This window comes from Gavia stellata, chromosome 14, assembly GCF_030936135.1.
Source record: "Gavia stellata isolate bGavSte3 chromosome 14, bGavSte3.hap2, whole genome shotgun sequence".
In the NCBI taxonomy this organism is placed as follows: Eukaryota; Metazoa; Chordata; class Aves; order Gaviiformes; family Gaviidae; genus Gavia; species Gavia stellata.
In genome coordinates this window covers 12,398,872-12,543,050 of record NC_082607.1, presented here as the reverse complement: position 1 = coordinate 12,543,050, position 144,179 = coordinate 12,398,872, and the positions used below count along the sequence as shown (strand labels likewise).

The following is a 144,179-nucleotide window of genomic DNA, read 5'->3' as shown; positions in this document are numbered from 1 at the left end:
TTGTAGTGAGGTAAACCTAGGGTACCATGGTCCCAGCCACAGCAGGCTACCAGGAGGGGACACTTGCCTTTCCTCTTAAGGAAAGTCTCCACAGAGCAACCCCCTCAGTACAGCACACAAACCCAGGCAGGGGCTCCACCTACTGCAGCTTCCACAGAGATTACCATCTTCCTCTAGCAAGACTTGAGTAGTCTGGAAGGAAAATCTTAAGTAGACCATTTAAAACACTGAAATAAATGCTCGAAGCACTGCACTGCTCAGAAGGTGTCAGCAGCCAAATTATTCCAGAAGCACCGAACCATATGCTGTCAGGAGCAATCCTGTGTTGGCAGAGAGAAGATGGACAAAGCAGCCTGATAGATCCCTTCTTTCCATCCTAGCATCTATAATTTCCCGTTAATGACTTGTAATTGCATCCTACATGTCAGGACACATTTTGATTCCTTGCTTGATAAAGCACTGGGGCCAGTAAGATCATTCAATTAAATGCATAGTCCAATACCTCCCCCAGCACAAAAACCTCCCGCCCCAAATCAGCCGGGATCGTCTTTGTGTACCTCTGTAAGGGCCCAAGGGGGAAGGGAGCAGCGCAGAGAGAAACATTCATTCTCCTCGTTTAAAAATGTAAAACACATTCAGGACTGCATGTAATAGTGTTGTAAATATTATTTCCATAAAGTACCTCCAGGGCTAATTCATGACACATTAATCATATTCCAGCTTCTCCCAGATGTTAACTCATCTGCAGGGTTTTTAATAAAAGATTTTGTGTGCATTTTCAAGAAGCAAAATGATACCAACAAGGGCTGGTTTACTCGGCACAGAGATTTCTGTGGTCTGGAACGAAGGCCAACTTAGAGGCTCCCAAGCCCCTGCCCGGCAGCTTTCACTCCCCAACTGAGCCCTCCCTGGCTCCGGCCAGGGTCTACCTTACCCTCCATTCAATGATGCCCTTGGCTAAGGGACAATCAGTAATATACTTCCAGGTCACTTCCTTCAAGTGCAATCTGATTTATTCCCAGCCAGTTCATTGGCATTGCTCAGTGGCAGAACCCTTAATTATTCCTTTAAATCTCATTTCAAATTCCAAACACTGCCTCCCTCCTCCCTCTATCTTCCTGGAATTATAATCTGATTTGTGGATAAACACACTGTTTCCTTTTATCCCACCTGTCTGAAAGCTCTTCTTTCCAGGAAAGGCCTCGTTTCATCTCCGTGTCATGCTGGGGAGATGACAAGCTCTCAGGAGCATGGGGTCTGCTGTTTCGGGGACCAGGGAACACGACTGTCCCTGACTAGGGAACGCCACAGCACATCCAGAGAGATGGGATACACCTCTTTAAAATGCTGCATGTACAAATCTCCCTTGGCAAGACAGCAAGGGACTCCAAGTTGCAGCAGCAGGGTGACCAGACATTGGTGTGCTGCATTACAATGTCTGTTCAAAGTCCTCCTCCACTAACATCCCCCCCATCCCAATCCACAGCCCCACCTGCATCTGCTCAATCATCCCATGGGCCTCACCAAGTCTCTGTCTCTTTTTGCTCCTGGCAAAAGCGGCCTCACAGATTGCTAGGCTTGTGCCTTCCCATTCAACCTGCATGTTTTTCCTTCAGGTGAGTCCAGGATAGCAGGGGACAGATGGCCTCAAGTTACCAGCCAGGCAGCAGGTCTACCCTCAACTCCTTCTTCAAGCTCCTTTTCCATATGCAAAGCCAGATTTGGGAGGATTGCATTGTCTAACTCCATCCCCTAAATCAGCTTGCTGGCTAATCCTGTTTTAAGTGTACTCCACATTCAAGGGAACGTCACTGTGGCTGCAGAAGCCCTCTCTTGCTCTGCTTAATTACACAGAATAACGTTAAAACCAGCCTCAAACTAAAGGAGCTCAATTGTCAAAGGAAAGTGGCAGAGGCTTTCCGAAAGCAGTTTCCTCTCCACTGTGAAGGCTATAAAAATTGTAAGCCAGTAGCCACCTGCAATCATCAAAATGGGAGAAAGCTGGACATCTTCCCAATATCAGGACAGGCAGTTTGCAGTAGCGGCGGTCACTCAAGGTAGCATTCCCACCTGATAGCTCAATTTTTCTTTGAGTTACTTAACCCCTTTAAAAAAAAAAGTCAATATTAAAATGAAAAATTCCACTTCACACTGAAGCATCCAGGTGTTTAGATCTGTTGTCTTCCAAGGGAAGTGTTTCAACTTTTTCTTTCCTTTTCTCAGCTGAAGTTAATCAGCAAATTTGCCTCAATTCCTCAAGCTGTGTCTTTAGAAAAAGAAATCACTGGTGTTACTAAATCTAGGAAAATTTTTCTTTCTTTTAAAAAAAGGATGCGGGTAATAGAAAGCCAAATTAAGCATAAGTGGGACTGCATTAGATTTAGACAGAGCCACAGTGAGAGGAGAGACAGGTCTTAGTTTTTACTGGAGGAGAAAATGTGTAAAAGTTTAGGAGTAATTGTTGGTGGGCAAATAAAGGCTCCATATTTCAGCTTATGCAGCTTTCCCTGTAGTTTTTCCTTAAAGACCAGCTTCAACTTCCTACTTTTACCACTCTGTGGTGTCAGTGCCCTTATAATTCACCCCTCCAATGATCCCAGATGTGGAATGGGACTAGCAGCTATTCCCAGCTTCCCTCCCAGCTGCTTTGCCAACTTGAAGGACCCCAATGGCTGGTTTAAGGCTAACAAGGGGCCTCTAGCTGCTCACAAAATCCAAGCATCCCCCAGCCTTGAGTGAACTTTCAGCCAGCTGCATCACAAGCAATGCAAAAGCAATCAACACCTGGACAGGCCATTGAAACAAGAGACTGTACTTGCACATCTTGCAAAGCTGCACCCAGGCTGGCTGCTGCTGCTGTACAGCAGAGATGGGTGACCAACATTTGCTAGGAATGCGGACCTGGCTCTAAGCCCACACTGAGCACACAAACCAGGGGACATCTAACCTCACCAGTAAGTCATTCAAGTGTGTGTGAGGATAAAGCAAAAAAATACCTGAGCAAATCAGAGTCAAAATGCTGATTGCTGCTGCATTTTGGGTAAAAAAGTACAGTCTGTGCTCCAAACCTTTTGTCTGTTGACATCTACAAAACTCATCTCCCCAAGCTCAGCACTGTCACAAATGCGTGCCCTTGGGACTGTACCCTTGTTTCTTACCATGTCTGCAACTCTCTCCTCAGAAGAGCTTGCACTGCCTCTCTCGTCCCTTCTCTTTACATGTGCTTCTTCCTTTCTAGGGGTCTTCCTTCAGAAGTGACAGTCCAATACTGTGTCCATTCCAGATATGCCACTCTCCAAAGAAATGGGAACATTTTTCTATGATTAGAAGCCTCTCTCCTACTAATGCACTGCCCACCATGCTGCTGGCCTCAATCTTCCCTCCTGTTGCATCTCAGCTTAATCTTTAACACCATAAAACAGCGTTCCAGGAATACCTCATTAAAGGCGGAAAAATTCAAGAGTATGCTATCTAGCACCCTGACTGTATCACTGCTAAAATGTGGTCTTGCAAGTCACACAGCCAGCAAAAAAAAAAACCAACTAAAAAAAAATAATCAACAGCTCTGATTCCTTTTCTCACCTTTCTTTTGCTTTCATTCCTAAAAGATGATGGTTTTGTTCTAGTATTTCTGTAGGTTTCCCACTGACCCACACAGCCTTTTACTATGAGAAAACACTCTCTCCACATCATTACCAGACAACCTTATTCACACTCTGAACTTGTTTTCTGCATTTCACCTTGGAAAGTACCATTTATATCACTGCTATTACTTGTGTACTTTGTTTGAATAGTAAAAAAGCCAACACCAAGTGCTATTAAACCTATGTGATACCAGCAGTTATCTTCATGTTTTCCACTGCATGGAGTGTCTGTACTTCCCTTCTCCCAGCCCCCACTGGATAATTAACCCTCACCCCAAAAAGTCCCAACCCATCACACATTTGGCAGCTAGCAATAATTATTTTGGAGTCCCATGGCTGCAACTGAACAGAACCACCATGAGTTCTGTGAGCAGCTTAATTTGGTCATCTTGGATAATCTATTTGTTTTCTTAGTGTTATGTAGTTTAGATTGATTTTACTATTATTTTCAGCTCCACAGGCAAGAAAATTGGTAAATAACTTTTTCTTTTAAATTGTGACAATCATTAAATGTCAACAGACCATGAGACAATCAAACTGCCACCAGCAGAGATCACTCTGTAGGAGGGAAAAGACCACAAGCTCCATAGGCACTCTCAGGCCAGGCTCAGGCAGAGCTAGCACTCAGTGAACACAGCAAAAGTCAGACTGCCCTCCCATTTCTGGCCCCACACGAGCATGGAAATCCAATTTTCCTCTGTGAAAAGAGGTATCATGGGCCCATAAGGCTGCAGCATGACCTTGCACTTCTGGGAGGGTGCAGGCACATACAAGACATAGCTCTGAGCCTAACCTTCCCCTCAGAGCTCAAAACCTGCCTGTTCAAATCCTGTACCCAGGCATGCAGCAAGCTGTCTGCCAACTGCCCTGCTTGCAGATCACCTGTTGGTACTGCCCTGCCCTCAGTAACACATCCCTGAGCAGTGGTGTGGAAAATTAAAACCACCCCCAGCTCTGAGCTCCAGACCTAAGATAGAGCCAAAGCCAAATTTTCTGTTCCCCAAGCCACTTCTTACTTTGCCTTTTCTTCTCTGATTTTTCTTGCTCGTCTTCTTCCTCACCACCTACCCAACACCTCAGACAAATGCAGCAGCTCCACATCTTCAGACCCTCATTTTCACACTGAACCCTCCTGTTCCACCCAGCCCCTAGCCAATAATGCAACACAGCACACCCCAACACTTACCCAAAAGTTTACAGCATAAAACTACTCTCCAAACTCCACCACCAGCCCAACCCCCCTCCTAAAGCAGCCCTCTCCTGCTGGGCTTTGCCCCGTTTAGCTCTAACTCAGTACAGCTGTGGCAGGCAGGGCTGACTGAACAGGGCTGGTGAACAACAGGGTGATAGGCAGCCCTGTTGTATGTGTTGTATGTTCTTCTGAGATGAGGTACTCCGAAAGCGTGGAGGGTGGACAATCAAATACCACCCCTTTTCCTCTCCAAATTTAAGATTTCCGGAAGTCAGGGAGAAGTATATCTCCTGTTTAGAAAACATTGTTTATGTAGCGGCATGACAGGGCTTGATGCTCCTCTAAAAAATATCTGTAGGTATCACAAAACAAAGCTCCTACTGCTGCTTGCTCCCAGGATTAAAATCGTTTGGGGACTGGGACATAGTTCTCCTAGTGACAAAGATCCTTCCCTTACAGTTCCTAATTCATGCTACGTCAAAGCTATCCCTCTGCCATCTCCTATCCTCAAGAAGCAATCCACCCTCCATTTCACTCTAGCCAACCTGGCCATTTCACGGCCCGGAACAGCATGCATCTCTTTGCAACAAACTGTTGCAATCTACAGCACAGCTGCACCAAGGGCAACACTCTTCATTTCCTAGAAGATTATATGAAGTCTTCAAGCAGGCCAAATACTTTAAATAAACATTTGAAGACATGTTCCCATTCTGGGAATTCTTCAACACAAACAGATGGATTGATAGATGCAGTAGATCAGTTTGGGTACAATATGATCCAACATGACACTCAAGTGATTCAACCAAGGGAACCACATGCAATGCACTGCTTTGTTCTTTAACAATAACGTGTTTTCTTGTCAAGAGCATCAAGATGTTCTTATACTAACCCTCTCCCCACGTACATTTCCCATACAAATATGCCCTGCTATTATCCATGGCCAGATGGCCACAAGCCCCTCAGTGTTTCTCCAAGTGAGCATGATAGGCCAAATTTTGTTCCCACACATCCTGGATTACAATGACTCCAGGGGAGACTCCAGTGGACCATTTCCAGCAAGGCCAGTGCAGGACTGATGGTACAACCAGCTTTGTCCAAGGAGAGATTTGGACACCAGGCAGGGAGGAGAAGCAGCAAGCATCAAGGCTTAATTTTATGTTCAGTCAGGTCTTCACATCTCCTTCTCACTCAGCTCCATACAATAGGCTACCCTTTTCCTAAATATTTATTTGAAAACAGTTCCTGAGTTTATCCTGGGAGCTGGAAAGAGAAACTCTGAGGTTTCTGTATCCAGCAAAGCTGCCTGTGCTACCTCAGCCTGGCTCTGTCTGAAGGCAGCATCTATCTCCCCAGGCAGGCTTTTGAAGAGCTGTCATACTGTGATGTCTAATGCCCAGCTCATGTGCCTTCTTCTTGGATGCCAGCCTTTCACCCTTCATATTCAGTTTCATTTTGCTACTAGAGCAAGAAGAGCCACTGCAGAAACTGCAGCAGTTGCAGTTGCTACGGCTGGGGGAGGTGTAACCTCCGTGCAAAGGGGAACAATGGCATGGTGGCAGCCAGGTGACCACTGATGACTTTGGTCTGTTTCTTCCTGGCATAAGGGTCATGTTCTGGCTGAGGGCTGACACTGACACCTCAGTTTACCTCCTTTCCCAGCCATTTCACCAGGCCTTCCCCTTACTGAGTGGTTTCTGGAGTGTTTTATGAGGAGGGGTAGGACTTGCTTCACCCAAATGCCTGCGTGGCTTTCCCCACCTGGGGCACTGTCAGCATCCTTGTTCTTCCCTTAGTACTGCATCTTTTTTGTTGCATTTACCTCTCTTGGGAATATGACTAGTGTACATGATAATCAGACAGTCTGATATAGGAAAAATTACACATATTACACTCGAAAGGGAAATGAAAGATTTTTTTCAGGCCTCTGTGTGCACTAATAGGCTTTAGTTGCCTGGACTAGTCTCATCTGGGACCCGCACCCATCACCCATGGGTCTAAGCTCTGGCACAGTTTCTAGCTTTGTCTTCAACTACTCCTGACTCAGCCGCTGCATGGGCAATATCGTCCCTTGCCTGCTGGTGACCACCGGCTCACCAGAGCCTCTTACAGTCAACAGTCTGCCTTGTTCAACGTGGTGAGGTTGCACCCTGGCTGGCAAGGGTACTGCTGGCGCTGTTGTCACCCTCTGCCCCCAGCTTGGTTCTCCTTTCCTTGGCTTTCCTTTCCTGGGTAGACAAGATGGGAAAGGGAGGATGAAAGGAGAATGCCCCATACTCAGACTGTCCCTGGATAAACAGCAAAGGCTGAGCCAGAATGTGATGGTTGTTTGCAGCAAGCAAATCTAGAAATTAAAGAAATACGTGACCTGGTGGGTGGGGAATACAACGAACCACACTTTCTACTGTTCCATGCACAGCCTTTTTACTGACCTCGGAAAGACAGAGGGTGTAAGAGCACACAGCTCATGTGCTTGACTGTGAGCATACGATTAGCTTGTGGAAAGCTGCATTTCCAGGGTGCAGCTCAGCTCTGGTGAAAGCCTCTGGCAAACTCCTACTGCTTTCAATAGTATGTGTGGAGAAATCCAGGAACGCCAGGCGCTCTGTTGATTAACTTGATGGATTTGTCAAACACATTTTTGCAATTTCACTGTGTTTTTATGCGGTGCAGAATCATGAGCTTTTTCTGCATTTCATACAGCTTAAATGCCTTGAATTGCTTATCATGGAAAGCTGACCTTTTGCGTTCCGGTGCCAATCACACTGAGGCAGGGAGTTTGAAGGCAACATGTGCCAAGGTGAGGAAGAGAGCCGTTTGCTATGGTGGGGCTGTGCTATGTGTATGAATCTTGGGAAAGTGGCAGGAGAGCTGTACTGGCAGTATTGCTGGATTTGGCAATGGGAGTGTGTCCCTGGGATCAGCAGAGCTCCCTTGCATTGGGTTTGCAGGATGGCACAGGAAAAGCATTCCCACCCCAGGAAAAGCTGATGGCACAGGGCCTGTGCAAAGGGTAGCAGGGAGGAGAGAACTCCTGGGTGTCGGGCACAGACCATGGCAAGGAGATGGCTGCCTGCACACTGTAAGGGATAAACGTGTCTTGCTCTGCCAGGCAGTGTGGCCTCAGGATCTGAAGGAGGGTAAGTGTCACAGAAGATATGGGGAGGGAAGGTTCAGATCTTGCTAATTGACCCGTAGGCAAGGGAGGGGAGAGCAGCCATGCTCTGCAAGATACAAATGCTCCTGTGAAGTCAGATGCATGCTGGGTCAGGAGGAAATGTATTTGCAGTTCCATAGGTGAGATGCTGGTCCCCTGGGTCCATTAGTTAGGGCTCTTCACAGCCCACAGCTCTGTCCCTAGCCCTCTGCACCCCTGCTGGGGAGGGTGGCCCCACGCAGAGCAGGTCCTCAGCGTAACTCAGGGTCAGATCCCTCTTGCAGGGGATTTCTCGCACTTTCTGCCTCTCCTTTTGCAGCATGCAAGGGCTCCCTGGTTACTGCTGTATTTGATGACTTGGTTGAAGAAACTCACTTTCTTTCAGCCAACCTTCAGAAGAGTCCCTGTTGGAGCAATTTAAGCTTTTTTTCCCTTAAGCAAGGCTTTGGCTGACAGCAGCTGCTCCACTGTCGGTGATGACAAGTGGAGAGGAGTGTGGAGCCAAACATGAAGGAGGAGCAGAAGGAACAGTAATGGAGAGCAGCAGCATTGCAGTGGCTTGTTAGTTTTGGCATCAGCCAAACTGGAACAGGGACATGTGGGAAGCAGGGTCAGGGGAAAGTGAACAGCAGAGAAGCTGCTGAACATCTCAGCCAAGACTTTGTACAGTTGCTCAGCACTAGCACCGTTGGTGCTGTTGTGAGGATATTTCAAGTTGTTGTTAGTCCCTGATCCTTGCAAGCCTGGCTGCAGCAGTGGAAACAGGGTGGGAGCAGGGTTTCTCCAAGACATGAGTCAGAGCCTCTGACTGCTGCCTTCAGAAGTTGGTTGTGGGTGGTGCTGGGGTCCCCCATGCCTGTGACTGAGGTCAGAGCCTGACTGAGCTCCTTTATGGGCCATAACTAAGACCTTCTATGTTGCATTGCATCTCTTGTCCTCACAGATGTGACAAGGATGTATAGGTTGATGGGGCATGAAAGTGTGGTCCCAGCCATGCCTACAGTCCACTTGAACAAAACAGTGCTCTGCCTTCTTGCCAGGGAACAAATGAGGACTCTTCTGAACACATATGGGGTCCATATTTACCTCACAAGCAGACCCTGTGAACTACAGAGAGATATTTCCCATGTTCACATGGACAGGAACTGTTAACTGGGGACAGGCAGTGGCACTCAGGAAGACAGATCAGCTTTGTCCTGGAGACTCCTTCACCATCACATACACATCCTCCCGGTTGGTCCCAGCCAGAGACCATCTGTGGCCTTGCTAATGCTCAGTGGAAAGCAGAAGAGGTGGAGGAGGCGTGGGTGCTCCCTGGACAGCAGCGCAGGTGTTGGGGGCTGTAGGAACTCACTCGTGCTCATTTCCAAGCCTAACCCTGGCTCTTGGACTCAGTGCAAAGCGCCTCAGACATCAGGTACATTAACAAGTAGGCTTTAATCGTCCTCAGCAGGCAACCTTGGCCCTGCTAGGCTTCCCGCAGCACAGTTGGGAAGATCAAAGCTGTCATGCACGACTGCCAACCTGACTGATGGTGACATAGGGGAACAAATACAATTAAGCAGAAGGGATAAAGCTCTGCCTAGGTCTCCCCTGACAGCGGTGGGGGTTTGGAGAGCAGCTCGTGTTGATCTGATGTCCTGTCCTGGGTTGGGAAGGATGAGGAGCAGGTAGGGGAAGAACTGGTCCCCAGCCCAGTTTCACACAGTGCTATGTGGGAGTAACTCAGCCCCTGGCACTGCAGTCTTCAGCCCTTCCCTCTGCTCTGAGCGCATGGGGATGGACTCTCCTCCTCCCCCTAGACCCCTGCTCTGTAATTCAGAGAGGCACAGTGGTGCATACTGAGCTCAGGTCTTTTCAAACCCCTCATTGGGAGCCCGAGAGGTGGATGGAGAATTTCCCTGCAGTGATCCCACTTCTGATGCTGACTTTGTAACAGACACTTATTATGAATTAATTATGCATTATTAGCATCCATTATTCATTCCCATTATGTGTACATACATGTGTGGCACTGAATAATAAGGGAATTATGCCAAACAATTAAATGCCCTCCACCGAGAAACAGCCTTGTGAGGAGGGAGTGTATCACAAACAGAGGGGGGTTAGTGAGGACTGGCATCAAACTGGATGGGGGAAGGAGGCAAACAGACCGTGCAGGAGGAAAGCCAGGGCAGAAGGCAAGAAACTGGAAGAGATGTATGAAATACAGCTGGTTGAACAGACTATTTTTCATGCGAGTGGCTGAACCTAAAACAATCAGCGGAAATTTGGGTCAACCATTTCAGCAAAACAAAATAAGACCCTAAAGATCATTAAAGTCAAGCCTAAGTGGTTCCTTCAACAGGAAGGGAAAAATTTCCTTTATTGTCAAGTCTGGCTTTTAATGTTAGGCTAAACAAAATTTGCGTCAGTTCTGAAACTTTAAAAAAGGCCATTCCAAAGCATTTCAGTTTGATGTCAAAACAAAAATATTTCAACATGTCCTGCATGCTTTTGGCTGAAACCTTGTGGAATTTGACCCAAATTTGCACACAGGTTGGGTCTACCTCAAAAAGGAAATTTTTCAGCAATTTGACGTATTTGTTTTGATTATTCATGACATGGCGGGAAGGGGAAAGGAAGGAATCACCCACTGCTCAGAGGAGAAAAGCAGATCAACCAGCATGGCTCAGAGATGTAGTTTGTATGTGAAACACCAGAGCTGCAGCAAAGCCGGGGAGGGGTAGCTCGGGTTTTCAGAATCCATCTCAATTGATGGAGATAATTACAAGTGCCACATTCCCAATTTCTTCTTCCGGGAATTCTCTTCTTTAATAAACTCATTCTAACAAATTGATCACAGTCTCTCCGGTACTCAGCACATATCATCAAAGCCATTTTTAAGATTGAAGAGAACACTTTGGGTGAAAAATAGGAACCAGTGCCAGACTTTGTAGAGATCTAAATCTACCTCAGCTGTAATGCAATTGAATTAACTTGCAGTCTTCACATGCCCACTACTTAATATGTTCATGGATGTCTGCTTCTGAGCTTTGGTCAGTGCTGAAACCAGAGCCTGAAAAACTCAGGAGAGTCAAGGACCGGTGGGACTTGCCCATGGTGTTCCCTGTGGGCTGCACCCAAGCTGGGGAGCCCCTGGCAAGCTCAGTAACACACTGCAGTCACCTACCCACTGCAGCTTGGAGACTTCTTGTTTCTGTGCTGTTTTGGGCTGACTGCAATAGGCTGAGCCCAGCAGGACAAGTACATTCATGTAAACCTTCTGGAGGCGTTTGGGTAGATGACTGCTTGGTTGGGTCTAGATTACTTCTTTTGGTACTTTCCAGTTCTTTTTTCTATATTCTCAGTGAAGTGTTTGTACCAGCATAATTCTAGTGAAATAACTAGACAAAGAGTAACTTTTTCACAGAAGCATCCAACATGCTGAAGACCTTGTCTTCTAAACCAATATAATTAAACCAGCTCTAAAAAGAAAATCAACAACTGCCTAGGTGAGCTTTAAACCTAGGCTTTTAAGTGCGTTTCATTAGACCTATGCAAATGCTGTGAGGATGCCCTAATTTCCTATTGCAATTTAGTCTGAGCCCATGAGGAAAACATTACAATTAACTCCCCTGCTGCCAAAATAAACACTTATGAGCCCAAACTGAGAGCACCCAGACTGGCATTGTTCACTTGAATCAGCTACCAGTTCAGATAACTGGTACAGGCAGAACCTAAACTATGTGGAGATGGTTTGCTCTCCACACAGAGAGCAATGACCCATTCAGCTATTTCATCTGGCCCATATTCTTGCAATAGTTCAGGTTGCCAGCTGTTTACAGGAAGCAGAAATACAGGGATAAGGCATCTCCTGGGCTGTTTTCCTGGTGTCCAGTTTAAACAGCGTTAAATCTAATGTGGGCTTCCCCTTCTGCTCTGTAAGTGAAGCTGGGGGTGAGAAAACGGCTTGCTTTCCCAAAGGAGGCTGGGAAGGAGCAGCTGAGGTTTGCATTGAGTAACATATCTCAAGGGACAGAGAAGTCCAAGGCTCAGAACTGCACGTTTGTCTGCTGCAACTACAGCTGTGTTTTGTCATGACTTTTCTGAGGTGGGGACAACTGGCCTGTTTGACTGAGGTGAAGACACTCTCCAGACCAGCTTCCACATAAGGAACCCAGCCATCTCCTGGAGAATGGGGGAAAGACCAAACCATTTATCCCCAAGACATAAATAATCAGTGCAAGATCCTCAGCTGGCATAAAAACATGTTATTCCCTTGGCTTCCTATCACTGCTGCTGTTTTGTCAGTTTTTCACGAGACAAAGCCACACAAATCTGGTGTAGTGATAGTGGTAGCCTTATGTTGAGGTTGGCCTGCAAGGCCCCCACCACCAGTGCCTAAGGCATGGAAACCCTGGGGGTGCCGGAAGGGGACCTCTCACCAGACCCCGTCAAGACTGGCCAGGCATCCTCAGCATTGCTAACAGCAGAGAGGCAGAGGGTTCCCCAAAGCTGGGCAAACCCTGGAGCTGGTGGGCTCTTCTGCATCCCCAGCTTGGCTCGCAACCTCGTGGCAGAGGATATATTACATCTGAGGTACAGCAAGGTTGAATTGTGGTGTGGTAGGACCCCCAGATTAGCAGTGTGTTAGCATAAAAGCACCAGTACCATGCAAGATCAAGCAAGAAAGGTCAAATCTATTACATCAACTCCTACTTTGGCTGAAAATGTATTTGCTTTTAGCATGTGGAAAAAAAGTTTCTCCTGGGGTTAGTACTTTTGTGGCATTTATGGGAAAAGCAGACCACTGCTGTCTTTTCAGGAATATTTTTGGACTTGTTAAGGCTCCTGGGGTGTCCAAAGCTAAAAATACTATTTGGGCTTTGGTTGTTACTGTTGCCAAAAATAACTCAAACCCAAATCCCCAAAGATAATATCGTCAGAGGTTATTTAAAGGTTAATTTAAAGAGTCCCTACAAGATGAATTATTAAGTTTGTGTTAGGGCAACCTGGCCTGGAGCCTGGCATGGTTTTGGAGAGGTGCAAGTCCCCTTCCTCTCAGCAGGCATACTCACTTGCCCTGGTGCCCACCAGAGCCAAGAGCCATCCATCACTGGGCTAGAGCAGCAGTAATAACAAATAACAAAATAAGTCAAAAATCTTGGTGCCCCACAGGGCCTGATGCTGCTGCTCCTCCAGGCTGTGTGTCAGTATTGGCATTTGGGAATGAGATGAGCACATGGAGAGGGAGCTGGGGGTAGGGAGGGAAGAGATGCAATGGTGCAGATGAGCCACAGAAGCCATGGTGGGACATCACAAGTTCCCCCGAACAATCTGGTATGTGCAGAGAAGCTCATTAGGATGAATTCCAAGTCCTGAATTTACATCTTTGAAACTATCATTGTAAGGGAAAAGGTTAGACTATTTTTTGTTTGTTTGTTCATTTTCTTAAGTGGCAGCTCAGATTAGAGCTGACACCAGAAGGATAAACACTGAATCCTTGGCTAAATACTTCATTTCCACAGATGCAGACATCAAGTTGGTTACAAAGAAACTCTCTGCATTTTTTTGTTTGTTTTTGTGTTGTTTGCAGGCTTTCACTTTATTTTTTTTTCTACACAACCTTCTGCTAAATTTAGAGGTGGACAAGAGAAAAGATAATTGAGCTCAAAAAATTTGACTTGGAACTGGAATGAGGCAAGTTATAAAAAAAAAGGTTGAAGAAGTAAAACAACATTACCTCTGCCTTTCTTACAATTATCATGTGCTCAGCTGATCTGCCTCATGCAAAGATCAAGGAGGGCTTTGCCCGAATTCATGGTAAAGAAGAGATTTTTTTTCTCAAGTATCACTGGAGATGGGGTTCAAATTTAGGCAGAAGGGACTGCAGCCAGGGTCATGGTAGGCCTTTCAGTTTCTGTTCCCTGTGCTGTGACAGGCATCACTGATGTCAGGGGGCCCACCTGGGACATGCTTGGTTTTAACAATCTCAAAGACATGCTCTGTGGCACTGTGCCTCAGACACGCAGGTAACATATTGCTTCTGGTACAATCAGCAAAGGGCAGCTAAAGAAAGAAATGATGGTGAGAAGACACAGCTTCCTTTTGCTATATTTCAGAGAACCACTATAAAACTTCACAGGGGAAATTATGTTTATGCTTCAATGCGGTGAGCAAAAGCATCCCATTTCCCTCCTCTGCCATTCAGGCTAAATTCGGCTCTCCCTCACACTGGCATCTTTGGAATACATCCACTGAACTTATTCTGGATTTCCACAGTGGCACCTGGGAGCAGAACATGCAACCTTATTTATTAAGGCTATGCGGGTTTCAGAATTGTTGTTGCAGGAGAAAACTTCCTCACATTTTTTTATGCTTGGTTGCGGAGGAGTCAGTGCTACATCCAGAGAAACAGAGCCAATTAGCAGAGACAGGGCTGCAGCTGTCTGTGCACTTTAATCCTCCCATGCCGCTGCAGAGAGTGCCAGCTTCCAGGAGATCCGACCAGGGTCTTTCCTGGCTGAGGAGTCTTTGACGTCAGTGCTGATGCTGAGGCAAGGGAGACACGGATGGATTAAAATAGCACAGCTATTATCTGCTTCACTCAAAATTCTAGTTCAATTTAAATTCATTTGTCAGGAGAACCAGAAAACTCACTTTTTCCTCCCTCCTGGCTCCAGAAGCATATCGGTGCCAGGAACAGCCGTCCAAAGCCTCACGGCAGAGGTACCATCTGGCTCCTGGGGATGCTCCCAAATTCCTTCTGAACACAACCAAGTGTTGGTGGATCAAGTTGCATGTCCCACTGGATAGCAGCAAGATATGAGAGGCCAATCCCATCCTACAACCCCAATTACTTTTGAGGTAAGGGACCAGCCCATGCAAGGAGAAGTCCCATGGGCTTGCTATGATCAGAACATAGTCTCTGAGCCAGGAACTGGAATTCTGCTTTCACCTTCATTTTGGGGCAAGTCGCTCCCTGTCTCTTCTGCTCTGTTGCAATTAGGAAAACAGCCATGGCACTTTTCACTTTGCAAAATGTGTCATCTCTGAATGCAATTATCTCTGCATTTGTGCAGGCTGGGATGTTCTCAGATTGGTCTTTAGGAGCTGGCACAGTAAGTTTCCTTTACAAGAACATTTAGGTACTTGATGCTCCAGAGCTTGGGGACATGCAGTAGAACATCCCAGTTGTACATTGGTCTAGCCCATGAGAGTGACCCCAGTGTCTCTTCCTCATCCCAGCTCTGCCCTCCTGCATTTCCATGTTATATTACTGCAAGGAGACTATTTCCCTCCCTTCCCTTGCTGCTCAAAAAAAATAGGGACTAGCATCAGTATGGGGAACCTCAATACAAACAAGCCTCTGAGGAAGTAGTTGAATTTTTCTTGCCCTTTCTGAAGGGAAGACATCTCTACAGAGCCCAATGTGATCCTAGCACTGGGTTGGTTGCCTACTCTCCCTGTGGTTTCTGGAAAGTCCCTTTGCCACTCCAGGCTGCTCTCAGGTGACTTGGTAATGCTGCTGACATCCTTCTGTGCTTCCACTTAGGTGTTTGAAGGGGGTGGGGGTGGAAATCCAGGGATTCTAGACCAGAAGGGTTTACTTCTCTCTGCCTTTCAGTTTCTCTTCAGGAGGACAGGTTGAAAGCCCTCATGCCCTTTAGTTTAGAGCTTGCCTCAGCAACACTTGATTTTGCAGGAGTCTGACGTGAAATGTTAAAAAATTCCTTCTCTGCCAGTCCAGCACATTTGCATTAAATATCTCCCTCCTGCTTTGGAGGCCATAGGGAAGTGAGAGCTGTGTGTAAAGTCATCTCTCCCCCACACCACACTGCATGTGGTTCTTGCTCCAGTCCTCCCCACTTGCTCTGCCCGGCTCTTTGGCAGCATCACCCGAAACACACCTACACTCCGAAAGGGAATCAGTCCTGGGTGCAGCCAGCTGAGATACCCACACAAGTGGAAATATGGATGCTGCTTGCAGTTGCTGCATGCCTGTTTGACTGTGGGTCTGCCAGCAGGGGCCTAGCAGGTCCTGGGAAGAAAGCAGTGACAGAATTGCAGGGCAGCTGTTCCCAGAAGGATCTGGGGTCCACCAGCCAATCCTGCAGCTCGGGTCACACCTTTGGTGCAGGAGAAAGCACAGGAGGTGGCTTGTAGACTTCTCAATGACGGCAACCTGCTCCCAGGACTTGGATCTGAAACTTTGCCTCTTGTTTAAAGCCAAATTCCCAGCTCTTTGGGAAGCTTGCATAGGAATGGAAGAAAACCTCTCCCTGGCCTCACAGAGCCTGCCTCCAAGTCTGAAGTAGGATAGGATCTGCTGAGTAGCAGCAGCAAGGAAGAAGCTAGGACCCGATTCATTGTTGTAATGCTCCCTGAGTGCTCAGGTACCACGAGAGATGGAGAATGCTTCCAGATCTGAAACCAGCTACCAGTCCTCAGTGTGCATGTGCCAGAGCCAGTTTCTGCAGCTGGGTTTTGGCTATCCTCCCCACCGACGGGAAGAGACTCAATGTTGGTCCTGCCCTCCCTGCTGGAGTGGCATGGCCCCTTCCTTGGGTACCTCAGACCCCAGGGTGTCAGCTGATAAACAACAAAAAAATACAGAAAGGCTGATGCCAGTGCCTGCCATCTTACTTCCTGAACATGAAAATACTTGTTCCCTACCACCTCCAAGCAAGGAAAGTAACAGGAATCTGATTATGTGACTCAGAAGCAACTGCTCCTTCTTTCAGTGTGAGGTACATTGATGCCCTGTGTTCATCAGTGGCTGCCTCCAGCTCACAGCATGCGGGCAGGACAGGGATGTGCTGACAGGCAGAAACCCAGCCAAGAAGGAGTAATGGGTAGAGACACGGCTGGACCTGGTTCTGAACAGGGTCCATGTGTGGCTTGACCAGGCTGTGCACACACCCCACAGCCCACCCAGGGGAGCTTCATGCACACAGCCATCCCCTGCTGCAGCTGATGCTTAGGGTGGTATGCTCCTGCATCCCATGTGTGGGGAAACAGGGAGGAGTATGGGCGGTGGAGGAGGAAAAAACCATCATAGACAAATGCTAGTGGGTTCACAGTATCTCTGCTCTAACAGCTACAGGCTTCTTCAGTTGTCCCCCTTTCTTCTCTGCCTCCATAACTCTGCTTCCCCCCCGCCCCCATCCGGATCAGAAGATACTTCCCTTTCTCTTTCCTCCCTTCCTGCTGGTAATTCTTGCTGAATTCATGAAAAAAAGATGAACACGTTTCACACACAGCTGCCCATCTCCAGAGACTACTGGAGGGAGAGCAGGAGCTGCATTGCTGGGTACTCTGAGGCAGAGCCCCCGGGACCTTTTGTCCCCTTCCCCAGGGACAGGGCTGCTCTGCTGATGTGCTCGGCTGGGCATGAGAAGGGCTCGTTAGGGAAGGAGGACTCCTGTGGGCCCTAGCTGTGGTGCAGGCAGTGCAGCCCCAGTGCACCCCTTGCTCGCTCTCTTCTGCAGGTCTCTGAGGAGGATCTGGCTCCTCTCAACCCTTTCAGAGCTACCCCTGGTCTTCAGCTGGAGATGGACACTTCCCCATTACCCACCCCAGTCCCACAGCATGCAGGCAGCCTGTCCAGTAAGAAGGAATTTAAGATGGGGAGCCTGGGTTTTTATTTAAGTGCTGCAGCTACTTACCAGTAAGGAGATACAGAGCACGTGAAATGCCTGCCCTTCTCTAGAGCCTGTCATGAAGTTCGTAGAGGATCACTATAACCCTTCTCTGAGGAGGGGCTCTGCAGGACCGTTTGTCCTTCCGAGCGGCTGGTGGAGCAGTCTGTGACTCACTGCATCCCTGGCTTTCGCTCTGCCAGTCCTCACTGCGCTTTGCAAACACCTTGCCTCTGACATGATGGTTATCAAGGCTCTTGCTAGCCCTGCTCTCTGATGTGCTGGAGTCACCTTGTTGGGTTTCAGGTGTGCTCTGGGCCTCAGCTCTCTATCAAAAAGGAGGAGATAACATATCACCATGTCAGGGGGCTTTGATGGGCACAAGCAGAAGGCTACCAAGGAGCATTCAGCTGCCTAAAAAAGATTAATTGAGCAGATGGCAGTGATTTTGCTTAGCTCCCCATCACAGCTGACCACAGCTCTCTGCAAAGCAGATCTGACAATGCTAATTTTGGGTGGGAATAGTTGCATTTGCCCATAAAGGCACTTGACGCTATTCTTTTTGTGACGCCGGTGCCTCAGTGTCCCTGAATCTTGACCCCACCACAGAGTTGATCCCTGCTGGGTGCTTAAGTGTGGCCCAAAGTAGAGCTGGCATCAGGAGCAGAAGTGCATTGGCTAGACTTGTGCCCCACCGCTAACTGCACAGAATCACAGAATGATAGGGGTTGGAAGGGACCTCTGGAGATCATCTAGTCCAACCGCCCCCGCCAGAGCAGGTTCACCCAGAGCAGATTGCACAGGAATGCATCCAGGCGAGTTTTGAATATCTCCAGAGAAGGACACTCCACAACCTCTCTGGGCAGCTTGTTCCAGTGCTCTGCCACCCTCAAAGAAGTTCCTCCTCATGTTTAGATGGAACTTCCTATGACCAAGTTTGTGCCTGTTATCTCTCGTCCTGTCACTGGGCACCACTGAAAAAAGACTAGCCCCATCTTCCTGGCACCCACCCCTTAAGTATTTGTAAGCATTAATAAGATCCCCTTCAGTCTTCTCCAGACTAAAAAGACCCAAGTCCCTCAGCCTTTCCTCATAAGAAAGATGTTCCAGTCCCCTAACCATCTTTGTAGCCCTTTGTTGTACCCTCTCCAGCAGTTCCTGGTCCTTCTTGAACTCGGGAGCCCAGAACTGGACACAGTACCCCAGACGCAGCCTCACCAGGGCAGAGTAGAGTGGGAGGATAACCTCCCTCGACCAGCTTGCCACACTCTTCTTGATGCACCCCAGGATGCCATTGGCCTTCTTGGCTCCAAGGGCACATTGCTGGCTCATGGCCATCCTGTTGTCCACCAGGACTCCCAGGTCCCTTTCCACAGAGCTGCTCTCCAGCAGGTCAGCCCCTCACCTGTACTGCTGCATGGGGTTATTCCGCCCCAGGTGCAGTACCCTACACTTGCCTTTGTTGAATTTCGTAAGGTTCCTCTCTGCCCAACTCTCCAGCCTGTCCAGGTCACGCTGAATGGCAGTGCAGCCTTCCGCTGTGTCCGCCACTCTTCCCAGTTTTGTGTCATCAGCAAACTTGCACACTCTGTTCCTTCATCCAGGTCATTGATGAATGTACTGAACAGGACTGGACCCAGTACTGACCCCTGGGGAACCCCACTTGTTACAGACCTCCAGCTAGACTCTGTGCCACTCATCACAACCCTCTGAGCTCTATCTATCAGCCAGTTTCCAATCCACCCCACTGTCCGTTCATCTAACCCACACTTCCTAAGCTTGCCTATGAGGATGATGTGGGAGATGGTGTCGAAAGCCTTGCTGAAGTCAAGGTAGTCAACATCGACGTGCAAGATAACCAAGGGATCAGGCCAAGCCAGCACGGGTTCATGAAAGGCAGGTCCTGCTTGACCAACCTGATCTCCTTCTATGACCAGGTGACCCGCCTAGTGGATGAGGGGAAGGCTGTGGATGTTGTCTACCTGGACTTCAGCAAAGCCTTTGACACTGTTCCCCACAGTATTCTCCTGCAGAAGCTGGCGGCCCGTGGTTTAGACAGGTACACTCTTCACTGGGTAAAAAACTGGCTGGATGGCCGAGCCCAGAGAGTTGTAGTGAATGGGGTGAAATCCAGCTGGCAGCTGGTCAGAAGCGGAGTCCCCCAGGGCTCAGTTTTGGGACCGGTCTTGTTTAATGTCTTTATTGATGATCTGGATGAGGGGATAGAGTGCACCCTCAGCAAGTTTGCAGACGACACCAAGTTGGGAGGGAGTGTTGATCTGCTTGAGGGTAGGAAGGCTCTGCAGAGGGATCTAGACAGGCTGGATCGATGGGCTGAGGCCAACCGGATGAAGTTCAATAAGGCCAAGTGCCGGGTTCTACACTTTGGCCACAACAACCCCAGGCAACGCTACAGGCTTGGGGATGAGTGGCTGGAAAGCTGCCCCGCAGAAAAGGACCTGGGGGTGTTGATCGACAGCCGGCTGAATATAAGCCAGCAGTGTGCCCGGGTGGCCAAGAAGGCCAACGGCATCCTGGCTTGTATCAGAAATGGTGTGGCCAGCAGGAGCAGGGAGGTGATCATGCCTCTGTACTCGGCTCTGGTGAGGCCGCACCTCGAATACTGTGTTCAGTTTTGGGCCCCTCACTACAAGAAAGACATCGAGGTGCTGGAGCATGTCCAGAGAAGGGCGACGAAGCTGGTGAGGGGTCTGGAACACAAGTCTTATGAGGAGCGGCTGAGGGAGCTGGGGTTGCTTAGCCTGGAGAAGAGGAGGCTGAGGGGAGACCTTATCGCTCTCTACAACTACCTGAAAGGGGGTTGCAGAGAGGTGGGTGCTGGTCTCTTCTCCCAAGTGACTAGTGACAGGACTAGAGGAAATGGCCTCAAGTTGCGCCAGGGGAGGTTCAGGCTAGATATTAGGAAAAAGTTCTTTACTGAGAGAGTAGTGAAACATTGGAATAGGCTGCCCAGGGAGGTGGTAGAGTCACCCTCTCTGGAGGTATTCAAGGAGCGTGTGGATGTGGCATTGTGGGATGTGGCTTGATGGGCATGGTGCTGTGTGGAGTTGGGTGGGTTGGTTTTTGGTGTGTTGTGGTTTGTTGTTGTTGTGTGGTGTGGTGTGTTTTTGGTTTTTTTTTTTTTGGTTTTTTTTTTTGGTTGGACTTGATGATCTTACAGGTCTTTTCCAACCTTAGTGATTCTGTGATTCTGTGTGATTCTGCGACTGCCCTCCCCTCACTGTCCATCCAGTCATGCCATTGTAGAAGGCTATCAGATTGGTCAGACATGACCTCCCCTTGGTGAATCCATGTTGAGTACTTCTGATAACCTTTTCCTACAGATGCTTTGAGATGATGCCCAGAATGAGCTGTTCCATCATCTTTCCAGGGATGGAGGTGAGGCTGACTGGCCTGTAGTTTCCTGGGTCTTCCTTCTTGCCCTTTTTGAAGACTGGAGTGACATTGGCTTTCCTCAGGCACTTCGCCTGTTTTCCAGGACCTTTCAAAGATGATGGCCAGCCCAGCAATGACTTCTGCCAGCTCCCTCAGCACTCATGGGTGCATCCCATAAAGACCCATGGCCTTGCGGATGTCCAGTTTACTTAATTGGTCTCTAACTTGATCCTCCTCAACCAAGGGAAGGTCTTCCTTCTTCCAGAGTTTCTCTGTTACCTCTGAAGTTTGGGACTCCTGAGGGCTCGCTGGAGCAGTGAAGACTGAAGCAAAGAAGGCATTCAGTAACTCCACCTTCTCTGCATCATCTGTCACCATAGCACCTGTCTCATTCAGCAGCGGGCCCACGTTTTCTCTAGTTTTCCTTTTGCCTCCAATGTACTTGAAGAAACCCTTCCTGTTGACCTTGACATCCCTTGCCAGGTTTAATTCCAAGGAGGCCTTGGCCTTCCACATTTCATCCATGCATTATCACTGCAGTGATAGTACGTTGAAGACTCTTGAACGCACTATTTTGTACTAATTGCTGCCCACATCTATCTCATGGACGCAAGCCATGGGCTGCTAGTTGCTTGTATGAGAGTATATGAAAAGACCAGTGTGATAGCTCTTCAGTTGCCCTCTCCAAAAACCAGAGACCTCAGCCTTGAAAAGCACCCATTGGTGAAGAAAAGGCCCCTGGCTGCTCTGAGGAACAATGCTTTGCCCCAGCTCACACTGGGGCAAAAACATGCAAACTCTTTGACCAACGCATCTCGTTCAGTTAAATCCCACAGCTGTTGGGCCAGAGCTTAAAAAGTAGCCAGGGGAGAGGAAAGCAGGATTATTGCATTCCTTTGGAAAGATTTATTCCCTATGCAGGGAAGGGCCCGTGCTTCCCTCCCTCCTCAACTTTGGAGGAATTGCCTGCACAGTTTTATTTTGGTACTTCCCACCTCTCTCCATCATTTCAAATTCTTGGGCCTGCCACACCTTCCGCACTGGAAAGAAAGCTTTAAAATAAATTAGAGGAGAAGGGGGAAAGAAAGCACACTGATCCCCCAATTAGCACAGAGCAGTGAAGCAGTCAGATCTTTGCATTTTAATTGTAATCACTCCAAACACAAAAAGCTGAAGTGACAAACCCCACAGCTAATTCTGGCTGATTAAGTCAACTCCCCATCCCAATGCTTGTGTATGTTTTTGGTTTAATTCCTTAGCTTCTGGACACAACCCGCTGATAAAGGCAGTGCTTTATTTTTACTCTTTGCCACCCAAATCAGTTTGCTTCACTGAATCCTATTCCAGAATCATGTCTGCACACCCAAGCTCTTTCCCCTGGTCTGGACCATGCCCTTGGGTCTTGTGGTGCCAGGGACATCCCCAGCACTGAAGGCTGGTGGTGTGGGGTGAGGAGCAGGTGAAAGCAAGGCAAGAGCCAACACAGAGTTCACAACATCCCAGAATAACTCAGGTGGGAAGGGAGCTCTGCAGGTCTCTGGTCTAACCCCCAACCAAAGCAGGAATACCTTTGAAATTAACTTAGGTCTGTCTAGTCAAATAATGAGTATCTCCAAGTACAGAGATCCCACAGCCCACCTGTGTTTTGATGACTAACTGCCTTTCCCATGGCTTTTTTTTTTTACTCTCATCCTGTTACTGTGAAAATTAATTAGGACCAAATACAGTCAGAAAGGGAGTACACAGACCCAAGAAGAGCTCTTGATCCTCTGTGAAAAGCAGGGTGCACAGCACAGCCTCAGCATTGAGCACAGCAGACTCAAACAAAGCCACAGGTTCAGTAGGCATCTGCTACCGACCTCCGAACCAAGACTGTAAGGCCAACGAAGCAGTATTTGGGTCACTTAAGCAAGCTTCAGGTCAACAGAACCTGGTTCTTATGGGTGATTTCAACTACCCAGACATTTGTTGGAAGAACACTACAGCAGCTCACATGTCATCCATCAAGTTCCTGGAATGCATAGAGGACTGCTTCCTCATACAAATGTTAGATGTGCCAACCAGGAGTGACGTACTGCTGGACTTCCACTCACAAACCAAGAAAAACCTGCTTTGTAGTATCTCGGTTAGTCTTGGCTGTAGTGATCACAATATTGTGGAGTTTGTGTTCCTGCTGAGCATGCAGAAGGTTAGTAATAAGACAAAGGTTTTAGATTTTGGAAGAGCGAACTTCAGCTTGGTCAGAGCTCAGTTGGGAGGGATTCCGTAGGAAGCTTCCGTGGACGATAAAGGAGCCAGTGAGTGCTGGGATTTTTTCAAGAACACGCTCCTGGAAGCACAAAAACAGTTCATCCCCTTTAAAGGTAAGGGAAGTAGGTGGAGCAAGAGACCCCCTTGGCTTAACTGCGGGCTTCTGAGTGTGCTCAAAACCAAAAGAGAAGCATACCAGAGATGGAAAAACAGGTGAATACCCATTAAGAACTACTAGGGCATTGCCAGGGTGTGCAGAGATGCAGTTAGAAAAGCAAAAGCTGAGCACAAATTGAAATTGGCCACAGGTGTCAAAAACTACAAGAAAGGGTTCTTCAGGGATATAAACAAGAAGCAGAAACAGAAGGAAAATATTGGCCCTCTGTTAAACAGGAGAGGTGAATTAGTCACTAACAACACTGAAAAGGCAGAGGTTCTCAGCACTTTCTTCACTGCTGTCTTTACCAGCACTGTTGGTCCCCAGGTGTAGGGAACAAAAATCTAGGTTGATGCAAACACAGACCCACCATCAGTGAAGGAAGAGTTGGTGTGTGAATTACTACAGGAGCTTGACCCTTACAAATCGATGGGCCCTGACAATTTCCACGTGAGAGTGTTAAGAGAGCTGGCTGATGTTGTTGCAAGGCCACTCTCCATAATCTTTGAGAAGTCGTGGAGATTGGGAACACCCCAGAAGACTGGAAGAAGGCTAACATCACCTCCATCTACAAGAGGGCTTGAAGAAGGATCCAGGAAATTATAGGCCCATCAGTCTTACTTCCGTCCCTGGGAAAGTTATGGAACGAATCCTCCTGGGGGCTATCACAAGTCAAATGAAGCACATGATTGGGAAAAGCCAACACGGATTCAACAAGAGCAAATTGTGCTTGACAAATCTCATCACCACCTACGACAAAGTAACCTGCCCAGTTGATGTGGGGCAAGCGGTGGACGTTGTCTACCTGGATTTCTCCAAGGCTTTCGATGTGGTTGCCCACAGACGACTCCTAGAGAAACTGATGCATTACGGTCTAGACAAGGGGTCTGTGCAGTGGGCAGGGAACTGGCTGACTGGCCACACCCAGAGGGTGGCGGTAAATAGTTCCTTTTCAAACTGGCAACCTGTCACAAGTGAGGTCCCCCAGGGATGAATGTTGGGCCCAGTGCTGTTTAATATCTTCAAAAGTGATCTGGATGATGGTAGCAAGTGTACCCTGATGAAGTTTGCCAATGATACCCAACTGAGTGGGGGAGTGGACGCTTTGGAAGGGAGAGACACCCTGCAGGAAGATCTGCATAGGCTGGAAGAGTGGGCTAACAAGAACCTTACGAAGTTCAACAAAGACAAATGTAAGGTCTTGCACCTGGGAAAACATAATCCAGGAGTGCAGCACAGGCTGGGATCTATCCGTCTAGGGAGCAGCTCTGTGGAAAGGGACCTGGAGGTCCTGGTGGACAACAAGCTCAATGTGAGTGAACACTGTGCTGCTGCGGCAAAGAAAGCCAACAGGATGCTGGGTTGCATCAACAAGGGCATCACCAGCAGAGGTGAAGAAGTCATTATCCCACTCTACTCAGTGCTTGCCAGGCCACACCTAGAATACTCTGTTCAGTTTTGGTCCCTGCTGTACAAAAAAGATGTGGAAAGGCTGGAGAGGGTCCGGAGAAGGGCCCAGATCAAAGCACTGGGAAGCCTGCCGTATGAGGAAAGGCTGAGAGAACTGGGTTTGTTCAGCCTTGAGAAAAGGCGGCTTAGGGGAGACCCTATCATCATGTTCCAGTATTTAAAGGGTGGCTATAAAGAAGATGGAGACTCCCTTTTTACGAGGAGTCACATGGAAAAGACGAGGGGTAATGTGTACAAGTTACTCCTGGGGAGATTCTGACTGCAAACAAGAGGAAAATTTTTCACAACGAGAACAATCAGCCATTGGAATAATCTCCTCAGGGAAGCGGTGGATTCCCCAACATTGGACACTTTTAAGATTCAGCTGGACAGGGTGCTGGACCATCTTGTCTAGACCATGTTTTTGCCAAGAAAGGTTGGACCAGATGATCCTTGAGGTCCCTTCCAACCTGGTATTCTATGATTCAGATTTCCTGGGGATTTAGCTCCAGATGAAGATGTGTGTAGCTATGTACACCAATAGATACGACTGAAGAAGCAGCGTCTCCACAGTGTTCCCCAAAAGGGGCTCCTCTTTCCAGTATTCAGCGTAGATACAGTGTTGGATCTTCTGAGATGTTCAGTCCACTTTTCCCACCCCCTACACAACATAGTGCCACCAGTTACCCCCTTAACCACAGGGACTCTCTGTTTGAACCTGATGTGCTCTCCTTCCAGCCACAGACACCTAAGGTAAAATCAGGGTGGAGATCAAAAATGATGACATTTGTCACCAGTTGAATCAACATCACCAAAGCAACACTGTGTGTGGAAGGACATGCAGCAGGGGATTGCATATATACCAGAACAGTGCAGAAGAGCATATGTGAAGAGGAACCCAAGACTATAGCTGCACACACTGAGTCAGAATTTTTGCATTATTGTCCCTGCATCAGGTCCTAAAGATGCCAGGGGACGTCACGTACCAGAGCAGGATCAAGGTGTGGACTTTAACTTGTGAGACTGGCAATTCTTTTTGAAGGTCCTGACTGAGAAAGCTGGGGCAGACATCAGGAAGAAAAAGAACTAGGAAAACTCTGTGAGACTAGTACAGAGCACATTTATCAAAGAAGACAGTAGAGAAGCAGATAGGTGGTGTAAATCTAATGTGACATTACATAGGAAACTCCCTCTGAAGTGGAATCTGAAGGGCAGAATGACTGGGACCCCACTGCTTCATGACAAGGTGTTATTCTTGGGTAACCATGGCCCTGTTCAGGAGGAGCTGATTGTTGAAGGACCCAGAGGACCAAAAGTTGGCATGACCTCTCTGGTCGTCATTATTCCTGTTGCTTCAGCACAGGAGCCAGCATGAAATGTCAAGTTGGTCTTTTGAGCTTAGAAGCAATGAGGTGCTGCAGCTGTTGTACAGAGCTCACAGAAGGGTTTTCTTTGCTTATAGTTCCTTTGTAAATTAGTTCTTTTAATCAAAGTGTTCTTTATCTAAGAGCAATTCTTGGAAGCAACAGTGTAAGTAGTAAGAGGGCTCAGCTCTCCTCTAGCGCACATTGCTCTCAGTTACTGCAGCTGGGTGCAGAGGGGCTGGTGCAGCACGGCTCATGACAACGAGCAAGGGAGAAGCAGGCTCATGGTTGTCACCACTCCGTAAGACAAGGGATGCAGTGTCACCTTGGCTCTGCCACTTTCAATTCTGAAGGTGCTCAACTGCACTCAGCATTAGGTCTTGCATAGTCAAACATGCACTTTGAACATATCCCCTTTCTGTAGAAGGGATGGCTTGGACTCTTTAGTGCATTGTGTTCAAGAATATCAAAGCCCAAAACTGTAGACAATTCTGAACTTTCATTTCCTCTTGTAAGTAGGGCTGTGCTCATACAAACACACTTGTTTTTGTTAAAGTGAAGAAGCATTTCTCACAGAAGGATGGGAGATGAAGAGTGTATGGCTTTACACTGAATCAGACATTTCATACAAAAAGCTTAATTATTATTTTTTAGCCCCATAGGAAGAAAAAAAATGAAGAAACTAAGTAGTCTCACAGAACTGGAGCAGGAGGAAGAATCCTGATTCCACCATAGGCTCAGTAGTTACAGTCAAGATGTGAGCGGACTCAGCTCCCTCTTCTGCCCAAAGGGGTTCAAAGCAGCAGGTCCCACATCTCTGGGGTGGGGAGGGCATACCAGACTGCTCCACCCTTCCCGTTTTGATGGCTTTCCAGTTTACATGAGTAACAAAATGTTCACTGTCGCTGGAGGTAGAGGTCATGGACTGCATCCCCAAAGCATGTTCTCCAGCAGCAGTTAGAGGGTGGGTTTGACCTTGCACCTAGGAAAGGACCAGGAAATGGTAGGAAGCAGACAGGCTCAATACACCCTCTGCTATTCCATTGCCTGCCTTTAAGGCCTTTTTTGCTGTGTGTTCAGGGAAATTCCTCACCTGTGGGAATATAATGAAATCACCCCGTGCACCATATAGAAATGATCCTGACCAAAGGATCTTGCTGACCAAGGAGAAAAGAAAAGAACTTGCACAACCCATCCTCCTCCCCACTAACTAGCAGGGTAAATACCAAGATGCTCAGGAAAACGCCACATTTACTGCCCAGATTTCTCAGTCCACAGACCAGCTGGAGCCAGACCAGCAAGTCATGCAGACTTCTACTATACACAGAATCACACACACAGAATCACTACGGTTGGAAAAGACCTGTAAGATCATCAAGTCCAACCTGAAAAAAAAACAAAAAAACCCAAAAACCACCACACAACAACAACAAGCCACAACACACCAAAAAGCAACCCACCCAACACCACACAGCACCATGTCCATCAAGCTACATCCCACAATGCCACATCCACACGTTCCTTGAATACCTCCAGGGAGGGTGACTCTACCACCTCCCTGGGCAGCCTATTCCAATGTTTCACTACTCTCTCAGTAAAGAACTTTTTCCTAATATCTAGCCTGAACCTCCCCTGGCGCAACTTGAGGCCATTTCCTCTTGTCCTGTCACTAGTCACTTGGGAGAAGAGACCAACGCCCACCTCTCTGCAACCCCCTTTCAGGTAGTTGTAGAGAGCGATAAGGTCTCCCCTCAGCCTCCTCTTCTCCAGGCTAAACAACCCCAGCTCCCTCAGCCGCTCCTCATAAGACTTGTGTTCCAGACCCCTCACCAGCTTCGTCGCCCTTCTCTGGACACGCTCCAGCACCTCAATGTCTTTCTTGTAGTGAGGGGCCCAAAACTGAACACAGGATTCGAGGTGCGGCCTTACCAGAGCCGAGTACAGAGGCATGATCACCTCCCTGCTCCTGCTGGCCACACCATTTCTGATACAAGCCAGGATGCCGTTGGCCTTCTTGGCCACCCGGGCACACTGCTGGCTCATATTCAGCCGGCTGTCGATCAACACCCCCAGGTCCTTTTCTGCGGGGCAGCTTTCCAGCCACTCGTCCCCAAGCCTGTAGCGTTGTCTGGGGTTGTTGTGGCCGAAGTGTAGAACCCGGCACTTGGCCTTATTGAACTTCATCCGGTTGGCCTCAGCCCATGGATCCAGCCTGTCCAGATCCCTCTGCAGAGTCTTCCTACCCTCAAGCAGATCAACACTCCCTCCCAACTTGGTGTCATCTGCAATGCACACTATGAAGTGACCACATCCAGGAGACAACTCCTCAAGCCTTTCTGCCAAGGTCCCTGAAAAGAGCTATTTGGGCCATGAAGAACTGGGGAGCAACCCAGACACTTGGCAATATTGATCCCTCACCTCCTGATTACACAGGAGGACAGGGCTCTCCTGCAAGCACAGTTGGGGTGGGGAAATCGGGCATCCTTCAGCAATCTAAGGGAGCGTGCTCTGTTTTGCTCCAGTCTCTCGCAGCCACCTTCCTTCCCTCTTGCTACATACTTATAAAAATAAATCATTTAATTAATCAGCCTTAAAGGAGAAATACAAACCCCATGTAGGTAATGGATTTTAACACTAGCTGTGTTTCTAGGGACAGAAACCCAAATCAATTACTGGAGCTTGCCATTCATTCATCTACATTAGCAAGTGTGTTTGCCTGCTGTTCCAGGCCCTGACCACCCAGGTGCAATACCTGCAGGAGTTATGCATGGCATTTAACAATGTCCACTACCTTCACATTTTCCACCACTCCATGAGCAAGAAAACAACAGATCTCAACAGTTTCAGTATCAAGAAACACCCTGTGCAAACATGAACTCTGAAGTACTGGACACCATGGAGGACATTTAACACACCTCAGGAAGTCCCTTGCACACTTCAAGACTTCCTTAAAGAACTTCTGCCACCCCACCCCTTCTCCTAGAGCTCAGGGCCTCTTGCAACCCAGCCTTGGAGGGCAGGGCTTTCTTCAGATGTGTTTTGGCTGTCTCAGATTTTACTTTTTTAAAGTGCGGAGTTGTCCCAGCAGTCCTGCTACCAAATGCCACTAGGTCTTCTCCCATGATGGGAAGCTGCAAGAGCAAAGCTGCTCCATGGGTTGTGACAAGGGCAATCACAGTCCCACAGTACCCAAGCAGAGCAGGGCTGGCAATAAGATCAACTGACAGCCCAGTAACTGTGAGACAAATGTGAGGTGAAGAGACAAATCCAATGCTAATTCCACCAGCAAGCCAGGGCAGAGCTGAGCATCAGACCCACCAACAGCACAGCTCATACCAGGACTAGGCCCCAGGTGAGGCTGTTCAGGCTAATTAAAGCCTATTAGTGCAGGCAGGACCCTGAAACAGGATAGCAAACAGCATGACTCAGGTGTGCAGCCCGTGTAGGTACCCAGTTTGCTTTAACTGGTTTGCCTGCTGGCCCCCAGCACACTGCCTGCTGCAGGAGGGAGGCCCCACACCTTCTGCAGCTAACAGGGGTAGCACTGCAGGTTCAAATAGGAAAGAGAGAAAAGCCACCCTTCTTCCTTTCTTTCTTTGGCTTTAATGTCCCCTATGCCAAGGTCTGGTGGGAATGAAGATGTGTTGGTAAAAGGAGCGGAGAAAAGGCAGAGCACAACAATGAGCTGCATGGCTTAGTCCCTACAGTTGGCATGGGGACCTGTATGGCTGGGTTCACGAGAAGCTTCCACACCCCGAGGCGCAAAAGAGAGCAAAGACAAATCTCCATGGGCAAACTTGGTGTGTATGTGAGTCCACCATGGTACTGAAAAATTCACATCACATTAAATAAAACCAAGGTGTTCAACCTGCCAAGGGGCTCTGGCCCCTGTGACCTGGTTGGCTGTCACTGGTACCAAGTTCTTTCAGCCCCAGTCTTACTCCTTATTTCTTTCTTTTCTGAGTATAACTGATAAATATGCTCCTCCTTTTTTGTTTCATTCATACTCTTAGGAGCCTTTCACTCATTTCTGCTCTCTGTTTTGCCTTTGTATAATGCATCCTGTATTCTCCATTTGCCTTCGGGCTGAAACACTTAACCAGCTGAGATTTCCCCCTCCAAAGATTTTCTCCTCCTCCTGGAAAGCTTACAGAAGTGCTGAGGCTGCAATCTTTGTCCCTCCCAGGAAGATGCATGGAGCAGGTAGGGTTGCTGTCCTGGGACTGTGGGGTACTCTCAGGTTAATCTGTGAAATTAACTTCAAACTCAGCAGCTGCTGCAGCTGCTAGTACTTCAAGGGAGAAGGAAAATGCTGATGGTAACAGCTGCCTCTGTGATTTATGAGCCATATAGGAACATCTAGCAAGCTCCAGAGAGCTGCATATGGAAGGGGATTTTCCTGTGAATAACCTTCTTTAAGAAAAGGTGCTAGGCACATATTTGAAGGGAAATTGCAAAAGACTCCTTCAGTGGCGAGCAGTTCCATCTTCCTTTTGCCTGTCTACACATCAACCCCTTCCCTGCCATAAGGAATGATGACAAAGTGGTGATCTGAAGGCACTTTCAGGGAAAGGATCCTCTTCTGTAAAACACTGTCCACTCACCTCTAGGGTCTGTGAAGAAGATGCTTTTCACTATCCCAATACTTCAACATGACTTTGTCTAGGAACTTTGCATAGTGGCAAGTAGGTGAATATGTGTGCAAATATGGGTGGTGAGAAGATATGTGAAACATCCTCTTCCAGTTTATCCTTCTTGACACCCTTCTGTGGACAACATTTTCATACAATTAAGGTGACCCAGGGTGCACAACAGCTTCCACCAATGCAGTACTCCCATTGTTCTAATAGGCTGTAGGAGTTTCTCCCTAAGCTGTACGGCAGACACCTTATCCTTCCTCCAAGGACAGTGCAATGCTTCCCCTCACTCCAGCTGGACAGCTCTACCAGGAAATAATGTTGGCTGATTGGGACAAAAGTCCTATCTCCTCTTTCTGAACCATCAGTGGAGGGGGAGCAAGCTCTTCTCTGCAGGAGGAATCCTTGTAAATTCCCCATCAAGACCACAAATGGTTTCTGATTCTGACATGCTCCAACGCATAGGGTACTGCACCAGGTGATCTGGAGACTTGAACTCTATGTTTCTGTTTTTCTTGTTTATACCATTCTTGGGTGCTCCCTCTTGCTCTGCTAACTTACTTCCTGGGGCATTCATGTGCTCCTGTAGTGTGAGTCATCATTTCTGTTTCATAACATGAAGCCAGGTGGTAACTTTGTCCAACAAAAAAGTAAAAATGAGCAGTTATGTACTTTTATGCCATTCTTGCTTCCACTGTATAAATTATGGTTATTTCTTTATCCAGCAAAGCTGATCAGAAACACTGTTGTGAGAGTCCCAGATCAGAAAGTTAAATTCTTCTGTGGGGGTGTGGGGGCTGTACACATACATGTATGTTGCAGGAGAAGGGAGCTCAGGAGATTTTGGGCAGGGTACAGAAATACTGTTAGACACAAATTCAGCAATCATTAGTTACTTGCCTTTTCACTTCTCCAAAATCTTGATTTTGACTTGAAGCTGATAACCTGATTAATAAACATTTAATGGCAGATTCTAATTTATCTTCTGATAACAGGCTCCAGCAGTCACATTTATGAGAGCTTGTCTCCATGACAGAAACTTACTTTTTTTTAAAATGCAAACACAGCCCTGGATGTATTCCCATGAATCGAAGAACATGTTGTTGTTTTTTTGAAGAAGGACTTAGAAGTAGGCTCATGATTAATTCACCAAATTAAATTAAACCAGTTGGCAACTGTAATTTAAAGTTGGCTCATTTTCACCCATCTGACTTCAAAATGGCAGAATGGCTTTTGCTCGAACTTTAGAAAAAAAAAAAAGATCTTGCCTTTGAGAAAAGGAACAGAGACTAGAAATAGAAATACAAAATAGTAATAGTATTTGTGTATCTTCCTTGGTCATCCAATGTCAAGCAGAAGAACTGGCTTGCCAGCAGCTCTGCCTGCAGGTGCATGGCAGGGGAGGGATGTCTTTGTCAGATGACGATGATGTCCAGGTGCAGAACTGAGACGCTGCAGCAGTGTCTGCTCCAGCAGGAGTGAGACCAGCGGTGCTCAGCAGAGTGCTGACTTTCCCCCCTCTCCTAAAAAGAGGCTCCATCTGTACCTGCAGCACCTGCCTTTAAACTCAGTATTTTAACAAACTGAGCAGCAGCTCATGTTGTAATCTTCACAGCTCCCTGAGGAGGGTGTGTCTCTGCATAGCAACTGAAACATGAATCCAGTTGAAAACGTACTCATCATTCACCAATAAACCCACAGAGTGAAAGATTATACAGTGTGAGGATGTGGGTGGGTGAGGATGGATCTATCCTGTGGGATTGGGTACATGGTAGATGGGCCATCTCAAAACAGTACCACTGAGAGTTCTGTATCATGCCACCAAAATGCTGGCTTTTTTCCACATGGGGAGAGTTCTTTCCTGAGGGCTTGTACAGTAGAGATTTTAGACATGGAGCATGAAGAACACAGCCTCCTATCTGCTGTATCTGCTGATACTGCTTCTTGTTTCAACGACTTTCTAATTGGTCTTGCATGTTTGTCTGATAACATCTCCTAAAAAAGTCATGTGAGTGCTAAAGCTGATCTCTTCTGTTGTCACATGAGTGCAAGTACAGGGGAAAGGGATGGGTAGAACTTTTTTCCATATAGTGGATACAGGCTGAAGTCAGACCCTTCCTTGACACAATATAATGAGCTTTAGGGAGCTCTTCTAAATCCTGATTTAGGACCTGACTTGTAAATACACAACACAAATAAGAGTGATATTTAGCATATACGCTATCAGAGGTGAATTTTCAGTCCTGAAACTGAGATTATCACACAAAACCACTGTCCATAACAGCTTATATAAATTACTTTTTTAACCAGGAACTCCTCTGGAGACTATTTTTCCAGCAACAGACCGTGCTGTCATAATTTGTGCTTTCATTATTGCAAGGCCAGCCTCCTGCACTGTGCTTAGTATGGTGTCAAAACTTAAGTGAACCCATTAACCAAAGCTGATGCAGACCCTGACATGATGCTTGTCAGCAATATCGGTTGCTGGTTTGTTTGACCCCAAGTACGCTAGCTTCCTAGTGGTTTGTAAGAAGCAGGTTTTATGGTTTGGGTTTTTTGGCCAAGTAGCCAAAGGCCTCAAAACTACCTGTTTTGGAGGTAATAGGTCCTCAGTTTCATGGAGAAGGAGACTTCATCCCTTCAGCAGACATGTCCTGTGATGCTGAGTTACTTTTGCCTTGTGTTTGCAGCAGCCTGCCCAAACAGACTCTGCAGTCATGGAAAAGCTCTGTTTTCCTCCATAGCCCTCTTAGTGTAAGAAACGGAGTGACAGAGCTGGCTGTTGGAAGTGAATGTGGGCTATCTCCAGGCTGTTTGTGACTGAACTGCTTTGTTTGGGGGAAGAAGTCCATGAGCGGGATTCAAGGGTGAATCCTCTGGCTGATACTGCATTTCCCACGGGCTGGTGAGAACACATGGAACAGTTAATATTTAAACTGTTGACACAGTGCCCAATTTAGACAGCTGCTTCAGCATCACCCTCATTTGGAGAAGTGTATTGTCTGGGGGAAAGCCACATGATCTAAACAGCAAGCACAAAATGTCTAGGCTCCCTCAAACCACATGTTGGGTTGCAGCTGAGGCGGCTCAGCTCCTTCTACTCTCCAGGCAGAGAGTGACTTACAAGCACTTTTCAGCACAGGGTCTATTAGATGAGACTTCACAAGACAACTGTCTGGAAAATGCTTGTTGTTCTTATTTCTTTCATTCAAAAATCTGCATTTTTTCAAAAACTATAAAAAAGAGAAATCATGGTGATTTGAATGAAATGCTTTTCAGCTGCCTTGAAATAAAATGCTTTATTTCATTTAAGTTTTAGTATCCATTTTGCTCTCATTTTTTTTTTTTTTCTGAATTTCCCTCCTCCTGCCTCTGCCTGCCTGAAATTAGTCAATGAAAATTGTGTTGATACAGGTCAAAACATAATTTATTCTTGGACACAAAATGCTCTGAAGATAGATCAACAAAAAATGAAACCTTTTTGACACTAAAGATTTCACATGCATTAAAGACATCAGTTTGAATTTCGAGAACAACTCTTTTTTTTAAGAACATCTGTTCTTTCTCAGATTTAAGCGGCTATATATTCACTTTAATGCATGCTAGTTGGCAGAGCAATGCACTAAACTCTGCCTTGTTGCTACCTTCCAAACTTTTGGAAGTTGATCTGCACTGGTATTTCCTGCAAATAGAGTTAGGAAAAAGTGTATTGATATTCTTGCATGCTGTTATACAAACTGATGTTGAGGATTTCTTCTTTCCAACAGCAAAAGAATTTCCAGAATAGACCAATCTGAACATGCTATTAATGTTTTTACAAACTTTGCATATTTCTGTGGATATTACTATTATGCAACTTAAATGCCCAAGCTATTGAAAAGTCAGAGGAACTTGGATGCTTTAATCACTTAAGGGCTTTTGAAAATGTGGAGCTCTATCATTATTTGAATATTCCATAAGTTTACTAGCACCATTAATGATAACAATATCCCTGCTATTACTAACAAAAAATCCTTTCAGTACCCTGTAACAGAGGTGGGCAGGTATTGAATTTAACAGGGTGCTTCTTGCTGCAAACAGTGTAGACCTACCCTATTTGGGCTTCCAGGATGTTTGGGTATATACTGGTGTCGCTTACTAAGGATATGGATTAATATAGCAAAATTGCTGAAATTCTAATCTAGACAAAATATTCTTCATAAAAGGACAGAGGGTAGTTATCTTGGGCAGGTGTGAACCCTGAAGATTATCTATGGATGTGAAGCATTTATTAGCACCTTGTCCCGAAGTATGACTAGGAGAAATCGTTAAAACTTTTTCCCTGTTGCAGTATGAGATCTTGCCATGGCAACTCAGGGGACAATAGATTAAACAGAAGAGAACAGGAAGGTAAGGTGAGATTAACAGGGCTAAAATCTCATTTTAAATTAAATGAGATGGCAAGATGAGGAGTTTTCCAGCAGCTAAACATACACAGTTACCTTTTCAATAAAATGAAGGCAGGAGGAAAAAGACCATCACAGAAGCTCGCTGGAGTGGGAGATTAGCAGGAACTGTAATTCACCATCACAGCTTGAAAAGATTTCCATTGTGCTGCTCTCCTCTGCCTTATGCTCCCATTATTTAAACATAAACATGGCAGACACTATCCAGTTGCTATTTCTCTTTTAAAGCTACCAAATAATCGGCTTTTACTATTTTACTATTTACTATCTATTGGGGGGCAAAGCCTCTTTAGCTTTCATTTTTGATTTTGGTGAGGCTGAGACCCTCAAGAGTTTGGACATCCAAGACTGAGGACCAGACGTCTAGCTCACATGTTAGGTTTCAGAAAGCTTCAGCTTTAAGCAAATACAGGGTCAGTGGGAAGGAAGTCCAAGAAGAGGGGGCACGAATGCTCCCAGGGCCTCCCCACCACTGCAGCTGTGCCAGGAAAGGGCAGCATCTCAGCTCAGCAGGGCTTTGGGGCTTTTAAAGACAAGAACTGTCTTAATGGCTGGTGAGGAGAGCTAGAAGTTAAATTGTCATATTTGAAGAAAGCAAGATAATGGTTTTATATTATATATAGACTTTAGTGAAAAAAAATGAAAAGGCAAAAAAGAAACCTTCATCTCCATCACCTGCCAAATATCATACAGTCAGCTTGCTGGATGGGCGGTGGCTTCGGTCGGTGTTGGAGAGGGGAACAGGGACTGGATTTCACATGTTGAGTGCTGAATGCAGTTCCTAGCACGATTTTTTTCCTGACTTTTCATCCTAGCACCCACACTGATCCCACTGACAGTAGGTCCAGCTAAGAAGAGATACAGATTCGCAGCTGGAGCATATCAGGCAGTGTAAATTTTCTTATTTTCCTGCCTGAGCATGGGGGAGACAGCATCTCTTTGCTTCAGGGATGCAAGGATGCTCCTGTCAGTGGCAAGCAGACTTCCAGCATCCGACCAGTGTCCCTGCACTACTCACTTTCCCTGTTTATTTTTAATCCTTAGATGTATGCTTACAGCATAAATCCACAGAGGTGTGGAGCAGACCAAGCTGTGAAGAACACAGCCTGGATGGATCGTGGACACCCAGTGAAGTTGTGGTGAGGGACTTTGGGGTGGTAACATCTCTTCGCACCACAGGGAAGTGGGGATTCAAAGCCAGCTCCCTCCTTTTACCTGTGGTCTCAGCTGACCATGCATCCCACCTCCCTAACAGCATCCTGCCGTATTCCCACAGCCCCTTGCTGAGTGATGCCGAGACGCTGCAGCACCCTGGGCACTCAACACACTCGCCCACTCTGCAATGGCTGTCCAGACAGCCTTACTTGCACATCCAAAAAACTTCTAGATGACCTTAAAAGGCCAAGCCTTTTAAACTTTTAAAAAATTTGGGAGCTTAAGACTCAGCCTATTAACACGAAATACCTCAATGCCTTACTCTAAGTGCATCGGTCATTTCTAAAATGGTCCTGTCTAATCCACTTTTGGTTAGCATGGCAAAGTCTAGAAGTGCTTGAGTGCTTTATATGCTTATGGAAAATAGGACTCAAGAGCCTTTGAAAATGTAATCTCTGATCTTTGTTCCTCAAAGTTAGGGTAAGTTACTCACCTTATGGTGGAAAAATAAGACTAGGGATTTATTAATTTTCCCTTCTGCTCTAGACAGTGTCATAGAGCTTGTGTGTATCCCAACTCTTGGTTCAACCCAGCAGAATGCTTGGACATGCAGAAATCTTTGCTTAAGTCTTAGCAAAGTCCTTTGGACACACATTTCAAATGGCATCACTAGAGTTATGTTTAAAGTTAAGGACAAGTTTGAGTCTTCTGGGTGGTAAGATTGATTTGCTTTTCAGAGGCCAGTAATACAGGTTTGGCCTAAAGACAGTGCCTTGAAAATGGAAACATGTACCAGCAGAGAAAAAGTTGACTGTTTCTCCTTTAAAGGCTGTATTTTATAAGTGTTACTTTTGTTCTGGGTAGGAAAAAAAAAAAAAACAAAGCAAAAAGCCCAAGAAAGATTCCTAACCAATTAATAATTAACAGCGTTCAATACATTTATGTCCACATACAGCATTTGTTAAAAAAGAAATATTTTTTGTGTTTTAACACCTTTTTTCAAAAAAAAAAAAAAAAAGTGAAGAAATTAATGTACACACATTACATTATTTTGGCACTGGTATGGACCATTTTTAAAAACATTTGTTGTTAGTATTCATAATGGTTTGTACAAAATTGTAAACTATTTTCAAGTTTGTTTGTTTTTACTTTTGTTCATCATCACCTTTCAAAAACTGTCACTGCAGGAACAAAAATACCCCAAACGAAACCCCAAAATAAGGCAACTATCCTTGCCCCTTCCCACCCTTCCGCCTGCCCTCCTGCCCGCTCTCCCTAAAAGAAGATGAAGGAGACAGTTTTTGAAAGCACCCGGCAGTAATTGGTGAGCACACCCTTCTTGGGAGTCCTCCCGCGGCACGGTGTGGGCTCCAGCGCCTCTCCAACTGACATAGAATGGCTCTGAGAGCAGAAAGTGCCACCCACCAATCACACCTTCCCACCTCTAGAGTAGACAAAGATGGCTCTTTACGTCATTTTATTTTATTTCTTTGTTGTTTTTCCCTTTTTTTTCTTTTTCCCTTTTTTTTTTACAAAAATTTCTACATCTAAATCACGTTGCTAGAAACATTATTTTTCTTTCCTTTTTTTTTTACATTAGTTGAAGCAGAATCTGCTTTTGTGAAAAAAGACAAGGATCAAGGTCTTATTTCATGCAGAAAATGCAAATTAAAGATCATAAAAATGGGTATTTTGTTCTGGGTTTTTCATTGTTTTTTGTTTCGTTTTCTTTTGTAACGCTGTACAGGATGCAACGCAGCCACTCAGAGTATGTTAAGATGGTTCACAGCAGTCTCTTTGATAGTATACATTGACATTGCCATTGATCTCCCTGTCCTGTTGTCATTGTTCAGTTAGTGGTTTGTCTGAATTTTAGGCCACATAAGATGTCCCCAGTTAGAGAAAACGTTGCTGCTTCTTCATCTTTGAGAGGAAGATGGATGGGTGCAGTTTGAGAGGATGATACATTGGCATAAATGGTCTAGATTTTCCTGGGAAAGATACCCCGGCCTTAGAGGTCTAATCTTGTTTGCTTTCATACCTCTTGGCATAAAATCCTTTTGGTGAGCACATCGTGAGTGGGCGTTTGTCCTTCGGAAACCTGTTTCTTTTCTGAAAGGGGATGTGATTTCATACAAAGACACAATATTATGACATGCCAGGCAATGGAAAGAAAAAATACCACAGACCGGATAATGTTCCTGCCACCAGGGTCATGTGTACTTGCCAACAGATGGGATTTTTCTGGGTAACTCTTGAGGCTCTCCTTTATTCTCAGTTTTTCCATTTTCTTCTCCAGCACCTAGCTATTAATCTTTCCAGATGGTACAAACTCTTCTCTGTGACAACTGTTGAGCCTTTCTAGGGGGTTTCTCACTAAGAATCTTCCCTTTTGGTCTGCCAAGCACGTTGGCCCCAACCCAGTGAAGCTGTCGGATCCATGCATGATTTTAAGCAGGTGCGGTGTGCAGTCATCAGGACTGCTCCTGTGCTCAGAGTTGAGCAAGTGATGGGGCTTTGCTGGTCTGGGGCACTGTGTGGGTTTAATCTTACCATGTTTCTCTGCTTTGCCCATCCCCTTCTTGCTTCACTGCGATTGAAATGGGAGAGGGGAAGATTGGGGCAACCTTACCTCCCTTGCTAACTTCTTTCTTCATCATCACCTAGCCTTGGCGGGGGCTGAAACTCAGGGATTTCTGCCCAGTCTCTGTCTGTGAGAGGCTCTGGGACACGACTCTCTTCTCTCTGCCTCCAAATTCATGGGGCATGAGGCTGGTGAGATCTCTAACAGCAGCCTGGAAGCTGCACTAGCAAAAGATATATTCCTGTTCAAAACAGCCCTGATGGGTCCCCAGATGTCCCTCAGGCAGGTGGCACAGCAGTCCCCAGAACATCAGGTCCTGTGGGCCACTGTCTCCGGAGAAACAAGGTTAAGCATTGCCAGCTATGTCAGCACCAGCTCTTTCACAAGGTGCGCCTCCTCTTTGGCCTCCCACCTGACATGTCATGATATTGCACAACAACCACTGTTGCAGTGAGGAGTTACCTGCTCGCCTCCTGCACTCACCACTGAGACCCTCTGGTCTCGTTGGGAATGGCCATTGCCTTGGCAAGGCGTGGTGCTGCAGCAGCACAGGCTCCATGGCCCGGGGCTCAGTCAGGGGATCGTGGTGAGAAAGAAGAGACGAACCAAATGCATCATCCCCTACAGGTAAAAATAAAGAGGACCTGCTCAGGGACTGAGTGGGGTTGAGCGAGTCCATCCCAGTGTGGGGCAGAGCATCTGTCAGCAGAGAGGCAGTGCCATTTCCTTTCTCTGCAGAGGAGAGCTGGGATCAGCCATGGAGAGAAATGCCTCTGCTAACAGACAGGGCGTTCCTGGTGCTGAAAAACAGGCCATTGCCCCTTGTCTCAGTCCCCAAGTGGCAGCGGCATCACAACAAAGGCAATCACATTTTCTTTCCTTGCTGGCCTGGCTTCTCCCAGGTTATTGGTCCCCAAGCCCTCCACACCAGGCTCAGCAGCACCAGGTATCTCTGTGCAGCTGGGCAGAGTGAGCCATATGACAGCGTACCCAGCAAAGCACACTGCGGTCAAAGGCATGTCCAGAGGAGTGGGAAAGTCAGGGAAAAGATCTTTGATCTTCCTGCCTGGACACTTCATCCACTGGATGCCCAGCAAGGTCCACAAATAAGACCTGGACCCAACATCTAACCGAATATGGCAATTAACCCTGGAGCTGCCCCATGTTGTTCAGCTGGCATAGCACTGAGAGCTGGGAGGCATTAACCTTTACAGAAGGCAAACCAATACTGATCTACTGTTTAAAACACATACTGGAGGAGAAATAATCACTCTCTTCAAAAAAGTAATGTTACTCACCACTGTGCTATCTCATGCTTTCTGAGGGAAAAGTCTGCTGGTATAAATGCCAAGCTCAGCCTGTGCAAATGATAGAATGTGCATCCCTGTATCATAAATGGGTCTACCACCTCTCATCTCCCCACTTTGTTATACACATATTCAGTATTACTCTGTAAGTGCTTTCTCCCTATGGCACTGGCAAGTTCTGCCTATATCTTAGACGTGAGCAGGCAGCGCACAGCATGGAGCTGAGAACAGGTTTGGGATGGTTTGGGTCCATTGTCTCTAGAGTGGGATGACAACAGCATAAGCTTCTTGGAGCAAGGGATCGCATTTTGTTCCAGGGTTTTCTAGTCTAGAGCACAATGAGGTGCAGGAGCTCATGCTCACACAACTCCTGCTTGTTTTGTCTGTGCAAAACACCTGTCCTTGCTTACTCACCAGTCCTGCTTGGCCTGCTCATCAGCAGAAATGGCTGAGTCAGGGCTGTGTGGCTGCACTCTAGCTGGAGTGGCAGCTGCAGTAGAGAGAAGCCTTACTGCTGAAGAATGTCCTTTCCTAAGAGGATTGAGACTTCCATGTAAAGTTTTTTTTTATTTTAGCCTCGCTGCAGTAACACAAACAATACAACATTCATTGGCCCAGCTGCAGAAAGAAGCCACAATTCTGCCCCATGGAGGCAAGACTGTCCTCTGCTTTTCCAAAGCACTAAACGTAAGACAGGCAATTTCTTGTATTGCTTTTTACCCTTGACACTCCTCCCAGTCCAGATAAAGACGGATTGTAACACAGAGGGTTATCCATATGTCTCAGGCCTACTACCATCATCATCCTTGGCATTCCCCAGCACTCATTTCTGCTAACTGGAGGCTGTATGGAAACCAGGTGTCCCTCAGTCCAAATTCAATCAATGATGTCCAACACTTGAGCCCATTCATTTGTACTTCTGACCTTCTGTACTTCTGCTGAAGAATTTGTCTCTGCAAGGCCAATGGCCACTAAAGCAAATAACTAAGCTTAACACAAGGTCCCTGGCTTTTCACTCTCTTCCAAGACCATCCTTCATAAACAGCCAGGAACCCACAGGCAAGATTCTATTGAATTGCAAAGGGTCTTAAGATAAATCTTTTCACATGGAGGGCTTTCTTTGTACCTCTTCTGAGCAGCTGGACATTTCCTAGCACTTGTCACCCTAGACTAAGTCACAGGGCAGAAAGCAGCAGCAGCAACAACAGCTTTTCAAAGAAAGTTCAGGCTCATACTGCCTTTACTCCATCTGCGTTACTTCATTTATGCAAGTGATAACCTGATACCATCTACACTCCCTTCACTACATCCCAAGATATGGTAAGGCATAGTGCAGGTTAGCTCTCCAGGAAGAGACTGTGTGCACAAGAGATTAGGGTCTAATATTCAGCCTCCTCCCATTGGTCTCAGGGAGGGTGGGATCAAACACTGAAAAGTTACTTACACACCATCACTTCCACCTCTACTGCCCACCTCTTCTTTACTGTGCTTGGAGGTGGATCAGGGAGCCAGCCCTAAGGTGGCCATTCTGGTGCGCTGTGCCTCCGTGCAGGCACAGGCACAGGTTTGCCCTCCAACCACTGTGGGAAAAGCCTGGGGAAATGTGTTATAGTATCAGCCTGGAGGACAGTGTTTCTTTATTACACTTGTCACCTTTCAGCTATTCTTTACTTCTGAATGTACAGGATCATTTTTATTTGGTTTACATCAAGACATTAGAAATTAAACTTTTTTTTTTTCAAAAAAAGAACAAAACAAAACAAAAACCAAATGAAAAATAAAACCCAAGCCCCAACACTATATACATCTTCTCCTCCCCAGTCTCTGCTCCCCTCCCTCTTTCCCCCCCTGCCTCCCTCTCTCCCACCCGTCCTCTCTCCTTCCCAACATCTGCGTTAGGTCCTGCTTCCAACACATCAGTTTCACATCTCTCACCCGACCCATGCCCCCGACCCAATTTCTATGTCTACGGTAAAGACATTCCATCCTGCTTGGTAAGCCCAGTCTCATCTCAAAGAAAGCATTTGGTAACCCGCATGGCATTTCTTGCCCAGTTGGCTCTGATCTCTGACACCAGGGTAGAGCTCAGCCATCGCCCCAGCTTGGCATGCTCCCCTGCACATCCCAGCCCAGCTCCTGCAACATCATCCAGATGCAAATGATTGTCCTTGCCTAAATGGACTGAGCTCATACTGATGGCAGAGCACTGTGAGTCTCCCTCTATTTTCCCCGTTCTGACCTCACCATCTCCCAGAAACCGCTGTCTCTGCCCACCAGGGACTGCTGCCATGGCTGGGTTTCCTTGAGTGCTGCCTGCAGCTGCATCCAGCCTGTCTGACTCAGTGGAGGTCCCTGGTTTTCAGTGCTCTAATCCCTTCAAACCTATTCTATTGCACATATATTTTCTCTACTTTTCTCCTATTTGCTCTGCTTCTGAAGTTACAGCTCTCTCCTAACAACCACCTCTTCCTCATCCCATCCTCTCTATTAGGATTTCAGTAACCACCTTCCCTGGAGGCACTGTCCTTTGGTCTGCAGCTCCAGAGGTTTCTCTTCTGCCTGATAACAGCTCAGAGATTTAAAACCCCTCACTTCTCCCCTCAAAAAAGAAAACAAAACCAACTCTTTCCCCCACCCCTTATCTCTTCCTGCCAGAGCCTCTGGAGCAGATCTGGTCAGACAGACTGGCCAGATCAGTTCCCCGCATGGCTCTGTTTCTGGAAGTGGATGTGCCATCCATAGGACAGAGGAAGTGCCAAGCCTTGGTAGGTTCCCTACTTATCTGCAAGACAAAAGCTGCTGGCGTGGTGTCAGATGTGCATGCAAGAAAGCTGGATGCCAGTTAAGACCTACAGTCCTGTTTGTTTCATGCACTGTGAACTTATCCTATATACACTATGGGCTGGTTTATACTTGAAGACATGAATATAAAGGTATACATTTTCCTTTTACCTTGGTAACCAAAGCTTTACCTTTACCAAACCCATGGAATAGCAGGGGTTTGCTACCAGAGCTGTTACTTTCCTTTTTTGATCTTTCTCTCGTTCTCTCTTCAGTTCTTAATACTCAAGGTGGTGAAGGGGGCATAGGAGGGGGACAGGTAGGATTACAGTCCCAAGGTCCTAGTTCCTAAAGGTCCCTGAGTGACAGCACTATACAGTATCAGAAAATGAAGCACTAGAGTTGCGTTGGCCATGTATATCCTGAGAGAGATTTCATTTCTATTTCTCCTCCTCCTTCTCCTCCTCCACATGCCCTTCTTAGGCTGTTATACATGCGAAAGGTACAAAACGTTCTCCCCCAGCCCAGATCCCTCCGGCAGCCTGGACCGCCCCTTATGCTTATGTTACAGTCTCTGCTAAAAAACACAATCCAGCAAGCAGCAATCCTGCCCCAAGCTGCAAACAAACCAAGCCCCGATCAGAATTGCCTCCTGCACCACTGCAGTGAAAGTCAGTAGAAGTTCCACTTTGGAACAGCACTCACAGTCTTTCCTCCCCTTTTCCCGCTGCTCTCCCTTCGTGAAGAAAAGGTGGACAGCAGCGGGTACACAAGCTGCAGCGTGGAAATCCTCACCACCTTTCCAATAACACGAGCTTTGTACCCACTGCATGAGAGGTTCATGCCTTTCCTTTCCTCATGCTTGTGATGGCTTGAAACCTCTGAGTCTTGAGTATGATTAAAATGCCTTTTTTTCTCCACTATGTCCTTTCTGGATCACTGGACCTTAAAACGAGACATGGGTTTGTTGCCTTTCTTAGGGGTGGGCTATGGAGGGGGAAAATGGAGGTGCCACCTTGGATCTGGAGGATGGCATTTCTAAAGGCCTTCAGCATTTTTCCCTCACCCCTGTACGGGAACAGGTTTTCTATTACTCATCCAACTCACAGGACACTCAGTTGTTCTCCAGCATTCTGCCCTGTCACCAGAAATTATAAGGCAGTTCCTGAACTGTGAAAAGTCCTGACCGCACACTCTTTGGCAAAGATTATTGTGTAGGACCAAATAGTCCAGATGTCTAGATATACTAAGACTGACTCTATGAAGTAAAACTGACCTGGTAATACCAGGTCAGAAACATTCAAAGAGAGAAACTAGGATGACTCCTGATAAGAAAGAGAACCCAGCCAACAGAGAACCGAGGCAATAGCAAAGGAGTCTGGCTCCCAGGCCCAGCAGGTGAAAAAATCAGCTGAGCAGTGCGGTTTCCCTGGAAAGCTTTTGGATTGTCGCTATGAAATTCTGGGCTCAATCTCTGATTGTAACCTCAAATATTGAACACAGCCGCCCTGCGCCTGAGCTCCAGCTGTTGGAGGCCCTGGGCTGTACCTGCAGGGTGCTGGATGGGGTCAGTCAGGACCCCACTCCATATGGGGCTCAGCACCCGAGCAGCAAAGAGCATAGGTGGGTTTTGCATTATCTGTGTGCTGCTGCCAGTCTTTGGGACCAGCTGAGAGACCTCTCAGGTGCCTAACTCCTACCACACATTTGTCAGGCTTTTACTACAACCATCAAATTACTGGAGTTCCTGAGTCATCTCCCCCAGCTTCATAATTTCTTACCACATGGCCATTTGTTCTCCCTCCAATCTTAATGGGCTTCTTATAACTGCCTCTTTTTTTCCGTTCTATCATTCTGACCATCCTTTACATTGCAATCAGATATATAAAGGGTAAGTGTTTAGTTATTTTATTTAATCATCAATCAGCTGGTTCAACTCCCCTTGAAAACTGAACCTGCTGATAGGCAGCCTCCATCTGGGCAATGCAGTCATCTGACATGCATATACCCACCTGCATTATGCTGCTGATGTCATAAAACACAACTTTATGACTTCCATTAAAACATTTAAATGCCATTTCCAAATAGAATCCCACTAGAAAGTGTAACTTTCTCCATTGAACAAGCTTTAACTTCCTGCATATCGGGTAGACAAAGCTACCTGATCCAGCCCTAGCCCTATCATCCAGCTCCATTCACTCTTCAGACTCTTACTCCTGTACAGACCCATCTAGACCATAAACTGCAGTAACATTGGGAAAACCCATTTTCAACAGCATCACTCTTGAATGTAGAAACCATCAAGAGACTGTTCTGCAGGGCAGCTGGGAATCTAAGTCTGATTTAACAATTGTACTAAAACGTTGGTGAGTCCAGGGAGGCCTGGACTGAATGTGTGCATGCATGAACATGAGAGAGGGAAACAGAGGTTGGGGGTGATTGAGAAGGATGGGTGCTCTACTTTTATGCTTAGGATTCTATTAGTGGAAAATGCATAAGACACATTACTGATTTAAAAATAAGAATACTTATTACTGTGATGAGCCCTGATCCTGCTTCATCCAACTCAAGGCAAAACTTTCCATGACTTCAGTGTTACTAGGTCAGGCCTATAGTGAGTCATGTTTTCATAGTACTGTACAGACATAGATTAGTGAATGAAAAGAAGTGCATTAGATGCATCTGTCATCTGAAAAACAGGAGTTTCCCTGGTCTCAGAGGATCACTCTGCTCTCCCAAGCAATGGGAATCAAGGAAAAAGAGAATGCTAGCAGGAAAATAAAGTGATGGTTGGATTCAAGGCAGTGTGTGTGTGTGTGTGTCTGTAATGCAAAAAACTCCATCAGGTAAGAACAAGGTTCTCATCATTATTCCAGGAATGGCAGAATGACCCAAGGGTTAAAGTTTTGCACTTGTGAATTTATTATTTTCATGGCTTTTATTAATATTATAAGGGAGATTATCAATCATCAGTGATTGCCAAAGTGGCCAATAATTCAGTGATTTTCCTGAAAGTCTCTGGCTCCTTTGGAAAAAGTTGACCTTGCTCTCCAAGGCCAAGTTACCCTTCTGTACCTTTATAATGAGTGCCTGTGGATGGAAGCTGCTACAGACTTAGAGACTTCCACAAGCACTGACAAGCTCAGTATTTTCATTGCAACCCTCACCCTGCCCAGTCTTTGAAGACCATCGTCTTCCAGAGGGATGATGCTCTGTGGAACTCTACTGCATCCTTAGTTACATCTGCAAGAAGGGACACAGGGTGCTCTTCTCTACAGTCTACATGTGTTAACAGACATAAAGCAAGGCCTGATAGAAGCAGTACAGATCAGAGGGTTCCAGCCCACCATTTGCTTCTGAACTTCTTAGGAAAGGTTGTAGTTATCATGTCCAGATTTTTTCATCCTGAAGCAGAATAAAGTTAAACAACATCCACCCTTTCCTGCACCTTGCTGTAGTTTATGGTCACTCAGTGGGCTGGAGTGTGAAGTCCCTTGTCTGGCACAAGGAACAGGTAGAGGGGGGAAGGGTTGAGTTTTCAGAGTCCTGCAACTGCCTTTCTCCCCAAACTCAGTGAGAAAGATGCAGGGTGGAAATGGTTAGGAACAACCCCTCCTGTCAGGACTGAATCAGCTTAGTCTACTAGAGATCAGATGCCAGCGGTGAACAGCAGCATTGTCCCATTGCTGATCCCCAAAGCCCTCTCTTTCCTCAGCAAGTATATATTTGCACAATCTACCTCCCCAGCTCTGTCTCTCTAATACAAGCTGGCACTCCAACCTCCAACCTCACAAAGTTGCTATGACCAAACAAAACCCTGCTATTCCCCCCAAACCACTGCCGGTTAAATGTCATCTGTGTTCTCTTTCTACAAAAGACATTACAAAACCCCCCTCCCCAGCTCCCCTCCCCAGAAAACAGGCTTGCACACACACATCCGTATCTACACACATGCGCACATACACACACACAGATGCACCACACACACACACACACTCATACAGGAAAACCAGCTTGCAAACTCCTGAAGGTGGAAAAAGGCAACTTGCAAATGTGCCTTTGTTTTTGATAAGCTCCCTCCTCCCCCCCTCCCATAACCCCACATTGCCCCTTCCCTCCCAAATAATTGCCTTGTCCTCCCCCCTTCCCAGCTCTTCCAAAATAAATATTCTTTTTATTTGTTGGTTTAAAAGATTCTTTTAGGCTTGTAAGCAAGAGAGAGGGAGAGAGATAAAGAAAAGAGAAATCTCATAGCATGAGAATGAAACCCCACCATCTCATGAATCCATAAAAGAATAAACATGAAGGGGTTAAGAGCAGTGACAGAGGAAAGATTAAAAAATATAATAGTACTAAAAAGAGAAAGATGAAATTCAGTAGTGAAATGGAAGTGAGGATAGCGCATTAGTGAGCAGAGCCAAAGATAGCCTATCCCCCCACAAGTTTTTGACTCAATTTCTTTAAATCTCCCTCCCCTCCTTTTTTACATTGTCTCTTTTTTTCTTGGGGTTTTTTTTGTGTTTTTTTTCTTTTTTCTGTCATTTTTTCTTTTTTTCCCCTTTCTTTTTTTGGTTTTTGGTTGGTTTTTTTTTTTTTTTTTTTTTTTTTTTTTTTACAATGGTTTAAGTCCTTCAGCAGGAAACCAAAATCGAGACAAACACATCCCTCCCTGAAGCCAAACCCCCTCCCTTATACCCTTCTCTCCCTTACTCCCGCCCCACACTCCGTGGTTCTATATGTGCTGAAAAGAGAAGAGTAAGCTTAGAATAAATCTAATGAATCAAAGGAATAAATGATAATGATAGTAAAGAGTAAAACCCAAACCCAAAAGACCACAACACTCCTGTGTTGTCATTGTCTGAGTGTCTGTCCCTATCTCTCTTGGAGGCTGCAGGCATCAATTTACATAGTACAACCAGTAAACAAGGTTGAAGAATCCAAAGGTGATTGGAAAAATGATTCGTGACCACTTGTCAATGGTGCTGACGTCTGTCAGGTCTGGGATTTTGAGCTTCAGCTTAGATGACCGCCGGCGGAGACGGCAGTTGGCACGGTTGCGGGCTGCAGCATGGTGGGTCAGTGGGACGTGGCGGTCTAGGGTTGGGTGGTGACCAAATCCATCCCGAGAGGCCAGCTGCTTGCGGAACTGGATTCCTGAGCCTTCAAAGGACATGACAGAGTTTCGAGAGTCGCCAACGCTGCTCATCATGTCTGTGGCCAGCAGCTCGTTGTTCATCTCCAGAGTGCTGAGGAGGATGTTACCATAAGGGTCAACCTGGAACAGGGAAGACAGAGAGAAAGGTAGCAGGGATGTCCAGTGCACAATGCACCCAGGAACATTTTTGAACTTTTTTCTGTGTAACAATACCATTGACTGGGTCATTTGTGAGCTCTGAACCTGGACTTCTGCATTTGAAAATGTCATCCACTGGAGTTGAAGGACTAGCCACATGTGCTCACAGCAAACTTTTGAGCAGGGTAGTGTGAATCTGCCAACACCATAGGATCAAAAGCCACAGGGGTACTTTTGGGTACACCTGCCCCATGCAAGAGGATGGTTCTGATGAGACTGGCTTGAGGATGATGACAAAATGGTCAAAGAGAAAAAATTCCCAGTAATCACCAGACAGGAGAACTGGAGTTCATCTCTCATGATGAGGAGAAAGGCTGCTCCACAGCTCACCCAGGACTGAAGGAACAGTGGAGAGTCTGAATTCTCCTACCACAATGAAAGAAGGGGACAAACCTGCTCTCTCACCCTCTTCTCCTCATAACGGTGGCGCTCATTGTTGGCCTTGCTGATCCGTTCACTCTGTTTCTTTTGCTGCCGGGGGCCTCGCCCGAAGAATATGTAGTTGACAAAAGCATACTCCAGGAGTGCCAGGAACACAAAGACGAAGCAGCCCATGAGATAAACATCAATAGCCTTGACGTAAGGGATCTTGGGGAGAGTCTCCCGCAGATGAGTGTTGATGGTAGTCATTGTAAGTACCGTGGTGACCCCTGTAAGGAGAGGGTAGGTGCTCTGTTACCAAGGTGGGATGGTTTCCTGAAATGCCACTCACAGCTTCCCCATCCCTCCTCCCAGCTGGACAACCTCAAGAGGGATGCGAGCAGTGCAACTGGGAAGAAAACTGTCATTATTCTAAGCCCAGTTGCCCAGTACAAATCGCTGCAGAAAATAAACCAGCTGCCAACAGTGGGAGAAAATGTCAAAGCTGAGTATCATCAGGATGGTGGGGATCAACATCCTCTGGACCTTGGATCTTTAAATCCTCCCTGATTCTCCTTCTTTCCCTCAGTGTAGTAGGAAACATTCAGTTTTGCTTTCAGTCTCTCAACCTGTTCTCCCTTTTTTCCACTTCATGAACTCATCAGGCTTCCCCGGGCACTACTGAGTGCCTCAGTATCCTTGACATTAATTTATAATCTGCTGTGTCTTTCCAGTGCCATGAACAGGATAAAGAGTAAAGAGATTCCCTCTTCATGGCGCTGTGGTTTTTTGCCTGCCTCATAGGCTTCTGTCTACATCCCTGACCGCATCAATTCCCACCTTCCTCTCACCAGCTTTACCACTCATTACTTCAATTATCATCTGTACACCTTCCTTCCATGGTTCTTATGCCCTCCTTTTTAGGCCTACTCATATTTCCTGCATCTTAAATAAACATTTCTTGGTCTCATTGAACACTTTTTTCCCCATCTACTCAGTCTCCAAGGGCCTCAGATCTTCGATCCTCTTCAGTTTCTTCTCAGCCTCTTCCCTTCTCTGGACTGTCAGAGTTGCCTCAGATCTGTATCTTTGACAGTCTTCTGCCAGCTTCAAAAAGATGGCAATGAGCCTTCATGCTTTTTTGGGGGGCAGTAACTTTTCAGCCTAGTCTTCTTTCCCTGCTTCTCTAGCTCAGCTGTCCTGCTTTTCTTACTACCTTGCTGATCTCCTTTTCTTCTAGTGTCCCTCCTCCTCATCTCTCTGTTGGCAGCTCTCTTAGTCTCCATGACCCTAATTTGCTCTTCTGGTTTCAGCCCTGCCTCTACAGTGATGGCTCGCAAACCTCTCTGTGCATCCTCGACCTCTGCTTGTTCTGTTTCCCCTTCACCCTCATCATGTCTTTAGTGTCATCCCTGATAAAAGATTTAAAGAACTAATAGTCTTCAGTTTACAGAAGAGTAAACAGAAGGGAGATATATTTATATACATACAATAGATTATATTGTCTATATTTAGACAGTGGTCTAAATATGCAGAAATCTGGGGCAAAGAAAGGGGAAATAGAATGTCCACGTCTCCATTAAGAACTGGACAAATTGCAATGGAGATTTAGGACAGAGGCAAAGAAGGGCTTTTTGACTGAATGAGCAGGTAAATCTGGAGAGAAAGTGCCCAGAGGAGGCTGTGGAGTCTCCTTCTTTGGAGCTTTTTAAGGACAAGTTAGAGAGAGAGCTGTCAGGAATAGTTTAGGGAGAACTGTTCCATTTTTGATCCACAATGTTTTTCTTCTGTCTTCTCCTTTGACTCCAGATGTCAGCAGAAATTCAGCAGCTGTGCATCTCATGTCCACCCTTCTGCTTGTATTTTCACTGTGCCAGCAATGTCTGCCATGGTCTCTTTTTCTTCTCTCACCGATTATACTCTTGTCAATGCAACTTACCTTTTTAATTTACCATGTTCTTCTTGTTCCCTCCCTGTATCCCTGCTCCAGCCTCTCCAAGCAAGCACAGCCAAATATCTATTTTATATCGTTATACAAACCATCCCTCCTCTGAGTCTTCTCAAACTCTGTCTTCTCCTAGGGCTAATTTAAGCCCTCAAACTTTTCTGTGAGACCTAGCCTCTACCTGTGCTCCATTGCCTCTCTGAGCCTTTTCCCACTCACGAATGAAATCCTTCTGCCTCCTTGGCTCTCCTATTTCCTCTGAACTTTCTATCATGTTGCACAGCCTCATTCTCATATGCCAGCCATCCCCCCTTTCTCCTGTTCCTTCTTCAAAATCCTCATCTGCAATCCACCCCCACTTCCCTTCTGTTGCTTAAAAGGCCTCATTTTTTTCCTCTTACAGGAAAACATTCCTATTTAGGGGAGCATGTGCTTAAGAAGAACTTGGACTTTAACTACTGTCCCATATTTGCCTTGGTTATGAATGTCTTCAGCTACAAAAAGCATCTGTATGGGGCCTAAACTGTCATGAAAATGTGTAATGCCACGTCCTTTATTTTTTTCACCTTTTAGCCATTCACTCACCATTCTTACTGCTCTTTGGCCACCCACCCTCAGTAGGTACCATCCAACTAACTGGTCTTGGCAGACCTGTTGACCAAGAGGTGCCCAGTCTTCTCTTCTTAGGAAAACAAGTACAAACCAGAGTGAAGGAAGTGGTGGGCTCATGGCAAGTCAGAGTCTTAACATGTCTGAGAAGCTGTGACCATTTATGCTTTTGTTATAGAGTTTAAACTTGCACCCACAGAAATTTATGGTAGAACTTTTACTGATTCAAATTATACAGACTCAAGCTTGGGAAGTACTGATACTTCTCTTCTGGCTGAAAATTTGAAGTTTGTTCTCAGAAAAAATGTCCTTCATTTGGGACAACAAGTTTGACAGACCTATGTGGCTTGCTTATCTGCTACCTCATAAAGAAAAAGATTCTTTCTTACCGCTGTCCTAGCTGATCTCCCTCAAACCCCCACCTTCTTCAACATATAATGAAAAAGTACATACCCAGTGCCACTCGTGCAGCAGAAGCATCGTAATTGATCCAGAAGGAGACCCAGGACAGGATGGTGATGAGAATAGATGGCATGTAAGTCTGCAGGATGAAGTAACCAATGTTCCTCTTAATCCGGAAACTCAAGGATAACCGCAGATATGAACCTGTCAATGAGATATTAAAGGGAAATACTGTTTGAGAGAAGGACAAGGGTGTATTTATGGTAAGAGCTTAGGTTAGGAATTGAAATTGTATTTGGAAGATGTTCTCAAGAGACAGGGATAATGAGAAATTTCTTTTTTCTTCATTTGGTTTTGCAGACTCATCAGTTTTTGGAAGGGGGCTCTGCAGAGTCTGCTCAGTTGGCTCAGAATATTAAGAAGAAAGGAAACCCTACATAAGTTACATTATTATATCAGACATCATGGGAGAATGTCTGTTCAGTGCTGAAATTGCTATTGTGGTACATGCCAATTTGATACAGGCTTACACAGGAGACTTTAACCCTATATCTGGATGCAGTGAGATGATTTTCCAATGTTTCATGTGCTAGCTTTTCCACCAAACAGCAATGAAGATCTGAATCATATTTTTCCCATGCTGTTCTAAAAATGGGTTATGGTCAGACTGGGCAAATTCATATGCAAATAGAGTACTGTTAGCTAATCTGTAGGTCTTTTTTTTTTTTCCCAAGTTGTTGCAACTTGCTCCTAATCTTTTAGCAAACCTAATGGGGATGACAAGAAGTACTTTTACAGTCCTTCCACTGGAGCGGGGTCATTTTGACAGGGACAAAGCAGGGCCTCTCTCATTGCTATAAAACAAAGTCCAAGTTCCTTCCCACCTCCGTCCCTTAGGCAACACAGCAGCCTGAAATATGGGTGTAATTGTGGGTTGGCAGCTAAAGTAACAAGAGAACAACAGTCTTTAATGATCAAGAAGGTAGACTGGGAAAAAAAGAGGTTATGTTCTCTCACCATTATGTGCCATTTGTGTAGCTTGAACACAGTACTTCACCAGTCTTTTTTTGAAGGTCTTACTTATTTAGACTGCAAACTTCTTTTGGAGGAATACCGCCTCTTGTTGTGGGTCTCTAGATTACCATTGCGATGGGACACTGCTCCCAGCATGCACCCGAGGCACTACTGTAACAACATCACCACCTGCCACCACCACTGATAGACTCAGGCTGTGATTTCATGGCATTTTAAATACTGTCCTATATAACAGGTGTGTGGCGTGTTGTTTTGGCAGTGAACTCCATGCCAGATCAAATTGAAGACAGCAACCAAAATCCAAACCCCTCCAACTTTCCAACTGGCAGTATCTGAATCGTCCAAGATATTCTCTCCAGATCTTTTTATTGCCGTGTACAGATGGGTTTGCGTCATTTCATAGACCACTTGCTTTTCAACTGATACATTCTTCTGCTTACTATTGCACCCACATTAGCTTCGAGAGACAGTTGCAAACCACATAAAAATAAGGTAAAGGCTGAGAACCTTCTAAAGAGGTTCTGTTTTGAGCTCAGTTGGTGTTTTGACTAAGAAATGAAAACAACTGCAGCACAAAAAAACGATCCCACAAGTCTCTGAAGAGAAGCAGCCAAAAAAAAAAAAAGCAAACTTGGTGGGTACAGAAGATGCCTCTTTTCCAAAGGAACAGGGCCCTAAATTGAAGCCTAGATCCTAAGTTAGTGCCTGAGCATCTGAATGAGAAGAACAACCACATTGACATTGATCAGCAGAAGGTTTGCACATTCCATCGCATCCTTTCAGCAGAGACTCACCGGTGGTGAAGACCACTTCCCTGCTGACGAGCCTCTGCTCAATAATGGTGAACTGGGGCAGTTCTAGCACTTCCATCCCCGTGACAGCAGAATCATTTCCTTGCCAGAAGAAGACAATGTCATCAACCGTGTAACCATCTGCAGAAATGAAGAAGCACAGACAGAGAGAACTAAGACAAGCTGGAGCAGATGACACCCCCATTTTCATTAAGGTGATCTGGAAGAGGATCCAAAGGAAAGCCCACACCATCAGATAGCAAGCATAGCCCCTCCCTGCTGATGTACTTTTCTTCTTCAGCTGAGCTTGGCAGTACAGTCCCCAGGAGAAGAGGAAAAAATTGGTCAGAACTCCCACTTCTGGCTAGAATTCCAGAGAAAAAGGTGAGTAGTGGCCCATCAAGCCTTGACTTGCGCTACGTAATCTCCACAGCTGACATGACAGGGACTTGTGCATCAGAAGCCTCTGTCAAATGCACCAGACATCATTTTGCTTTTCAAAAACTGCCTCCTTTTACCAGAAGGGGGAGACCACACAATACATTCTGGTGGGGACTAGGTAAACAGAGCGTCCAAGTATTAAAAATTCCCAGAAAGAAAAAGATTTACAACAGCGGTTGAAAAGAAATTTGAGCATCAGAGCATCTCCCTCTTATTAGTCCTCTCAGTCAAAATTTGGAGCCAGGAAGTGGACAGCATCTTTGAGATCGGGGGCTGCCTTTACCAAGTGCTGGCTGAAAAGAGCAGTAATGGCAGAAGAGAGGAGGGGGAGTCAGGCTGGTAACAAATACTCATCCCTTATGTTTCAGGGTAATGGATTTGTTAACTCAGCCAAGGGTACAGCCTCTTACTTTAACCCCAAACTATACATGCCAGACAGAGCTGCACAGGCTGGAAGTGCTGAGGAGTCCAAAGCCACAGGCCCAGGAGAAAGACTCCCCAGGTGCTCTGGACTCATGGGGAATGAGGCCCAGGGGATGAAATCATGCAGCTCCCCTCCCATCAGTGTGAGGTTCACAGCCCTGCCTGCTGCCCTTGTGAGCAAGGATTCATCTCCACTTGAAAATTAACCGCTTGTGGCAAGCTGGGTTTTGAAGCACTGTGGCTGTTGCTGCACAAGGGGTAGCCTCTTATTCTCAGCAAAGTGCAGAGCTGCATGGGAGCACCTCTGTGTGCAAAGAAGCAGTAAGGTATGTACAGGCTTTGGTACAGCATGGTGCAAGGCTTCTTTTAGAGCATGAACTTCACCTATGCCCACAGACAGCTTTTATTCACAACCTGCACTGCAGCACGACAGCCTGCCTTGTCCACAAGCCCTCGCAGCAGAGGCAGTTGGCTAGCCATACCCAGCAAGGCTAACATCCACTAGGGAGAGCTGCCACCAAAACCAGCACCGGTGTATTAGTGGGATCAGGGGAATGAAGAGCTGTTGAATGTACGATGGAGGAGAAATTCTTCTACTTAGTCTTAAGGGCCGAGGGTTACCCCAGATCAGAGCTGAACCTTTGAGGATGGTGCCATCCTGCAGCTCCTGAGTGGACAAAGAGCTGAGCAACCTGGTCTGATCTCATAGATGACCCTGCTTTGAGCTGGGTGCTGAACTAGAGACACCCTGGGGTCTCTTCCCAAACTGAATTATTTGATGACTGTGTAGTCTCCAAGCCCACATCCTGCTCTCTCAGTCATTACTGCGCTTATTCATGGGTGCTAAAAAATAATAACAATCTTCCAAAAGCCGTGCCGGCTCTGCTTCTGATGTAAATCAGCTAAGCCAGGGCTCCACCTCCTTCTCCATGGCATGCTCCTGCTCCCATGGCAGTAAGTGGTAAAGCACTCACACCCACGAGCCCACAGAGATTCAGGACCCCTAGATGATCATCTCATCTGCTGCAGACACTGAGGTGTCACTGGCTGTTGCACTGACTTGAGTACCCCACCTTTGTGCACAGGAACTGGTATTTGCATCTGGCTGCAGCATCTCTCCCAGAGCACTGAGACCAAGTGTGGAAAGCAGCCACGTCCCCCCACTTCTGCTGGTGGTTGATTCCAGTGGCTCAAACATTCTCGCAGCTAAAAACATTGTGTGCAATTTTACATTTCAATTCATCTGGCTCAGACTTGCATACTCTGGTGGTTGTTCTGAATTTTTCGAGGAGGTTACCAAGCCCTTTCCACACAGTGCTCCCCCTTTGCAGAGGTGCACCCAGCCTGTAAACAATTCACCTCTCCACCTCCTTTGCAGTAAACAAACCAGATTGAGCTATTTAGGTTTCTTACTGCAAAACGTTTGCTCTAGCCCTTGAACCACTTATTAGCATCTTTTCCCAACCTGATTTCTCGACTTCTTTTCTAAATTTTGGAAACCAAATATAGACAGAGTCCCTTTCCCCATCTCACCAGCAACAAATTCAGAGGCCAATTGATTCCCTGCTCTGAGTCACAGCTCCCCTGCTTTATATAACCAAGGCTCACTCCAACCCCTATCTGTCAGAGCCCTGCTACGAAACCTCCAGCAGCAGTTCTCGGGGCTGCCCTCCCTTCATAATTTCTCCCGGTCGATACCCGTGTGGGTATGAGTCCCTCAGTCTGGCGGCCTTGCCCGCGCTCCTGCACCCAGGCACAGACCTCCGAATTTAACTGTATTCAAATGGATTCTGGATGTATTCAAATTGGAAGGTATTCAAATGTGCAGCGAGCAAGCCATGCAGACTGCTGTCTTCATCATCCACAAATCTAACAGCAGTACCTTCAAATTTACTTCCTCATCAGCAATGAAAATGTCAAATTACAGTAACTAATTTTAAGACATCTCACAGTTAACTAGCTGTATTCCATTTATTCTATGACCTGCTGGTGTTGGGTACCAATTTTGGTTTTTTGTTTTTTTTTTTTTTATTGTGGCATTATGCAATATGAAATCAAACATGTTTTCTGGGAAGCCATTTTTTTAAAGTGATTCTAAAGGGAAAGGTTGTTCAGTCTAAAAATAAATGCTTCACTCTGATTTCTAGCTTTAAAAAGAAAACCAAATTTCCATTTTACTTTTAAAAAGTAAAAGAACTTTCACAAAGACAAGTCATTTCAACCTGAAATATCATAAAGTATTGATACAATGTCTTAAAACATCAGATTAACAGCCTGTTTGCTGCCTGCCTCATCAGGTTTTTGTTGAATCCTCACACACAGATAGGCAGGGGTATGCACAGTGAGGGGTATTTTTGGGATGGAGGGATGGAATCAACAGGTAGTGCCAGCACTGGCTTATCTCCTGCAGGTAAGTGCCCCGAGCTGCTGTGGGAAGGAGACCCCAGCTGCCCGCTGCTACTTTACAAACCCAGCATCCCTGCACCACAAAAGGGCTATTTTGGGGGTTTGTTTTAGGGGGTTTTTAATGTACTTTTTTTTTAAGCCAGCCATGAAAGGACTGTTATTCCAGAGTTGTGTGGACTTGGAAGCAAACAAAATGGAGCCCTGCGGATTTCAAATGTGCAAGTGTTTGAAAGACAAAAGCTCTGAGGAAGGAAACGATTGAATCTCTTCATCTCTGTGTGGATCTTAGAAATATCGTAAGGAAACGTAGCTTCGACTAACAAATTGGCTTGACATGTCCCATTAAGAACAAAATTGCAACATGGGGAACTGTGGGTAATTCTCTGCCTTCTGTTTTCTTGGTTGTACCGTGAAATATTCTCAAAATGCTAAGGAGTGCCAGAAATGACATGTAATTAGTGTCTCCAGCAGGACCTAATTTACATCCCGTTACCCGCCACGCCAAGCGCTGCGATGGCTGCGCATCCCAAGCAACCTGAGCGTCGAGCAGGAAGGGGGCTCCCAGGTGCAGGCAGGGCTGGGAAGGCAGCACGGCGCCTTCCAGCTATGGATGCTGTGGGACCTCTTTTATGAAAAAAACAATTCTCTGATAATCACCGCTGAAGCTGCATCATCATTACTGTGAGATCTGCTGCTCCGGACCGCTCCTGCGGGGATACTGTGGTGCATTTTTATGAGGGAGAGCTGGACGTCCTCCACCAGCACAGTCGGGAGAGGCTTTCCATAGGAGTCAAGGGAAGATCCAGGTGGGGAGGGACTGCAGGAGGGCTCGGGTCCCACCTCCCACACAGAGCAGGGCCAGCCACGACCCAGGGCAGGCTCACAGGGCTTTCTTAGAGCTAAGGGAGGCTTCCACCACCCTTCTGAGGGTGAGAGTGATTTTAATGCCTAGTCTGCTGCTAGAGCTCCATTTTCCTGGGCATTTTACCCATGAGGTCCCCTCAGGATGGAGTTTGGATGAGGGAGCCTGGTCCTGCCCCAGAGGACATCCCCCAGGAGGGGTAGCCCATAACACCCCTAGGAGGCATCCCATGAGCGGGAAGCTGTGGTTGGGTGGCATCAGGTGGCACCGCGTGGCGGAGGGTGGATGCTAGGCATACGCACAGCTCTCGATCTCCAGCGTGCAGTTCTGCTGGTCCAGGGGGTACCTCCGCAGGTCCATCATGCAAGCGGCCGTGGTGGTGATCCTAAAAAGGGAAGGGAGAAAAAAAAATCAGTCATGTAGTTTTTCTTACAAAAAAAAAAGAAAAGGAGAAATGAAAGGCAGAAGTGAAAGGCAGCATTTGGGGCCACTGTTTCCCTGGAAACCAGGGAGATCCATGGTGGGAGGTGTGCAGGGCGGGGGGCTGGATGTGGCTCACCCTCAACTGCACGGCTTAAAGCCTTCGTGACTCACGTCAGCAAAGCAGTATCTCTATTAACAGGGTGGGGAGGGACTTGTGTTCCTCCTCTGTCTCTCCCTTGAGAGAGACAAAGACACCAGGAGTAGGCAGAGCTACAGGCAGGGGGGGAAGAGGATAGGCATGTCAGTTTGTAAGAGGGAGTCAGCCGACGTGTCCGTAAAACAGAAGATGCATTAATTAAATTGCCCAGCAATGACCTATGGAGAAGAATAGCTGACCACATTATCACCCCCCTTTCCTCCTGAGTTTCCCCAATGACCCTACTTGCAGCCCCCCACCCATGCCCCCTCCATTTGGCACTGCCAAATCCAAAAGCCCTTCTGCTCCTGTGGGCTCACAGCTCTGGAACAGTCACTCTTGCGCAACCGATTGCATGATCAAGATTCATGAAAGACACATGGGTGTGCCTGTGCATTCCCCCAAAAAATAAATGCGGATAGAGAATGAGGGTTGGTGTTGCTTTGGGGGTGTCAGAGCACGGGGTGGGGGCAGAGCAGCACACTGCCCACAGTGGGGTTCACATGAGGGTGTGAGGAGGGTTTGTGTGTGTTACATGTTGTACACGAAGGAGCATCGCTCTCTGGGGTGGGGAATTTTGGGATGGGATAGATGAGGGAAGAAGGCATGAAGCAGGGACAGAACAAATCAACAGCTAACTCACCAGCTTGGCAACATCACCCTGGAGTTAACAGGCTGCCCCTATTTCTCAAATATATTGCTCCCCCTCACCCTTTAATGCAGTTTTCCTCCTGTTCAATGTATGTGTGCAGAGTGCTGAAGAGGGGGGAGAGATTGCTGCATTCCCCCCCCACCCTTTTTTTCAATTAACCATCTGGAAGGCATTAATCAAGCTACGCATTTTTTACTACGTAGGCATAACCAGTGAACTGTTAACGAGAAAGCTTTATCTTCTGAGCCCTGTGGCCTGGGAGAGAGAGAAAAGAGAGGAAAAAAAGAAAAACAAGAAAGCAGAGAGGGTGAGATGGCGAACCAGCAAAAAAAGAAAAAACATCAATGAAAGAAAAAGAGACCAGAAAGGGGGAGAGAATGGGTGAAGCTGGACAGAAAATTGGAAAAGGGGGGGAGAAGGAGGGGGTAAGCACCTGCAGGAGATGGCTGCCCCAGTGGGGGTATCAGGGTGGGGGCTGTAGCAGGGCAGATGAGCAGCCCCGCAGAGCTGCTGGCTCTTTAAGAAATCTTGTGTGCTAAATTTATCTCTCTGCTGTCTGTGAAGACTGTTTGTAGGAGATGAAGCCTTGAGGAGAGCCTTTGCCACTGCCTGCCGTGCTATAAATAGATCCGAAGAGATGGATGGAATTTATATATATCCTCACTGGGTCTAGATACAACATTGCAACTGCCCTCTCTCGGAGCAGGGGGCCCAAGTGAGCTCTTAACCCTTTTATCTGTAATGCAGTTGGGGTGGAGGAGAAAGCTCAGAGGGGGAGAAGGATAACAGGACAGGAGCCACTTAAAAATTATCACCATGACTTTGGGATTGCATGTATTGCTTTTACAGTCTCCCAGTCTGACATGTCTAGGAGGGCTGCTGGAAACTCAATGCCTGTCCCACCCTAATCCTCCTGGACGAGCTGGGTACAGGAGACCGTGGTGGAGGAGCAGATCCGAAGCACACCTGGGGGGAACAGCACCTTGCCAGGAAAGCCCAAAGTGGCAGGTGCAGAGTCCATCCTGACCAGGCACTGAGACCACAGAGTCACGAATGGGTATGACTCATCGCTCTATGCCGCACACGGCATCTACTGTATATATTATACTGCACCCATGGGAAATAGCAGTTACAAATGCATTCTCCTGTTTTCCCTAAAGTGTGAGATGCAAAAATGTATTAAATGAAAATTTTCCACCCCATTTGTGGGACCCTGTGGGCTAAAACCTTTCCACAGTATCCATCCCAAAATTGCAGCCTGACCGGCTAACTTGGCCACACAAAGGACAGCCAGGGGAAGCCTCTTCCGGTTCGACAGGGACCCCCTCGCCTCTTGACAGGATTTGCTTATCATCTGCAGTGCTGGTTGGAAATGCAGAGCACGACACAGTGAGCTATGGCTACCACACTCCATGCGCCAAATCCTGCTCACACTAACAGCCAACATAAATCCAGAGCCACTCCAATGATTTTTGCAAGATCACACCAATTTATATCAGCAGAGATTTACATCAGGGCAGAATTTAGCACTGTTGATTCAAAAAGAAGAGCACCTCAGGACAGGTAGGACAGAAAGGAGAAAAACAAGATTAAGAGGGCATCTGTCCTCAAAAGTCAGATAATTTCTCTTTCCTTCTGATTAAAGGGTGGGTGTATCCACACCATATAGTTCAGAATCCTCCAGAGATAACCCAGTTGGCTGCAGGTCCCAAAATCCTGGTGATCTGCCCATGTAACACTGCTCAGGCAGGTGACAGTTGGGACCATGTAGGGGTGAAGGCTTTGTTCTGTTTTCAGAGCAGATGTGGCACAGCTGTATGCAGGTGTCCTGGACTGTAGCCACCGGCTTGTCTGGAGCATTTCAGCTGCAATGCCGTACCCACCGTGAGGTGCGCTCAGCAAGCCCAGGGACACCAGCACCACAGGACCACCTGGATGTGGGGCTCCTGCAGCATGACAAGATGCGAGGAGAAGCCGGCCTGGGGCAGCAGGTTCAGCTCAGGTCCTGCCTCTGGGCTTCCTAAACCCTGATAAACCAGCCCTACTTGGGGTAAAGCAAGTGGCATCCCAGAGAGGAAGGGGGTATTTAATTCTTTAGACTTCAGATCTCGAAAAGCATCCTGGACACCAACTTCCCTTTGCCATACCCTGCTTGAAGTCCGTGGATGACCCACAGCATCACAACCCCGTCATTGCTTTATACAGCAATACCTGCCACTGTAGGTGAAATGTCCACCTGTGGCCTCTGTGACTGACTCAACATTCACTTCCTCCTAAAGAGGCCAACAAGATTTCTCTAGCTCCTTTGGTGGATGTGTAGTATGGGCAGGTGGGACTCATAAAGGGATGAGAGGCTCCACTCACCTCTCGCAACCAAAGAGGAATGGGAGCAAAACTTAGGCATCCCAGCCACCTTGTGGGGTCACAGCACGTGCCACCTCTGGTCCAGAAGGCCACAGGACCAACCTCTGCCTCATGCTTTGATGGGTATAAATGTATTACCTTGATACGCTGTGAGCTGTTGTGTGAAGAGATGTGTTTGCTTAGCACATAGAAGACAGCATGGGGAGGACTGGATGGAATCACAGAATCACAGAATACCTCCAGGGAGGGTGACTCTATCACCTCCCTGGGCAGCCTATTCCAATGTTTCACTACTCTCTCAGTAAAGAACTTTTTCCTAATATCTAGCCTGAACCTCCCCTGGCACAACTTGAGGCCCTTTCCTCTTGTCCTGTCGCTAGTCACTTGGGAGAAGAGACCAACACCCACCTCTCTGCAACCCCCCTTCAGGTAGTTGTAGAGAGCGATAAGGTCTCCCCTCAGCCTCCTCTTCTCCAGACTGAACAACCCCAGTTCCCTCAGCCGCTCCTCATAAGACTTGTGCTCCAGACCCCTCACCAGCTTCGTCGCCCTTCTCTGGACACGCTCCAGCACCTCAATGTCCTTCTTGTAGTGAGGGGCCCAAAACTGAACACAGTATTCGAGGTGCGGCCTCACCAGAGCCGAGTACAGGGGCACGATCACCTCCCTACTCCTGCTGGCCACACTATTTCTGATACAGGCCAGGATGCCGTTGGCCTTCTTGGCCACCTGGGCACACTGCTGGCTCATATTCAGCCAGGTGTCGATCAACACGACAGAGAGATAGATGGGGGGGATTGACAATAAGGAGCTCCTGGGTGTCTCAACAGGGTTAACAGGCAATAAAGGTGGAAGGAAACTAAGAGGTGGAAAAATGAAGAGAGGATCAAAGAGTGATGACAGCATGAGCACTGATGGGAGAGGCAGGAGTGGAGAGGAGAGACAGGAGAGCAGATAGTGCAGGACAGGAGGCCACCGGGGTAAGGCAACAGAGGAGAGGGATCAGGGGAAGCAAAGGGTAAAGCAACCTGGGGAAGGAGAGCTTGAGAAGAATGAGAGGTTGAAAGACAGAAAGCAGAGGAGGAGTGGATACTCACTCTGTGAGAAAGGAGATGAGGAGACAGAGAACAAACCATCGCCCTGTAAACAGCTCTAGACAGAGCGTGCTGCCTCCAGGAGATGCAACCAAAGTGAAAGGGAGCAGGGAGCGTGGGGGCCGGAGGGAACGCCGGGGAAGGATGCCACCTTCCCCGTGGCGTTAGCAAGAGGCGCTGGCACCCAGCCAGGCTGCGTCTTCTCCCTCCCCCTCCTCCTCTCCCGCTTCTCTACCCACCTCCCTCCCCTTTTAAATTAAAAAAATTGTGTGGTGTGAAATTTCAGCTGCTTTGACGGCGATTCACAGAGACACTGCCCATTGGAGGGGAGAGGCTTGCCTGTGCTTTGCATGATGCGCTCAATGAAGCAGTCCCGCTCCCTCCAGCTGCTGAGCCTGGCCACCACCACCACTCTCTGTCTCCAGCTCCCCTTTCCTCCCTCAGTCTCTGCCCACCCCATGGGCCTCTGGGTCAGCCCCCTTACGTGTCAAAACCTTTACACCTCCTTCCCTACAAAGAAGACATTCATGCCCTTGCCCCAATTGTTTCTCGGGAGGTCTGTATGCAGTCGTGCTATCAAGCAACCAAGTCCTCAGTGCCCTGCTACTCCACTGCAGAGCTGACAGGCGGACACAGTTCATCTGGAGGGAGACAAGGTTGTGGAGAAACCACCGTACATCTCAAAAAAGAAAAAGGAAAAAAGGGACATGCATTCATGAGATGTCGAGCAGCTCTGGCAGGCTGTGGGCTGATGGAGATCCCCCTTCTCTGCCAGCACACAGTGGATCCAAGCAGAAGCCAAAGTAGCATGGATACATCACTCTGGAGAGCTTCCTTCAACCCCAGGAAAGGTAGAGACCATCTCTAGAAAAGCAGCCACAAAGCTCTCAGTAAGTCACACAGGGTGAGTGCTAGGCTTCTATTTGTTACAGTGAGGAAAGCTCTGCCCACCTGAAGCTTGTATTGACAAAGCAGATGCTGGCACAGAAAGGGTAATGCAACCTCACCCTGCTGCCCCTTCTGCTGCTGCCTGCTCTGCAAGCTGAACCTGGCAGCAGCAGAGGAATATCCCACCACAGCTGCAGCTTAAAAGGGAATGCTCAAGTTTCTGCAAACCATCAGTCCTCCACAAATATTTCAGTTCTCTGACATGAACACTACCAGCCATTTCATTCACTCTCTGATCCTCCTCATTGCTGTTTACTTATTAATGGCTTCTTCTGTCTTATTTAGAATGATTATATAAGTTCACAGACACAGAGCAGCATAGAGCTCTGACCTGCTATTTAAACCTGCTGCGGTTGAATATCTTCTTTTCATGTCCTTCTCATCCTGTTGCTAGCCACTTCCAAGATAGCTGCCCTTTCAGCTCCTGCTCCAGTCAGAACTCCCTCTACTGAACTTCAGCTCTGAAGGTCCTCAGCTAACCCATTCATCCTCTAGTTCATCTCCATTGTGTTGGGAGAACCAAATTCACCAGCTACAAGTGTAAGGGGCAAAAAATGACTTCCCCAAAATGCCATCTGATTTCAAAAGGAGCAGGTCCAGACTCTCTAAGGAGGACTGGGTGGGAGAGAGGGGAAGACTATTATCTTTGAGGGGGTTGCAAAAACAGGTGGGGTCCATTTTCCCTTAAACTTATCCTTACAAAATAAACTACTGCACTGTCTGCATCATATCTGTGTCTATACCAGCAAACTAAACATGCCTGGCACTGGTTTCTGGGGCCAATGTCAATTGGTACAGAATAGCCTTTGTCTGCACTTAAATTCTTACCCTCCAGAAAAAGGGTCTGGCTGCATACAAAATGCTTTTTGAGAATGGTTACCAGCCTCTGCTGTGCTCTAACTGGGAAATGCCCAAGAGACTGTTCGTGGACACAGACCAAAACCAGGACACAAATTGACCATGCGGGCCACTGATGTCCAGTGCCCAGGAACGTTCCCTGATACCTTTGGTTCAAAAGGATGCTGCCTAAAATTCAGTATGGATGAGAATAGGAGGAGTATAGCACAAATACCGCCACCATTGCCTTCCTAATTCAATGGGAGACAGAGCCAGCAGTTCTGGCACTTACCTTATTTTGCAGGTATGGATTAAGTGTCATTATGCAGGGACTAACACAAACACTCTCACAGCAAAAGAAGATTTTTTTAAGTTGCTGGTTGCAACTTTTTGGATTTCAGATCTCCTGAGAAGCTGAAGATGCTCCTGTCCCCCCAGGATACAGACTCCCAAAGCTCACAGCAGTTTGCAGCAGTAAGGAGAACGGAGGGAAGCAGCTCGGGTTTCACAGGACTTGTGCAGGCTCACCCCATGGGGCAAGTTAGACTCGTAAGGGAATTCTGGTGACTAGGAGTAGAGAGAGGGACAAAATTGCTGTTTTGCTGAACATGGGAAAAAAGACAAAATTGAATTTTTACTCTGTACATTCTCAAAGTCAGTCATAAAAACATGCTGGCAAATGTCACCTTCTGCCTGGCAGTAAGCACAAACTTCGAAGGGCCTGGAGGGATTTATAAACCCATGGTGAATTTTGCCATTCTTTTAACACAGTCTGATCTTTGCAAACTCCTGGAGGTCATATTAGAACCAAGAGCAAGGCAAGGATATGGAATATTTTCCCCTTGTGTCTGTTTGCCTAAAACTGACTCCATAAGCCTTGGCACAATCCTGTTAAGGTCACTCTGTTTCCAAAAGCATCTGTGCTTGCATAGGCATCCTTTGATAAATAACGGTGTGCACTGCACTCAGATGGGGGAGGAAAAAAAAGCTCTTGTCAACTAGTACTCAGGGTACCAGTCATCTAAATCAACTGTTTTTCCACTCTGGGAGAGTACAAAACAGAGTTGCCTTGGCTGCAAGGTTTTGCTTTTCTGCCTCTTTATTCTATTCCAAACGCGCTGTGTGTCTGGCAAGTTGTCAACTGGATTGGGGGACAAGAGAGGCCCAAGTAGAACATGTTTAAAAAGATACTCATTTGTTACGGTTGCTTCAGACAACAGTGACCTGCACTTAACAGCACAGGAGGTCTCTTCCTTCAACAGCGTCAAACCGGGATGAAGTTGAATTAATGAAACAGTAACCCATGACTTAAACCTGTGGGATTTGGCAAAGAATAGACAGGGTTCAGGGATGGGCTTAGACTGGTGGCTGGGATAGGATAAGCAGGAAGACGAAGAAGTGCTGCCAGGGTGAGCTGGGGTTTCAGGGCATGCAAGGTGTTTCAGTGATCTGTGAGGAGACAGTGGGAATCAGCTATTTGTGGATACCCCTTGACCTCTATGTTTGCTAATAAACAAGTCAGACTTATAGGAGATGTAGCACAGGCAGCAATTCCAGACAGGCCCTGATGATGTTTGCCTCTGTTCTTGCAATATTAAGGGTGGAGAAGCAGCTCTGGCTTGCTGCTTTATCCTGTTTCAGTGAGCTTCAATTTCTTCCACAGCTTCTAAGATTATTCTGAAATTCCATATTATTAAACTTCCTTCCAGTGTTTCCAGCTGAGTCCCTCATCCTGACCCTAGGAGGCAAAAATGCAGGAGGGCATCTGTCCTTAACCTCAACTGGGGAGCTGAGCTCCTAATTAAATTCTCATTTCCCCTCACCCACCTAACAAACTCTTCTCCCACCCCCACATCTTTGTGCTAAGGAGCTGGCCCAAAGCAGAGCTCCGTGGTGGGAGCAGTACAAGGCTGCAGGACTAGCTCCAAGGAGATTGCTGGATGGACGTAAGTCCAAATCTTTGCACCCAAACTGCCAAAGGAGAGATTTCTGTTGCCTTCACCTAACCTGCGGAGGGAGCAGGCAGAGCTTACTAAAGACAGGATAGAGCCTGAATCATCTCTCACATTTCCAGAGAAACTTCTCTCAGGGAGGGAAGGGGAAGCAAAAATCACAGATTTCTTCCCTTCTGGCCTGTGAGATGGGAGAAGAAAATTGCTCAGTGGTCTCAGTACAGAAAGAACTCCTCTGTCTTAACCCATCAGGCCATCTTCTTTGCAGGAAATCAAACAACACCCATAGCTGCAAACAGCAGGCTTCAAGTGAGACAGGAGCAGAAGAAACCTTTCTACCTGCTGGAGAACCCAATAACCCCAGGCTGGGACCTCAGGAATGTAATACAGACAGGGCTGGGTCCTGATCAAGAGGCAGGTTGGAGATGGGAGCTATGAAGAAGTCCCCAAGATGAGCTCCAGCAGAGCCCCGGACGTGAGGAGCAGTCAGGGCAGCCCTGGAGGCACTGCACAGCAGGGTGGCATGGGGGGCTCTGACAGCGTACCTGGTGTTGGATGAGCGAGCGGGTGGGATGCATGACATACGTCTGTTAACCTGCATTGCTTCCCTATGTAAGGTGAGTTAGAAGTGGTGCTCTAGCTGCTGCCTTGCCAGGAACAAGGTCTGGTCCACAAGTGGGTCAGCAGTACCTTGCTGCAATGTGAGGGCTGACGTCCCCCCGGAGCTGCTACCTTGCAGGGAGCAACTGACTGATGGGAACCCCTGTGAAAAAGCAGAAATTAAGTGCTGCCAAAGCAGATACACCCAGCTTCTCTCAGTTTAAAACTGCAAATTTTGAGTTGTTTGAAGTATGACAATTCTTTCCCCCTTGCTTTAAGCACTGAACAGGTATTTACACTGATGAGGATAGCAGGGGTCTGCTTCCCCGGGAGAGCACTCACTGGGCTCAGAGCCCCGCTATGCCTTGGCACCTTTGCATGCATCCAAACTGCCTCATCTCTAAAACACACCACATTGCAGTGACTGTCGTGGACAGGAATAAAAAAAACCACAAAACACATACACATGCTCACCACCACCACTACCACCTTTGCAGGAGGAGATCCCTCATTCTTTCTGCACAGGATTTAGTCTCCGTCATCAAAGTCCTCTGCGGTTTTTCAGCTGCTCAGTTTACATCGCCTGGGCTCCTCGCCAGCCAGGCATTGCATCTCACTTGCTGTCCACCCGGCTTCGCGCCTGCTTCCCAGCATCCCAGCCCGCCTGCTCCCTCTGCGAGCTCAGGGATGCAGTCTGGGCTCTTCAAAGCACCTGTTTTGCTGGAATCCAGTTTTGTCCCTAATTAGAATGAAATCAAATAGCTTCGAGATTTCCCTGAAGGATGTTTTAAAGCTGGTTTCAAACATGATTTCAAATTACCATATGAGAACTTCAGCATTGTTATAGTTGTTTCTATTTTTAGGTCTCTGAAAAAAAGATAGCAAAATACTGATGACATCAGCATTTGCCAAGTGTCAACTTGTTTCACTAGCAAATGGATGCTACATGGTCTAGAAAAGGAAATAAAAATCTCAGACCATAATGCATAGCTTGTATGTGTCATAATGTAAAGCTTATTGAATATTGTGGCAGGGGTGGACTAGACAGTCTCTAGAGGTCCAGAAAAAGCCTTTGATGATTCTCTATGTTACTTTCAAATGTCAGTAGTGGTAGTAAAGCAGCTTGAAATAGTGAGGGAAATATTGACATAAGTGAAAAATTCTCTACATAAAATTAGGAGTGAAACATCAACATTCTCTGAAATGCTTTTTCTTAAATGACAAATTTCTCCCTAATTTTTTGTTTAAAATTTGATGAAACCAATGCAATTTCTGACAAAAAGCCATTAGGAGGAAAAATATATTGAATTCAGCCAGTGTTATCCAGCTCTTCCTCACTATTTTATCTGCCTCCTTCCACTACCTGAGAGCTGATTGCTTTGTCTTTGTGGGTAGCTCCTTTAAGCCTCCCTTCATATTGCAGACTTTCCACATCATTTTAGCACTTTCCCGCTGCGTGCCACAGCTGACCAGCTCTCCTGTGCTTCACAGGCACTTTTAATTCCTGCAAGGTGTTTTGGGGCCAGGCAAGTTCAGGCACCATCATGCCAGGTTACACCTCCTAAAAACCCTGCCAGCTCTGCCTGTTTGCATCCTCCCACCACAGACCACACATCCCGCTTCATGTTTGCAGAGATAAGAGTGCCCTCCAGGCTGGATCGGGGCTCCAGGCCTCCATTTGGCCTTCTGGGATTTATGCCATCTGCTAACTCGTTGGGGAAGGGGGTAGGGAACACCAGTCCCAACTCCAGCCCGGCAGCAGCTCCGCATCGCCGCCCCAGCGCAGCCCGCTGCTGTTTAAGTGTTCCTTTTGCTGGAGACCTGGCAACCAGCTTTTAATCCGAGCCCAATGCGAATTAATTTTGGAGTAAGCTTTTGTATCGAACGCTTTCCTAAGATGTAGCTATATTACATCTGCTGCACTCCCTTCATCCACTAATTTGCTAATTCTACCAAAAACAAGCATATGCTTTTCTGACACACAACTTTCACAATGTAGCAGAGCAATAAAGGGCTTCATTTACTCATGCAAACAAGTTATCTGAAGCCTGATCTTGTTCTTACTGAAGTCAGAAACAAAATACCCATTGACTTGCGTGTGAGCTAACTTGGACCTTGGGGTCTGAGCCAGCACTTGAGCCTGATCCTGCTGGTTGCTTGAACACTTGCTGAAGGCAGGGGCCTGCCAGGGTGTCATCCTCCCCAGTCTCTGACATCAGAGACTGCTGGAAAGTAAAATGACTGTTGTGCCACAAATAGCATGATTGAGTCACTTTGCTACAGGATCAGCTCAAAGGAGGAGGAAGTGACTGGTGAGAGGGGAGCAGGAGAAGCAGAGCTGTGGTATCTCGCTCAGGGAAAAACAAACAGGCAAACAAAGGAAAAGAAACAGAAATTGCCTCCTTTGGCCTTCTGCCATCAGGGTAACTCCATTTTATGAGCCCTTCCAAAAAATGCAGAAAAAGACAAGAACAGTTTTCAAAACACAGAGAGGACCTGCACTTCTCTTCCTGTTCGCAGGACAAGCATGGGTGCATTTTCACAAAGATAAAGGGAACACAGGTGAATATTCAATGACTGTTTTCTTACCTGCTTACACCTGCTGTGCACATGGCTATGTATTTTTGAATAGGATCACAGTTATTTGCACCTGCAAAACTGCACCTAGCACTTCTGTTGTCAGCAAAATTGCAGGTGCAGGAGTCAGTACAGAAAGCAGCCCTAAAGAAAACATTGCCCATACCATTATGAATAAAGCTGGAGAGACTTCAAGCATTCAGGGCACCTGGCTTGTGCCCCAAAACCCCAGTGCTTTCAGGATAGTAAAAGCCAGCCATCCTGACCTAAGGTACAGTTTGTGAACAAGAGCCACAGTTGCTCAGTGCTTCGTTTTTGCAGTTGCTGTTTTCTCCAGGGGCAAGAGAGCAGCTTTCAGGAAAACCAGCCAAAAGTTAAAACAACACAGGCAGCTCTTACTGTGGCCCTGGAAATAATAGGGGCAAACAGCCGTCATTTTCTTTCTTTTGGCCTGGATGCAATTTTCCTCATCTCATCCATTTACACAGGTCACAGGAGGGAGCTGAGCTCCCTTTCCCACATTGCTGGGCCCTGCAGGAGGGGAAGGGAAGGGACAGTGCAGGAGGTGCTTGCGCAGTGTCCCAGCCTGAGCCAACTCGAGTGCAAACTTCCACTGCCTGTCACCTGTGCTGCAGGGTTCACAGTGCTCATGATTTCAGCTGACTTTAGTCAGCTGATAAAAATATAAAATATATGGCAGCTGATAAAAATATACTAGCATTTCTGCTTCTCTTGCTGTGCAGGTGTGTGCAAAGATTTCTCACCAGCCTGGGGGAGGCAGCTCTATGCTCAGGTGGGCTGGCTTAGCAGCAAAGAGCAGCCTGAGTTTAACAGCACACTTTGCCCCCTCCTCCCCAACAGGCTGAATTTATGCTCCTACCTACCCCAAGCCAAAGCATCTTCTTGCCTAGCCTTCACTCTTGTCTTAACACAATGAGGAAATTTGGGGCAGTCAGCTGTGGGAAGGCTGCAATCTTTCTGGTGGGTCAGTAAAGCTGGCTCAGGGTCCCTGGCAGTGTCAGCCAAACAGCATCACTGGCCCAAGGTGGAGAGAAGGATGTACCTGTCCCAGGAAGGGAGAGGCAGAACTGGGACAGAGTCACACAGCTGGGCTTGTTGCACCTTTTGCTGCCTCTGGGCCTGGAGCAAGAGGCATCCACTAACTGGAAGGAAAAAGTAGTACACACATCACCCCATGTACCACAGCCTGTCCCTCAGCACCAGCAGCGACTGCTGTTCTTTTGGCTTCCCAGGGCTCTGCCATAGGGAAAGAACTGGGCACAGCCACCTTGCTGCTCTGGCAGGATGATGCCCTGGGCAGCCTCCTACTTCACTATGCCTACACCCAGCCCTACCCTCCCTAAACCACCTCTGCTACTTAAAGAGGAGGAAAAAAAATCATAAAAAGTCAGTCTTTGCCACAAAACACGAAGCAGCAGAGGAGATACTACCGTGAATGGGAAGGGTGGGTGTACCCTCTTTGAAGGAGAAAGGCCTTTCCTCCCCCTTTGCTGCACTGGGACATAAGCCCAGAGCTGCTATCGCAATCATTTGTGAATGTGGAGGTAGGTCGAAAAAGCCAGCTGTGAATTTTGGTGGTCGAAAAGAAAAAAAAAAAAAAACTTAGGAGAAAAGCTCAAAGCAGACAAATACAGGGTTGGGGAAACCATTGCCTAGATTTCAGCTACAGCATCCAAAACCTGCATTCTTACCTGTAGCTGCAAACTCCTCTTTTAGCCCTCTGCCCCCTCCATTTAACTTTCTTACCTAGCTCGGCATCTCTACATACCCAGATAATACAGTAAGGCCAACCTTTGCCACCTCCACCACACACAAGCACAGCACTTTAAAGGCTGTGGGCTTGCCTACGTTAATTTATTCCAGACACCACAAAAAGCCTCCTCACTGAGGACCATTCCCCTACTAGATACCAACTTTCAAGCCTCAATCTTTAGAGCTGCTCTGGTAAAGATACTTTTTTTAACTGTACAAAAACATGTCTCCTATCTCATACTCAAAAATCACTAAAGTGATTTGACTTAAATGCTACAGAAATTCAGCCTTAGATACAAGAGTGCCAAAGTCTCATCTCCATAGGCCAAACTTGCAGAAAATTATAAGCAACTGAAAATGAGCGTTTCAAATGGAAGTGTTATGCAACATGAATGACAGTGACCTGAAACACTCAGAGCAGACTATTCCCGTCTCCAACATTTGTCTATAGCAGCACAGGAAACTTTGGAGGCCTGAAGGAAACAACCATTTCCAGCCTGGAGAAAGAACAGATACTTAAAACTGTGCAACACTTGAGTATCTCTTGGGTCTTTGCCTTGCCAGAATACCTTTGGAATTGGGGAAGGTTTAGATGAGATGTCATTCTCAACCGCAACCAACAAAGATTCCCCTTAGACTTACCTCAGGCCATACAGGACAGTCCCATCAGGATGGAGCCGAATCATGCGATTCTTCACTGTCACCCCATGCAGAAAGGACTTCTTATCATTCAGGAAATAGGTGTCAGGCAGCCACAACTGGTCAGCCACCCGGTTGTCGAGGGTCAGGTTGAGAGGAAGGTCGTTATACGCCAGGCGTTTGTCCCGCCAGCTCTGCTGGAAGTACATGGTGATGGTGTAGTCCTGGGAGAGAAACATGCAAACATCAGCCTGGCTTCAGGTTAGGGACATAACTCAGGCCCTTCACTACTGCCACTGCCGAGACCTTTGGTGGGTCTCCAAATTCCTTGGCACCCAAATGTTTGTGCCCGCACCTCCACCAGTTGGGGGGACTGTGCTTTGTTCTGGGAAAATGGAAACAAACCTGAGCTTTGTAGGGGAAAAAACAACATTACATGACTCCAGTCACACAAAACTGCATCTCACTTGTGTTGTCCCAACCTGCTTAGAGTTGGGCTGCAAAACTAGCAGTAGTTAGGACTACCATAGCACTAAAGGATGTCGACCAACAGTGGGCTACACCATGCCAAAGACTTCAAGGATTCATCTCCCAGTAAAATCCCGTAAAGGTGTCTGGACACAATGCAGTTACACTCAGCCACTGCTTGTTAGCACGCAGTTGGTAAAAGCCAATTTTATTTTGAGCAGAAACTCAGGAGATTCCCAAGGGCACATGGAGAATCTCACCTCGAGGCCAAGGTTTCAAAGTCAACCGAGGCCAGCTGTGACAAGCTATTAGCACTTGCCTTGTTATACGAGCTAAGTTGGGAGTTCATTGCAATTCTCAGGAAGGGACATATGTGGAGGAAATCTGTCACCAGTGGAGCATGATCCACTGGTAAAGGGGCAGTTCCTTAACCATTCCCAGCTAGCACAATGCCATACGTATCTGCTGCTATTCTCCTGTTCAATAGTAAAAAGTTGACACTTAAAACTGCTGCTAAGACAAGAATTTTACAGAGGGCAGGGAGAGCTGTTTGGTGGCCCACAGATGTAGCTCTGCAGAAACCATACTAGTTGCTGAACAGTAACAGCACATCCAGGGGAGATCCAGAGGCCCCCGATCAGCTTGTTCAGAGACACAGTATTGTGGCACCATACTAGAAGGACAATTATTTCTTCTCAGGTAAACGAGTAGTACAGGAAGGGTCTTGCACACACCAATGACAGAAAACATTCTCACAACAGGACTTAAATAGGCTAGGAGCCAAGACTTTTTGGGGTAAACCAGCTAGCATTAAAACAACAGGATGTTGATTAGGAAGTGGGCACGAATCTGGCTAACAGTGGCCTTATAGAAGTCAGTGATTTTTCACAAGTCCTTAAATAAAAAGCATTTTTGCAAATATTTGCAATCTAGAACAGGTGGGGCCAGAGACGCATTGTCTCTTCCCAAGCAGATACCTACAGTGCCACAGGAATCCTCCTGACCACACAGATTTGCACGACAGGCGTTTCTGCTCCGCAAATTCCAGCTCTGTGGAAGGGGCTGGTGACGACCTTGCTCATGCGCTAACATCTGGGCTGAGCACAGAGGCATCCTGCCTGCCTATCTTCTCCCACTGACTTCACTCGAAGCCAGGTTTGATTAGCACCTCTGAAAACAAGCTCAAATAATCCCACATTATGGGTATGCCAGCTTTCGGGTATCTAACTATGATTCAGAAATCTAGACCCACACGCATATCCAAAAGGTCACAGAGTAAATCTGTGGTGTAAACTGGATACAAAAGCTCTACCTGTCACTTTCTGTGTTATATTGAAAAGAACAAAAACACAGTGACAGCTTTCTGGCCAAGAAACTGTTTTGCTTTGCTTTTTAAAGGACTGCTAAACTCCTGCCTCAGAAGCCTCACAGTCCATCTCTCAGAGGCACAAACATTTTCATTTTGGTCAACACCTTGCAAAGGAAAATGTTCTCCCTGGTACCCCTCCCAGGGTGTTTGGACCTGCATTGCAGTGAGAGCACAGAGGAGCAGAGCACCTGTGTTTCTGGAGCCTCTTACCCTTTTTGGTAACAGACTCTTCCCCTGCCTGTGGGAAACTCTACTACAGAGGCATCATTTCCATCCCCCCGCTTTGAGAACTCCACCCGCACATCTTGGCAAGCTACTTCACTGACCTGCATTTTCTTAATCCTTGACAGAGTCCTGCAACACCTCACCCCTAACCAGGCCACCCTGCATTGCTGCTCCTGCCAGCCTTCAAGCAGCAGCAAAGAGGTGGCACTGGTCTCCAGAAGTCAAAAAGGGCAAGCAGCTTACAAAGTGAACAGTCGTTAGCACCAAAGAGACACACCTTCTAAACACATCTTCTGTATTTCCAGGATTGATGGAAACAAACTCAGAAGGGTGCAGAAATAAAAGCCTACACCCTAGCCATCAGGTTGATGATGTTCTTCAGGTGCAGAGACCTTTCTGGGGAAGAACAGCCAGCCCAGGCCTGGGCTGAGCTCTCTTCTCCAATCTTCCTGGGCTTCTTGGCACAATAGATTTCACTGGACAGCATCATGGAAGTCTGGAGCACTTAATAATCATGGTTCATCTAGTGCCTGAGGTTTCCCTCAGCCCCTCTCTCTGCTGATTCCTGTTCTCCCCTCCTCATTCTCCTGCTCTCCCTACCCCATCACATTGTTGAACAGTGGGCAGGATTTCTGGGCAGAAGGAGAAGAGCAGGACAAGTGTCCACCCCACAGAGGTCAGTCCTTCGTGGGAGGACAGGTGCTGCTGACATACTGATGGGCGCAGCACCGAGCTGTTGGGAAGAGGGATGCTCTGTCTCCACACCCCTGGGAGAGAGAAGGGCACAGACCAGGGGGCTGGAGGAAGCACTGATATGGCCCACTACAGCAAGTGAGAGGGACCAGTACTCAAGAGAGAAAGCGGTGAGCTTGCCTTCCCCTTTATACCCCATAGTCTGGTCAGGCAATTATGAAGCACCCGCATGACACCCTAGCATCATGACCTGGCCAGGCTCCAGAGCTGATGAGATCTTAATCATAGCCTTCCGTTCAGAGGTAGATAAAATAATGGCCAAGGGTGACATCGTCCTGCAGAAGCAGAATGGCCAGATGGAGCCAATGCATGTAGTGGTTCATAAGTTCAGGAATCAGAAGTAATGAGCCTGATTTTCCTCCAAGTCTTGAATGACAATCCTTTTGTTGTAGGGTTTTATCTGTCATTGAGCTAATACGAGGCTTTCCCAAACCTCCCAGTAACCAGTGACATTCACAAGCCTGCTGATGCCACAGATATACCACAAGCTGGGTTTCCCAGCATCACCAGCAGATGGAAAGTGGGCCCATTTACCAGGTTCAATGAAGAGCTTCAAAACCAAACACACCTGGAGCCCATGCACCCCTCCTGCTCTTCATTCCAGCTCACCACTGAAGCACTTCAGCAGGACAACACAGCTGAATTTCCCTGCTGTCTGTGCTAGGGATAAGCGAGGGGGCTTTCTCTGTGCATCCGTACCCAGTAAGCAGCTTTCTCCACTGCTGCTGGTGGAGGAGCGAGCAGGCAGTGCAGGCAAATATGACTTTCCACTTGCCTCTAAACTAGCAGCCTAGACACCCTCTGCACTGCACCAGCACAGCTCCAGTAGCAACAAAAATGCTTCCAAATTTCCTGTTATGGATTCCACTGGCTCTTTCTGGAGGACCATAAAATGCTCAGGCAGGGCCAGATTCTGGCCAAGGCCAGTCACTGCTGTGGCAAGGATGGGAGACCTTTGCAGAGAGCTCCAGCTCACCCTGCCAGACACACCTGCTGCACTGGGGAGAAAAGGCAGGACCCACACTGGAGGGAGCATGGATGTGCCAGGCCACCCTGTGCAATCTCCTGCTTCATCTGTGGCTACCGGGAGAGGAGAGGCAAGCATGGAGGAAGGGAGATACCACTCCTCATCAGAAGCTCCATGCAGGTTGCACTGCAAAGATTTTTGGAAATTGTTCAGTGTGAACGCACATTTCAGTTTTTAAAAAACACAGGCTGGGACAAGGGAAAGGAGGTTTCTGAAGGGTGGGTATGACCAGAAGTGACATGCCTCCACCTGGTCCTCTATTTTCCACCCCCAAGAAAAACAAGCTTTCCAAAGATACCTGCAACCTTTCTCTAGCTAGGCTTTGCTACTGTAGCTTAACTGGCCATGTCAGCCTGTACCTACCCTGACCAGCATCCCACTGTGGGAAGCTGAAACGCTGTAGTCAAGAGCACTGGCAAGAGGAAAGCCTGTTTTAGACCCAGATGAGCCCTGCTGAGTCTCACTGACCTACAAATAATGTGCCCCTTATGCCAAAAGAGCTTGTGTGTTTCAAAACAAGCTGTTCCTCTCTCCTCCATCTCTTCTAGCCAGCCCAGCAGTGGCCAAATCCCTTGGTTTGTCGCAGAAGTCCTGTACCCAGTAGCTCATAAGCTTCACAGCTCCAGTGCTGCTTCCAGCCCTTTTATTTACCGCAGTACTCTTGTGCTGCCCTCCCTGCCTTGCAAGGCAGACCTCATGGACCAGCTGCGTGCAGGACTGTACTTAGCACTACAGCTCCCCTTCAGCCCCTCACAAAGCCGAGATGGCACCTGAGCCTGCTGGAAAGCTGCTCAGCATGACCGTCCCCATGGGACCCCCCCCTCCATATGCCTCCATTCCGTCTGCTCTGATGAGCTGCTCCTTGCAAGCTGTCAATCCCAGCTCCCCTCGCCTCCCCCGCTCCCAGGTTTTGCAAAGGCTTTGCTCTCTTTTTCTCTCCTCCTTCTTGCTGTATGTGACGCACACAAAACAGAGGTGAGAGCAACACATGGAGCCGGCAGACACCCGTGTTGCAGAGGTGCCTCCCTATGAGGAGGGAGGACAGTTCACTTAGAGGCCCACAAAAGCCACGGAGAAGGAAGAGGAGCTTACCTGGGGGCCTCACATGCTGAAATGCCAGTACATCCTACCAGCTACTGAGGACAGGGCTGCCAGCACCCATCTCCAGACAAGAGGAGAAGACTGAAATTCAGCAGAGACCCCAAACCAAAGATGATGTAAGTGGACTGAACAGTGAAAGGCTGAAATGTTGACACAAGAAGGGCATGGATGGAGGAAGGTATTTCCTGCAGAATGCCAGAGGCAACAAATTCAGTCAAGCATACATAGGGATTCCCCAGTTTCTCAGAGGACAGGGTAGATAAGTCTAAGGGAACAGCAGCTGGGGCACAGCAAGAAGGGAAATAAGCTGGTACCATTAGTATGAATTCAAGAACTGATTTCCACTGGCTCATATGCCAAACACCTTTATCAACATCTACCATACGAGCCTCTCCACCTCCATCTCACAGAGCCCCTTTGGGCATGCAGTGCTCACCTATCCTTAGAAAGCAAACCTGGACTCACCCTGGACCCTTCCCCACTTGTGCTGGCTCTGTGCAGTCTGGAAGCAGAAATGAGCCCACTGTCACAGGAGACCAAAGCTGCCTCTTGAAGCAGAAGTGACCCAGGAGGAGGATGCCAGATCTGAGCCTAATGGGAACAAACCCACTTGTGCAGAGGAAGGCAAAGTTTAAAGAGGCCAAGTCAGTGAGAGGACATGTGGGTCTAGGGAAGGGGACTAATATAGAAGAGTGTGTCACTGTGATGCTGTGAGCACAGGTTGGTTGCCCCTAAAGCACTGACAAACCAGAGGGCAGCAGGAAGCTGGAGCGCTTAGGGGTAGCAGATACTGTCTGAAGCCACCACAACCCAGGTGAGAACACGGGTGTGTGATCAGCTGCTTGTGGCCCAGCCACACTCATTGAACAGCATGCAGGGGTGCCCCCAGACCACCAAGGGACACAAGACTTCAGGGAGTCAGTTCAGGGTGGGAACATGAACTTCCTTGTCTGCAGACCAAAGAACAGCCAGGGGTAGAGCAGGACCAGTTAAGGCACCTGCAGAGAGCAGCTTCAGTCTTTAACTGGAAAGCCACCTAAGGCACTCCTCCTTTGCACACAGTGACACACTGTTAGAGTCCCTAGGCTCAAGGATGCCCTTTTGGAGGATAGCATCGTGTGTCCCTTTCTGCTCACTGCAGTGAGAGAAGGGTTCCAAAATCAAGGAGCCCCTCTCCCCAGAAATTCTTTCTACATTAGTATCCTGTCTGCAGTAACAGTAAAGAGAATAGCAGGGAGGAATATAAACAAAACAGGGTCTCTGTTGTGATACTTAATTCTCCAGCTATTTGAGGCTTAAGTATCTCCTGAGCCAGAGCTGGTACCTTCTTAATTGAAGATACTCAGTTTCTCTTCTGAGAGTTTGTCTTATCTCTCAGAATATTCAGCCTTTGGCATCCGCAGTCTTGTGGTAGTGAGTTCCAGTTTAGCTCTCCACTGTATTTACATCACTTTAAAAGAAGTACAAATCAGTCTTACTCTTTTCTGATTCCCTGTAGTGCTTGCATTAAGCGAGTAAATAATCATAACCCTATGCTACTCAAGCGTACAGGGTCCCACCCCCTTTTAGATACTTAACGGTTACTGAGCAGAACACTAACTACATGCACTCTCAAAAGTAGTAGAGAGTCTCTGATAGAGGCAGGAAGCAGCAAGGGAGGGGAGAACTCTTGCATGGGTTAAACACAAAACAGGCGTATGATGACAGTATCTGACGTTCTGCAATGGGTTGTTGCACAAGAACAGACTGAAGGCAAGGTAGTGGAAATAACTTTCCACAGAGCCTGTGGGATTTGCTGTTACAAAAGCATGAATCAGAAGCTTAACAGTATTTTGGAAGGTCTAGGCATTAATGTGGAAAATACAGTCCAAGTCATAAAAGGAAGGGGCTAACAGGAAAGAATAGCCCAAGGACGTAGAGCCTCCTGCTGCAAAGCAGAAGCTCCATCTTCCAACAGAAAGTCACCAGAAGCATCCCTCCCAGGCAGGCTGCTTCATAAACCCTCAGCACAGCTCCTAGGAGATGCAGATCATTGGCAGGTTGGGTCAGATAATTTTCCTTTGTGCTGTGACCTATAGAGTCCCCAGTACTAAACTCGTCCAGAGGCAGAATTGTGCATGCTCATTGGGAACTACACTAGACTCAGAAGCCAGGATTAGAAATGGAAGGAGTAATGTATGTGAAAGGGTCAAATCTGCTCAGAATACAGTATTTCTGGCAACGTGGATGTATCCTGTGCCTAGTCCATTTTTGTGGATGACAAATGACTCTGATACCTTTTGGAGGGGCTTTGAAAGTGAAGGTGACTATTCCAGGCTGCTAGTGGAAGTTGTGTTTCACCAAGCACTTATAAGGTACTGGAAGCAATAACATTTCTGCAGGGGAGAGCACACACTGCTCTTCTGCTGCTGCATGACTTTGGGCGTGAGGGATAAAGGGGGTTTTGCAACTTGCCTCTAGCACTAGCTGTACCACTTGACTTTTTTTCCCCCCATTTCCCCTCCCCCCTGACTTTGATAAAGCACCTCCTTTTGGAGAAGTGACCAAATAGAAGTCCTTTCCCATATAAGCAAATGACACATGGTCTCCTTGTCCAAGATCACAAAAGAACATTAGGAAAGCCAAGATGCTCCAGAAAGAAAGAGAAAAATGGAACATCTGACTTAGTAAAAACCAAGCTGCCACTGCCAGAGACTAATGAACAGTTTGTTGGCTTCAACTTCTTTGATGATTAAACACCAGCTCCTGTTCCCGTCATTTTTGGGACAGAAATTAAAGGACAAAGTAGTCCTGAAGTATGTTTCATTTTATGGAGGGGGTAGGGGAAATAAGAGGAATTATTTTTAAGGGGAGGAAACAGGATGTGCCTGGAATCACTTGCAAAAAATTGGAGCAGTGTAAAACGTACAGGAGAATACATGAAGGATAGAGCAAGATGGCCACGGTTCTTCCTTAGCAAGCTTGTTTAAAAAAACAACCTACTTTGCCCTCATAAGGGATTGTCCATTTCCACGCAGATAAATCAATGGGTCCCAGACCTTAACGAGCACCGGTTAATCTGACATAAGTAAATACCTGATAGCAGTCTTTCCTGCTCTAAGACAGCACAAAGTCTGTTCAGACTCTCACCTTTGCTTAGAGCAGGAGGCAGCAACTCTTGTACTTACTGTACTTTTCATGGGGAGAGTATCCTGCCAAAATGCTGCTTTTAATTTCTTTTTTGGTGCAAGCCAGTGCCCAGTTTACAAGTCTGAAGTTCTGCATGACAACTGTTCTACATAAAGTGACAACTATTTTAGATACTGCCCTTCTCCCTATGTTTCAGCTTAGTAGTGAGAAAGCCACAATCTCTTACCACCTCCCCTATTTTTGAATAACCAGATGTCAGCACTGACTTGAGGATCAGGAGGAGCACCTTCCACCCACAGTCTCCTTGCCAGTAATGTAAGGGGACAGGAAGGTGTTGGCTTATAGGATATGCTCGGTGCCCTTCTGTGCTGCAGGTCTTTGTGCTCTTGAACTCATTTTCTTTAGGACCTGAGAAGTACTTTGCATGAAGATGTTCCCCTCACTAATCTGATCTACTTTTGAAGTAATTTGCATGTGTTTAATTGCTGAATGCATGTCCAGAAACTGGGACAGATATCAGCTATATCCTCAAGAACTAGGGGTGTGCAAGTAAAGTGTCACTTTGTTGCCCTATTTCTCTCCTGCCATGCCCTATCCCTGCAGCACCTGCAGAGGTGCTGGTCCTGCAGGTGTAAGATAGAGGACATACCCAGCTGGGTCCTAAGCCAAAAGGGCGTTGATTTGCCCATGACCATGACAAGGTTTTCAGACTTCTGAGCCTGTATATCAATGCCCTATCTGAGCAGGAGGCAGCACCGTATGTCATCTGCTTAACAGTCCCAGTCATGCTGGAAGCAGAGGTCAAGAGGAGAAAGCCAGAACTGACGGGCACAGGGATGAGTATCACCTGCTCTATGAGCACACGCAAAACAGCAACCTTATTCAGTGTTACAGGCAGCAATCCCAAAATCACCACCTGCAGCATGACATCTTCCTCAGGCAAGCTCTTAGAAAACAATGCCAGGCAGTTTCTATTCTTAAGCCATAAAATCTGTGAGCTACTGCGTACCATTTCTCCTGATTCGGTCTCCTCATTCGGTTTCCCATGAACTAGTAGCTGGGCAAAATGCAGAGCCCATTCTAGCCCCAAAAGCAGGATTGTTTGACCTTCCCATTTCTGCATCACCAGCTAGATTTCACTCCAAACCTCATCATAACTTGAGAAATTGTCTTTCCCGGAGAGGAACCACTTAATGAGAAATGGTCAAACTCGTTTTTGGTTCCTGTACCTTCCCATGCCAAACCAGCACAGAAGGGCATGCTTTGTCCAGACAGCCAAGGCCAGGGAAGCAAGGCCATACATCAAGTTCAGAAAAAGGTGATGCATGAATTTGATCAGTTTTCAGGCTGAAAGTCAAAGGGATGGTGCTTACATTATCTTCTCACTGATAGATGGGCTGGGAACTGCTAACGACTCATTGTAGTACCAGGAGAGCTAAAACCAGGTAATATGCTCACTTAAACAAGGAGGGAGCTCAGGCAGCAAGTCCCCAACTGAGTAACTTCTTCCAGGAAAATGGCAAGTTAGAGGGGTGACTGGCTTGAGATAGTGCAGGGAGGGCAGCAAGCTGATTCCCCCTCCATGAGAAGCACAACATACGTTTTCCCAAGTTAAGTCTGTCCCAGGAATGACATGGATCCCAGACAGTGCAGGTAACATGGGTTCTTCCCCCTTCTGGAGATCCTTAAAAGCTTATTGCTTACATCTATGTTCTGCTAGTGCATCAGATGTCTCCAAATGGCTTCATCAAGTCTTCCCAAATCCTTTCTCTCTCTTACCATATTTGCTTAAGGCAAAATGTTAACTTAATCCCTTTTGTTGATTCTCTTAACCTCTCTCTAGGTATGCACAAGGTCACCCATTACTACAGTGAAAGACACACAAGCATTAATGCACTATCTCTGTGGAGTGTCAGAGAAGCGTTACGATCATGCATTGCATAGCTAGGAAAGGGAGTCCAAGGGCATGCTTATATTACAACAAGCTTTCTGGTTTGAAGTACTTGGTAATTTAAAACAGATTATGTTGCCATAGGCTTCTGCTGACCCATGACAAGAAAACATGGTGCTTTCAGAAAGGCCAGCTTTACCTTCCTCTCTTTGCCTGCACTAATCTAGTATGCTACACAACTGCCTTCTGCACACCTACAAGACATGGGACACTGCTGGTGCCTGTATCCCAACTCTTCTTTGGTTGATGGTTGGACTTGATGATCTTACAGGTCTTTTCCAACCTTAGTGATTCTGTGATTCTCCTCCCCTCTCCCACCTCGTTTCTCCCAACTCTTCTTTTCATACTTTCCCAGCACTACCCTTACTGCCTTACAGCCAGTACCCTCCTGCGTATACATATGGGCATATCTAATATACAGCCATTAAAGCTCAGAAACGTTTTTAATAATCACTTTGTATTTAATTAAACATGCAACAACTAGCCCATTAGAGTAAATTAAATTTGAGTGAGACATTTACACAGTGACTAGTAAAGATACCAGTTTCTAATTCCCTCAGAAGGATGGAGGAAGAAAACTGGATTATGCCAAGGGAAAGGTGATGCTAGAAGACCAGACCTTTTCCAAGAGGCTTCACAGCCTCTGCATGTATCCTCAGAGAATTTTCACCTTGTAGTGACTTTCTTACCTCTTGCTTGCTCAGAGATGCTCATTTCAAGTGGTTAAAACTCAATAGTCTTTCTAGCAGGAACAATCTGGTAACAGAAAAATGTAATTTCTCCAAAACATTCCCAGAACTCTTCACTCCTCTGTACCTTTTTTATATTTAAATAAAACATCCTCTTTACCTTGCCAAAAGTTTTACTGGACACCAATCCAGTTAGACTCTACCCCAAGCAGGAGAGGTTCTGCAGCCCTTCACATAGACACTGACTAGTAGAGATCATGGGGAAAAAAGGCTGGAGGAATGTGGAATTAAAGCAGTTAAGGGGTTTAGTAGCCCATTGGAATCAGGTACTCTAGAAAACACCTCTGGGTAGCAATTTCAGCTCACTCAATGATAATTCTGTAGGAGACTTTGGGCAGTTTCACCTATGCCTCATTTTCTCTTATCCGCAAAAATAAGACACTGATGCTAACTTGCCTCCATGCTGCAGTGTGGGATCCCCACATCTCTAGGCAAGTGCTGAGTGTGTAATGAGCAGAAATTACTTTTTCTCCCTGGGGAAAAAAAATTAAAAAGCGCTTGTGGCAATCAAGACCACCAATGCAGTTTGGGGCTGCATAGGTAGGGAATCATGTTATGAATGAAGCAATATTACGACTTTGCACAGCAGAAAAAAATGCTGTATATACAGCTTTGAGCACTGAAACCATAAGACTCTCTTCAACAATATCAAGGCACACAGTGCTTTAAAGACACTGTTTTAACTTAGAGAAGGAAGGTTTGATATTCCAGGTTCCAAAAACTGGCACAAAGATGTCATTTCCCAGGAGGTAGCCAGAGTCAAACAAGTCCTTTAAATGATGTAAGATGACTAACGTGTCCTGGGTGGAACAATCACCTTAACTAGGCTGGCACAGATTGGCTTGACCAAAAGGTTAGAATGGTGTTTATTTCCTGTAGAAAGCAAAGTTTGATCATGTAGGAAGAATAACTGGGAGTAAGCAGATAAGATGGTAAAATGCAGAACAACAGTACATATTTCTGGCAATAGGGTTCAGTTAGGTCAACGGTGGTCTCCAAGGGTAGAGGATGGCAGCCCTGTGGTTTGAAAAGCAAGGCCCGCTTTTTGACAAGCCCAAGCAAACTGGATGCAAACTATTGCACTTGAAAACCTTAAGACTCCTGCACACAGAGTGCTGCTTCTACATATGAATATTCTGCCTAGCCATATCTGTGGCCCCTAAGTTGACAAACTCAGAAAGACTGAGTTATCATTAGTGAAAAGGGCTAGCAATCAACTGTCTCAACTGTGGTGCAACCAGAGCACCGTATAGTTGTACTGGGACGTCCAAAAAGTACAGGAGCATCAACTGATCTGTTCTAGGAAACAATTTCTACTGTCAAGGGTACTGACCAGACAGCATATCATTATTGATTTAGTCTACCTCTGCCTCCATCCATGGGTTAGTCTGCCCTTGGTTATGCCAGGGTAAAGCCAAAGGAACCAGTCCAGGCTGATACCAGCAGCAGTGCATACAATATGGCCCATGCTATCGTTCTTCCACTTTAGCAATCCAAATCTTGGCTGCGGTATCATAAACCTGATGGATGGGTGCAGTGTAGTTAACTGACAATAGCATTCAAAATGCAGCTGTATGAAGCACTCCTGATTCTGCTGAACAAGTCAAGCTTATTACAGGATGCATGAAGAAAAAGGAGATTTCAACAGGCTGTGGAGGTCCACAAGCAAGCAGATTTTGACTTCACGGCCAACTGGATGGCAGAGAACAAGCTGCAGTCTCTGTCCATGCTGAGTGAGTGCTCTCTGCAGTACCAGGACCAACAGTCCTGGAGCCAAGGAGCTCTATTTGCAGAGCTGGCTGAAAGTTATTGGCAGGGAGCCCATGTGAGCTCGGTAAATAGAGTATCCAGATAATAAAAATACCCAAAGGCACTGTTTAATTTTTCTGAGGGTTCTGATACAGCCAGTAATACTGAGAGGAAACAGAAATCTTGCAGACAGGAACAGGAGCACAGGGCAAAGCCATCCTTCCAGAAGAGTGGAACACAAGGCACCTGGTAGGTCTGATGGCCCACAGCCTGTACAACTAAATACCTGACACTCATTTATGTAGGCAACAGCTGAAAAGGAAGAGGTTTTGTGTTCAGGAACTAGATTGGGATTCAGGAAAACTAGGCTTGGACAGGAGCTTGTGTATTGTAAAACCTCAAGTCCCCTTGAACCTTAGCTGCAAACTTTTGATTGATAAAAAGGTAAACACTTTGTTTATCTATGACCTAGGAATGCATCAAAGGGTATGGACAGGGAGATACAAGCCACAGCCTGCCTTCCCCTGCAGTCACAATGAAGTTAAAAGAGATACTGTGATAGCAGGTTGCTGCAGTGGAAAAGGGAGATGAGGTCCAATCTGTAAAGTGTGAGTATGTTTTGGGTTTGCTACCTGCTTCACTAGAGCCTCAGATGGGAGCTCAGTGCACCCTGCAAAGAAGGGGCAAAGGATGTATAAGAGGGCATACTCCAGCCTGGTGACCCACTGCACCCTGGCACAGATAGTCAGAGGCCAGCTGTGCACACCTTGCAAGCAGTGACGTGGAAGGGACCAGTGAATCTTGCCTTTTACTCCCTCCTCTGCCATTTTTCTGGCTGGAGCTGGCCTGAGACTCCACTTGTGTCAGGGCAGCAGGGACTGCCCAAATTTCATCCCACATGCATGCACACCCTCCTTCCCCAAAATATTCCTTTTCGTCTGACTAGAGGACCTTTCTGGATCTCCAAACAGCTCAGCAGATCCTCTTCCTTTTAACATCCCTTTTCCTTGAATGTTCATTTTTCTCTGTAGCCTAGCAACTCAGCACAGACTCAGAATATTAACAACTCCTGTCCCCACACATGGTCTTCTCCAGAGGCCTGAAAAATGCGATAGCAGAAAGGCTGAGAGGGGTAGGAGCAAACACAAGAGATACAGGGAGCATGCAGGGAGCCTCTACCGGCATTCAGAAGCAGCAAAGCTATTCAGCTGTCGTATCTGCCACCTTCATTTAACATGTACATAACATATAGAGCTATATATAGCCCCATTTATTTACATATTCAAATAGCAACACGACACGCACGCACTTGTATTTGGATCTAGGTTCTATATTGAAGTGCTGGCACTCTTGCGCACATACACTCTCTATTGGTAGATGCTTTAAACGTATATATGACAGGATGTCAGAAGGTCAGATTCTCAAGCTCTAATTTGGTTTTCAATCAAACCAGATGAAGCTTTCACTTGTGGGAAGATACTTTAGCATTCTGCAGTAATCCTCTCCAATGCTGTAGCATTGCTATTGAAACAGGTGGCAGTTTGGAACATTGCTCTCAAATACAGACAGCTTTTATATATATATAAATATATATAAAGGCTGTGGGAGTTCTGTCTGTGTAAAAACCTGAATAAAAACTTAAGCAGGAAAAAAAAAAAAAGAGACATTTTTATCCTGGGCAAAGTTTTCTGCAGTAGCAATTCTAACTACTACAGGAATGCTGGGGTGCAAGCTGAAGTGGTTCATACCACCACCATACAACACTGACATGTTCAGATCTAAAGATAACTTGGCTGATACAGGAACAGATGGAGCACTGCAATACATAGCACTGTTCGGCTGAAAGCACGCTGCAAACTATATAGCCATGGACTCTCATCCTCTCCAACACGATTTCTCCCCTGCCATGGGATGGAGTCACTTACGAAATGCAGAGTGAACTTAACCTCTTCAATGAGAGCACAGAAATGTTCTCATTTGGGAAATCGCCTAGCGAGCAAAACATGTGAACTCTGTTTCTCAGCACTGGAGCAGGGTTGACTCAGCCCTCCTGAGGCTTGAACTTGTGATACTGGAGGACTTGCAGAGCTGCTCCTTAGGGATAACAGCATCATGGAAAGATGCACGGGGGGGATCATTTGCAACAAGCGTTGCCAACACATTTTATTTGTGCTGCAAAACCCAGGGTCTAGGCTAGGAATCAGCCAGTCTACCCGACAGCTTTCCCATAACCAAGAATTCCCAGTTATGCAGACAAAGAGCTTTCTGCAAGTTCTCCCATTAAGATATCATGTGAATGCTACAAGATCCCTAGGAAGAAACCAGCATGGTAGAATAGAAAGCCGCAGGGGCAGAGTGTCATTCTCTAATCCAGCAGTTGACAGTCTTTCTTCCACTGAGAGCTTGTTTCAGCAAGTTTTCCACAGTTCACCATTTATTGAGCTATGTACATGGCAAAATCATGCAATTCAGCCAATAAAAATTTCATTCAAGGACATCATTAATGTTCAAGACATCAGAGCCCTTCAGCACAAGCATGGGAGACCCCTTTATAGGGGAAGCGCTAAAGCTGTTCCCTCTCGCATGAGAACACCACCAGGCAGTACAGTGGCAGGGATCTGGAAGGAATGTTGCTTTACCAGGCTGCTCTCTGCTACACATGCACTAAGACCTTGAGATATCTGTCTTGGAAGGAATTGCTGGTGCTTTGTGCAGATTCTAGCTTTCAGCTGGCCACAGCATTTGAAGAGACTGTATGGTGATCTTTGGTCTGTTACTTAGCAACTTGACTGTAAGATGTAGTGAATTTACTGGGCTTTCTCTGCAGTCAGGCAACACCAGGACCAAGGGCGTAGGGAGAATTTTGTCACGGGAATGGGATAATCTCTGAAATATTATGGAAGACAGATAAGATTTTTCCCTTCTACAAGTCACCGTAAATGCAGTAAATATTGACATATGAGTCACACTGATCTATTTTCTAGTTTTTAAGCTGGGACAATCTCTCTGCAACCAATTTCAGAACCAATAAATGGGAAGTACTTCAGACCCCTTCATGAGTTTGCTTTATTCTTAACTATTTTGTGCAGAACCCTACCCTCTTGTGGAAGGACCATCCCTGTCTTTCATGCAGAAAAGGAACCACTGCTTGTTTAAACTTGAGCATCCACTCCCCCATACCATCACACTGCAGAGCACCCCTGAGGCCAGATGCTTTACTTGTCCTCACACACTACCTTAGTCCAAGGGATCTTTCAGCACAATCAGTGTGATTTCTGTTAAAGAAAAACATAACGTGGTGTGAGCAGATATCCACATCTGATTCTTGGCTTTTCAGACTGTATCAGTGCTGGTGAAATTCACCCTGAGCCTCAGCAGTCACAGGATGCCACCACTGCAAGGATAGACAAAGTAACCTCAAATCTAGCAATGGCAGATAAGATGGGTTTGTTGCAAAGAGGTTTCTAGGAATTCAGTAGATTTCTGCTCTTACCATCTATATGGATGAGCCACAGAGCAGGCAGTTGTACCTCCTGCCTGCAAAAGAAACCAACTCAAAGCTGCTATGTCTAGAGTGGTTTGGAGGTTACTCTCCACCCCACTACAACCATCTTTTATTTCTCCAAACATCCCTCTAGCAGAAGGAAAAAGCATCAAGATGCTGTTGCTTTCCTTAGCTATCCAAGTAGTTGCTTGTTTATGCACAAGCTACTTCCTATTGCTGGAGAAGCAGAGACGTGAGAAGGCCACCAAGGTGACTATATGTAACTGATGGCAGTGTGCACAGGACACTGCACACGACCATTGTGCCGGACTGCCCTTTGCATCCCCTGGTAACTCTCTCCCCTTCAGGAAAATGCTATTTCACATATACAGAACTGCCACTGTTTGATTTCACAAGCAAACAGCCATCCAATGCATTGTGACCCTACACACCAGGACTTGAAGCGACAACAGCTGCATGACCTAAGCTGTACTGAAGCAATCATCGGCAGAAGAAAGCGCAGACACTTGCCAGCTCTGAAGAAACCTTCCACCTCAGCTGCATGTTTGCAATACCTTAGTTTAAATCACAGCACACAGAAGCCCCTAGCAAGTGAAAAATGCACATAACCTCTACCTGTCCATGCCAGCACAGAGCCTGGGCATATCTCACCCTAAGTCAGAGCAGTACAATTCTTACCATGCCACACTGGTAGGACCTGGCCCTTCTCCAGCACCAAGGTCCCACAGCATCCTCTGCTACCTGCAACTCTAACATCCCAGGAGCTTACAGCAATCCAACAGGACTACAGCTCCTGCAGTACCATTACAGCACACGATCATTAGCTCAGCACCAAAACTGCCTCTTAGTTTTACCATATTTTGGCAGTCTTCAATATTCAGCAGCCTTAAATACCAAGATGCAATGTACACACACTCTCAGTTTAGATACTGCAGTGTCACAGGGCTGGAGATACCCTAGGCTACAGGGAAACAATTACAGCACTGGAGTGTCATGTCATACTTGTATCGCATAGCATATAACTCCAGAAACCTCTAACTGTAGGATTTAAATGCTTTAACCTTTGCTTTTTTAAAACCTTTGGATATCCAGGGACATATCATAGACTGACTGGGAAATATATGTATGTCAGTTGTCCATTGAAAAGAGATGGCAACAAAACAGAACAGCTTTGGTTAAGAAAAATGCTGATATATTTGAAGAGAATATGTGGTAGTATAAGGTACAGTATAATAGTAGAAACCTCTTAAAAATCTTGGGTTTTAAAGCTCAAGACATCGATATCAATGGAAAATCCTTTTCAGGGGCATATTGCAGCGAAGTTGTTTCTGTCCATTATTGCAGGCATACAGAGGGTCTGCTGAGCGTCCTCAAAGGCTACTGCCAAGACTGCATCAGCCCTAAGGAAACCAGCATTTTGCATACACAATTTGACTGTCAGAACAGTTCGAGAATGGATTGGGCATCAGGCATCCACATCAGCAATCCCACATGGATATACATTTTCCTGCCTTTCCCTTCCCCTTTCCTGAAAGGGCCCAAAGGTAAAGAGCTGTGACCAGGAGAATGTACAGCCCAAGAGGCTGCTGTGTTTTGTACCCAAGAAAGCCTCTTGTATTGGAGCCTAGCCATCCACACTGCCTTCCTTCATCAACTACACCCAGCATACAGCAGAGTCAAGCACATATATTATTGTGCATGGGCTACACTGAAATTGAGATTCAACTACTCAGTGCATATTCATACTCCAGTGAAAACAGAACTGCAAAGCCTGATCAGGACAGATTCCACTACAAAGGCTATTTCAGGCATGCCTAATAGATGGAAAATATGACATAGTGAGAAGACTGATGCCCCACTGATGATGGCATAGCAGGCTGTAGGATGAACTGTCCTGGTCAAGAACACCCTTACACAAAACCTGATTCACTTTCTTTTGGGTTAAAGTAAATTTAAAACCCTTGCAGCTCATTGCTGTCTTGGGACATGCTTTACATCTCTCATGAACAGGGAAAACTTCTTTGCCAAACAAGACAGCTTGTTTTTCAAGCAAGCTTTGGGAAGTTGGGAAATAGCAGACATGATGCTTCATTCCATAACCCCCAAGAGATCCAATGTGGTATGCCAGTGCGAGTGCAGTCACTCTGACAAGACAGCAGTGTGGCAACAGGTGACACAGGAGTAGGGAGCAGGAGGCAATGAAGTGAAGCATCAAGGTCAGCTTTGCCAGGCACCCTGCACCAACCTCTAACCTATCTGGACTGCAGACTGTCCCCCAGCAAAAGGTATTGCCAATCACGTAGGCATCGTTCCTTTAACACACATATTCCTGCAAACATTTCTATTTGGAAGCCTTGTTTCTTACACTAGCCCTCTACAACAATCCTCTTGTAACTTTTCAGCTTGTCACCAGGTTTATAAAATTTTAAAGTTAGTGCTATAACAAACTGAAACAATGTTATTGCAGATGTAGAAGAGCATCTTGGGATGAATAAATTATAGGAGCCACAAAGAAATCACGACTATAATGGCTGGATGCTCCAAGCTGTCTACGGTGTGCAGATACACAGGGGGGAGCAGGTTTAGGACTACACAGATCACAGGGCAGGAAAATTGAAGCGTTATGAAGTGTAACCATCTCTTATTTCAAATGCATACAAAACTTCTTGTTGTTTTCCTTATTGAAATAGTTCATTAATGCTTGAAGGGAGTCTGAACTGTCTGGTACTAGAAAAATATGTCCCCAAAGATTACCAAGAGAGAGAGAAGGCTACAGGTGGAAGTATTAGCCTCTAGTCCCACCATGCAGCAAGTACAACATACCCCGAACAGGCCAGTCCTCAGCTGTCTGTTGAAAGGACATGGCAGGAGTGGGGGAAGACTTCCAGCTCCTTCTGAAGCCACTGGTAATGGATACCATCAGAATTGGATCCACCAAAGCAGGTTGGTTGAACCAGACCATTAAGCTGATAGTGACTTTGGGCAGCATTCAAGCCATGTACAACAAGGACAGAAACCTGCGTGCTGCTTCAGCTGCAGAGCAACTTGAGCTCCACGCTGCCAGTGCTCTTCGTTCTCCTGGGTCAGAAGTACTGCTAGACTCCTCAATAACTTGGGTACCATACTAAAAGGTCTGAACATAGCACTGTCCAAGTACCAATATACACCAAGAAACATCTATAAATACCTGCATGTTGTTCCATGCTCACTGCAATTCAACAACCTGTAGCAAAATGGCATTTACCAGATAATGTATCCAGCCCGTTTCCTTTAAGGAGAACGAGGAGATACGATCCTTCCATTGTTTGCAGATCATCTGAGCTACTGAACATCATCATGGAAGACATCCCTCCTTTCAGCCTGCCTTTAAATCCCCAACTTGCAAATTCATACAGGATATGAAAAGACTCCAGCTAGGCCTTTCATCTTCATGGATCAGCACTTCCCAGAGGGTCTGCCAGTCAAATGTGCCCTCCCCAATACCTATTTGGCCTGGCCCCTGGCATCCTTTCCCAGGCATTTCAATTGATGTCACTGATCTTGGCTCAGCAAATAATCCTTCTAATCACTGACAAGAACAGAGACTGCAGCTCAGCGTTGCTTAGCAGGGCTAAGAGGAGTACACAGTAATAAAGCATTACTCTAGCAAGTGAGCTTAAAAATACGGCTGACCACACACAGGCAGCAGCTGCAATGAACAAGAAGGTGCCATTTTTTTAAAATAAGGACTGTAGTTTTGGTCCCTCATCACTGGGAGATCATTACAAAGCCAGCACTGTACCTATGAACATCCTGCACCCTGGCATGACTCCGTCTTCTGAGCTGTACCATGTATCTGTGCATGGCCCCCAAGGAGATGAAGATGGATAGCAAGGCACCAGGAAACACACAGCATGTACAGGCAGCTGCAAAGCATTCTGTGTATCAGAGTGTCTGGGAACTTCCAGCATAAAGACATAACTGAGTTGCTTTTGCAGAGAGCCCTGTATCCTCCAGGATTGAAATGTCACCACATCATCATCTTGGGAATACAGTTCCCATGGGAGTAAAGGCAAGGAGTGCTCCTTAGATCATGGGTGGAGCTGTATTCCTCCACAGCACCACATCCAGCTGGACTCCTGTGGAAAACAACTTTTTGAATCATGCAAAAGCTAGTCACTGACAGCACTTGTTCCCCACCATCACACAGCCAGCAGACGCCAAGAGTCACAGGGAAAGGCATGGGAGAGCTGGGGGCTCTCCTCAGCCTGCCCAGTCCCAGCACCAAGGCCATTGTTCCCGAAAGGATGTCTGAGGATTAATTAATTATCCTACAAGGGGTAGTAAGTAATAACACTCCTTGTGGAACAATAGAAGCTATTTGGTTGCCATGACAACCCAGCTTCACTTGTGTGCCTTTAATTTATTCATTGCACGGTCCCTTTCCCAATCACACATGATGCCAAAAAACGCCTGTTTTTCTTGCCAGTATCCATGTCCAGAGCAGGGGTAAGACACAGCCCTTTCCCTGGGGCATCTGTCACACAGAAGAATGATGCACATAAAATCCCTTCAGCCTGGAAACTTACATCACATTAGAACTCTTCTGCTCCCTAAATGTTTGTTCTTTAAGATGATTCTGATTTTTTAACCCCTTTTTGAAGCTACCTCACCATGGTGTTTATAGGTCTTGTGTAGGTTCTCCACACATAGCCCCTTTGTCCCCTATTCCTCCCCCCCCCCCCCCCCCCCCCACATATGTAGGAAGGATGGGCAGGAGATTATGCTTGTCAAGTCAAATGGAGATCCAGGAGGGATAATCAAAAACCCAGAAGTGACATGCCTTTGCAGTATCAACAGGAGCATGGCATGGATGGTGCCTGGTGCCCAGCCTGACTACAGCCATGCCACAACCATCAAAACACTCAATGTCCATCTATAGTGCTGCCCAAAACCTGCAAGATCCAGAGCAGCATGTGGATGAAGGTCCATACCAGAAAACCTGCTCTCCCATGCAGCCCACAGAGATGTTATTGTTGTTGTTTCTCCCCAGCCCCAAACACACACATTTGCCCCAGCTATCCTGCAGCAGAGGGAAGCAGGTGTTCACTGGAGAGGGGAGAGAATCACATTCACATGGCAAGGGTTGAAAAGCATTGCTAAGAGAATGTCTACTAGCCTAGGACACAGTATGCCTTGCCACAGCTGCTCACAACAGTTGTGTGACAAAGCACTTGATCAGCCTTTATAGTCCATGGACACATCTCCAGCAGGAAGTTCATCTGAACCAGCCTCTGTAGTGCTCAGCTATCTTTCTTCTCAGGTCTACAGAGGAAGATCAGGGCAGTTGTTACAGGTAAGCTGAGAACCAAATCCCTCACTCCCTCCCGGTTACATTGGTGCAAGCTCGGGTCTTAAGCTACAGGCCCAGACCCCAAATTGTTCATGCTGGCTCTAGCAAGGAGGGTGACAGCTGGTTCACCACGTGGGAAAATTCAGGTCCAAGTTGAGACCGGGGGAGGAGATGACTCAAAGTTGAACTCTGCCCTGACAGCCAAGATAGATGGAGCTAGGTTAAGCCATCTGGCTCTTCTAAGTTGAGCCTAACCTCAAGCACAGCTACCAAATGCAATGGGGACATAGGTCTGTAACTGAATTTCTGATTGTACACACTGTCCAGTGTCATTGTTACTAGACTGAGGTGTAATATGCCATGCAGATAATCACAGTAATGGTGGGATGATAGCAGAGGGTCTGCAAAAGAAACTGTTCCATATGGTTGGCCCTTCACCCCGGGTGGTATCAACATATGCATTCAGGATTTTCAAGCAATTTGGAAACCAAAATGACTAGATCATCTTGCTTCCCCTCCTCCCCCCCATGCAACAGCAGAATAGCTGGTGGGCCAAAGAAACAGGGCAGGAGAGTCCAGAAAGAGATAAATAGGACAGGAGCATTGGGAGACCAAGGTTTTAATTGACTTGAACAGCAAGAGCTCTAAACTGGCCTAGGATTCTCCTGCACGGGTCAGGAACCAAGGAACAGGGCAGCTGCAGCCAGGAGGTCCCCACCAGCCTTCCACTCCAACTCAGCCTCTTGGAAATAAGAGGAGTTTGGAGGAAAAGCCTCTGGGCAGGAGGGAGGAAGGCAAGGTTAGGCAATGATCAGCGCAATCCATGTCCTCTGCTGGGTGCTCAGGGCTTCTGAGAAACAGATAGCACAGGCCTGGATGTGTACAGAAACCATGACCAAAACAACAAATTTCACCCCAAACAATTGCTATCTAAGCAGATAATTCTTTTCTTCTCAGTGGTATGAAAAGGTCCAGTCTATCAATGCCACCCGAAAGCAGAACTCCCTTAGATGCCTCCCTTTCTAGTACAGATCTCCAAAGAAATGCCAAATTACCACCAGCAAGCATGAAAAGCCACTGACTGTTTCTCAACTTGGCAGGCACAGGCTGACTGTAAAAGGCACCACTGCCTTTGTGTCAACCGAAAAATGCAACTCGCACCTACTTTTCTAAGGCATAAGCATTAATGGCTTGGAGAGGTGGCTGTGCAACCAGCACAGAAGGATAAGGGATGAGAATCTGCTCTGGATAAGATGCCACTTGCTCCAGAGATGCCAGCAGAGATCCTCCATCCACATGCTCACAGATAACACCAGCGATACTTCAGCGTGCCGGCATAGTCACTCACTAACCCTACTAGAATTTACCCCACATTAGGAAGTAAACTACAGTCTTTCAGCATATCCAACTACATCACAAGTACCACCAGAGGAGCAGGTATGTACCACAGAGGTCCCACACACTAGTCCTGTCTTGCAAGTGTTGTTTCAGTGAGTTCAGGATTGTTTCAGCCTGGGGCTGGGCTGAGGCTGTGGAGACAACTGACAGGCAGTCCCAGTGACACAGGCCACTCAGCAAGGCTCACACTGAAACCAGTATGCTGAGAAAGAAATTTGGAAAAAAACCTAATTTCCTACGGCCCAGTTAAGTGTTTGATTTTCATTTTCATCACACTACACATGGAGAAATCATCCTTGAATTCCTTATGCTTTAGCGAGGAAGAATTCTGTTTTAAATCAGGATTCCCATCACCCCTCAAAATTCTATGTCCAAAGCAGAAGAAAAAAATACTTCTTCAGAACCAGACAAATGTCACTCTTCCTCCAACAAATTCCCAGCTGCAGGGAAGATCTGTAGTAGGAGGTAAAGGAAGCAGGGGTGTGACTACCCTGCTTTTCAGAAGTGCTCCCTGAGATCTCAGGTGGCTCCAAGGAGCCACTGTCTTGGAAGCACATCTCAAACAGAAAATGGAAGAACAGTTTATTAGGCTTTTTTTTTTTCTTTCCAAACTTACCATGTTGACTTCAGAGATCTGGTCAATGCTGGAGATATGGATGCTCATGCCCACTGTAACAGGGTTACCTGAAACACAAATGGACTGGGTTAGGACCATATTCAAGCCCTCCTCCCTTATCTGCTATTAAAGAATCACCTAGAAATGCATGGATATGATTTGAAGCAGCCTCACGTTCCCCAAGTATCAAGGATTTCCAAGTCGCACGTGCTCAAATGATTAGAGAAGAGTAGATTTCTCTAACTCCCAGCCTTACACACTGCCCCTTGGAGTAGTCCAGCCTAAGCTTGATTCTTTAATTCCTGAAATTTAATTACCCCCTAGTTATATAATTATCTCTGGTTATTCCAAATAATGCCTTCAGAGACCATGAGTAGGCTCCCAGTGGGCTTGCATAAGGTGTTACTGATTGACCATACAAAGAACATCATAGCAATCAAACCCATGCAACACATGGGCAGGAAAGATACTCCAGCTCACTTCTCCATCACTCTGTCAGCTCTGAGTGCTCAGTATGAAAACCCCAAGTGAATTTTAATACCCAAGATACCAGACAAGAACAGGGACCAGATCTATGAAGTGAGAAAGCAGCATTTGTATAGTGGCTTTTCAGAGCAGAGCAGCGCTTGGATTAGAGAACAGATTCCCCATTTTGCCATAGGCATCAGGGCACATGTCACCCACATCCTCTTGCCTGCAGCCGTGGAGCTGTGGTAGACATCTGTGGACAGGTTTTCTGGGAAATTCAGATATTCCCTTACCCAGTGACCAAGCTACCCTCACGCCACCTTAAGTGCCACTGACTGCGGCACGCAAGATGAGTTTGTGAAGAAACACCACACAAGGGCAGTCACAGCCAGACCCATTGCACTCTCTTGCCCAAGTTCAGCAAGAGCTGTATTACCACTTCCCACAAACCTGTAGAGTCAGGGCAGAAACCAGCCATTTCAGCCAATTCTTCCAGATGTGTGGGCAGCCCAGCTAGACCCAGACTCATACCCAGTTCTACCTAAGCCCCTCTGACTAGCAGTTCCCACAGCCAGGCAACAAGACAGCCCTTGCAGTAGGATTTAAGCCACATAAACAATTTGCAGACAGGTACACATCCACTACCAAAACCAGCAAAAAAACCTCCTGTAGCTTGAGATGGAGTTTCTGAGTGCTACCCCTCTCCTGTCATCCCTACAGCCAAAGCACAAACCCAATCCCACCGCAAGCAAAGCCCCTCTTCTCACATGTGCAAGGTGGAGAATGGTTCCTTGCATTGCAGTACTAGAAAGGGAATGGCAAACAGTTATGCCACTCAAGGTATTAACTCTTCCGTGCACTCATTAGTAGATCTAAGTGCCGAAATATTTACAGATAATCATGAAATGGCTTAGAAAGTAATTAGGAGATTGGGGGAAAGGGGAGAACCACACAACTGGAAATGAAGTGATTTTTTAATTATGTGTTACCAGAAGTAGGGAAGTAGTGTCATTAGGGCTGCCTTGTGATTGGGTGTACTGTTAACCAAGACCCTCTGCTGCAAATTAAGCGGCATTATCCTTTAATGGAATATGAACAACACTGAAAACATCAGAATCAACAACTGTAATTAGGCCCTGCTATGCAAATGTCCTTAAAGAGGCAGTGCTCTTCTCCAGCACTCCTGGCTTGCTGTCAGGGGTGCCAGAGGCAGGGGTGCTCGGGAGACCTTGCAGAGCCTCTGAAAATCCCTACACGGGTACACTCCTAGCCACATCTTTGCTGTACTGCTATGTTCATCTTTCACAAGGGATCCAGGTGAGAAAATAACCAAGAGTCATTCCAGGGAGAGCCGATTCCTCTGCATCCTCCCTTGCGCCAGAGGCTGACAGTGGCACAGGAAAGCTTTTAAGGAAGCCTCACTTCGGTAGTTTGTCTTTTTTTCTGAAATCAGGGCCTTGTGATAGAAGCCATAGCAGGAGGAGGAAGTCGTCACTGCCCTGAGGATCTTACAGACTAACTGGTTACAGGAGGAAAGATGGGGCCATGCGCAGGGCTGCAGCAGAGCCGGGGAGAAGCCAGCTCCCAACTCCCTAGCCTTTCTGCCATGCAGTGTTTTTCCTTCAAGAGTTGCCCAGCTGCCTGCTTTGCTTCCAGTCTGCCACCAAAGGTACTTGTGTCACTGTGGTTATGTGTCCCCTCCTTCCTCAGTGCAAAAAGTGTTTCTTACCCCCACTGCTGTGTAGGGGACTCGCTGAAATCACCAGGCTGGGTGGTTATAGCAGGGGAGCACTGACAGAGGTGATATACAAATATCTGTCAAATACAGAGGCTATCCAATCTAATATGTCTGTCTAGACATTTGTGCTGTGTTCATCACCATGGTATCCGAGTGCCTGAGGTCATGCAGTGTCAGTGTCAGAGCCATAGATAAGATCGAGACCTCCCAGCTCCAAGACAGCACTGGAGTGGAGATCAGCCACACTGCTCCCCATCAGCCTGGGCTCAGCTGCACCCAGCCCCCATGCACAGTCAGCGATGTTCCTCTTGGCCACTCTGGGCACTGCCAAGACCTCTAACACCCCATCTATCAGGCAAGTGGGAGGCTCCACTGCCAGCTTGCAACCCCTGGGGTGTGTGCCCATCAACCCACAGGCAGAAGTGTGTGATTGTCATGCAAACACTCCAAAGATGAAGGTATACAAAATCCTGCCTTTACTGGGCCTGTTCTTAGCTTGATCACAGGAAAACCATTTCACTTTTCTCCATCCCTGTTGCAAAGACTGGCTCGCAGTCTCCTCAGGACAGGGATGCAAGAGGATGCAAGTACACAGGCAACAGGAAAATCATGCCCTACGTCTTACTGCAGTCCAACAAAAAACTAGACCGGCTGGTGTCCAACATTCAGGCTGTAAGTAGTACACAAAATAAACAAAGGACATCAATTCTGCCAATGTTAATGGCTTCAGGCAAGAGGGATACAAAAGTAGGGTATTTAAAATATGGGATAATGTCATCTGTAAATTTGTTCAAAAGGGCAGAACTCTGCATTTGTGGATCTGAGACAAGGCAATAGAAGTAAACCTGATATTAAAGGTCCTGATATTAAAGGTCCATGCTTCTATCTGTGCCTTGCCAATGGGTGCAAAAAACTAGACCTTCTCCCTTTAAATAAAAACGTGAGTGAGGGAGTGTGAGAAATTCTGCCACTTTCACCAGTGGACAGCACCCTCACGCATCCCTGTTTCTCACCCCCACTGGAGAACTCACCAACATTTTGTCCTGAGAGTAGTCTGATGTCTGTGAAAAATGTACTCAGGAAGTTGGAAGGGAAGCAGACAAAAGAGTTATAATAAAACCTGTCCTTTTCCTGCAAGTGATACTTGTCAAATATAAAAACAGTCAAGGTAGAGAACAAGTTGTGCAAATCTGCAATATTTTTCTAGCAACCAGTTATTACTTTCACGTTTTATTTTATAATGCTTAAAAGCCCCAGAACCTAGAGTCGTGTTGCTACAGAAGTAATTCCTACGGCATGACTGCAGAGGAAGAAGGGTCGTGTTTCCAAGCCTGTGTCTGCCTGCAATACAGCCAGAGGTGATGGCAGCCTGGATCAGGACATCTTTTCCAGATCTCAGCCTGGTACCTCAGTTGCAGAGATCAGTGAAGACAATAGCACAAAATTCAGTGTAATAGTACTTGGGCAACTGCGCTGTACTAAGATCCAAGCTGCCCTATCTTCACTCTGACCCAAGTACGTTAGACTAGAGCAAGCTTGGGTTTCTCTATCAGATCTCCAACTGCAATACAGACACAGCCAAAAAGTCTCAAAAACAGTGGGCAGATAAACAGAGCTTACTTCATATTACCATCCACTGAAGCCACACCATTTTTATGAACTACAGCCAATGTCTGGTTCATGCATTTCTGACCACTTGAATTAGCAATGCTGGCAGAACCAAGGCTTGCAGTTGCTAAGGGACAGGCATCAACCTCAAACCTACCCTTTAGCCTGAACTACAGGAACAAAGGCACTAACAGGGATCTTGGGAGGTTGCACAGCCTGTGTCTTTCATAGAAGCAGACCAGAGTTTCTTTAACCCACCAGTGACAGAAATTCCACAGCTCCTCTGGAAAATCTCGTCCTGCATTGTACTGAGGGCTTTACCTAAATATCCAAACTAACCCTTCTCTGCAGTGTAAATGTAGTTTTGTCTTATAATTTCCCCCCGATGATAGTGAAAGAATAAACTAATCATCCTTCCTTAACAACAGCTTTTATGTACCGAGACGCTATTACATCCATCTCCCTCCCCCACCAATACTGTCTTGCCTAGATTAAATGCACCTGATTTCTTCAACCTCTCCTCAGAGGTCATGTTTTCTAAAGCTCTGACAATTAGTGCTGCTCTCCTCTGGCCTTTCGCCAATTTGCCTACATCTCTATTTTAAAGCATGGTATCCAGAAACCAGCCACTGAAGCAAAGATGACGTGTCACCAGTACAGAGAAAAGAAAAAGCAACCTCCCATGTACAGCATTCTCATAAAACCACAGAAGCCTCTCCAAACCCACTGCACCCACCCTGGGAGCTGTTCACTTTGTGTAGGAGGTTAGAGATGTTAAAGCGGCAGCCTAGCTCTTGCCATCAGAGTGCATCACCCATGCAGGAAGAGGGAGTGCAGCACTGTCTCTTTTGGACAAGAGGGAAGATTATTCAAGACAGCTTTCTGCATGAGGCCCAGCATTCCCTGCTTGCACCCTGCCTGTGGCATCACCAGTGTCTGAGATCCCTGCAGCAGCAGGAAAGCTGCTTTAAGGTCTTCTGCTAAGTAAACAAAGCAAACCAGAGAAAATCAGAGGTTTCGGCCACTAAACCTACATGTAGAACAGGTCTGTGCCTTACCCTGCAATGGTAAACACCCACAGGCATAAGACTCTGTCCATGCAAAACTCTGCTCCTCATCCCCGGCTCTCCAGAAGCCACAGGACAGCAGTGGCACTAGAGCCCAGAAACAGCAAGTCCCAGACGAGGTTGCCCTGCACTGGCTGGCTGAACTGTTTCTGCAAATGCAGCATGATACAGGCAGGCATGAAGGGGGCAAGGTTTGCTGATACATGTAGCTACAGGACTGCAGTGCCTTACTTGCATTTTCAATTACCCCCACACCAAACAGGATCAGCAGTTAGGATATTCTCAGGCTTGCCAAAGGCATGACCAGCACACAGACTGTAATTTCACTCCCAGGACTTTTTCCTTCAGTCTTATCCCCGCTTTCCTGAACAAGGGAGAACTGTTCAGTATCTGCCTGCTCTTTCTGCAGAAAATGGTTTGCCCAAGCTGCTGCCTTTGCTTTGTTCACAGCACTGAACCTCAGGGCACCCTGGCTTTATGTTTACAACTTAAAACCACGACCCACGTCACTGCTACATGCAGTGATGAGTTGGTTATACAAGGGCTGACAGACACAGATAGTTACGAGGCAAGAGCTCCCAGGTAATCAGAGATGCAGAAGGCAGCACATTCAGCACGAGGCTTGTCACTTAGCTGAGGAGCTGCTGCCTGGATGCAACCATACAATATCTTAAGAAATCCCACTCTGTCCCTCCCAAAACAGATACTGTTGAATAATTTTCAGCTGATGGACTAATTAGTCCTAGGCCATAGTTTTTTAAACCCACACAAAAGATAACTCAAAGGCCAGGCTACTATCACGACACTCAAATTCACTGTGGAGGAGTCTATACCTATATTTCACCATATAGGAGGATTGCAAGAGGAGTTCACAAATTGCTATCTGCATAATAGCTGTGCTCACAGATCAAGACTGAGGTTCTGCTACAGCAGTTAATAGGAGAACGTCTAAAAGATGCCATCCCAGCAGACTACGCAAGCCAAATCACAAAGAAGTTTCCCAACACTAGTTTTCCTGTTCCTTTCTTTTTTTTTAGCTTAGGTACAGCATCAAACACAAACTCAGTAAGTGTTAACATTGCTTCAGGAGCAAGAGAAGTTGACCATATATCATGAAAGCAGAAATGTTTTGGGAACCACTTTCATCCAGCATCTCTGATTTGTGGTGACATCTAGAACTGCCGAGATCAGCAGGGTCTCTTAAGAACCTGCTTAAACTTTTCCAAGAAAATCTAAGTTTAAATATCCATTAAACACTCTCCAACCCTTTTTCCAGTTGTTTTTTCACTCTTACTTCCATGACCTCTCCCCCACCCACAGCCAATGCTGTGCACTAAGCTTGTCAGGCTCAGCACAACAGCCAGGAACAAACAGATTCAGAGGCTGATATCAAAGCTTTCCCCCTACTCCTGGCTGGTCACTCCATGACATCCGATGGATTTAAAAGAGCAAAGCATACCATGACATTATACTTTTGGCCACTGTTATACATTGCCAGAAAGAGAGATGGTCTCATGGCAATCCAGCAAATACAACATTGCCTTCTTGCCTGTGGGGTAACAGGGAGTATGAGGGACTTGCTGCTGCTGAGGAATCTCCTCCACATGAAGCAAGCATGGTATTTTGGAGCTGAAAGACAGGGCCCTGATCTCCAGAATATCAACAGGCTCTCAATGCCTGCTACTTCACCACAGATTCATTGTTCTGCAGGGGCAGGAGGGATATCTACCACCACTGATTCTCATGGAGATTGCAGTTAGTCTCCAAGCAGGTCTGGCAGAAAACCATTTCTTCTGACAAGTTTCCTGCATTTTGCCATACTTCTTTAGGGAGCGCTTGGCACTTTTTAAGCTGCTGAGCCTGCGCACAGAACAAGATTGTGCCTAACCTTGCTAGGCTTCCCATCCATCCACATCAGACCAGACACAGGAATACCCTGTGCAAGGAGGCTAATGAGGATTTCTAGCCTGTACCATTCTGCTCTCCTGGCAGCCTGGCTTTTCACCTCATCCAGTCAGATGACAGAGTTTGCACTATTCATTTAAGAAGGGGGAATACTAGGGAATTCCCAAGAGAAATGAAAAGTTAGAGCAAGCTCTCACCAAGATGGTGATACCAAGGATGGCACACACATTTGATGGAACATCTAAGGGAGGGTACAACCATAGCATAGCTCTTGAGGAGACTTTTGAAATATCCAAACACTGAACAATTCAAGAGCTTCAGTAAGAGACAGCCTTTCCTCCAAAAGCAATCAATGCAGCCAATTCTTCAGCAAGGAGCCAAGAGACACAGCACTTGCAGAGCAGGCAGAACTGACCACTCAAGTACTGTTATCCTGTGATGCTCTTTGCAAACACACAGGTTAACCTTGATAATGGCAGCCACATTTCCAACATGTTTTTAGATGAAGCTGTCCCTGTAGATCTGACTAGATAAAGAGGATTTTCTCAAGCAAGCTGTGCCTGCTTGTGAGCCAGTGCTCAGGGATCCTTTTGGAGGAACAATGCTTTCTCAATGCAGATGTAGCACTCATTCTGTGACTGTTTTAGGGAAAGCAGAGAGCTAAGGAGCACAATCTGTGAGGCACAGTGGATTACCTAATCTATCTCATGGGTATTTTTAATGGATTAGTAGGTATTAGAGTGGGATATTGCAAATATCCCATGGAAATTTGGAAGTGAGAGAGAACAATCAACTGGCTGCAAAAACAGTGTAAAGGTTGTCCCAGAGGTATTGAAGGATTACAGAGGAAGCTAAATCAAGGTTGATTTTAAAAGATGTTGGTAGACAGCTACCCAAGCTGAATAAAAACAAGGTCTCAAATGTACAGGCTTAAAAATGGAACAAGAGACAATACACCAACCCTTACAGCATGTGTACTACTGGTGGACTCAGTTCAGCAAAGCACCTGTACACACACACAGGGCTTTCAGCATTAAGAAAAATCACTGACTACTCAGAATACCATCTGTTCTTGGGAGAGGCCTAGGTCAATATTCAGGAGATAGGTTTTAAGGCTGTTTCATCCTCAGTGAAGAACATAGTCTTCCAAAACCTTCCATATGCATATCTCTTGCCTGGGTGATGCACACTTGGTAAGGTTACTGCAAAGTGGGGGGAAAAATAAGTTTCCACATTTGTCAAACTGCATATTTACTCTCATTTACAGACATACACAACTGCATCACCTTACCAGACCTAATCATTATCAACCTGACACCACCACTGGGTCCTAAGCAATCAACTCTTTAAGAGTAACTTTACCAGGAACACCAATTCCCAACTACCATATATCCCTTGAAGTAGGCAACACACAGCTCAGACCACAGACAGTTTACTTTGCAGGGCTACCACAGCCATCAGTTTCTTTGTTGGAGCAGGGTGGTTGCAGGAGGCAGATCCAGATCTGACCATTAGGAGATGAAGACAACGCCCTGCCCTCCTGGTGCACTGTGCTGCTAGAGGAAGGATTGGTCACCTGCCCTCCCCTTCCAAGGACATTCCTCCCTGTGTTCTCCAGGGCACCCACACAGACCAGCTCCCTGGCTTTGCAGTCTGCAGGGCACACACTTTATGTTTTCTTTTATACCGCTCCCTGAAGAGCGGGGCACTTCTATGAAACATTGCGTTTCCCTGCGGTTACACAGAACTAACCCCAGGAAAAGCAGAACCACTGCATCCTAGATCCCTTCAGCTCTTACTCTCCGCCAAGAGTAGTAGCAGGAGGGCAATAGGGCTTCCCAAGCAAGCGTATACTGTAGACTGACAGCAGATCAACACAAGCCAGGCATTTTTCCCCAGCAGCAATGCGAAGCATCAGACCCACGCTGATCAGCCACCCCCACATTTCTGCACCTGAGAAGACTTCCCTCCTACCTTTGTCAGGATCTTGACAGGCAGGTGCATCTCCCCTGTGGGCCCTGCCAGTGCAGCCATGGGGCACAGCTCTGCCGATTTGGGAAGCTGTGGGGGACTCAGGAGGAGTCCAGCCCTTTTGATTTTACTCAGGCCCTCAGAGCTCACATTTGCTCCATCTCCTCACAGCCAGCCCGGGCACTTATCTGCCCTCCCAGAGCCATCAGTACCCTCCTGCTCCCAGAGCCACCACCCCCTCAGCTCGGGCAGGCTCAGAAGCCTGCTGCTCCTCATTTCCTAGCCCACTGCCTATTACCCTGCTTTTTAAGGCACACAGACGAGGGCAGATCTTCAGAAAGGATTGCACACAGACACCGAGTATTTTGAACCCCATAGGCAAATGTGCAGAAGGGAGCAGGGTATTTAATCACATCCCTACAGCTTTCCACCGGAGCACGCTCGGCAGAAGCCTCAGCGCAGCCAGCTGCCCCCTCCTGCCTCACCTCCAGCTCACCAGGTTAGACTCAGAGCAGACCCACTCCCAGGGCTCCCTCACAGCCTGGAAAACACTCTTAACAACACAAAACGCTGGCTTCCTGCACAAGGTCTGGTGCTACAAGGTCCACAAATGCACACAGAATTTTTTTGAGCAGGATTAGGGCTGAACCCCTAGTGCCAGGACCCCCACAGCACCATGACCCTCCTGCAGCAGCCCAGTGAGTAAGAGCGCAGCAAACTCCTTGGGGAAACCACAGCACCCTCCTCCGACCCACAGCCAAACAGCTCCTCACAGCAGGGGTGGTGCTGCATGTGGAACAACTCATCCCATCCCAGCGCTTGCTGGGGACTGACACAGGATCCAACCACCCGGCTCCCCCCCTCCACAGGACCCTCCACCCACCTCAGGTGGTGCTGCCAGGGTGGCACACAGGTGAGGCCATTTAGCAATTTTTCCTGCATACCAGCTGACAGCTGTAGAAATTCCTCCCATGTTGTCCATCAGCCTGTCTCACTTCTCATCTGTCCACTCAGGGCACAAAGGTCCTGACATGCCTTTTCAGTGCTGGGCTTTTCTGGCACATCACCAATAAACATCTTCTACATGGAGGAGCCTCTCTCTTATGTGCACTGGAAATATCATCCCCCAAACAACTGCAGACCTGGCCTGTCCTTGAGTATGTGACCTGTCCTTGAGTATGTGACCTGTCTGGGAAAACATTCCCACATGTTACCAAATCCTGAACCATCTAATGCCCTTAGCTGAAAATGAGCCAAACCAAGTTAATCTGAATGGGTTAACACAAGCTTCTCTGTTCACATCAAATCCATTACTCTGTCTTGGAAGTATTTGTAACAACAACAAAATATCTGGACTTGTAATTTTTATCAAAGTGACGACAAGAAGGTGTTTTCCTTTTTTCGCCCCTGTTTTCAATTTTTAATGAGTTAGTCATACCACCTCATCACTGTTTATGGACTCTTGTCTTTAAAGGATACCACAGCATCTAGCTCCTAGATTGAATCCAGTCAGACATGCACAGCACGTGGGGAAAAAAGAAAAGAAACAAGATGGCCAGGTCAGGACATGCCAAATTTGCACAAATAGAGAAATCTCTGCTGGGACATCCAGGAGCAGCAGGGGACAGCCCTGCTGTGGCCCCCTTGCCATACCTGTATGAGATGATTTTTTGACAGTGCTGGACATGGTCTTTCATCTCCCAACACAGCGCAAAGTCAGTGGCTGGGGTCTCCACGGGAGGGAAGGTGACTCTTTTCTTGTTACCTCTGTCAAGTCCTTTGTGGAGATACAGCCCGTTGCCAGTGCCTACCTTAGCCTTCCTGACAGAGCCTGCTATTAGGGGTTTTGTTAACGTTGACTTCAGATGCCTCCCACCACCACCTCCCCATACTGCACACCCGGTCCTTTCCTTACCATATGAAGGTCGCGTGGCCCTTTGGCTCAGCTTGGAGGCAGAGCTTTGGGGTCGCACAGTGCCCAAGGCTTATGTTCAGTGACAGTCAGGACAATTTACAGTGCAAGTATTGAAAAAAAGGAGTGAGTCAGGCCTGAAAATATCATGACATTCACATTAAAATCATGAGTCTGAGTTAGAAATCATGAGAAGCAAAGTACACACACAAACAAGCCTCCCCCTTTCCAAATGTTACACATGGGATTATATGTTTTCATCTCCCAGTTTCTGAGTCTCTTGGATATGCCTTGTTCAGGTTGTTCTGCTTTTTCTCCACAGTCTCAAGACAGAGACAATCTTACAAAATTCAGTGACAACTGAGAATTGCAAGAGTTTTGTAGGAAGAAGAATTAAAGTTTGTGAGTTGGTCACTTTTGAAGGATTGACCCCTGCACTGGGCTTTCCATCATTTCAGTAATGATCAATTTGCAAAAGTGTCCTGGAAATTCAGCAGAAAAAAGTTACCAGGTTACCTTTTACCCCAGCACCTCTTATTAAGAGACAGAACTAACTGTCATTTGTTCACCAAAATAATTGCTTACACTCAGGATACATGGATGAGCGAATCTTGCAGAGCTTTTACATATATATTCATCTCCAGCAATTCATCAACATAATAATCATGCATTATTAACTTGAGTACTCATCATTTTTTTTTCTCTAGCTTCAAATACTAGCAAGGAGCCAGTGTGTAATAGGGAAGAAAAACATGTAGGGGAACTTGTGATGAATGTTCTATTTTTGGTATGAAAGGGGGATAAGAAGAAAAATTCAGCTCACAGCCTACCCTCTCCCTCACTTCCAAAAATTTCCTACCAAGCTGAGACCCTTCCCCAGAGGCCAGCAGACGGGATTTCCTGCAGACCTTCTCCCCAGCTGGAGGAGGTTTCCTTCTTCAGGTGACAATGTCCCACCAGTAAGCTCCCACCCGTAACCTGGGTGGCCTCCTCTCCTGGTGTGACAGCCTCTGATGTTACACCCAGAGCATTGCCACCTGCAATGGAGAGCCCCCTTCTTTATGCATTCCCTGTTGAACTGCCCAGTGCAGCCCCTGAACCTGGCCTTTCCCATGTCATGAGTTTCCCCCTCCCTGGAGGAGTCATCGCTGCGGTCTCACTAACGCAAAGCTCCTTAAAGAAAGAAGCCTGCGGGTGGATTGTCTTGCTGTTGCCAATGTGTAAGAGAAGAGCAAGAACACCAGGAAGCTGCCTGGTAGCTGAGAAGATGTGTTTGGAAAGATCCTCTGATCAGAAAACCTGTCCTGGTTCTGTGGCACAACTGCCATTATGACCTGTGGAAGAGGATCTGGCTGTTTGCTGTTCTCACTTCACAGCTGACTGATGAGCCTTGGTCACAAACGCAAGCACGGGATGATAAACTGTCACAGGAACCAAGTAAGGCATACTACTTCTGGATCATTGCTCTTGGTAGGTGTTGGTCTGCATAGTAGATAAAAGCCTACCATGGCCTTTAGTGGCTGAAATGACCCTGTGTGCTCAGAGAGCAGAGTGTCGCACTGGGACAGGGAAGGATCTGGTGTCCCTTCTTGCTGACAGCCATGGTGAGATTCATTAGAAGCACAAGAAGAGCAAAGGCTGGAACTAGTGCAATAACCAGGACGCCCTTCCCACTTTTTCTACTATATGACATGATCATACACAGTAAACATATTATCTAATTTTTTGAAATATTCAGCCAATTATCAAATTTTCAGAATTTCATTTTTCCTGAAGAAAACCTGGCATTTCTGGGGAATGCCCTCCTGTTCCATCCACCAGAAGAGGAACTATTTGGGAACAAAATTAATGCCCATTGCATGTGAGAGCTTTTCGTATGGCTATACCCCTTCCATTTCTCTGCAGCAAGACGTGGGCCCACCTGCCTGTTCCCTTTGGGGATCTCACAGGCTACCGCAGTCGAAGGAAAGGTCACGGTTTGGTGACCAAGCAGTGGACCAGAGCACTGAAGGTGCTCAGGTCTGTTCTCGTTAATAAAGAGCAATAACAGGAAGCAGGGCTTCCCAGTGCTATTCCTTGCAGTACCACGGGTTTTCTGTGTCATCCCCAACAAGCTACCCCCTCTTGGTGTCCCCTAGATGTAAAATGGACCTAGTGGTGGCCCATCATCCCACAGGTAGTGGGGAAGATTTGTTAGTCAATGTTTGTACAGCACAGGAGCCTTGCTGCTATCTGTCACACAGAGCCCGTAATACTACCTGAGAACAAATTATATTCATGCATAATCAAAATCACATCCAGCTCAGCCCTGATTTGAGAATCCTTTTTGGCTGGTGATGATGTCCAGAGCAGAGAGAGCACAGCTTGGTTTCCAGAGCCCAGGCTGAGCTGGCAGGTAGAAATATCTTGTTTTGACTGGTAAACTGAGCAAATTTGACATGGAAACCACTGAGGGAGAATAAATATGGAACAACACAATGTAATTTTTACAGAGGCTCTTTTCCAACTATAACTGTACTCGAAGCCATCCCAGACTTGAACTAAGAGGTACTGAGGTCTGGGGAGGGAAATTCAAGCTATGGTAGTTTTAGCTGAGGCTCACCCCTGTTGCAAGCACAGACATCTGTAAATGCACAGTTACTTAACAGCAGTATTCCTGCAGGACTGCAAACAGCAGAAAGGGGAGGGAGGAAAGATCAGAGAAGAAAATGAGTTTTTAGCTCTGACACAGAATGAAGGATAAATGCCAAAAGCAGAAGAATAGCCTATAGGAAATGCACAATCAGTGTTCCCCAAACCAGCCTGAAATTCATACCCTCCTCAAAGCAAACAGTGGTGCTCCTACAGCCTGGGAGGAAGGGCTGACTGAGAAGAGCTCTGTTTCTTTCCATTTAATGAGAACAGGATCAATCACTGGATCTCCAGAATACCTGTTTATTTGACCGATCTGTTCGTGCTATAGGGCTCCACCATCCAACATTTCTCTTTCTCATATATATGATGTGAATTCCTTTAATGGGCTTTATGCCATCATTAAGCACATCATTTGTCTTGTCCATGTTTCTAGTCATGTTTTAACGAGTGCATGATGTTTCACATCAAATATCAAGATATAAACAGACACTTAACAAACCCCACCAAGGGCAATCTGCAAGAATGGATCTTACAGACTTCTGCACCAAATGCTGTCACTACTGCTGAAGAACCATCTTACATCAGTTCAGCCTGACACTTTAGTAGCCTCCAACTTTTTTTTCTTTGAACCAGACATAGGTGAGAAAAGTGACATGCACACACAGTCTGTCTTTCATGTAGCAGTAAAACTACAGCATATTCCTTGGCTTTTATATTTTGTGCTATGTGGGTTAAAAACGTTCTTCTGCCTGACTGGGATATTGGGAGTCTTAGGAAATGAACAATGCAGATATGTAAAGCTGCTCTGATGAACAGCTCTAGGGCTGTGGGAATGTATTTTGAGTAATCAAAAGGACTTGTACTAATGTTTTTTACACTCTTTTTACATTTTGCTTTCAGTGGCAGTACCTCAAAGGCAAGTTTACCAGCAGGAATAATCTCAGAAATGGTGAGTGTTATGTAGATGTTAGTCAAGGAGGAAGATGGGTCCAGGTGAGATGGCAAACATCCTCCAGACTGGCTATAAAAAACAATCTGCTTTTAATCAGTTAATTAATTAAGAAGTATTGGAATTATTCTACTAATCAATAACTTAAATGCACTGTATTCAGTCACAAAAAATCTACGACTAAGAAAAGAGACAAAATTCATGGAATAAATGCTTTGTTAAAATGATGATGACATCTTTCTTTTAGAGAGGTATCTCACAGTCCCTCGCTGGCCATGGTGCACTACCATGGACTAGCTCCAGCAGTGCTGGAAAGCAGCTGTGTCAGGGGCCAAGTGGAGCTGCAGGGAAAGACTGCACCAACCAAGGGTGAAAAGGAAGGAGGAGGGCAACTGGATGCAATTATCCAACATGGGCTTTGGCAGAAACGTGAGAATCACCACCTCCTCCAGTTCCTGTGAAAGTATACTGGCTTAATGGATGACAGGGAGACTTCATGTCCTCTGCTGAATATCAAATCCAGAAAACAATGCTTGGTGCTACCAAGCACAGCTCTAGGGCAGGCACACAGATTGCTCAGAAGCCCAAGTCCAGTTTGACTCTGGGCTGAGACTCGGGGGAACTCATCTTCATTGCTGTCTTTGTCACGCCACCCAAAACTCCCTCCACCACTCTGTGTCAGAGCTTCCTGGCTCCGAAGAGGGATCATAAGGACCTTGTGGGGCCACAGACGAATGCACAAATACGTTCAACATGCAGCAAGAAGTTTGCAAGCTCTATCACACTGGAGGAAGGGACTGGTCTAATTCTCTAAAATATTACTACACTCAAAAAAAAATGCATGAGAAAGCAAAATGGATGAAAGTTAGGTGGAAGGATGCCCACTGCTGAATGGATGTTACAGAGCCAGTTCTTAATTAAACAGTCCACAGGATCCTTGTTCATTCCTTTTCCTTGTTTGATAGAGGGTGGATTTGCCCTGAGGATGATGCAGGATTATACACTGGAGGATAGCGGTGACAGTGGGGTCCCTGCCTGATTTGCTGAAGAAGCTGATAGCCATGCAGTGAGTGAGGGGGAGACCTCCAGGAAAGGAAAGAAGATGTTTGCATAGCTGAGTCCTGTTCTCCAGGACTGGATGTGTCACAGGGGTTCCTACATGCTCCTTCCTACGCAAGTCACTTAAACCTCACAGGTTTTCGTGAACTCTGCATGTCACTCTCTTGGGGCACTGGGGCTGAGCACTCACAACCCCGGCTGAAATCAATAGGAGCTGTGCTTCGAATATGCAGTGTGCTGACTACAATGGTGCTAAGTATTCTGGAAAACCGGGCATTTTGGCTGGGCAGACCACAGCAGGGGATACCTTTGCCTCCTCGGAAGGGAGGTTTGAACATGTTCATGCTGTACTGGTGTGCTTGACAACAGTTATAAAAACAACTAATTCTGTGTTGTGAGCAGGTCTGAATACAGAGAAGTCAAGATGGTCTTTGCCAGTTCAGTCCCAGGCTTTGCATCAGACATGCATCTCACTCCAGTCTGGCTCAACCTGTCCTAATCACCTGCCGTGACCACCTCAGCTAGTCCCTACTGTCATGCTCCCAGCCTATCCCCATCTTGAATGAAGGGAACAAGAAAGATCAGCTCCATGTGTAAATGGCATCTCTTGTGTGCTCCATAGAGGTGTTCAGGAGGAAGCGACTGTTGGACCTTGCCTCCTGATGCACCCTCACAAGGGCACCAAATATAGATCCAGGGAGAAATCCCAATTCTGGCTTTTCTGAAGTCCCAAGTGTCTGACATTACAGCCTCAAAGTCCTTTTCACAACATGTATTTCCTATAAAAAGAGCAAAGTGAAAAAAATAGAAATTCCATCATGTGGCAATGTGTTAACATCCACATATGTCCCAAGAAGGACTGGATCCTTTCATTTCCTGCCACTTCAGTTAATGAAGAAAGACACAACAGCAGGAGGTTGTCATCTTCCTTCTGGATTAGCCCTAGAGAGGATGTGACCCATGGGCTGGAGCCAGAAGTCACATAAATGGGGGAGGAAGTGAGGGCTGCAGAACTGCAGCCAGTTTTACTGACCAAGAACATCTTTCTCTTAACACCCTTTTCTCAGGAAGGAAAGTGGGACTACTGGCAGCCCTGATGGCATATCCACTTTTTCTTTGGTCCCAAGTGACACTGGGGTTTGCAGAGTTCTCCAGACAGCGCCTGCCTCTCCTTCCTCAATTTACTCCTTTCCCCAATCTGATCCATATTCACCCGTCTGCTTTCAAATCCAGAGCTGCTCCTCTGCCCTGACAGTGTATAGAGAAGGAAGGGTGCTATTTCCCACTGTAGTAAGGCTCTGTGAAGAACAGCATTTTGGGTTAACCCTGTGTCCAGCTTTGGGCAATTCCTCCTGCGGACAGTGAAGGAGTTGGCCCTGGCAGGAGGAATGCCTTCCTGCTAAGTCTCAATTCCCTGCCCCAAAGCGTGCAAAAAAGTTAGCTCAAGGCATCTCAGAAGCATAGGGAAAATTGAATCTGGCTGTTCTGAGAGTTAAACATTTTTGCCACAGAAGTGGAGGGGAAGAGAGCTGGAGGGCTGAGGACCAAGCCCTGGAAAGGCAGGTTTGCAGCTCCTACCACCACTGGGTCCCAGGACCAGTGCCCACCCTCCTGCCAGGCTGCCCCCTTCCAGCCCCACACCCTGGCCCTCCGGCAGCAGCACCACCACTCTGGGATGCTGCACCAGCACCAGCGGTGGTGGGGCCAAGGTGCTTGTGCCAGTCAGGCCGCTGGCGGCCCCGGGGACCCGCCTGCTACACATGCACCTGGGCCAGCCCTGCTGGAGGTGCTGCCAGTTTCACCCCCCAACACTTCAGGAGAGGGAAAAAATCCAGCACATACATGCCTCAGCTTGTTCTCAGAAATTTCTGAATCGTTTTGCCTAAAATTTCCCCTCTCCCCTTCAAAAAGTCAAAGCAAGCTAGCTGCATGGAAGAAACACATCCACTGTAGCTGAACCGTATACGCAGTGAAAAACAGGGACATTTTCAGGAAGTCTTAATAATGTGCAATACCACCAGCCTTGACTATGTAGGAAACCAAATTCCCATTCCTGCCAGTACAGGACCACTAAGACCAGCTGTTTCCCAGCCAACAGGGCTGGTGGGCCAGGGCTCAGACCCCCCTCCACCTCCTGCCGCATTCGTGGCAGCCAACACAGCCGTTCAGCCTGCCAGCCCCGCCAGTTTCAGAGCCCTGAACTACTGACGATGCTTCACTGCAACACTTTATGCATCAGCAATCATTTATTTTTACAATTCTGGGTTTCAAGTGATGCTGTTACGCAGGGAAGGGTTGAGGATTTCATCCCCAGGTCCACTGAATTTAGAGTGGCCTTTGAAGAAGAAACGCTGGGAAACAAGCAGGACATGGGGGTAGGCTGGGTCCCAAGAGGGTGCAGGTGTGGTGGAGCAGAGAGGGGCTGAGGGCAGGAGGGGCAGGAGAGAGAAAGGAGGAGGCCAAGGTATTGCAGCTAAGGAGGGGTTTGGGTGCCAAAGGAGGGTGGTGAAACTGGGCAAGGGTGACGGGAGCTGGGAAGCCAGGTCCATGCCGTAGAGCAGATGAGAGCAGGACACAGGCTCGTTTCCATTCAAGACCCCCTAAATGCTGATTCTCCTTAGGGAAGTTTGAATTAAAAATGGGGCAGGGAAAGCTGCTGGATCCACAGGCATGGAAACATGGGTTTACTGTGTAATCCTGAGGGCTTCTCGGTCACTCCTTTTTCACCAGGCATTTTCAGACACTGTGCGCACCACCCAGGAGAAACACTAGGAAACTTGCTCTCTAGGTGGGCTGGAGGCAAGGAGCAGAGAATGCCCTCGCCTTGCTTTTGGCTAACAAGATCTGTAAATGATGCTGGGAAACCATAAAGGGTCCCCTTTCCATCCACTCCTGGGAAGCAGAGCCATCTGCTTGAAACTCTTGCAAAATTTTGGGCTGGAAATGTTGCACCAACAGAGAGCAGCTGAGTCACTGAGCGCAAGTGGGCTCTTCCTGCCATTCCTTCATTGCCTTCTCTACCCTGGGGCAATACAGTCTTCGGGGGTTTTTTTTTTCCCTTTCTTTTTTTTTTCTCCTATAGAACTAATGCTTCTGAAAGTGAGTGCCTAAAAGCACTTACAAGAACCAGGGTGCTGCTCTGAAAGCTCCATCTCTCCCTGACCCGTGGCCCTGCAATGCTTCTCAGACCTGATCTGCAGCATCCTCTGCTCATCCAGTCCTAAATTGTGAGCATCCTGCTTGCCTTACTGTGGTCTGGCTTGCAACATACCCACCGAGTATCGCCCCCAGTACTGTCCATCCCCCAGGCCAGTGCCAGCTGGATGACACCCAACTCTGATTTGATCTCCCTGTGAGATACACTGCCCTCCTGCCCCAGAGCTGAGTGGGCTCCCCAGCATACCCTGCCAAAAGACCTCGCTCTGCATTGTTGCTGATCTTGCAGTACCAGGACAGAGATCTCCCTCTTCAGCAGACCAAGAGCCACGGCTGGATCTTCCTCCTACCCTGGAGATCCCTCCTCCAAAGCTGTTCCAGATCCCCACCACAATCCTGGCCAAACCCCTTAGACGCATTTTGCAATGACCCCCTGCCCTTTCACTCCCAGCCCATCTCCTTGCTCAGCCCATGAAAATCGGACTTTGTGGTCCCTACATGTACCACCCTGCCACTGTCCCACATCTCTCCAACCTGGTGTGCTACTTTAGGGCTTGGGGACTGTGGCTGAGAAGGGGATTGTCCCGGGCTCCCCAGGCTGGAAGGTTTTATCCCCTGCACCCGAAGGACTGAGGTACCTGCTGCCCTTCAACACCACGCCCTCCACTCCACCTCACCTGGTGCCTGACCCCCTTGGGCTCCCCCCACTGAGCCAGGACAGCTTTCTGGAGGAGTTGCTTCCACATTTTCCCATCACTCCCACATGGCTCCAACTTTCCCCCTTTCTCCTGTGTGGCCCCCCATTCAGCCCAGCTCCCCAGATGAGCACGTCACACTCCTTGCCACAGTACCACCCTTGAGAGCCGACCTGCTCATCAGCCTAATGGGTTTCCAAGGGGGTGGGGGAGAGGGGAGGAGAGCGAGTGGCTGATGCTTCTCAGCCACTCAGCTTGGCCCAGAGCTAACGAGGCATCTCAAAATTAAAAAGTGAACTGCAATCCCCAGCAGGCCTGTCCTCCTTTTGGCATTAGTCGGAGTTCTCTTTCTCTCTCAAAAAAGAGGACTGGGGAGCCGTGAGTTCCATTTGGAGCCATTGAAGCACCACATCCCAGGGACGGTGAGGGTGCTGGGACAAGGAGGGCAGCCTGGGGCTGCTGTGCCATGGAAGCACTGGCTCTCTTAGAAAGGCTGAGAAGTGCAAGATCAGCCTCACCATGGCAAGGAGCACAAATGGTGTATAGGAACATGCTCTTCCAAGTGTCTCTACACACAAAGGTCCCCAGCTCCCTCCCACTCTGCAGGCAGCAACCATGGGTGCATGGAGGAGTCCCAGGATGCAGAGGTGGTACCGTGCCCGCAGGGCTGAGGGTGTGGGGGACAGTGCAGGGGTGATTGCCACCAGGCACTGCTGTGGGGAAAGGATGGCAAGAAGGAAACAACACTCCTGTAGGAGGAAGAGATGGGGAAAGTGAGCATGGAAAGAGCAGAGAAGGGAGAAAGGGAAGGCAGCCTGGTTTATCGCTTTTGTGGGTTGTATTTCTCAGGTGGGAACCTGTCTGGGAATGGTCTTTCTCTGCCTGCACCTCCGGGGTGCCCAGCACCAGCTGCTCTGATCTTCCTGCCCCCAGTGCCCTCATCCTTGAGCTGCAGAGGGCTGAGGGCTCTGGCTTGTAGAGGTGCTCTCTGAAGCAGCTCAGCCTGACTCACAGGAAACAGGGCAGTAGCTGCTTTGCTCCAGTCCTGTCCACTTCTCCTGCAGGCAGCTGCCTGTCCAGCCAGACCCTTCTGCACTACTGGGCCAGCCCCGAGACAGTCCCATGCTGTTCCTATGGGGCAGATGGCTCTAAGCAGGACCTGCCACCCCTCCCAGATGCTGTCTCAGCCATTTGCAGTGCACCCTGACTAGTCTTCCTGGGGCAAGAGTACAAGTGGGTGAAGAGTGATCGCCTCCCCCAGCAGAGATGGCTTACACCCATCTTGCTCAGCCGAGGGGTGGCAGGACAGTCCAAGTAGAGCATGAGGGGGGCTGTGGGGAAGCGTTCTGGAGAACAGCCCAGTCCTCAGGGTGCTGGGACGGGTTCAGTCCAGTCCCGTGCATCTCTGAGAGATGGCAGGTCTGCATACACACAGCTTCCAGGACTTTCCCCAAAGTGTGCCTTTTCCAGCTGCACACAGTTTATTGGGGGGAACTTTGCCCTCTCCACAGCAGGGCTTTGGATGAACTAGAAGCCACAAAGGGTTAGACGCAATCTGGCTGGGTCCCACTGGATTTCTCCTAGGAATGGATTTGGCCCAAAATCCCAGAGAACTGGTGAGCTCTGGGGACAGCAGTGGTGTAAGAAAACTTCCACCCCTTTTCCCTGGGCTTGTAATGCTAATGATCTCCAGCTTCTCAGCCCACCCTTCCCTCATCTGTAAATGCTGCAGCAGAAATTTTGTCGGGGTAAGCTTATCCTCAGGGGGAGGGGGCCAGACATGCTGAGACTTAGGGCATCCCTGCACACTGAGCACCAAAGGCACTGTCACTGGTGCCGCCAGCCTGGACTTTGTACTCACGAGCAGAGGGAAGGACAAGAAAGGGTGAAATGCAACAGTGAGATGAGTGCAGGAAAGAAGGTTACCATCATCTTTCTATTTCTCTGCTTGAGTGAGGGAAAATGCAGTTTGTACTTTGAGAATTCAGAGTAAAATCAGATGAAATGCAATGGTTGCCCAAAACCATCCATTTTACAGTCAGGAAGGATGCAGTGCCTGCCAAGCCCAGCCTGTGCACCACACAGACCTGGCAGGTTCAGCAGCACTGCCTGCACCAAGCCCCGTGCCGCCCTGCCCAGGCTGAAGGAAGGGGTGGTCTGTGTCCTGGGGGGGTGGTAGGATGCCCTGGGGACCTGGCATCAGAGTACACAGGCTGTGAAATGGACCTGGGCTGCTGGATCTCCCGCCCCACGGCCCCTGCTGCACCCCTCTGCTCTGTGCCTCCGTGGAGCCGGATCACCTACTGTTTTACTGTATCATAATCATCTCAATGGCTTACAAGATGGTTTTCTTGCAGTTTTTATGTCATATCTGCAGTTCTTCCCCTCATAAAATGTGACTGCACCAGTTCCTGTGATCGGGGCTGGTCAGCTAATAGGGACATTTCATGTTTCCCAGGCAGAGCCTTTAAATCAAATCCCATGTTCAAGGGAGAGAAGGGAGAGGGGGAACCCCTGTTCCCTTGCAGAGTGCTGCAAGCCTCTCGGAAGCATTCCCCACTGCGCTGAAGTGGCCTCCCGGATGCCCCCTGTGCACTATGGAAGGATAAGCATCTCCCCCACCCCACACTCCTCCATCAGGCCAGGGCCCAGCAGCACTTGGTGCTGCTGCCTGAAAGCCCCTGTTCCACGCTGGGGGAGAGGGCGGTGGTGAGGGCAGTGGGGGGAAGGCAGTCTCTGCCAAAGGGTAAGGGGCAGTGAGTCGGGGGGACAGGTTTGGGTGAGGTGCAGGGAAACCAGACGTTTCAGGGAGAGACGGGTTCGTCCATGGGGTCGTGGGAAACGGGAATACACTGAGGTGCCTTCAAAACCTGATGAAATCAGTGGGGATATTCCCTCCCCCCAGCTTCAAGGAACTCTGGATCAGGCCCTTTGGGAGAAAAGTCCTCCCTTGCATCATCACGGACTTGGCCCTGGCATCTCTCCCCCTCGAGAGCACAAGCATGAACCTGCTTCCCAGCGGTCATCTGGAGAAGGACATCTTGATGTGGTTCCTGTCCTGCAGGCTGCAGGTCCCCCAGTCCCACACATCTCCTCGTGAGGAGGAAATAGCATTGCCCAGAAAAGACTGAACACAGCCAAGCTCACCAGAAGTCCTCCAAATCCACCTCCCCATGTGGTCAGCTGTGGTTCTCTCCAACAACAGCCTGCTCCTCTCCAACAACCGGACCTCAGCTGTACCCTGGAGTACGACGGTACCCAAGGATCATTTTCTGTTTCATCTCCACCAGGACAACAAAGAGAAAGCTCTTTCCATTCTCCTTTTTGCTCACAAGGCACAAGAGAGGAATTGCAGATCCTTGCATCTCCTACTGAATAAGCAGCGAGGCCACCAGCTCCCCACAGAATATTTTATCTCATATCGTTGCTGAGAGGGCAGCCTGGCAGACCAGGCAACAGCCCTGCCAACGGACACCTCAACCCTCTGCAGGGAAAAGAGATAAAAAACCTGGCATTGGGAACAAAAGTGGAGGAGAGTGACCTGTTGTCCACGATGGAGGAAAGTTTGGAGTAGAGGAAAAGCAGAGTGTCTCTGTCCCAGCAAAATGTCCCCAGAAACATCACACCATGGACATCCCCCAGCTGTCTGCAGAAATTGGTTATGGCAGGAGGGGAGGAGTTGGTGAGAGGATGAGGGAAACCAGGAGGCAAGAAAGAAACGTGAGGGAGAAGGCAAGAAGGAGATGGGGCTAGCAAACTGGTGGGGGGAAAGTCAGGTGGGAGCGTTTCACAAGGTCAGTGCGTGTTGCAAGCAGACGAGCCGGCAGCACAGACATGCGACAGCCCCCGTGCTCTGCTCCCTGTGACCAGCCATCTCCATACCTCCAAAGTCAGGCCTGAGGCGGACGTCATAGCCCTTCAGCAGTTTGTCCACAATCTCTTTCACCACAGAAATATTCCCAGTGGATGGGCTGAAAGACAAAAGAAGAGAGTCCTCGTCATCCCATGTGCCACCGGCCACATGGGAGGGGGTCCTGGCTGGGTAGCACTGCCAGAGCACCCCTCGCGCCCCACGGCACCAAAGCAGCTGTGTGTGCTACAGACACCCCATGGGCACAGCCTCCCCATTTCCTTTCTCACTCGTATTTTCTCTCCCTGGTGCAGCTCTTGGCCCCCGTCCTGCACACGAGCCCTGTGGGGCTGCCAGGGGTCCTAAGCCATCCTTGGGGGTGACACAGGAGTCTCAGCAGGTATTCTGGCTCCTCTTCTGAAGCTCACCCCAACTCCTGGGTACTCCAAACTCCATCACCCTGTGCTCCCGCCTGGTGCGTGCCTGCATCCCGGCGGTCCTGCCGGGCTGGTACCCACCTCAATGCAGGCACTGCTCACCACGCACACCCTCTCCCCAGCCACCGACCTGCACACTCGGGGTGCCTCGCTCCGACCTGCCCATAGGTGGGTGCACACCCACACACACGCAGGCAGAAATTATCCTTTCTGTTCCACCAAGGGGTGCACAGGGTGTCTGCAACCTCTCTTGCAGGGCTCGCTCCCCTTCCCCTGCCATGCTGGGCACTTGCTCCCGGTCTCACACTGCACAGCACGGAATTGTCACGCACTGAGGTCCCCACTAAACAAGTCCCCCCCCAGCAGGTGCCCTGCACTGTCACACATCCCAGTGCAACCTCTGCTTCTCAGTGCACCCAGGTATTTCTTCATATTATTGAAGTAAAGCAAAAAACAATGCTCCTTTTGTCCTATGGCCTCAACATACGGCTGGTCTTTGGCATGTAAAAATTCATTTTCTGTCACTCAGCATCACTATGACTTCTTAGCAACGCAAATCAAGAGACAGAGACAAGGAAAGAGAGTCCATCTTTTGCTCGCTGTGGCAGGGCAGCGATCCCTTCCCTCCCAACCCTCTGACTTGCATGCAGGGGGGCAGCTGTCCTCCCTAACACTGATCCAGCTACTCCAGCCATTTCAGCAAGAAGGGAGCTACATCTAATAACAGCCCAAGAGCCAAAGCAAAATTGAAGGTGGGAAACCAGAAAGCAGAGGATGCTAAAAATATTGAACCTATTCAGTGCTGCGGGGTATATAGGTTTTCTTGCCTGAAAACCCAGCTTCTGTGCCACCCTCATCCCCTGCTTTGCATAAGAATAGAGACCCTGCCGGTGACAACTGCTGCTCTTTGCAGTCACCCACCACAACAGCATGTGTCCCTGTCAACACCGCCTCCCACATCCATCCAAGTCAAGCTGGAAAGCTGCACCATAGCCCTACCTCTGCCAGCCAGCCCCATGCCTCAGTGGTCATCGGGGTTGCACTAACATGCCCGTGTGTCTGCACACACACACACACACAAACAGACATGCATGCTCCCCTGACTGTATGGAGGATGTACAGGCTCCCTGCCTGTGCACAGAGACGTGCAGACAATGAAGGCTCTGGAGCTCAAGGGTACAGCTGTGAAACATGCACAAACATGTGTGTGCCTGTGTGTGACCACATCCAAGTCTGCGTGGAGGTGACTGTGGGTGCAGATCTTGCTCCATCGGGTTATGATGAGACACTGGGCTGTGGACACATTTTATCCAGGAGCACAGAAACAGGCATTTGTGGGTGCCTGAGCCTGGGTTCCCAGGTGCCCAGACTCTCTGTATAGGTGTGGGTGGAGGCATGTGGGACCGCTGGGGAGTCTGGGCATGCGTTAAGGCTCTGGATGCACAGGCTGTGTATGTGCAGGGATTTCTCAGCCTAACAGGGATGTGTAAATGTGAGACAGCACGCTTCCCAGGCCCAGCTTTGGTGCATGGACAAACCGTTCAGCATTTGTTTTGGGGGGAAGTGTGTGGGCAGCGTTCCTGAGCATGCACCTTACAGGGGTACAACTCTTCATTGCATTGCTTTATTCACTGTAAAAAGGCCAGAGACGTGCACACAGGTGGACATTTTCACAACACTGTGTCTAGGTTTGCAAGGTCCGCTCGCACCTGTGGATTTCTGTGCAGGTCTGTGAGGTTTTGCAACATGCTACATAAGCTATATGCTCACTGTGGATTGATAGTGTGCATCAGCATTTGTTCATCTCTAGACAGTCATTCCTAGGTACATAGATTTCCATATTCATGGATTCCCATATTCATAATATATACACTATGTATTTCTCAAGGGATTTAAACACTTCTGTTTAGCTTCACGCAGGACAAACTCAGGAAGCAGTGTTACCTCCTTAATATAGGCAAGGAAATGGAGGCAGAGACAGTAAGCAATGTGCCAGGGGCCCTGCAGAAAGTGGCAGAGTGGGAAGAGGGATATAGGGGCTCTTTCCTCCTCATCAGCTACAAGTTGGCCCAGTGAGGGCATAAACTGTCGTCATCATTAAGGGCAAGGTCTCTCGCCTCTCAGTGCTCCTTTTAAACCAAAAAGCCACATCCCTCCTGCTGAACCGGCAAGTTGTGCATTTGCCCAGCTGTGGGCAAGCAGCTGCATGTAAGTGTTATTCCTGGCAAATGTGGGTCTGCATCTGCTCTGGGGAGCACATACATCCAGCCTGTGAACTGAATTTTTGAATGCTGTGTCCATGACTCTGTGGGGGTGTGCATGTGTTTTGCATATACACCTACACTGGCAGCCAAACATCTACATATATGCGCACCGTGCTGCTGGCTGGGATGTGTGGGAGTAGCTGAAGGCACGTGCACATGGAAGAGTGTTTTGTCTCCAAGGTGTGCACAGATACACATGCAGACTATAGGTGAATATCAGTCCTGGACATAAGCAGATATAAACACACATGCAAGGACACATCTGAGCAAAGGCTTTTGATATGGACATTGCCCTTTACACATTTGCTTGGACACCGCATGCCTGTGTATGTGTCCATACACAGTGGAACCATGCATGAATGGTGTGGGTAAGGTGGGCGTGAATCTGCGCATGTGCATGTTTATAACTACAGGCACATAAATCTTTTTATATACAGATCTGCAAGCCTATGCAGGGACCTGCATGTGTGCATTGGGAACGCGCTGCTCAGTGTGCATGGCTGAGCAAGCAAATGCCACAGCTCCCTCCCCAGCAGACTTCATGCACGCTGTCAGCACAGAGGTACAAACCTACCTGCCCGCATGTGTGAGAAGGGAGGGTGAGGAGGAGTAGGCAGCGCTACTCCTGTGTGTGAAGGCAGTGGATAAACGCCTGTGTCAGAGCAAACAGGTGTGCTCTGTACACCTTGTCCAGGCTGGATGGATGCCTGCACCTCTGGCTGCTTGGATCACTCGGAGTGCTCAAGGCATGCACCAGGAAGAGCTGCAGCTTGAGTATGCAGGGTATCAGTGCAAACATTTACATGGCTACATGGAGAGCAGGTAAAGCGTGCTGTGCTCTGTAGGTGTGTTGTGATACACGTGTGTGCACCCGAATCGGCATGGATGAATGCGCACATGCAGGGATGTGTCTGAACGGATCGCAGCCACAGATGATTGTGTTGCATACCATAAATCTGCGTGGAGGCACAGACGTAGGCATTGCCTCCCGTACACCGCAGAGCCAGGGCTTTGGTACAGGCACAGCACGCTTGGATGTGAATGTGGCTGTGTACATACTGTGTGTGTGCAGACACAGGCATGGCCAAGGCAGCCCCTGTGTCGGGGTGCGTATGCACACAGCTCGGTGCCATGCGCTCCGTCGGCTCCTACGGACACCATGTTCCCCAGCAAAACGCTTCATTTTGTCATTTTCCCCCAGGTCGCGTACAGGGGAGGGGGGACACTCTGCAAGTGGGCTGCGAGGTGGGCTCTGTCTGCGGAGAGCCTGCTCCACATCTCATGTATGAGCATCCCTCCTCCCCCTGAAATGACACAGGCTGGGAAATAACAACAGCAGGCAGCAGGGGAAGCGATTTGGGGAAAGAACCCCCTCCCCTTTCCCACATACAGATAGATGGAGAAAACCCCAAACAAACCAAACAAATCCTGTATCAGCCCCCCTGTCCCTGCAGCCTGGGATCGCAATCCTTACCTTTGCGCACAGCAGGCGAGACAAAGAGCTGCTAAAGCAGAGACAATTCCACTCAGTCTGTCTGCCTGAAATGTCCACATTTCCACAAAGACGAAGGATGAAAAAAAAATCTTTGGAGGGGAGGGGAAAGAAGGATGGATCTGCTGAAATCCCCCTCCAAAAAAAGGGGGGGAGGGAAAAAAGAAACAAACCCCCCCCAGCTAATGATTTCCTAGAGAAAAAGAATAATGAAAAAAACTAAAAAATGCGGGGGAAAAATATCCCCCCCGCCTTCAGTGCCAGTCAAAGAATTCGTTTCTTCTTCCTTTCAGCATCCTCTCAACAAGAGACATCCTCTGGCAATGGAGAAAATCCCAAGAGAAAGAAAAATAAAATGCCCCAAAATGGGCTCAGCAAAATGTGAAATCAAATCTCACAGGTACGCAGAATAAGAAGAAGAAGGAAAAACACAAAAAAGAAAAAGAAAAAAAAGAAGTCAGTGTCCCCTGAGCACTCCACTTGGATTATTTTTCCTCCTGCTCTTTTGCCATCCGGTTCTGCAGATGTTGCATGGCTCCTGCTACCCACCTTCAGAGAAGAGGAGGAGGAGGAGAAAGAGAGTGTGTGTGTATGTGTGAGGGGGGAGGTGTGAGTTATCTAGCAATATGATTTTATTCTGGATTTTACCTACTTGCTCCCCCCTCCCTCTTTATTTTCCGAGGGGGAAGGGGAAGCGACCCAACCCCACTGTGCTGTTATTTTATTTTAGGGAAATCTCAGGCTCGTCACTTGGCTGGTTTGGGGCTTTTCTGAAAGGGTTAAAAAAAGGAAAAACAAGTGCAACCCAGTAAATAAATAAATGCATATATGCATGTGTAGAAAAAAAATAAATCCCTGTCTGCAGAAAGAGCCGCTCTCCGAGGGAGGACTGGATGTCTCCCTAGTGCTGTTGCCGCAGCTCCTGTGGAGTTTTGCTGCTCATTGCAAAGTCACAAGAGGAGGGGAGGAGAAAGGGAGTTTGTGGATGGGGAGGGGGACTCTCCGGGCAAATTGGGATCCTGACGTCATGGCTGACAACATTAACCCCTGCTGGCTTACAGAGGGGATTCTTTTTTTCATTTTTTTCCCAGGGAGGTGGGAGTAGGGGAGAGAATGGGAAAGGTGATGGCATTTTGGCAAGCAGGGGTATGCGCCTGGACAAGAGTGGCTCAGCTGCAAGCACTGATGGGTGCTGTGGTTGCCTGAAAGAGTGTGATCAGCCAAGGCTGAGCTTCTTCCTTCAGCCACAGAGATAAAAAAGAAGGTGATTTACTGAAGCTCTCTCTATGCCACCAGGCAGTGTGGTCTGGTGGCCTCCTCCTGGGGTACTGGGGAAGATCTGAAGCTTCTGCTGGGGCTGGAGACTTCCCCAGGCCAGGGAAGCCCAGCTCAGCAGGGATGCTCAGCTCTCCCTGGAGGGTGCTGTGTTATGGGTACAACACAGTTTGTGGGAAAAGGGAGCCTGAACTTCCAGAAATGCTGCTGAGGATCAGCTCCTGGTGCTGTGGCTTTGCCTGCTGAAATGGTAACAGCCATTGAAATCTTCACAGTCACAATCACCTGGGCATCAGCTTCTGATCTTTATCTTAAAAAAAAAAAATATAATTAAGGAGCTCTACATCTTTACATCAGGCATGCAGTAATGTATTTCCATGGAGGATTTTTTTCCCAGGAAAAAGAAGAGATCCAGCAGCACTCTGAATGCAGAGCAGAAGCCATGGCTCAAGGAGGAAATGTCTGAGCTCTCACGCCAGGACCGTCCCAGATGCCATCTCCTCTGTACCTGAGTGGCAGCTCAGAGAAGACCCTCTGAGCAGGGAAGTCTTCCCTCCTCTGGCGCTGGCTGACACCTGTGTGTGGATGGTCTCCAAAGCCCTCTGGGCCAAGAGGGCAGTGCAGATGTGTCACTGCAGCTGGGCAGGATAAGGTACAAAATGCCTCTGGAGAGGCACAGAGCAATGCACAGTGGCTGCCAGGCAACACCCTCATCCTGCCCTTCCCTGCAGGGAGATCTGCCCCAGCCCCGGCTGGGCAAATCCTTGGCTCTGGGGTTCATAATTCTCACTTCCTTCATGCTTGGCATAGCTCTTTGTGGTTTCCTCATCAGAGGCACATCACAGATTACATACTCTGCATCTCCTTCTCCCTGGGATGAGCTGCCCTGGCTCCTCTCAGGTGCCGGCCGTTGTACAGGTACCAGCCGTTGTACAGGTACGGTATTTCCCTCTGCTGCTGCTGCCAGCCCACAGGTCTTCTGGCAGCAGTGTGTTTCTGAAGCACTTATTCTGAATTAAGCTGCTGGGTACCAGGGAGGAGCTCTTGGGGAGATGAGAAGCATTTGCCTCTGCCAAGGTTCTGGGCACCAGAGGCCCCATTTAGCTCCTCCTGGGCCCTTCCACTCCTCCCTTTCCTGGCCCCTTAGCACTGCTCTCTCCCACCATCTGTGATTGCATGTTACTGGCAAAAAGGTAAGTGGAAAGCAAATGTCAGAGGCATACATGAAGAGGAAAAATTATGCTCACAAATGGTGACATTTGTGCTTGCAAGTTCACCCAGTCAGGAGCAGAAACCGTGTCACATGAATTATCTGACCACTCAGCCACAACAGGGAACTTCGGAAAGCCGATTGCTTAGCAGTGAATGCATTCAAAGAAGCTGTTGTGTGCTCTTGAATAATCTACCTGAAGCCATGTTCATGAATAAAAGACTGCTTTGGAATTAGTCACCCATCTCTGCTGAGTCTCATTAAGGCTGATGCACATTGATAAGTGATGATGCTCACTGAGGTGCTTGTTTCTTGCCCTCCGGAAGACGGGCACCCTTGAGCCCCTCCCAGAACCCCAAATGCTGGGTCTCCCTCCCCTGCTTGGGGCTGTCTGCTCTCCAGTGAGACCCCAGAAATGGGTTTTTCTGAAGTTCATATTCTGCGTCTGCAAAGAGCTGTGAGAGTCTGTTGGAGATGGCATGCTGTGGCTGTAATCACCCTGAAGAGGCCATGGAGAATTGTGTTTGTGGTCATTTGCTGTCCTCCGCTATTAAATCATTCATTTTCACTCCTCTCTTACTTGTTGCTCTGCTGCAAGCTCCACACCCTGACCTCCCTTCTTATGCTGTGGCCACCACTGACTCCAAGTCGCACTCAGTGTGACAGTGTTGTGCCAAAAGCCTCTACAGATCATGGCTTATGGTCTACAGCCACCAGAGACAGTGCAATTTCCTTCTTTTTTCTTTTTCCTTTTTCCCCTTTTTTCTTTTTTTTCTCCATGGTGTCTAACAGTTGAGCACTTGCTGGGTCTTCATCTGTGTGCTACCTCCATCTTTGGGTTCATGGCATGTGGGAGAAAAGGATCAGTGCTTTCCTGAGAGGTTTGCACAAGTAAAGCAGGGAGGCAGTGAATCAGATTGTCTCCACCTTTTAGCAAAAACAGGGAAAAAGAGGGAGGCTGAGCTTTGCCAGCACCAAGGCATGCTTTAGACCTCGTCTCCAAGCATGCAGATGCACTCAGCAAATGGATTCTGGGTAGATACTTCAGTAGGAAGTATCCAACATTAGGAAATACCATATTTAGCACTAGCGCTAGGGAGCATCCAAAATACAGATCCACCAGTACCACTTGGCTGTGTCACTTCCTGCCCTGAGGAGGTGTCATGTGTCCCTCTTGCAGCAGGAGGGAACGAGAGGAGCTCTTTCCCTTCCCATCACGATTATCACGTAAGTGCTGCTTTTCCCAAGGGCTTGCCATCAAGGTGGAAAATCTCCCTGGTTCCTTCTCCCCACTGGCAGGATGGCTGGCTCTTCTGTCAAGCCAACAACTCCCAGCAGAAGATGGTTGTTCTTCTAAAGCAGAAAAAGGATAAGAGAAGAGAAAGCAAAACAAACCAGGCACTAAACCAGAAGTTTAATAAAAGCCCTGCAGAAAGGGAGAAAATATTCAGCCTCAGAGCTGGCATTCCTGTGTGGAAGGTGGAAAACACCCTGAAAATAAATGAAGTGTACCCCATGAGGCAGAAATAGAGAAGGGCGGAGGCAGGGGAAGCTTTCCTACCTGGTGTAGCGCACAGCCTCTGTCTCCTACTGCAGCTGCATCCGGGACTGAACTCACCAAGCCAGAGACCCTTTGCAATTCCAGCTCCAGGTTCTGGCAGGAAAGGTTTTCCTTCAAGCTATCTTGCAGGACAAATGCTCCATCAGCAATTACAGGGCCACCTAATCACCCTCAGGCATTGGCAAGAGAAGACCACATGTTCTTGCTGCCGTGTACTAATGGGTCTGACAGCCACCAGCAACCGCTTGGACAGCTGGGACTGTCATTTCAGCAACTCTGTGTCCTCTAACTCACAAATCATCCCTAACATATTAGCCCAGGAGCCCCTCTGCTTGGACGCACCATATGCTAGATGTTATATATTCCTGAGGAAATATCCCAAAGACATAGTGTATATACAGGGTTTCCCATCTTTGCTGAGTTAAAGATCCTTCATTGCTTTGCAAGATAGTGCAGACTCCTCCAGAGTAAGTGGAAATGTTGACCATTTTTAGGAACTGTGAATGGGTGAACTGGTGAGCAGAGCTTTGCATGCAGTCATGTACCTCCTCTGTGCTCAAATCTCTTTAGAGGATGGAAAGTGTGGAGAGAAGGGAGAAAGGATTGTCCATGGAGATGAGTTCATGCACCAGCTCCCATTCCAGCCTGTCTTTTAGCTTATGAGGTTGCAGACACAGTCTAAGTTGGGCTTTCCTTCACTTGAAAAACAGTATGGCCAAGTGAAGGTCCTTTGATTATGAGAGTGCAGAAGTGCTGTGGTAGCTGTGGTTGTTGAGAAGGTTTAGCTCCCATGTCTACAATGAAAGAACAGCCCTATGCATGCCGCTCTCCCCATACCACAGCCTCCTCCTGCCATGCACAACCTGCAGGGTGATGGTGACACCATGCTGACCCTGTGGCACAGGGACAACCCTCTCCAGCCATACCTGAAGGCCAGTGATGGGAGAGGTGGGTGAATTGGGTCCACAGGGCAGCCTTAGGGCTAACACGCAGCCATAGTGGAGCCGTGGTACCCCGGGAGGTGTGAATTTGTTCCTGCATGCATGTTGAGGGATGTAGAGCCTTAGTCATCTTGTGATGCACGTATGGCTGCACGTCCCATGGCTACTGACTGCCGCCTAGATGGGGGCCAGCTCCTCAGCGGTGTCAGCCTGCCTGGCCCTGCCTACTGCAGTGGCGTGTCATTGACTTATCCCGCTTGCACATCTCACCTCGGGGTGGTAACCACAAACTCCTGATCTGTGGCAAAGGCCTGGTCAGGTTTGAGCTTAGCACATAAAAGGCCCCAAGTTTATTTTCTCTTCACATTTCCACGATGGTGGTTAGGAGCGGCAGCAATGCCCTTTGGGACTGGCACTTCTGATCGTATTACGACTGGCAGTGTGAAGGGCCCAAGGCAAGGAAAAGGCCCTTCAGCCCCTGCAGACAGTTAAGAAGTGCCAAAAATGCCTCCCTGCTCATTATTGTTAGTGATGGAGATCTGCTCTGACACAGAGTGAGTCTGTCAGGCCCATGTCTCCCATGAGGCATCCATGTTTCAGAAGGTGTAACGCCTCTTGCTCCTAGGGATGCTCCTTCCCATTTGCGCCAGTAGAGAAGCCCCCTTCTGAGTCAAAGCTCCTGGTTTGAGTCATGGAGATCCAACAAAAAGTGCTGGAAGCAGCAGTGAAACAGATTACAAGGAGCTAGGTAAAGAACTCCACTCCTGACCACCACATGGATGTGCAGATGGTTTCAGCTCCTCTTTCTCCTTCTGTCCCTGCAGCTTTCCTGCTCTGAGGAGGGCCAGGGCTCAACACCATCACCCAGGAGGTAGGAGGAGCTGAGAAAACCAGTTGCTGGTCCCTGCTGGCCACGGGGACAATGTGTTTCCAGAGCAGGTGCCACCTGGAGCTGTTTCCTCCCAAAGCCCTGCAGCATCCACCACCTGCGCTGAGGGACCACAGCAAAAAGACTGTTCCTGCACACCATGGGGCATCTGCGCTTGATTCCCCCATTAGCCTCAGGAAGGTCAAGCCCATGTCTCCTGCGTCCGAGGGATGCAGGAGAGAGCAGGTCCTTGTCTGTATTTTATCCCATGACAAAGCTCATGGTGGTGTCCTCCACAGGCAATGCCCCGGTGGTTGGAGTCAGCTGGGGCTCTCTGCCATGACTTCCCTGCTCAGCAGGGACTGGCTGGGCCACCAGCTCAGGGTTTGCTTGCAAACAGAGCTCCCTTGCAGAGGCCATGCATAGGGGCTTGTACGCGTCACCCAGGCAGAGTCACACTCTGGACAATGGCAGGGAAAGACGGCCAGTGATGTCATGGGTAGAGGGCAACGTCAAGTGATGATGTCATGGGGGGAACATATAGAAAGCACCTGAGTAAGCATATTGCTGAAGGCAATATCCCAAAGATGTGTGAGCTGCAGAGAGAGAGAGGCAAATGCATGAAGTCCCCAGGCTGTGACACTAGTGAAGGACACACACATCAAGGTGCCCATCTGGGCTTTCTACTCTGAGCAGAGCTGAAAGAGAGAACATAAAACTGCACTCAAACTTTCCAAGACTGAATGCAGAAGGAACAACCCTACTCCTTTGTTCATCATAAATCCCTGTTTTTATTTTTCAGGTGGGAAATTGAGGCAGATACTAGCTTAATTACCTGCCTACAATGCACAATTTCAGTCCTTTAAAACTCCTGCCTCCTTTTTAACTATAAGAGTATTCTCTTCGTAGAAGATTTAAAAACCCTGGAGCTTTGTAAGATGACATTTGAGATTAACCAGAAAAAAAGACAGTAAGAAAGAGAAGTTTTCCCTGAGTTGATGACAGGAGGTTGTCTATCCAGGGGCAGCTCTGTGAGGGACCAAGAACCCAGGAAAGCACAGCCAGTGCAATGCCATATTGCAAAAGCATCTCAGCCCCAAACACAATGGACTTGTGCAGTCGAAAAGGCAGAGGTTAGTTCTTTGGGTCTTTCAGTCACTGAGATATTTCAGCTCAGAGAGGTTTTTAATACATAGTTCTGGTTCAGAATGAAAAGCTGACACTTCTGGTGATAGAATGTACAAAATGCTTCAGTAAGGGAGGAGAGGCAGGTGCCATATCTGTGTCCTGGGGAAGGCTTAGATTTTGTTCTGAGCTACAGAGACTGGGCATGGGTGATTATTTATGTGGGGAGTGCAAAACTGGGTGGAAAAACCCCCTTGGTGTCAGGTGGCACCAATCCTAATGACCATTCCCTCCAAAGAGATTTACACCACAGTTGGCCCCCCTGAAGGAAGGCACTTACGTTCCTGTGTCCCAGTGCCTGTAGGGCATTTAGCACAGTACAGCCCTGTAGGCAGGGCCACGGACACAACGACAGCAGAAAGCTCCACATCACAGCACTTTCATCCTGCAGTTTTCCAGTGTCACACCATACTGGGAAGCCGCTCTGCTCAGTTGCTTCCCTGGAGCAGACCAGGACCCCCATAACTATGTGCTGGATCGAGAGGTCCCCACTGGTAGTGCAAATGCCCCATTCCCAGTTGGGAGATCTCTGACTTCCCCAATTTGGTCTCTCTTGGTTTTGACTGGATACCTAAGCCAACTAGCAGGCTTGTTTCTGTGATGGACACAGTATACTGAGTCCAGTTTTTATTGTGGAAGTGCAGGAGGATGCATATGAAATGTGCTTTCTGAAGGCATATGCTGCTTTGGGAAAGGCATGCTTCCTCTAGGACTCCTCCTGCCTGGGACAGGGTATTTGCAATACGTTCTCACTGGGGACATGACGTGCGTTCCTCGTTAATTCAGCATTTTATGTGAGATAATATTCATGTGTGCTTTCCCGTGGTGTTTAACCACTGCAGTGGTTGTAAGGGGCTTTGGCTGACAGCTCTAAAACAGGTGGCTGAGAGCTGAGTGACTTTTACGACCTGAAAAGGGTTATAATTGTGCCAGAATTTGCTCTCAGGAGTGTTATATGGCTGTCATGAAATGCAATTTGTACATTATAGGATGGGAGACAGTGAGACATGTGTCTTGCTCCTGAAATAGGTCTGACAGTCCATCAGTCTGCTGGCAAGTAAGCTCGGGTCATGCCTCAACTTCTGAAGTCATTTTAGCATTCACTCTGTAGATGTGAAAACAAAACTCCTGTGTAAGTGAGCAAAGCCTCAACTTAAAGCCTGCAGACTGCCAGTCCTGTGCAGGCTGAAGGTGGGGCACCTGTTAAACAAATCCCTGCGGGAGGCAAGGATCATGCCAGTGTTTCCTACTGCTCCCAAGTGCCTGGCTTCCGGACGCCCGTGGGGTTGTGCCCAGAGGGATCCACTGCCTTCAAACAAAACTCAGTGTGGGACTTCCCAGGTGCAAAACTGGCAGATAGGAAGGTAAAGGGAGGAGTTGTGTGTTAAGTGTACCTCTGCCTCGGAAGAGAAAACAACGGAGATGGGCTCTGTGTTCCCTCTTACACTGGTAAGAAACCGCCTTGATCTGAACCAGTCTAACAGAAAACACAGTGCTGGTCCCGCAGGTTGGCAGAAGTCTTGCTGCCCATTCCTTGTGACTGCCGCATGGGAGGTAGATGTCAAGTGCGAGCAAGCTGCACAGCGGGGACAAGGAAACCATCGCTGGTCCCAGCAGGAGTTACAGGTGTCTCCTCTCGGCCTTCACCACCCCGCTCTGTCCCAGCTTTCCTGCTCCAGGCAGAGCAGCACCCCAGCAAAGCCAGCAGCCAACAGTGACTGCTGGAGACCCCTCACCCTCTCAGACCTGCCAGTCCCCATGTCTGTGAAGTCCCTCTTTAGAGGAACAGAAGAAAAATCCCCTGTATATACAGTTTATTTTGGAGCTTGGGAGTCAAATCCATGTGATGCTGTGTTGCCTGGCAACAGGCCGCGAGTGATGGAGCACAGGGCAAGTCTTCTCCAGGGCTGTGCTGGAGAGGAGCATCTCCAGCCCCGGTGCCTGCATGTGTGTGCATGTAGCAGAAGCGGGGGAGCATGCTCCAGCAGAGAAGGACATGTCTTGGAGCAAAGGTACAAGCACAAAAATGTGAGAAGAACCAAGAGGGAGATGAAAGTCTAACGGAGGGTAGGGCAAAAGATAGAAGTCAGAGACGGAGAGAGGGAAGGGAAGCCCAGGGAAGACACCTGGGCACTCACTGAGCTGCAAGGGCTCTTGGCTGTCACCTCCCAGGGACAGCTGCAGTCGCTCTTCAGATGTGTCCTAGCTTTGACCCAAAGAACTGCAGGAAAATGCAGTTTTCCTCTGAGCATCAGTAGTGTTTCCTCACCTCTAAGGGATTCACATCCTGCTGCCCTCACAACCCCCAGAGACTTCAGACAAGTTTCAAAGTTGATTGCACTGATTTGGGGTAAGGGACTTTTTTTCTGAGCAAGGAGCATCCACACAAGGCATCACTGGGAATAACACCACCTTTCATGCAAATCCCCAAAAGGATCCCGCCCCCAGTTCAGCTGTCCCAAAGGGACCACACTCGGGCTGAGGGATCAGGCTTGGCCAGCACAAAAGGTGTGAATCTCATCTTCATTTCCTCTACTTTTAACTAGAAGGAAGGAAGGAAGGGAGGGAGGGAGGAATAGGGTAAATGGACAAGGAAAGCAATTGTTTTCCATCCATGTTAAATGCTTTTGGTCTGGTTAATCCCTCTCAAAGCCACAGGTCTTCCTGCACCTCTGTCCTCCTTTTTGCATCCACAACAACTTTTGGGGATCCCTTTCCCCACATCAACATGCAGACCGGAGGGGACTCCCTGCCTGGAGCTGAGCTATGGCTCAGGGAGGGATGGCAGGAAGGGGGTACAGACAGCCCTCAGGGAAGATCCCTGGAGAAGGCCACCATGCCAACTGAAGTGACACTCGGTCCTTTCTTACCGGGAAATCCCAGCCTGTTGGTAGGTCACACATTCACCACTGCTGATCCCTCCCCAGGGGATGTCTGTAATCCCCCTCACCTGGAGCACGGCACCATGAGTCCTGGCCGCAGACCTCTGCCCCAGACATCCCAAAGAAATTTTTTGGAGTTCTGTTTTGTCCCATGCATGAGGTTTCCTCACCTCTCTCTGCTTGCATTTCAGCTTCTTTTCAGTACTGAATCAGACAGGATCCTGACAGCTCAGCCCTCCACATCAGTCCCCTGATGCCACGCAAGACTGCCTCTGTACAGAACACATTGCAAAAAGGACGTCAGCCATCCCTTTGGCCACCCTCTGGCTTTCTCTTTTGCTTTTTTAGAGTAACCACACTATCTCGCAGTGTCCTCAGGAGGAGGCATTCATCCATGTTCCCTCTGGGACACATAAAATAAGGTATCTTGTTCATGCTCATACAGGGAGGGAGTAGTAGGGTTGCGATAGACTGTGATTTCCCTGTGCTCAGCTATAGAGTCTTAATAATTAAGATAAACCTTTTAGCTCAGTTCTTTCTATCATCTTGATGCTTTTCCACCCAGTCTGACTGAAAACAGCATTGTAACAGGACTTTGACCTGGCAGGAAATTCCAAATCCAGTAGTTGATTTATCCCAGTTTGGAAAGATGAGCAAAAATACTTCTTCTAAGTACAGCTGCTTCTGAGATGTTCGGGATAAAGTTTTGTTTTAGCTGTACCTTTCTTGTCATTTCTAATATGAAGCAATACTAAATTTAAACTGATAAGGACTGCAACACTTATCAGAACAAGTCTATTACAATCTTCTATCATGAGTATCGAGGAAAAAAATCAATCTCTCTCCACAGAACATTTCTATTTTGTACTGTAAGTGTTTTCTGAGAAAATTAACCTATTGCTTTCTCTTTGAAAATTAAGGGTCAGCACAGCACCTGAGAGCATAAGGGGAGGCAGCATTCCTCGGGCTGGTGCTTGCAGGGTGAAGCAGCTGCAAGACCAGGACGTGCACTGGTCACACTGAGTTTGCCTGTGTCAGCTGTGTTACTAACCATGTCTGTCCTTGCTGTAGCCTGAGCTTAATAAGGAAAAGAACTTTTTTTTAAGAGCGATACCCAGAAAACTTGACAGAGAGGAGGGTTACAGCATGTTCCCTGTGCAGGGTGGAGAGGAGCTATGAATCCTTTCTCAGCCATCCTTCTTCTAGGCTGCTGTCCCTCTGACTCCTGCCTTTTTCTCAGGCAGAAAATACTTTTCTCAGGAAAAGCTATCTATAATTGAAGCAATAGCTGAAACATCTGATTTTCCACCAACCAACACCTCCTGCTGCAGCTAGCACCAGCCTAAAGTGAGTGCAAAGACATAACACTTTAGTAGCATGTTACATTTGCTTTATGCTGGTGCCAGTTGCTGCAGAAGGTAGTAGAAAGTGAGTTGAAGCTAGCACAAGAGCTTTTGGAAAGCTATTGACATAAATTTAGGCCAGCCATATCTCATATGTACTGCGAACTGAGGCATGGATGTAGGGGTGCAAGCTTTCTCAATGCATGCCCATTTTTCTTCACCAAGCTGCTTCAAATTATTTCCATTCAGATTCCAAACTGATGTTTTCTGTGCCCAGATCCATTGAGGGGAAATGTTTCCATCTAAAGAAAGTCCATAGGGAAGATTAACTTTTCCAAGGAAACTGCAGGGAGGCAAGAGAACAAAGCAACTGGAAGGGGAAGTATAAAGCATTCCTGCAACACTGCTCAGTACAAACCTCCTCTGGGAGGGAAAGGCAGTTTCCTTTATGAATGGGAAATAGGAATGGCCACAGTGCTCAGCCTTCTTGTGGGATGTGCAGGCAGGGGCTTGCAGGGAGGAGCAGCAGCCCAGGTGAGCAGGACCTCTGGGCTGTGCTGTCCTGGAACCCAGCAAACTCTGGGCTGGGTCAGTGGTGGGTGCCAACACCGGCGTCTCGCTGGCCTCTGCCATGCTCCCACAGGCTGCCGTTTGACCCTGAACACCCAGTTCCTGGAAACTTCATCTTTCTCTTTGCTTTCTTTGGAGTTTCTGGCCCTCATTTGCAAACCAAAAGACTATAGGAGGTGACCTGAGTCTAGGCTAAAAAACAGGCATGGTGTGGTCACACATTTGGCTGGTCCTGATTTTCCAAAGCTAGCAGCTAGCCATATTGGGCTCACAGATATCAGTGATGCATTTTGTTTTTTTTCTTTAATTGAATAAATGCAAATCCCACTCCTGTCTTCCCTGGGGGCCCCAGTAGAAGTGTACTGCAAAGCCTAAATAACCCACAGCTCAAGCTAAATCCAGACCTTCACATCTTCTTGGGTCCTCTTCAAAGGAGGACATAGCACAACACTGCCCACGCTGAAGTGAGGTGACCTATATTTCTGGTATCCCCTTCCTCCAGTCTCTGTTACCCAGAGCAGGGGCCACTTTTCTTCCACAGCTGGTGAGGACAAAGCACTTTGTATTCATAACCATAAGGGACAGCCTCTAGAGGCAAGCCCAGGAGCTTGGATGAGAGATGGATGCCTGTGTCCCCAGGGAACCTGCACGGGTCCCTCAGCCAGCAACCTCCCAGGAGAAGCAGCAGCTTCCCAGCCTGCTTCCCAGCCCACCGTCCCAGCTTATGGCTGTGAAGTTGTTTTCCAGACCACCAACATAACAATTCTTCCAGCAACAGCTGCCCAGTTCTGCAGAGAAAACTGAACCAACAAGTTGGTGATGCCCAGAGATTTAATCATAGAAACACCGGTTGCAAGGGAGCTCTGGAGATCATCTACTCTAACATCCCCATCACACTGCAACATCCACACCTCGTAACCAGCAGACAAAGCAAGGGATGCTCCTGATCCAAGGGGATTCTTGTTTTCCCAGTCTCAGGTAAGTGCTGGTTGGCATGCCATTGCTTTCTCTTCCAGCACAAGCCCTGTACCCCTTCCTCACATTGCCATGCTGACACTTTTCCCCCTCCACCAGGGACAGAAGGGAGGACAGCCTGGCGTGAGCTTGGGACCAGGCAGCAGATCCGCTGCTTCCCTGTCCTTGGAGTCAGCCAACACCCTGGGAGAGGCTGTTATCTCCTGGTGGTGGCACTCACATTTACACCCACAACTCTTCCACAAGCATCTTCACCCCAGCAGAAAGAAGCGAAGCTCATCAAACTTTCTCTTCTTTGTTTCTTGACTAACCCTGCAGGACATCTCCCTGGGAAGCCGGTGCTTTAAACATGCTGTAAAAGAAACCGTGCTGGCACGGGGCTGGGCAGCCTGGCTCTGCAGTGCCTCTGCTCCCGCTCCCGCGGAGGAGGAGAGGAGAGCGCAGAAATAAGCAGGCAGAGGCCCCGCGGCCCAGCCTGATCCACGATCTCCCTCCAGCACTGCACGCTCCCCTGCAGCGGCAGCGAGGGCACGAAGGCAGCGAGGCGTTGCGGGGAGTGGAAGAGCTGTTTGCTTTATTATATCTAATTTGCAGTGGAAGCGCAGGGGTCAGGAGAAGGCTGTTTTTCATGCCAAGATGTCCTGATTAAGTGAAGCACTGATGATGACATCTTAAAGGGGCTGATGAGGGGGTAAATCATCTCCCGGCACTGGAAGCTCTGGGGAAAAATTACCAAAAAATGCCCTGGTTAGGGATCAGCATCAGCCGGGCACATGCACGTCCTTCCACTGCGAGCCCGTGGCCCCCGGGAAAGCAGAGCGTTCCCTCACGACACAGGGGATGACAGCCTCTGTTGACATGGCAACGCAGGATGCTGAGGTGGGGATGGCCGGGCAGGAGTTTGCAATCGGCAGAACGGGGAAATGCTTGATAGATTAAAAAAACACAAACCGCACGCACTCTCCCTCACTCACTCACTCCACCTTGTGCTGCCAAGTTGAATAACGATGTTATTGTGGTGGGAGAAAAACAGCATAATCTATACCCCGGCTGTCACCAATCAGGGAGAGAGAGGGTTTAACCACTTTTCTTCTTGATATCCCCCCATTTTCTTCCCAACATCTCTCCCTGGGGAGGCAAAGCTGAGCAGTGGACAGGAATCTGGGGTGCAAGCAGGAGACCCAGGCTCCGTTTGTGCTGTGACATCCCACAAATCTCATCACCACTATGGACTGCTTTACCCTCCCCATTACAGGATGGAGAGGGTGACTCTAAATGACATTTTTTTAAAAAATGGTTCAAGATCCTGGGCTTTTCAAGCATTAGGTAATTCTTGTTCACTATTAGAAATCACGCAGAGTGTTCCGTAAGGAACAAAGAGGAGTGAAGAGGTAGAGGGGTTAAAAAAGCAGGTCTGTCTGCATGGCCAAAACCTTCACTGCTTCCACACAGGATCTCTGAGACGCTGGAGAAGACACCAGGACTCGCCACACAAACGGTGACCACAGCAGTCCCTGTTCCCACCCTGGAGGCAACCTCCCAATCCAAAGGGGTTTGTGCAGGCACCCACAGCAGGCACGGATGTGTTACCCTTATGCACATCATTTCGGACAGTGTGACGCACCACACAGTTTTACACAGTTTTGGCTAATGCCAGGCTAAATATTCTGCTGCTTTTTGTCTGGGTATGTCAAGGGGATGTTTCAATCTGATTCTGGTTTCTCCCTGGCCAGGACTGCAGATAGGCCAGATTGCACTTCAGGTCTCTTGCAAGGGTTTGCTGAGGTTTCCCTCCAGCCTCTGAGCAGCATCCAGCTCTACAATGGTTCTGTAAGACTTTTGCTTTACACCAGTGCTTTGTGTGCTGCTCCTTCCCAAACTATAGACAACAGCATAAAGCAAGATGTGATGAGAAGAAAAGTCACCTGTGACACCTAAAACCACCCAACCATCAGGACACCCACCTCTCGAGAGTTTTGCCTTACAATGTTGCAGCTGTGTCAGGACCCTGAGTGCACCACCAAGCCCCAATTGCCCCAACCAGCCCCACCTGGGATGTCCATCAACACTCACCCACCCATTGGGCCATGACTCCATTTAAGCTCAGGCCCACAGTACTACTCTTTGCTACAGCTGTCTCTGTCTTGGTTCTTGTGTATGTTTTGTAGCCTTGTCTCTGGCTGGACTGCCTGGAACTGGTCTGTTGCCTTGTCTTGTGTAGGAGAGTGCCCTACCACGTTCAGGTACAGTAGGGCTGCACCCTGGTTGGTACAGGCGCTGCCTGTGCCATGGTCACCTTTGGCTTCTGGCTTGCTTCCCCCTCATGCAGCAGCCCTGCTCTTGCTGCTTCCCCAACACTCAGTGGGAGCAGCTCTCTGAGGACCCTTTTGTAGCTCATATCTGAGGAGAAAGGCAGATAGCAGATGTACTGTTGGAAAGAAGGTACTCATTGAGTCCCCTACACTGCAATTTCTCTTGCAATACTTCCCAGCTGGGTGAAGCCTTCCATGGGACTGGGCAGAGCAGGAGCCAGTTCCTGCTCCTAAGCAGCCCTAAAGGTAATAAGTAAAGAAGATCTTTCCCTTGGCAAGAGGGACCAGAAAAGAGGAGTGTCCCAAGGTCACCCAGGAGGTCTATGTCAGTGTTGTGTCACTAAAATACAACTTGAACTTAAGGTAGGGTTTTAGGCTGTAATATTTTGCTCTCAGACATGGTTGGGCATGATCCTGAATAGGTGGGTAGACGGTCATGTCCCTTTTTCACAAGTGGGAAAAGGCAGAAGGACTGGTCAGTGGTAGCATGCAGCCTGGGTCCCACATCTCCTGGGCTGCCTTGCTTGCACTTTCTGCACATGCGTGCCGCACATGCTAGCTATCTGCTTTTGTGTGGACAGGCAGGACCCTAGCATGGTTGGGGGGTGTCTCGATGCCAGCAGCAAATGGAGACGTGTTGGCTCTCACCAGGGACTGAGCTTTTGAATCCCTTCCCCAGTGCTCTGCTGGCACAGCAACCTTCCCCCTTGCACCTTGCAGAAAGGCTGAGCACAAACCCCAGTGGATTTCCTTGAAGACAGACAGGTCGTGTGGTTTTGTGTGAGGGCTCGGCCCTGGTGCAGAGCATCCAGCGATGGTAGACGAAGGAATCTTGCTTCTCTGGAGGGGAGTGGAGGGGGATGGGGCTGCTGTTTTCCTATACCTCTACCACATATGCAGGGAAGAGAAAGCCACTCCAGCAGCTCGTCACTGCGCCAGGACCAATAGCAGGTGGCAGAGGGAATCCCTTTGCAGGGGGAAGTGCTGCTGAGCCCAGCCAGCTCCTGACAGGGATCCTCTAGCCCCAGGGAGCAGCATCCTACCTTCCCGCCTTCATCCTCCCCCGAGGAGCCTTTTGAGTTTCCACTCTCCTCTGTTCTTCTCTCTCCCCCAGCACAGCCACCTCCCTCTCCTGCGTTTCTTCTGCCTCACTCCACGCGGCTCTGCAGCTTTCTCTGCTCAAAATAATTTCTGCTCAGGGATTTCCTCTCCCTCCCTCTCCGCTCTCCTGCAGTATTTCTCCCTGGCCTTTGCCCTAGGAGATGTAGTTTTGAGCATTAGACCAAACATCATCTCTCACTGGTGATCTGCAGCAGACTAGATGACTTTAAAGCCCTCCTGCAAAAACATCTTGTTGCAAAAACAGGGCATTAGAGAGGAAGGCTTTGCTCTCCAGGTGGGGTGTTTGCTGAGGAATGGTTGTAAGCATTGATTATCTTAGCAAAGTGCTGTGTTCCCCCAGGGCACTCCCAGCCTAAGTAGGAATGAATTCTGAGCCTTGGAGCAGCACCCCTGGCACTGCTGCCAGCATCCATCTCCTGTCCAGCCCCAGGGAGGTGTCAGCCTCCAGCCATGCCCACCTGTGATACTGTGGGGAGCCCCTATATCCACCCCACAGACTGCAGTAAAATCATCTGCAATTAATGACCTGCAGATCGCAATCAGCATATTTACTGATTGGTAGGTGCTGTGTTTCTGTAGGAGGTCTCATGGGTTGGACTTGGTTCATCCTTGCAGCAGAGCTGTGGGGCAGAGTGCTTTGGACCTTGGTGAGGGACCTAATGTCAGCAGTGCAATCAGATGCCCTGAGAGGCAAGGGTCTAAGGCACTGCAGAGCCTGGTTTTTTAGTCCCTGCTCTAATTTGGTACTGTTTCTTGCTTCTGCCTTTTATTTTAGCCTTCTTCCTTCTGCAGTGAGTTGCTGAGTTTTGTGATTCCTCTGCAAAATGTTGAGGCGACCCAAGCCATTACTGCCCCATAGAAAATGTGTTAGGTTTTGCCTATTGAGCTGGACATAATACTTGATGAGCCCTAAAGGCAGAATGGTTGCCAGGGTGCTGTGCATGCTGTAAAGCGTCCGTGTGTGTGCTGCAGCTGCTGATCAGAAATTTGGTGAGGTAAGAGAAGGAAACTGTGTGTATAACCTTTCTTTTAAAATACTATGGCAGTCTAACACAGGCTTGTGATGGAGGTAGAACAGCTATTTTTAGCAAAATGCTTCAGGTGAGTCGAAACTTCCCCCTTTGTTGCCTGTGTCTTCAAAGCACTTCTTTCAGCCTGAAGAAACAAGGCTAATAAGCCTCTGTTGCTTTTCAGTTCTCCTGGCAAGGAGTCTACAGTCTCTTAGATGCTGCTGCAAATTTGGGCATAGTGTTCCAGCTACAGCCTGCATTGCTCTGTGTCGTGGTGCTAGGTAATAAAATGAAGTGATATAAAATGATCATGGATATAAGGAAGCTGGCAAACCCTGTATGTGGTCGTTCCTTGAAAATGGGCTGGGATGTATTAGCAGCTACTCTTCAGGGTTTCTATGGAGAATGACCTGGATTAGCTTAACATATTGCAAAAGAAGGTGATGCTAAAGCTATAGCTGACATGAAGATGTGGGCTGTGGCACGGGGAGTTAGGAGGGTGGTAGCCTTATGCCTTTTGTTGTGGTATGCCCTCACTCAGCTGGGATAATGCACAGAGGGGGCTGAGGGTGCCATCTACCCAGCTGGTGCTCCCAGCAGAGGAGGAAAACTGGGTTAGTAAAGGGCTATGATCTTAAATGCATTGGGTAATATTGAGGATTGTTTGCTTTTTCTCTAGAAGATACTTCCCCCCAGGTGACAGGCAAAGCCAGCTCCCCAGGGAGAGCAGTCCTGCCTAACCCAGTTTTATACCATGCACATAATGCAATGAATCTCCTCACTTTTCTCAAAGATCTTCACTTACAAGATCCCTTTTTAAAAAAGTAGCCTTGCTGACGTGATTGTATTGAGCTGCTCTTAAACCTAGCACAGATAAGAGCTGTTATGCAGTTTGCATTCAGTTAGTAAATATTAATGCTGACTTTTTTAAGGTGAGTGATGTGTTCCTATGTTGTTGGCAGTTAGCTAGTCTGGTATAAGTAATGGCTTATAGAGCCTCAACTTTTGATAAGGGTTCAAGAAGGTTTGAACTCTTGGAGTTTGAGGCCAGAAGGCATAATTTGATAAGTTGTTCCATCTAGGATGTCCTGAAGTTTCAGCTGGTTAACACTCCTCAGTTGATGAGCCCAATAACTTTAGCTGGATGAAGGCAGAGTAGGTGTTTGGCAAGGCCAGCTTATTAGAAGGGTTGTATTTTGATTTGCGGACCTCTTGTAAACAGAAGCTCCTATGCAACCAGATAGACAAGGAATGCAGATGCAGGGAATGTATTATTAAATTATTACATTAATTATCCTTGCCATTAAAAATGTTGGAGTTTTGACTTTTTTCCTTGCTAATTTCAAACCCTGAAGATCACTTTTCTATATGATAGAACTGAGGCAAGCAAGTCTTATTTCTCACTCTATTCTCCCCTACCCATGGCTAAACTAAATCAGCTCTCTGCTGAGTTTAGAGTGCTTTGTTTTTAATGATGGTGAGCACATGTTGTTTCCTAACATGGGTGCAAGGTGTGGGAGTTGCTTAGCTGGGAGAGCAGGTCTATAAATCATGGGAGTGTTTATTTGGCATCTAAGCTCTCCTGACTGGTAGCTGATAAGGATGTCCTGTGTGGGACTCAAATCCAAGGGATTACAAATGATCCTATGGAAGACCTAGGGTGAATGCCAGGTAGTCTGTGCTGTCAGTGTGATGGGATATTACAAATGCAGCTTATCCTCACTCCAAGACTCTGTCTGGACCTAATGGGTCAGGTAAGCACAAAGGGGCTGAGGAAATTTGTGGCTAAAGCTCTAACCGGAAGGCAGATGGTAATTCTCAAGGCTGCCACAGAATCAGGTCCTTACCAGTAGCAATCCTGTGCCGTTTGCCCTGTCACAGCTTGAGGCGGCCAGGGAGGTGTCCGCCTCAGGGAGGCCCCCTTTGCACCACACCTCCTTCATTAAGTTCTGCATCTGCAGAAACCAGTGTTACTTGGACCCAATCAAAAACTCACTGAACCAAAAAAAAAAGTGGGACTTGTGAGACATTGTGTTGTGACACTTTCCATGGAAATATATATAATGAAGGCAATTTATACACCTTTATCATACCTGGTAATGTATATACACATTTAACACGGGAGAAATTGCCTGCTCCATGGGGATTGAGGGCTGTTTGGCAAAGTAAGCACTCTGCCATCAAATGAAGAGATCAGCTATGCTTCCTGGAGCCAGCAAGCCTCTGTTATATTTAACCCAGCAGTTTTCACACTGGGAGAATAAGTACACTCTTTATATCTCATTTCTGTGCTGGGTGCCATGTTACACTGCAATTGTGACAGAGGTGATACGTTCCCCATTAACACCTTTACAGGCTGCTTAGCACATCTGAGGCTCCTGGAGGGAGAGGAGAGGGAGGCAAAAGCAACTGCAGAGCTTGGAGCCTCTGGTCCTTGCTTATAACCAAGCTCTCCTCCCTTCCCTGGCTGGCTTTCTGACCTCCTTTCAGCCCTGCAGGGAGTGGAGCAAGCAAAAAGTTGAGTTCACTCTTGGATGTTAGGAGTGGCTGAAGATACTAAGCAAGTGGAGGAAGAGGTGCAACATTCCATCTGAGAAGCCTGGGACAGCTCTAGAGGCTGAAGAAGTGCTGTCCTGCCCCTTGTAGGGCTTGGCTTTGACCAGGGTGGTCGCCACTTTCTCTTGAGCCACGTAGTTCAAACTGGGTGTCATCTTGGTAGACCAAGTCTGAACCAGGGCAAGCTGAGCAGGAAGCTCTAAGCTCTGTGATTGTTCTCATGTCCTCCCTCTCCCCCACACTCTAGTGAGTGCTGCTCCACTGATGTGGTGCCCTGCGCTTAGTAGGGCTGGGGATAGCGCCGCTCCTCCTGCGAGCATTTGGGCTCTGCTTGGGGGCTGCTTTCCCAAAAGCAGAAAGACATGAGGGATGTGATGCCTCAGACTGGAAGAGGGGGGTTTCCAGGCTTGGAGCTGAGTCCTGGAGCAGGGAAGGAAGAACAGTTAAGGCATGGGGATGCTGAATACCCTTCTCACCCCAGAGGTGCTTTGTCCCCTTGGGCAGTGCTGAGGCGTGCTGCTGTAACAGCATAGGCAAAGGGGACCTCAAATGTCACGCTGCTCATTATTTCTCTGTACCCTGGGGGAAGGTGTAGCATCCGAAGTCTTCAATTAACATTAATCAACACCCCTTCTCCTCGTGAAGAGAGACATGAGCAGAAGCTGACAGGGGAGCAGGAGCAGAGCTGGAGCGTGCGGAGCGGCTGCTGCGGCTGCAGGAGGGGCACTGGGCAGGGTGGGGCAGGGGCTTCGCAGCCTGCTCCCCCATCCCGGGGGCAGGCAGGTGGTGAGGAAGTCCTGACTGCTGCAAGATTTCTACTGAGCTATTAAGGCCACTTCCCATCCCTGGCAGAGTGCAGAGTAGCCCTTGCAGTTACCTCCTGCCCTGCGGAGGGTCAAGGCTTCCCTGTCCCTCCTACCTGTCTCAGTCCCATGGGCTATCAGGCATGAACATGTCTGTTTACAGGTGTGCGTGGAGAGCTCAAAATGCTTTACAGGAGCCAGCTTATAGCACCAGACCCTTTTAAAAAATAGGGGAAACTGAGGCATCTATTATAGCAACATGTTCAGTATGTCAGCAAGTCTGACAGTCAAGCATATAGACCTTACAGGCTTTCCCCAGCCTAAGCAGGGTTAGGGTGGCAGTAGTTTTATGAGCAGAGTGTTTTTAGAGCAGGGTTGGGACAGTACATGGGGGTTAAACTTGTCTCCTTTATAGTAATGGCAGTATGTGCGCCTGCTGAGGCCTGGGAAGGGGTGTGTATGCAGATGTGGAGAAGCAAGATAGCACGGTTTGGAAATTACTGAAAATGGGAGGCTGGCCAGCTACATGTTGCAAAGGACAGCATGTGTCCCAGCTGATAGAGAATAGCTATCTGAGGAATGGGATTTGGGGCATGGGGTGGAAAAAGGGGGAATGCTGGCAGTTTCATTTCAGGTTAATGAAAATATGATTAACAGTTGTAATTAACTGATGAAATGGTGGCTAGTTCTCTGCCGCCTCCCGATGATTTACGAGGTGCAGAGGCTGCCTGTGTCCATGGTTTCTGCTTACGGCAGCACTCTGCAGCATCTCAAACTTTCTAACTCAGGCCTGGAGGGGGGTTTCTGTGGCTCTTTCTGCTGAGACTGGTGTGTGGAGCTCCCCTGCACCCCAGGCTTGCTGACCCTGATCCCAGCCCTCCCTGGCTGGGAGGTTTAATAGCAGGGAAGGGAGTGCTGAGGCAGGAATTGAGAGGGAATGTTAATCTGTGACAGAGCAGCTGCTCAAGAGCAAGGCTGAAAGATGCAGCCTTGATCGCAGCTCACCGAGGGCTGGGGACTTAGCTGATCATGCACCTGGGTGAGATGGCATTTCCTGATGTCAGGGGCTGCCTATGGATCTTATTGTGTGCCCCAGAACTGTAATATATGCCAAGCCTCAGACCAGGGGATCCTGCGGTGTGCTCACAGGTTGGAGCTGATGTCCCAGG

At 47.7% G+C, this 144,179-nt stretch overlaps 1 protein-coding gene across 2 annotated transcripts; it reads right to left on the bottom strand.

The window, feature by feature from the left end:
- Nucleotides 1–48,035: 48,035 nt before the first annotated feature.
- On the bottom strand, nt 48,036–122,459 carry GABRQ (gamma-aminobutyric acid type A receptor subunit theta). Of its 2 annotated transcripts, none has more exons than XM_009819148.2 (9): nt 122,380–122,459; nt 118,237–118,325; nt 95,193–95,260; nt 71,824–72,044; nt 58,068–58,150; nt 53,637–53,774; nt 51,859–52,011; nt 48,885–49,141; nt 48,036–48,413 (listed from the first exon to the last, which is right to left on the bottom strand). In XM_009819148.2, the coding sequence occupies exons 1-9, from the start codon at nt 122,457–122,459 to the stop codon at nt 48,036–48,038; spliced, it is 1,467 nt and encodes a 488-aa protein (XP_009817450.1). The 2 variants fall into 2 exon arrangements, with proteins under 2 accessions (XP_009817450.1, XP_009817451.1); XM_009819149.2 differs by having other exon boundaries at nt 48,897–49,141.
- Between the last annotated feature and the right edge of the window lie 21,720 nt (nt 122,460–144,179).

Coding starts and splice junctions, on each gene's coding strand:
- GABRQ (XM_009819148.2), bottom strand. CDS start 122,459: ATGTGGACATTTCAGGCAGACAGACTGAGTGGAATTGTCTCTGCTTTA. Junction 95,261..118,236: donor CCTCAGGCCTGACTTTGGAG/GTATGGAGATGG, acceptor TTTGTGTTTCAG/GTAACCCTGTTACAGTGGGC. Junction 49,142..51,858: donor TGCTGCACGAGTGGCACTGG/GTATGTACTTTT, acceptor CTCTCCTTACAG/GGGTCACCACGGTACTTACA.